Below are 133982 nucleotides of genomic sequence, written 5' to 3' on the forward strand. Positions count from 1 at the left end.
GCTGCGGCAGCGCCATTCTGAAGCGGGAGACGATGCGGCCGTCGAGTCGAGTGCCGCTGATGGTGCTGTGCGAGAGCCACCGCGCGCGGATGGTGAAGCACCACTGCTGCCCCGGCTGCGGCTACTTCTGCACCGCCGTGAGTCACCCCGAAACCGGGGGGACCCCGAAACCAGGGGGGGGGTCCCACAGCTCGGGGAGGGGTCCCGGCCCATAGGGACCCCCAGAACAGACACTGTTGCTGCAGTGCTGCTGCTCCGTCCTGACTTGGGGGGGCTCTAAATAGGGGAGGGGGGGTCCCCAATGCTGGGGAGGGGTCCCCAAAGCTGCAAGGGGGGTCCCCAAAACCGTGGAGGGGGTCCCCAAAACCATGGGGGGGTCCCAGAGCTCAGGGAGGAGTCCCGGCCCATAGGGACCCCCAGACCGGACCATGTTGCTGCAGTGCTGCTGTTCTGTTCTGAGTCTCGGGGGGCTCTAAATAGGGGAGGGGGGGTCCCCAAAGCTGCAGGGGGGTCCCCAAAACCATGGGGGTGTTCCAGAGCTCGGGGAGGGGTCCCAGAGCTCCCACAGGGACCCCCAGACCGGACTCTCATGTTGCAGTGCTGCTGCTCTGTTCTGACTTGGGGGGCTCTAAACTGGGAAGGGGGGGTCCCCAAAGCTGGGGAGGGGTCCCCAAAGCTGCAGGGGAGTCCCCAAAACCATGGGGGGGGGTCCCAGAGCTCGGGGAGGGGTCCCGGCCCATAGGGACCCCCAGACCGGACCCTATTGCTGTAGTGCTGCTGCTCTGTTCTGGGTCTGGGGGGGCTCTAAACAGGGGAGGGGGGTCCCCAAAATCGAGGGGGGTCACAGGACCCCCTTTATCTCCTTTGGAGCCCCCCAAGACCCCTTTAGGGACACCCCAGGCTCTTCTGGGATCCCCCAAGACCCCCTTTATTCTTTCTGGGTCCCCCAAGGCCCCTCTAGGGACCCCCAGAACCGCTCTAGAATCCCCCTGGGACCCCTTTAGGACCCCCCAGGACCCCTTTATCCCCTCTGGAGCCCCCCAGGATCCCTCTAGGACCCCCCAGGACCCCCTTTATCCCTTCTGGAGCCCCCCAGGATCCCCCAAGGACCCCCAGGACCCCTTTATCCCCTCTGGAGCCCCCCAGGATCCCTCTAGGACCCCCCAGGACCCCCTTTATCCCTTCTGGAGCCCCCCAGGACCCCCTTTATCCCCTCTGGAGCCCCCAGGATCCCTCAAGGATCCCCCAGGACCCCCTTTAATCCCCTCTGGAGCCCCCCAGGATCCCTCAAGGACCCCCCAGGACCCCCTTTATCCCCTCTGGAGCCCCCCAGGATCCCTCAAGGATCCCCCAGGACCCCCTTTATCCCCTCTGGAGCCCCCCAGGACCCCTTTAGGGACCCCCCAGGACCCCCTTTATCCCCTCTGGAGCCCCCCGGGATCCCTCTAGGAACACCCAGAACCCCTCTAGGACCCCCCAGGACCCCCTTTATCCCTCTGGAGCCCCCCGGGATCCCTCTAGAACCCCCAGAACCCCTCTAGGATCCCCCAGGACCCCCTTTATCCCCTCTGGAGCCCCCCAGAATCCCTCTAGGACCTCGCAGGACCCCCTTTATCCCCTCTGGAGCCCCCCAGAACCCCTCTAGGACCCCCCAGGACCCCCTTTATCCCTCTGGAGCCCCCCAGGACCCCTCTAGGACCCCCCAGGACCCCCTTTATCCCCTCTGGATCCCCCAGAATCCCTCAAGGATCCCCCAGGACCCCCTTTATCCCCTCTAGGACCCCCCCGGACCCCCTTTAATCCCCTCTGGAGCCCCCCGGGACCCCCCTAGGCCCCCTTTATCCCCTCTGGAGCCCCCCGGGACCCCCCTAGTCCCCCTTTAGGGCGCCCCCCGACCCCCCGTTTCCCCCCGTTTTCAGGGCACGTTCCTGGAGTGTCACCCCGACGTGCGCATCGGGCACCGGTTCCACCGCGGCTGCGTCTCGCAGCTCAATGGGATGATTTTCTGCCCCCACTGCGGCGAAGACGCCTCTGAGGCGCAGGAGGTGACGCTGCCCCGCGCCGAGGGGACCCCCCCGGCCGCCGCCCTCAACACCCCCGAACCCCGGCGCTGCGGACCCCCCGCCCGCCACGACGCCCCCACGCCCAGGTGGTGGTTTGGGGGCGATTGAGGGGGGAGAGGAGGACTTTGGGGGGCATTTCAGGGGAGGACGGGGGGGGGTTGGCGTTATTTTAGGGGGACAGGGGGGGTTTGGGGTTATTTTAGGGGGACGTGGGGGTTTGGGGCGATTTAGGGGGGAAAATGGGGGTTTGGGGGTCATTTTAGGGGAGGACGGGGGGTGTTGGGGTTATTTTAGGGGGTTTTGGGGGGATTTGGGGCCATTTTAGGGGAGGATGGGGGGGGTTGGGGTTATTTTAGGGGGGAACTGGGGGAGTTTTGGGGAGGTTGGGGTCATTTAAGGGGGTTTTGGGGGGATTTGGGGTTATTTTAGGAGGGGACAGGGGGGTTGGGGTCATTTTAGAGTGGTTTGGGGGGATTTGGGATCATTTGGGGGGGATTTGGGGTCATTTTGGGGGGGACAAGAGGCTTTGGGTGGAGTTGGGGTTATCTGGGGGGGTTTGGGGTCGTTTTAGGGGGGGGTTGGGGTCACTTTAGGGGGGACAGGAAGGTTTGAGGTTATTTTAGGGTTTCTTTGGGGTGTTTGGGGGTCATTTTTGGGGGGACAAGAGGCTTTGGGGGGGGTTTGGGGTCATTTTAGAGGAGCACGGTGGGGGAGTTGGAGTCATTTTGGGGGGGCCAAGAGGTTTTGGGCGGCAATTGGGGTGATTTGGGGGGGTTTGGGGTCATTTTGGGGGGGCCAAGAGGCTTTGGGGGGAGTTGGGGGGATTTGGGGGGGTTTGGGGTCATTTTAGAGGAGCACAGGGGGTTTGGGGTCATTTTTGGGGGGGCCAAGAGGTTTTGGGGGGGAGTTGGGGTCACCTGGGGGGGGTTTGGGGTCATTTTGGGGGAGGATTTGGGGTGCTTTTGGGGGGGCTGCGTAACCCTGTGCCCCCCAGCGCGCGGATGCGGGGTCAGGGCGAGGGGCGCGCGCCCCCCCCGGACCCCCGCGCGGAGCCCATCGACAGTTCGGGGGGCCCTGCGCTGCCGCTGCCCGCGGGGGGGGCGCTGTCGGCGCGGGGGCTCTCGCCCGGCCCCGCCCGAGACCTCCTGGAAAAGGCGCTGCTGGGACAGGAGGCCGAGAGGTGGGGGCACCCCAAAAATACGGACCCCCCCGGGGCCCCCAAACCCCACCCAGAGACCGAGAGGTGGGAGCACCCCAAAAATACGAACCCCCCACGGGACCCCCAAACCCCCTGGGACCCCCAAACATCCCCCAGGGGCTGAGAGGTGGGGGTACCCCAAAAATACAGACCCCCCCGGGGCCCCCAAACCCCACCCAGAGACCGAGAGGTGGGAGCACCCCAAAAATACGGACCCCCCGCGGGACCCCCACCTCCCCCCGGGACCCCCAAACCTCCCCCAGGGGCTGAGAGGTGGGGGCACCCCAAAAATATGGACCCCTCAGGGCCCCTAAACACTCCCCAGAGGCCGAGAGGTGGGGGTACCCCAAAAATACAGACCCCCCGCGGGACCCCCACCTTCCCCCGGGACCCCCAAACCTCCCCCAGGGGCCGAGAGGTGGGAGCACCCCAAAAATACGGACCCCCCGCGGGACCCCCAACCCCCCCGGGACCCCCAAACCTCCCCCAGGGGCTGAGAGGTGGGGGCACCCCAAAAATACAGACCCCCCGCGGGATCCCCAACCCCCCCCGGGACCCCCAAACCTCCCCCAGGGGCCAAGAGGTGGGAGCACCCCAAAAATACGGACCCCCCCAGGGCCCCCTCAGCCTCCCAGTGCTCCCAGTTTCCTCAGTAAGGAGTCCCTCGGCCTCCCAGTGCTCCCAGTCCCTCCAGTATGGGGTCCCTCAGCCTCCCAGTACTCCCAGTATGGAGTCCCCCAGGCCTCCCAGTGCTCCCAGTCCCCCCAGTAAGGAGTCCCTCAGTCTCCCAGTGCTCCCAGTTTCCCCAGTATGGAGTCCTCCAGGCCTCCCAGTGCTCCCAGTTTCCCCAGTATGGAGTCCTCCAGGCCTCCCAGTGCTCCCAGTGCCTCCAGTACGGGGCCCCTTCTCTCCCAGTGCTCCCAGTCCCTCCAGTACGGGGTCCCTCAGCCTCCCAGTACTCCCAGTACGGGGTCCCTCGCCCTCCCAGTACTCCCAGTATGGAATCCCCCGACCTCCCATTTCCTCCCCGTCACCCTGGTTGGGGAGGTCCCTCCTCTCCCAGTGCTCCCAGTCCCCCCAGTATGGGGTCCCCCAGGCCTCCCAGTGCTCCCAGTCCCTCCAGTATGGGGTCCCTCCTCTCCCAGTGCTCCCAGTACTCCCAGTACAGGGTCCCTCCTCTCCCAGTGCTCCCAGTATGGAATCCCCCTACCTCCCATTTCCTCCCCGTCGCCCTGGTTGAGGGGGGGTCCCTCCTCTCCCAGTGCTCCCAGTCTCCCCAGTACGAAGCCTCCCTGACCTCCCAGTGCCTCTCAGTCCCTCCAGTACGGGGTCCCTCGGCCTCCCAGTGCTCCCAGTACCCCCAGTTCCCCCCGGCAGGCGCAAGAAGCTCCGGTTCCACCCGCGCCAACTCTACCTCTCGGTCAAGCAGGGGGAGCTCCAGAAGGTCATCCTCATGCTGCGTGAGTTTGGGGGTCCCTGGGGGGGGTTGGGGGTCCCTGGGGGTGGTTTGGGGGTCCCGGGGGGAGTTTGGGGGTCACTGGGGGTGGTTTGGGGGACCCTGAGGGGGGTTTGAGGGTCCCCGGAGGGGTTTGGGGGTCCCTGGGGGGAGTTTGGGGGTCCCTGGAGGGGGTTTGGGGGTACCTCGGGTGGTTTAGGGGTCCCTGGGGGTGGTTTGGGGGTCCCTGGAGAGGGTTTGGGGGTCACTGGAGGGGTTTGGGGGTCCCTGGGGGGGATTTGGGGGTCCCTGGGGGTGGTTTGAAGGTCCCTGGAGGGGTTTGGGGGTCCCTGGGGGGGTTTGGAGGTCCCTGGGGGGGCATTTGGGGTTCCCTGGAGGAGATTTGAAGGTCCCTGGAGGGGTTTGAAGGTCTCTGGAGGGGGTTTGGGGGTCCCTGGGGGGCATTTGGGGGTCCCTGGAGGGGTTTGGGGGACCCTGGGGGGGTTTGAGGGTCCCTGGAGGAGTTTGGGGGTCCCTGGGGGTGGTTTGGGGGTCCCTGGAGGGGGTTTGGGGGTCACTGGAGGGGTTTAGGGGTCCCTGGAGGGGTTTGGGGGTCCCTGGGGAGTTTGGGGGTCCCTGGGAGGAGTTTGGGGGTCCCTGGGGAGTTATTGGGATACCCTATCGCCCCTTTCTTTTTATTTTGGGGGGGGCAGTGCCCTCTCTTTATTTTGGGGTCCCCCCCTCCTTATTCCATACTTTGGGGGTCCCCCCATTAACCCTTTGTTTCCCCCCCCCAACAGTCGATAATTTGGACCCCAACTTCCAAAGCGACGCCCAAAGCAAACGAACCCCTCTACACGCGGCCGCGCAGAAGGGGTACCTCGAGATCTGCCACCTCCTCCTGCAGGTCCGGGGGGGCTCGGGGGGCCCGGCGGCATTTTGGGGGTTCGGGGGGGTCATTATGGGTCTGGGGGGGCTCTGGGTTGGGTTTTGGGGGGCTCTGAGGGTCCCAAAGGGATTCATGGACCTTCAGCGTCTTCTGATGCAGTTGAGGACCTCCTTGAAGGTCTGGGGGGGTCATTATGGGTCTGGGGGGGCCTTTTTGGGTCCAAGGGGTTCGTTTGGGGTCTGGGGGGGCTCTGGGTTGTTTTTTGGGGGGCTCTGGGTTGGTTTTGGGGGGCTCTGAGGGTCCCAAAGGCCTCCTTGGAGCTTCAGTGTCTTCTGATGCGGTTGAGGACCTCCTTGAGGGTCTGGGGGAGTTTCTCTGGGTCTGGGGGGGCCCTTTTGGGTTCGGGGGGGTCATTATGGGTCTGGGGGGGCTCTGGGTTGTTTTGAGGGGGTCTCTGGGTTGTTTTTTGGGGGGCTTTGGCTTCTTTTTGGGGGGCTCTGAGGGTCCCAAAGGCCTTCTTGGAGCTTCAGCGTCTTCTGATGCAGTTGAGGACCTCCTTGAGGGTCTGGGGGTGTTCCTCTGGGTCTGGGGGTGTCATTTTAGGTCCAGGGGGATCATTTTAGGGTCCAGGGGGGTCGTTTTGGGTCTGGAGGGGCTCTGGGTTGTTTTTTGGGGGGCTCTGGGTTGTTTTGGGGGGTGTTCTGAGGGTCCCAAAGGGCTTCTTGGAGCTTCACCATCTTCTGATGCGGTTGAGGACCTCCTTGAGGGTCCGAGGGGGTCATTATGGGTCTGGAGAGGTCCTTTTGGGGTCCAGGGGGGGTCCTTTTTGGGGTCTGGGGGGGGGGGATCATTTTTGGGGGGCTGTTGTCCCTGACACCCCCTTTTTTTCCAGGCGGGCGCCAACATCAACGCGACGGACAAACTGCGTCGGACGCCGCTGATGGAGGCGGTGGCCAACAACCACGTGGAGACGGCGCGGTACATGGTGCGCCGCGGCGGCTGCGTCTACAGCAAGGTGACCTCCCCCTGACCCCCCCAAACGTGACGTCATCGGCCTCATCGTGACGTCATCGCCCCCGTCGTGACGTCATCGCCCCCTCTTCCAGGAAGAAGACGGATCCACGTGTCTCCACCACGCGGCCAAGAACGGCAACTTGGAGATGGTCGACCTCTTGTTGGCCACCGGGCAAGTGGACGTCAACGCCCAGGTGGGCTGGAGGGGGGGGGGGAGGTTTTGGGGGGGCTCTGGGTCGTTTTTGGGGGGGTCCGGATCATTTTTGGGGGGCTCGGGGGGTCCTAAAGGGCTTCTTGGAGCTTCGACGTCTCCTGATGCGGTTGAGGGGCTCCTTGTGGGTCTGGGGGGTTCCTGTAGGTCTGGGGGTGTCATTATGGGTCTGGGGGTGTCATTATGGGTCTGGGGGGGCTCTGAGTTCTTTTTTTGGGGGGGTCCGGATCGGTTTTGGGGGGCTCTGGGGGTCCTAAAAGGCTTCTTGGAGCTTCAACGTCTTCTGATGCGGTTGAGGGGCTCCTTGAGGGTCTGGGGGGGTTCCTGTGGGTCTGGGGGCGTCATTGTGGGTCTGAGGGGGTCATTATGGGTCTGGGGGGGCTCTGGGTTGTTTTTGGGGGGCTCTGGGTTCTTTTTTTGGGGGGGTCCGGATTGTTTTTGGGGGGCTCTGGGGGTCCTAAAGGGCTTCTTGGAGCTTCAACGTCTCCTGATGCGGTTGAGGGGCTCCTTGAGGGTCTGGGGGGGTTCCTGTGGGTCTGGGGGTGTCATTATGGGTCTGGGGGGGTCATTATGGGTCTGGGGGGGCTCTGAGTTCTTTTTTTGGGGGGATCCGGATCGGTTTTGGGGGGCTCTGGGGGTCCTAAAGGGCTTCTTGGAGCTTCAACGTCTTCTGATGCGGTTGAGGAGCTCCTTGAGGGTCTGGGGGGGTTCCTGTGGGTCTGGGGGGGTCATTATGGGTCTGGGGGTGTCATTGTGGGTCTGGGGGTGTCATTATGGGTCTGGGGGGGCTCTGGGTCGTTTTTGGGGGGGTCCGGATCGGTTTTGGGGGGGCTCTGGGGGTCCTAAAAGGCTTCTTGGAGCTTCGACGTCTTCTGATGCGGTTGAGGGGCTCCTTGAGGGTCTGGGGGGGTTCCTGTGGGTCTGGGGGATCATTTTGGGTCTGGGGGGGTCATTCTGGGTCTGGGGGTGTCATTCTGGGTCTGGGGGGGGCTCTGGGTTCCTTTTTTGGGGGGGTCCGGATCATTTTTGGGGGGCTCTGGGGGTCCCAAAGGACTTCTTGGAGCTTCAACGTCTTCTGATGCGGTTGAAGGGCTCCTTGAGGGTCTGGGGGGGTTCCTGTGGGTCTGGGGGGGTCATTATGGGTCTGGGGGGGTCATTATGGGTCTGGGGGTGTCATTATGGGTCTGGGGGTGTCATTGTGGATCTGGGGGGGCTCTGGGTTGTTTTTGGGGGGCTCTGGGGGTCCTAAAGGGCTTCTTGGAGCTTCAGCATCTCCTGATGCAGCTGAGGAGCTCCTTGTGGGTCTGGGGGGGGTTCCTATGGGTCTGGGGGGGTTCCTGTGGGTCTGGGGGGGTTCCTGTTGGTTCTTGGGGGGGCTCTGAGACCCCAAAATGGACCTGGCCCCCCCTTTTCTCTCCTGTGCCCCCCAGGATAACGGGGGTTGGACCCCCATCATCTGGGCGGCCGAGCACAAGCACATCGAGGTCATCCGGCGGCTGCTGACGCGCGGCGCCGACGTCACCCTCACCGACAACGTGAGGGCCCCCCCCAAACTTTTGGGGTCCCCCAGAGTCATTTCTGACCCTCTACTCCCCAAAAAGGGCCGTTTTGGGGTCCCCGGGTCGCTTTTCTGCCTCCTGCCCCCCCAAAAAAGGCACTTTTGGGGTTCCCCAGGGTCATTTCTGACCCTCTACTCCCCAAAAAGGACAGTTTTGGGGTCCCCGGGTCGCTTTTCTGCCTCCTGCCCCCCCAAAAAAGGCACTTTTGGGGTCCCCCAGGGTCATTTCTGACCCACTGTCCCCCCAAAAGTGCCCTTTTGGGGTCCCCTGGATCATTTCTGAACCCCTTTTGGGGTCCTCCGGGTCATTTCTGACCCCTATCTCCCCCAAAAGGCAGTTTTGGGGTCCCCCCAGGTCTTTTCCACCCCCCAAAACAGCACTTTTGGGGTCCCCCGGTCACTCCTGAGCCCCCAAACAAAGAGTTTTACCCCTCAATGAGGGGTTTTTGCCCCCCAAAATGAGGTTTTTTACCCCCAAACGAGGGGTTCGCCCCCCAAGATAAGGGATTTTCCCCCCCAAATGACCTTTCTGCGCCCCCAAATGTGGGTTTTGCCCCCCCAAAAGTGGGGGTTGACCCCAAAACGAGAGGGTTTTACCCCCCATGAGGTTTATTGCCCCAAAAGGAGCATTTTTGCGCCCCAAAAGGAGGGGTTTTACCCCCCAGCGATGGTATTTACCCCCAAAAGAAGGCTTTTGCCCCCCAAATTAAGGGCTTTGCCCCCCAAAATATGGTTTTTTGCCCCCCCAAATATGTGGTTTTTCCCCCCAAAAGACGTTTTTGCCCTCCAATGATGGTATTTCTCCCCCAAATGAGGGTTTTTACCCCCAAAATAAGGGTTTTTACCCCCAAATGAGGGTTTTTACCCCAAAATAAGGGTTTTTACCCCCAAATGAGAGTTTTTACCCCAAAATAAGGGTTTTTACCCCCAAATGAGAGTTTTTACCCCCCCAAATAAGGGGTTTTACCCCCACAAATGTGTTTTTTGCCCCCCCCAGCGATGGCATTTTGTCCCCCAACAATGGTATTTCGCCCCCAAATGAGGGTTTTTACCCCCTAAATAAGGGGTTTTACCCCCAAATGAGGTTTTTTACCCCCAAAATAAGGGTTTTACCCCCAAATAAGGTTTTTTACCCCCCAAATATGGGGTTTTTACCCCCAAATGAGGGGTTTTTACCCCCAAAATATGGGGGTTTACCCCCAAATGAGGGTTTTTACACCCCCAAATAAGGGGTTTTACCCCCACAAATGTGTTTTTTGTCCCCTCAGCGATGGTATTTTACCCCCAAATGAGGAGTTTTATCCCCAAATGAGGGTTTTTACCCCCAAATGATGGTTTTTACCCCCAAAATAAGGGTTTTTACCCCCAAAATGAGGGGTTTTAGCCCCCCAAATAAGGGGTTTTGCCCCCACAAATGCGTTTTTTTGCCCCCCCAGTGGTGCTATTTTGTCCCCCAACAATGGTATTTTGCCCCCAAATGAGGGTTTTTACCCCCAAAATAAGGGGTTTTTACCCCCTAAATAAGGGGTTTTTACCCCCCAAATAAGGGTTTTTACCCCCTAAATAAGGGGTTTTTCCCCCGAAATGAGGTTTTTCCCCCCTCGCGGTGTGTTCGCTGCCCCCCAGGAGGAGAACATCTGTCTGCATTGGGCGTCGTTCACGGGCAGCGCGGAGATCGCGGAAGTGCTGCTCAACGCGCAGTGCGACCTCCACGCCGTCAACTTCCACGGGGACACTCCCCTGCACATCGCCGCCCGCGAGAGCTACCACGACTGCGTCACGTACGGAGATTCGGGGGGCGATGCGGGGGGTCTGGGGGGGATTTGGGGGTCTATGGGGAGATTTGGAGTGATTTGGGGGCTCTATGGGGCGATTCGGGGGCTCTATGGGGTGATTTGGGGGTCTATGGGGAGATTCGGGGGGTCTATGGGGCGATTCGGGGGGTCTATGGGGTGATTCGGGGGCTCTATGGGGTGATTTGGGGGTCTATGGGGCGATTCGGGGCCTCTATGGGGAGATTCGGGGGGTCTGTGGGGTGATTTGGGGGGTCTGGGGGGAGATTTGGGGGTCTATGGGGCAATTCGGTGGGTCTATGGGGTGATTTGGGGGTCTGCGGGGAGATTTGGGGGCTCTATGGGGAGATTCGGGGGGTCTGGGGGCGATTCGGGGGGTCTGTGGGGAGATTCGGGGGGTCTGGGGGCGATTCGGGGGCTCTATGGGGTGATTTGGGGGTCTGTGGGGAGATTCGGGGGCTCTATGGGGTGATTTGGGGGCTCTATGGGGAGATTTGGGGCTCTATGGGGAGATTCGGGGGCTCTATGGGGTGATTTGGGGGCTCTATGGGGTGATTTGGGGGGTCTATGGGGTGATTCGGGGGGTCTGTGAGGAGATTTGGAGTGATTCGGGGGCTCTATGGGGCGATTTGGGGCTCTATGGGGTGATTTGGAGGCTCTGTGGGGTGATTTGAGGGGACTGGGAAGGGTCCCTGTGGGTCTGGGGTCTCTCCCTATGGGTCTCTCTATGAGTCTCTATGGGTCCCTATGGGTCCCTATGGGTCTCTATGGGTCTCTATGGGTCTCTATGGGTCCCTATGGGTCTCTATGGGTCTGGGGTCTCTCTATGGGTCCCTATGGGTCCCTATGGGTCCCTATGGGTCTCTATGGGTCTCTATGGGTCCCTATGGGTCCCTATGGGTCTCTATGGGTCTCTATGGGTCCCTATGGGTCTCTATGGGTCTGGGGTCTCTCTATGGGTCCCTATGGGTCCCTATGGGTCCCTATGGGTCTCTATGGGTCTGGGGTCTCTCTATGGGTCCCTATGGGTCCCTATGGGTCTCTATGGGTCTCTATGGGTCCCTATGGGTCTCTATGGGTCTGGGGTCTCTCTATGGGTCCCTATGGGTCCCTATGGGTCCCTATGGGTCTCTATGGGTCTGGGGTCTCTCTATGGGTCCCTATGGGTCCCTATGGGTCTCTATGGGTCTCTATGGGTCCCTATGGGTCTCTATGGGTCTGGGGTCTCTCTATGGGTCTCTATGGGTCCCTATGGGTCTCTATGGGTCTCTTTATGGGTCTCTATGGGTCTCTATGGGTCCCTATGGGTCTGGGGTCTCTCCCTATGGGTCCCTATGGGTCTCTCCCTATGGGTCGCTATGGGTCGCTATGGGTCTGGGGTCTCTCCCTATGGGTCCCTATGGGTCTCTCCCTATGGGTCCCTATGGGTCGCTATGGGTCCGGGGTCTCTCGCTATGGGTCGCTGTGGGTCCGCGCCCCCCAGGCTGTTCCTGTCCCGTGGGGCGGATCCGGAGGTTCGGAACAAGGAGGGCGATTCCCCCCTGGATTTGACCCCCGAGCGCTCCGATGTGTGGGTGGCGCTGCAGCTCAACCGCAAACTGCGCCTCGGGGCGGCGGCGCGAGCGCTGCACACCGAGCGCATCGTCAGCCGGTACGGGGGGGGCGGGGGGTTTGGGGGGGCCCGGGGGGGGTCTGGGGGGGTCTGGGGGGGTCCTGGGGGGGTTTGGGGGGGTCTGGGGGTCTGGGGGTCCCAGAGCGCTGCACACCGAGCGCATCGTCAGCCGGTACGGGGGGGGCGGGGGGTTTGGGGGGGCCCGGGGGGGGCAGGGGGGGTCCTGGGGGGGTCTGGGGGCCCGGGGGGTCCCAGAGCGCTGCACACCGAGCGCATCGTCAGCCGGTACGGGGGGGGCGGGGGGGTCCTGGGGGGGTTTGGGGGGGTCTGGGGGGTCCTGGGGGGGTCTGGGGGGGTCTGGGGGGTCCTGGGGGGGTCTGGGGGGTCCAGGGGGTCCCAGAGCGCTGCACACCGAGCGCATCGTCAGCCGGTACGGGGGGGACGGGGGGTTTGGGGGGGCCCGGGGGGGGTCTGGGGGGGTCTAGGGGTCTGGGGGTCCCAGAGCGCTGCACACCGAGCGCATCGTCAGCTGGTATGGGGGGGGCGGGGGGGGCAGGGGGGGTTTGGGGGGTCCTGGGGGGGTTTGGGGGGGTCTGGGGGTCCCAGAGCGCTGCACACCGAGCACATCGTCAGCCGGTACGGGGGGCGCGGGGGGGTCCGGGGGGGTCCAGGGGGGTCCTGGGGGGGTCTGGGGGTCCCAGAGCGCTGCACACCGAGCGCATCGTCAGCCGGTACGGGGGGCTCTGGGGGGGTCCGGGGGGTCTGGGGTGCCCGGGGGGGGGTTTGGGGGGGTCCAGGGGGGGATTTGGGGGTCCAGGGGGGGTTTGGGGTTCCCAGAGCGCTGCACACCGAGCGCATCGTCAGCCGGTACGGGGGGGGACGGGGGGGGCAGGGGGTCCCGGGGGGGGTTGGGGGGTCCCGAAGGGGGTTTGGGGGGATTTGGGGAGTCCTGGGTGGGGATTTGGGGGTCCAGGGGGGGTTTGGGGGTCCCAGAGCGCTGCACACCGAGCGCATCGTCAGCCGGTATGGACGGTTTTGGGGGATCCGCGGGTGATTGGGAGGTCCGGGGAGTGTTTGGGGGGGATTTGGGGGGTCCTGGGGGGGGGTGTTGGGGCCCCCAAGACTGGTTTTGGGGGTCCCAGAGGGTTTGGGGGAGTCTGAGGATGTTTTTGGGGGGTCCTGCGGGGGCACTGGGGATCCCTGAGGGTGGTTTTAGGGGGTCCTGGAGGCTTTCGGGGAGTCTGAGGGTGTTTTTTGGAGGGTGTTGGGGGCGATTTTGGGGGTCCCGGGGGTGTTGGGGACTCTGGGGGCGGTTTTTGGGGGGTCCTGGTGGTTTTGGGGGACTCTGGGGGCGGTTTGGGGGGTCCTGGTGGTTTTGGGGGAGTCTGGGGGCGGTTTTTGGGGGTGCTGGTGGTTTTGGGGGAGCCTGAGGGTATTTTTTTGGGGGTGTTGGGGGGTGTGGGGGCGATTTTGGGGGTCCTGGTGGTGTTGGGGGACTCTGGGGGCGTTTTTTGGGGGTGCTGGTGGTTTTGGGGGACTCTGGGGGCGGTTTTTGGGGGGTCCTGGTGGTTTTGGGGGACTCTGGGGGCTGTTTTTGGGGGGTGCTGGTGGTTTTGGGGGAGCCTGAGGGTATTTTTTTGGGGGGTGTTAGGGGGTGTGGGGGCGATTTTGGGGGTCCTGGTGGTTTTGGGGGACTCTGGGGGTGGTTTTGGGGGGTCCTGGTGGTTTTGGGGGACTCTGGGGGTGGTTTTGGGGGGTCCTGGTGGTTTTGGGGGAGTCTGAGGGTATTTTTTTGGGGGTGTTGGAGGGTGTGGGGGCGATTTTGGGGGTGCTGGTGGTTTTGGGGACTCTGGGGGCGGTTTTTGGGGGTGCTGGTGGTTTTGGGGACTCTGGGGGCGGTTTTGGGGGGTGCTGGTGGTTTTGGGGGACTCTGGGGGCGGTTTTTGGGGGGTCCTGGTGGTTTTGGGGGAGTCTGGGGGCGGTTTTTGGGGGGTCCTGGTGGTTTTGGGGGAGTCTGGGGGCGGTTTTGGGGGGTCCTGGTGGTTTTGGGGGAGTCTGGGGGCGGTTTTGGGGGGTGCTGGTGGTTTTGGGGACTCTGGGGGCGGTTTTTGGGGGTGCTGGTGGTTTTGGGGACCCCCCGTCACCCCCTTTTCCCCCCCCCCCGCAGGGACGTGGCGCGCGGCTACGAGAACGTCCCCATCCCGTGCGTGAACGGAGTGGATGAGGAGCCGTGTCCGCACGACTACAAATACATCGCCGAGAACTGCGAGACCTCCGCCATGAACATCGACCACAACATCACCCACCTGCAGGTTTGGGGGGGCAGCGGGGTTTGGGGGGGTCCTGGGGGGGTTTTGGGGGGTCCTGGGGTGGTTTTGGGGGGTCCTGGGGTGGTTTTGGGGGGGCTGGAGGAGACGAGAACTGCGAGAACATCGTCCACCTGCAGGTTGGGGGGGTGCTGGGGGGGGTATTTGGGGGGGCAGGAGATTTTAGGGGGTCCTGGGGGGTATTTTGGGGGGTCCTGAGGTGGTTTTGGGGGGTCCTGAGATGGTTTTGGGGGGCTTTGAGGGTTTTGGGGGGGCTGGAGGAGACGAGAACTGCGAGGACATCGTCCACCTGCAGGTTTGGGGGGTCCTGGAAGGGATGTTATGGGGGGGCAGGAGATTTTGGGGGTCCTGGGGGGAAATTTGGGGGGTCCTGGGCTGGTTTTGGGGGGTCCTGGAATGGTTTTGGGGGGCTTTGAGGGTTTTGGGGGGGCTGGAAGAGACGAGAACTGTGAGACCTCAACCGTGAACATCGACCACAGCATCGTCCACCTGCAGGTTTGGGGGGGCAGCGGGTTTTGGGGGGTCCTGGGGGTATTTTGGGGGGGCAGTGGGTTTTGGAGTGTCCCGGGAGGTATTTTGGGGGGTCCTGGGATGGTTTTCGGGGATTCTGGGGCAGTTTTAGGGGGGCTGGAGGAGACGAGAGGAGACGAGAACTGCGAGAACATCGTCCACCTGCAGGTTTGGGGGGGGCAGTGGGTTTTGGGGGGTCCTGGGGGGTATTTTTGGGGTTCCCCCCCTGGCTTTTGGGGTGCCCCTGATTTCGGGGTCCCCCCCGTTTGCAGCACTGCACCTGTCAGGACGACTGCTCCTCCAGCAACTGCCTCTGTGGGCAGCTCAGCATCCGCTGCTGGTACGACAAGGTGAGCACCCCGAAACTGGGGAACCCCGAAACTGGGGAACCCCGAAAATGGGGGCACCGTGAAACCGGAGCACCCCAGAAATAAGGGACCCCGCAACAGGGCACCCAAAAAACAGGGACCCCAAAACTGGGGCTCCTCAAAACGGAGGCACCCCAAAACCAGGGACCCCGAAAATGGGGGACCCCAAAAATGAGGGACCCGGGGCTTTTGGGGGTTCCCGGGGGGGGTTTAGGGGGGATCTCTGAGGGCTTGTGGGGAACCTGGGAGGTTTTTGGGGGTACCCTGGGGGGTTTGGGGGTGCCCTTTTGGTTTTGGGGGTGTTCTGGGGGGATTTTGGGGTTCCCTTGGGAGGGGTTGGGGACCCTGGGGGGGGGTTGGGGGGATTTTGGGGGGGGGTCCCTGTTGGTTTTGGGGGTCCCCGAGGGGGCTGTGAGGGTCCCTGTTGGTTTTGGGGGTCCCTGGGGGGGTTTGGAAGTCCCTTTGGGGCTTTGGGGGTCCCTGGGGGGATTTGGGGTCCGTGGGGGGGTTTTGGGGTCCCTTTGGGGGTTTGGGAGTCCCTTTGGGGGTTTTGGGGTCTGTGGGGGGGGTTGGGGATCCCTTTGGGGGTTTTGGGGGTCCTTTTGGGGGTTTTGAGGATCCCTTTGGGGTTTTGGGGTCCCTTTGGGTTTGGGGGTCCCTGGGGGGGTTTGAGGGTCCCTGGGGGGGTTTTGAGGATCCCTTTGGGGGTTTTGGGGGTCCCTTTGGGGGTCCCTGGGGGGGTTTTGGGGGTCCCTTTGGGGTTTTGGGGTTCCCTGGGGGGGTTTTGGGGTCTGTGGGTGGGGTTTGGGGTCCCTGGGGGGGGTTTTGGGGGTCCCTTTGGGTTTTGGGGTCCCTGGGGGGGTTTTGGGGTTCCCTGGGGGGTTTTGGGGTCCCTGTTGTGTTTTGGGGTTCGCGGTGACCCCGTTTCCGGCAGGACGGGCGCCTCCTGCAGGAGTTCAATAAGATTGAGCCCCCCCTGATCTTCGAGTGCAATCAGGCGTGCGCGTGCGGGCGGAGCTGCAAGAACCGCGTGGTGCAGAGCGGCATCAGGTGCGCCCCGAAACCCTGCACCCCAAAAACCTGCACCCCAAAAACCCTGCACCCCAAACCACCCCAAACCCCGCACCCCGAACCCCAGAGCTCCACACCCGCGCGTGCGGGCGGAGCTGCAAGAACCGCGTGGTGCAGAGCGGCATCAGGTGCGCCCCAAAAACCCCGCACCCCAAAAACCTGCACCCCGAAAACCCCGCACCCCAAAAACCTGCACCCCAAACCACCCCAAACCCTGCACCCCAAACCCCAGAGCTCCACACCCGCGCGTGCGGGCGGAGCTGCAAGAACCGCGTGGTGCAGAGCGGCATCAGGTGCGCCCCAAAACCCCGCACCCCAAAACCCTGCACCCCAAAAACCTGCACCCCAAAACCTGCACCCCAAAACCACCCCGAAAACCTGCACCCCAAACCCCAGAGCTCCGCACCCGCGCGTGCGGGCGGAGCTGCAAGAACCGCGTGGTGCAGAGCGGCATCAGGTGCGCCCCAAAAACCCTGCACCCCGAAACCCTGCACCCCGAAACCCTGCACCCCAAAAACCTGCACCCCCAAACCACCCCGAACCCCGCACCCCGAACCCCAGAGCTCCACACCTGCGCGTGCGGGCGGAGCTGCAAGAACCGCGTGGTGCAGAGCGGCATCAGGTGCGCCCCAAAAACCCTGCACCCCAAAAACCTGCACCCCAAAACCACCCCAAACCCTGCACCCCAAAAACCTGCACCCCAAAAACCTGCACCCCAAAACCACCCCAAACCCTGCACCCCGAACCCCAGAGCTCCACACCCGCGCGTGCGGGCGGAGCTGCAAGAACCGCGTGGTGCAGAGCGGCATCAGGTGCGCCCCCAAACCCTGCACCCCAAAAACCTGCACCCCAAAACCTGCACCCCGAAAACCTGCACCCCAAACCACCCCAAACCCTGCACCCCAAACCCCGCACCCCGAACCCCAGAGCTCCACACCCGCGCGTGCGGGCGGAGCTGCAAGAACCGCGTGGTGCAGAGCGGCATCAGGTGCGCCCCGAAACCCTGCACCCCGAAACCCCGCACCCCAAAAACCCCGCACCCCAAAAACCCTGCACCCCAAACCACCCCAAAACCCTGCACCCCAAAAACCTGCACCCCAAAACCTGCACCCCAAACCACCCCAAACCCTGCACCCTAAAACCTGCACCCAAACCTGCACCCCAAAATCCCGCACCCCCAAACCTGCACCCCGAAACCTGCACATGCTGGCAGAGCTGCAACAACCACATTGTGCAGAGCGGCATCAATTGCACCCCAAAACCCTGCACCCCAAATCCTGCCCCCCAAAATCCCAGAGCTCCAAACCTGCACCCCCAAAACCTGATCCCCAAAATCTGATCCTCAATAGTTGAGCTCCAAACCTGCACCCCAAAACCTGCACCCCAAAATCCCAGAGCTTCAAACCTGATCCCCAAAACCTGATCCCCAGTATTTGAGCTCCAAAACTGCACCCCAAAATCCTACAGCTCGAAACCTGCACCCCCAAAGCCTGACCCCCAAAATCCCAGAGCCCAATCCCTGCACCCCAAAACCTGCACCCCAAAATCCCAGAGCTCCAAACCTGCCCCCTAAAACCCCGGAGGCCAATCCCTGCCCCCCAAAACCCCCCCAAACCCCATCACCTCCAGCCCTGCCCCCCCCCGTTTGCCCCCCAAACCCTTTTGTGTCCCCCCCCAACCCCTCGGGGCCCCCCCAAACCCGGGGCCCCCCCTTTTCCGCAGGGTTCGGCTCCAGCTCTACCGGACGGCCAAGATGGGGTGGGGGGTGCGGGCGCTGCAGGCGATCCCCCCCGGCACCTTCATCTGCGAGTGAGGGGCACCCCAAAACCGGGGGGGGGAACGGGGGGCCGGGGGGGGGCTCAGCCCTCGTTTTGGGGGGATCCGTTGGGTTTTGGGGGGTCCCCAGGGCTCCTGGGGGGTGGATTTCTCTGGTTTTCAGGGGTTACTTTAGGTTTTGGGGGGTCCTAAGGGTTTTTGGGGGGGTTCCTGGGTTTGGGGGCGCTCCTGGGGAGGCTCAGCTCTGGTTTTGGGGGGGATCCACTGGGTTTTGGGGGTCACGTGGGCTCCCGGGGGGGTTCCTCTCTGATTTTGGGGGATCCATTGGGTTTTGGGGGTCCCCTGGGCTCTGGGGAGGCTCAGCCCTGGTTTTGAGGGGGATCCACTGGGTTTTGGGGGGTCCCCTGGGCTCCTGGGGGGGTTCTCTCTGATTTTGGGGGGGATCCCTTGAGCTTTGAGGGGTGTCCCCTGGGTTTGGGGGTCCCCCCGGGGTTTGGGGGTGTCCCTGGGGTTCGGGGGGGCCCCGGGGTTCGGGGTGCAGTTTTGGGGTGCCACTCTGTGCCCCCCCAGGTATGTGGGGGAGTTGATCTCCGACGCTGAGGCCGATGTGCGCGAGGACGACTCCTATCTGTTCGACCTCGACAACAAGGTGGGGGGACCCCCAAATCGGGGGGAACCCCCAAATGGGGAGGGACCCCCCAACAGAGAAGGGGGGACCCCGAAACAGAGGGGGGAACCAGGAGTTTGGGGGGGACCCCGATATTGGGGGTGAAGCCCTGAGATATGGGGGGGGAGACCCTAAAATATGAGGGGGGGGACCCCAAGATTTGGGGTGAGGAGACCCTGAGGTGATGGGGAGGAGGGGGTTCCCCGAGATAAGGGGGGACCCCGAGACAGGGGGGGACCCCAAAATATGGGGGGACCCCAGGATTGGGGATGAGGAGACCCTGAGGTGGTGGGAATGGGGAGTTCTCTGTGATGGGGGGGGGGACCCCGAGATGAGGGAGGGCCCCAAACTTGAGGAGGAGACCCCAAACCTGAGGGGGAGACCCGAACCTGAGAGGGGACCCCAAGACTGAGGGGGGACCCCAAACCTGAGGGGGAGACCCCGAACCTGAGAGGGGACCCCAAGACTGAGGGGGGACCCCAAACCTGAGGGGGAGACCCGAACCTGAGAGGGGACCCCAAACCTGAGGGGGGACCCCAAAATATGGGGAGACTCCAGGATCGGGGAGGGGGAGACCCTGAGGTGATGGGAATGGGGAGTTCCCTGTGATATGGGGGGGGACGGACCCCGAGATGAGGGGGGCCCCAAACCTAAGGGGGGATCCCAAACCTGAGGGGGGGCCCCAAACTTGAGGAGGGGACCCCAAAACTGAGGGGGGACCCCAGGATTAGCATGAGGAGACCCTGAGATGATGGGAATGGGGAGTTCCCTGTGATATGGGGGGGGACCCCGAGATAAGGGGGGCCCCAAACCTAAGGGGGGGATCCCAAACCTGAGGGGGGGACCCCAAAATATGGGGGGCCCCCAAAACTGAGGGGGTGTCCGGTGCAGGACGGGGAGGTTTACTGCATCGACGCCCGTTACTATGGCAACGTGAGCCGCTTCATCAACCACCTGTGTGACCCCAACATCATCCCCGTCCGCGTCTTCCTTCTGCACCAGGACCTGCGCTTCCCCCGCATCGCCTTCTTCAGCAGCCGCAGCATCCGCCCCGGCGAGGAGCTGGGGTACGGGGGGGGGATTTGGGGGGGCCGGGGGGGATATGGGGGGGTTAGAGGGGGATTTGGGGGGGTACAGGGGGGATCTGGGGGGGTTAGGGGGGGATATGGGGTCCCTGTGCCCCCGCATCGCCGCCTTCAGCAGCCGCAGCATCCGCCCCGGCGAGGAGCTGGGGTACGGGGGGGGGGATTTGGGGGGTACGGGGGGGGGATTTGGGGGTACGGGGGGGATATGGGGGGCTGCGAGGGAGATTAGGGGGGGATATGGGGTCCCTGTGCCCCCACATCGCCGCCTTTGGCAGCCGCAGCATCCGCCCCGGCGAGGAGCTGGGGTACGGGGGGGGATTTGGGGGGTACGGGGGGGATTTGGGGGGGCTAGGGGGGGATTTGGGGGGCTGCGAGGGAGATTAGGGGGGATACAGGGGGGATATGGGGTCCCTGTACCCCCACATCATCATCCTCAGCATCCGCCCCGGCGAGGAGTTGGGGTACGGGGGGGATTTGGGGGGGTACGGGGGGGATTTGGGGGGTTAGGAGGGGATCTGGGGGGCTGTGAGGGAGATTAGGGGGGGATACAGGGGGGATATGGGGTCCCTGTACCCCCACATCGCCACCTTCAGCAGCCGCAGCATCCGCCCCGGCGAGGAGTTGGGGTGCAGGGGGATTTGGGGGGGGATTTGGGGGGTACGGGGGGGATTTGGGGGGCTGTGAGAGAGATTAGGGGGATACAGGGGGGATATGGGGTCCCTGTACCCCCCCATCATCCTCCTCAGCATCCGCCCCAGTGAGGAGTTGCAGTCTGTGGGGCGGATGTGGGGCTGAGGGGGGCTTTAGGGGACTATTTGGGGGTGTTTAGGGGAGATTTGGGGGGTCAGGAGGGGAGTTGGGGGGCGCGGGGGGGTCCCTGTACCCCCATATTGGCATTGTCAGCATCAGCGCCAGTGAGGAGCTGTGGGGCAGATGTGGGGCTGGGGGGGATTGGGGGGGTAGGGGAGAAGTTTGGGGGACAGTTGTGGGTTGGGGGGGGCAGTTGTGGGTCGGGGGGGGTCAGTTTTGGGGTGACCCCCCCTTTGTACCCCCCGATTCGATTCCTGGGAGCCGCACAGCTGAGTGAGGGGCAGATGAAGGGGCGCTGGGGGGGATTTGGGGGGCAGTTGTGGGTTGGGGGGGGTCAGTTTTGGGTCCGGGGGGGGGGGTGTCAGTTTTGGGGTGACCCCCCCCCCCCTTTTGTGCCCCCCCAGGTTCGATTACGGCGATCGTTTCTGGGACATCAAAAGCAAATACTTTCCGTGTCAGTGCGGCTCCGAGAAGTGCAAACACTCGGCCGAGGGGGGGGGCGCGGGGGGAACCCCCAGAGCTGCTGCCCCCCCTGCTGGCCCTGCCCCCCCCGTGACCCCCAAAATGACCCCCCCGGCACCCCCAAACTGCCCCCCCCGTGACCCCAAAAATGACCCCCCCGGCACCCCCAAACTGCCCCCCCCGTGACCCCAAAAATGACCCCCCCAGCACCCCCAAACTTCTCCCCCCGGGACCCCCAAAAATGACCCCCCCCGGCACCCCCAAACTGACCCCCCCGGCACCCCCAAACTGCCCCCCCGGGACCCCCAAAAATGTCCACCCTGGGACCCCCAAACTGCCCCCCCCCCGACCCCCAAAATGACCCCCCCGGCACCCCCAAACTGCCCCCCCAATTCCTACCCCCTCTAATTGCCCCCCCAATCCCACCCCCCCCCCGTTTGTACCCCTCTGAACCCCAAAATTCCCCCCACACCATTCCCCCCCCCCCCGACCCCCCCCAAATCCACTGTTCCCCCCCATTTCACCCCCTCTCTGCCATAGGGGGGGGGGCACCCCCTAATTCCCCCCCCCCCCCCATTTTTATTCATTGAAACCAATAAAGGCGGAACTCAAATCAGACTCCAATTGGGGGTTTGGGGGGGTCGAGGCCGGGACCCCCCCCTTTTCCCACCCCCCCCTCCCCCAAAGTGGGGGTCCGGGGGGGTCCCAGAGGCATCGCGGTCTCATTTTGGGGGGGTTCAAGTGCTTTATTTGCTGTCCCCCAACATAGGGGTGTTCCCCCCCCCCCCCCCCGGGTCCCCCCAAAGCTGCGCTGGGGGGGGGGGGGGGGGGGGGGCGGTTCCCTGAGTTGGGGGAGGGGCGGCAAAGGGTTAAAGGGGGGGACGACCCCCGACCCCCCCCCCACCCCATAGGGCCCCCCCCGACCCCAATACTGACCCAGAGCCCCCCCGGACCCTATAGAGCCCCCGAGCCGGGCTCAATACTGCCCCACAGCGCCCCCCGACCCTATAGAGCCCCTATAGAGCCCCTATAGAGCCCCACAGCCCCCCCGGACCCTATAGAGCCCCTATAGAGCCCCACAGCGCCCCCCCCCGGACCCTATAGAGCCCCCGAGCCGGGCTCAATACTGCCCCACAGCCCCCCCGGACCCTATAGAGCCCCTATAGAGCCCCATAGCTGCCCTATAGAGCCCCACAGCCCCCCCGACCCTATAGAGCCCTATAGAGCCCCACAGCGCCCCCCCCCGGACCCTATAGAGCCCCTATAGAGCCCCACAGCTGCCCTATAGAGCCCCACGGCTGCCCTATAGGACCCTATAGAGCCCTATAGAACCCCATAGCTGCCCTATAGAGCCCCTATAGAGCCCTACAGCTGCCCTATAGGACCCTATAGAGCCCTATAGAGCCCCATAGCTGCCCTATAGGGCCCTATAGCTCCCCTATAGGACCCCATAGCTGCCCTATAGAGCCCCACAGCTGCCCTATAGGACCCTATAGAGCCCTATAGAGCCCCATAGCTGTCCTATAGGACCCTATAACTCCTGACAGGGCCCCATAACCCCCCCCGACCCCTATAGAGCCCCACAGCTCCCCTATAGGACCCCATAGCTGCCCTATAGGACCCTATAGAGCCCTATAGAGCCCCACAGCTGCCCTACAGCTCCCTTACCGAGTCCCATAGCTGCCCTATAGGGCCCCACAGCCCCCTGTACGGCCCCATAACTGCCCTACGCAGCCCCACGGCTCCCCTATAGAGCCCCACAGCCCCCCATCCTGCCCCATAGCGCCCTCCTCTGCCCCATAGCGCCCCTATCTGACCCCACAGCCCCCCCATCCTGCCCCATAGCGCTGTTCTCTCAACCCATAACCCCTTATCCTGCCCCATAGTGCCCTTATCTGACCCCACAGCCCCCCCCCCCGCCCCACAGCGGCCCCCCCTGCCCCATAGTGCCCTTCTCTCACCCCACAGCCCCCCCTGCCCCATAGTGCCCTTCTCTCACCCCACAGCCCCCCCTGCCCCATAGTGCCCTTCTCTCACCCCACAGCCCCCCCTGCCCCATAGTGTCCTTATTCTGCCCCATAGAACCCCCTATCTGACCCCACAGCCACCCATCCTGCCCCACAGCTCCCTATCCTGCCCCACAGCGCCCTTCTCTCACCCCACAGCCCCCCATCCTGCCCCATAGCGCCCCTATCTGACCCCACAGCCCCCCCCCGCCCCATAGTGCCCCCCAGCGCCCCCTATCGGCGGGCTCAGGTGAGCCATGGGCGGATCCCCCCATAGCGCCCCCTATCGGCGGGTTCAGGTGAGCCATGGGCGGATCTCCCCATAGCGCCCCCTATCGGCGGGCTCAGGTGAGCCATGGGCGGATCCCCCCATAGCGCCCCCTATCGGCGGGCTCAGGTGAGCCATGGGCGGATCCCCCCATAGCGCCCCCTATCGGCGGTTCAGGTGAGCCATGGGCGGATCCCCCCAGCGCCCCCTATCTCACCCCCCAGCGCCCCCCCGCCCCATAGCGCCCCATAGCGCCCCATAGCGCCCCCTATCGGCGGGCTCAGGTGAGCCATGGGCGGATGCAGCGCTCGAAGATGGGGCGCAGGGAGTGCCAGGCCGTGTGCGCCACCCCCGGCACCGCGCAGCCCCCGAGCGCCCCGCGGAGCAGCAGCGTCCGCAGCCCGAACGTATCCCGCACGAACACCTGCGGGGGGACCACAGCTGCACCCCAACACCGCCGCACCCCCGCACCCACAGCTGCACCCCCACAGCGCTGCACCCCCACGGGCCCCCAACAACAACCCCGGAACCCCAATAACCCCCTCAGACCCCCAATAACACCCACGGACCCCCCAACAACACCCCCAGACCCCAAAATAACCCCCTCAGAACCCAAATAACCCCCTCAGAGCCCCCCCAAACCCCCCCCAGACCCCCCAAATAACCCCCCCAGAACCCCAATAACCCCCTCCGAACCCCAATAACCCCCTCAGAGTCCCCCAAAACCCCCTCAGACCCCCCAATAACCCCCCCAGACCCCAAATAACCCCCCAGAACCCCAATAACCCCCTCCGAACCCCAATAACCCCTTCAGAGTCCCCCAAAACCCCCCCAGAACCCCAATAACCCCCCCAGAACCTCAATAACCCCCTCCGAACCCCAATAACCCCCTCAGACCCCCCAACAACACCCCCAGACCCCAAAATAACCCCCTCAGAACCCCAAACCCCCCCCAGAACCCAAATAACCCCCTCAGAGCTCCACAAAACCCTCTCAGACCCCCCAATAACACCCCCAGAACCCCAAAATAACCCCCTCAGAACCCCAAAACCCCCCCAGAACCCAAATAACCCCCTCAGAGCTCCACAAAACCCCCTCAGACCCCCCAATAACCCCCCCAGAACCCCAATAACCCCCTCCGAACCCCAATAACCCCCTCAGAGTCCCCCAAAACCCCCCCAGACCCCCCAATAACCCCCCAGAACCCCAATAACCCCCTCCGAACCCCGATAACTCCCTCAGACCTCCAACAACCCCCACAGAACCCCAAAACACCCCACAGAACCCCAATAACCCCCTCAGACCCCCAACAACCCCCTCTGAACCCCAATAACCCCCCTCAGACCCCCCAATAACCCCAAAAACCCCCCCAGAACCCCAATAACGCCCCCTAACTGGGGCATCCCAGACCCCCCCCAACACATCTCCGGGGGGGACACCCCAAAGGCCCCCCGAGCCCCCCCAAACCCCCCAAGTTGGGGTCCCCACTCACCTCCTGCTCCTCCATGTCTCGCACCGTCTCGTTGGCGTCATAGAAACCAAAAAGGCTTTGGAGTGGACGAGGGGCAAAATTGGGGGTCATGGGGGGAGCCCCAAGGTTTGGGGGGACCCCACACACCCCCAAAATGGTCCCCAGGGGTCTGCAGCCCCCCACCCCCCCGAGCCCCCCAAGTTTGGAGGGGACTCATCACCCCCACAAGGAGGAACCTCGACAGCTTGGCAGAAGGGGGGGGGGGGGCTCGTTTTGGGGGGGGTCCTCTGGGGTTTTGGGGGGTTCACAGGTGCTATCGGGGTCTCCAGAGTTTTAGGGGACCCCTTACACCCCCAAAATGAACCTTATGTGTCTGCAGCCCCCCCAAATCGCTCAGATTTTGGGGGGGATCCCTCACCCCTACAAAGTGGGATCCAGGCAGCTTAGGAGGTGGGGGGAGGACTCATTTTGGGGGGTCCCTGAGGTTTGGGGGGGTCTCTACAGGTTTTGGAGAATCTCCAGGGCTTTAGGGGACTCCCTGCACCCCCAAAACGAACTTTATGTGCCTGCAGCCCCCCCAAATCGCTCAGATTTTGGGGGGGATCCCTCACCCCTACAAGGTGGGATCCAGGCAGCTTTGTGGGCGGGGGGGGGAGGACTCATTTTGGGGGGTCCACGAGGTTTGGGGGGGGTCTCTACAGGTTTTGGGGGATTTCTAGAGCTTTAAGGGATCCCTCTGCACCCCCAAAACGAACTTTATGTGCCTGCAGCCCCCAAAAATCGCTCAGATTTTCGGGGGGGAACCCCTCACCCCTACAAGGTGGGATTCCAGCACCTTGCCGGGGGGGGGCTCGTTTTGGGGGTTCCCCCGGGGTTTTGAGGGGGTTCCCCGGGGTTTTGGGGGTTCCCCGGGGTTTTGGGGGTTCCCTGGGTTGGGGGGGTGTCTCAGGATTGGGTTTCTTTTTGGGGGGTGCCCGGTTTTGGGGTCCCACCTGGACTGCCAGGGTGTGATGACGCCGTCGTCGGGGCCTCCGATCAGGACGAGGTTCTGAATGCGCAGGAGGTTCCGCTTCCACTCTGCCGGGGGTTAACGGGGACCCTATAGCGGCTATAGGGGACGGGGGGGGACGGACACGACCCTTTGGGGTCCCTATAGGGGTACCTATAGCACTCCCCGTGGGGTCTCCACAGAGACGCCCATAGGGGACCAATAACGGTCTCCATATGGGTCTGTATAGGGTTTATATATCTCTATAGAGCCCTATGGGAATATCTATAGGGTCTCCATAGGACTCTCCGTAGGGCCTCTGTCTATAAAGCCTATAGGGTCGCTGCAAGAGTCTCTATAGGAGCTTTCATACGGCCCATATAGTCTCCAAAGGGTCTCTATAGGGTCTGCACTGCCTCTACAGGGTCTCCATAGGGTTTCTATAGGGTCCATAGGGTCTCCATAGGGTCTCTATAGGGTCCATAGGGTCTTCATAGGGTCTCCAAAGGGTCTCTATAGAGTCCATAGAGTCTTCATAGGGTCTCTATAGGGTCCATAGGGTCTCTATAGGATCCATAGGGTCTTCATAGGGTCTCCAAAGGGTCTCTATAGGGTCCATAGGGTCTCCATAGGGCCCCTATAGAGTCCATAGGGTCTATAAGGTCTCCATAGGGTCCACAGGGTCTCTATACGGTCTCCATAGGGTCTCTATAAGATCCATAGAGTCTCTATAAGATCTCCATAGGGTCTCTATATGGTCCATAGGATCTCCATAGGATCTCCATAGGGTCTCCATAGTGTCTCCACAGGCTCCACAAGGCCTCTCTTAAGGTTTATGAGATCTCTGTAGAGTCTCTATAGGATCCATAAAGCCTCTATAAGGTCTCCAAGGTCTCTCTATACTGTCCATAAAATCTCTATAGGACCTCTATAGGACCCAGAGAACCTCCATAGAGTCTCTACGATCTCTTCAGGGCCTCTATAACATCTCTATAGGGTTTCTTGGGTCTCTGTAGGGTCCACAAGGCCTCTCTACGGCCTCTATAAGGTTTCTATAGGGTTTTTAGGCTCTCTATAGGGTCTCTATAGAGTCCACGTGACCTCTCGAGTCTCTTCAGGGTCTCTACAACATTTCTATAGGGTTTCTAAGTTCCCTATAGGGCCCACAGAGCCTTTCTAAGGGCTCTGTAAGACCTCTTTAAGACCCCTATAGGATGCACAGGAGCAGTAAAGGCTCCATAGGGTCCCTATGGGGCCCAAAGGGTCTCCGTAGGTCTCTAAGGTCTCTCCAGAGCCTCTTTAGGGTCTCTATGGTCTCTCCATGGTCCTTCCCGGGTCTCTCTGGTCTCTCTGGGGTAACTCTATGATCTCTATGGTCCTCAGGAGGTCTCTCTCTATGGTCTCTCTGGTCCCCGAGGGATCTCTATGGTCTCTCTATCTCTCTGGTTTCTCTCTATGGTCTCTGGGATGTCCCAGGGGGTCTCTCCAGGGGGTGTCTCTATGGTCTCTGGGGGGGGTCTCTCCAGGGGGTGTCTCTATGGTCTCTGGGGGTCCTCTCTAGGGGGTGTCTCTATGGTCTCTGGGGGGTGTCTCTATGGTCTCTGGGGGGGTCTCTCTAGGGGGTATCTCTATGGTCTCTGGGGGGATCTCTCTATGGGTGTCTCTATGGTCTCTGGGGGGTCTCTCCAGGGGGTGTCTCTATGGTCTCTGAGGGGCCTCTCTAGGGGGTGTCTCTATGGTCTCTGGGGGGTCCCTCCAGGGGGTGTCTCTATGGTCTCTGGGATGTCCCAGGGGGTCTCTCCAGGGGGTGTCTTTATGGTCTCTGGGGGGGTCTCTCTATGGTCTCTGGGGGGGCCTCTCTAGGGGGTGTCTCTATGGTCTCTGGGGGGCCTCTCCAGGGGGTGTCTCTATGGTCTCTGGGGGGGCCTCTCCAGGGGGTGTCTCTATGGTCTCTGGGGGGCCTCTCTAGGGGGTGTCTCTATGGTCTCTGGGGGGGTCTCTCCAGGGGGTCTCTCTATGGTCTCTGGGGGGTCTCTCTATGGGTGTCTCTATGGTCTCTGGGGGGCCTCTCTAGGGGGTGTCTCTATGCTCTCGGGGGTCTCTCACCGGAGGCGTTGGGGTGCATCCGTTCATCGTTGAGGGGTGCGAGGAAATCGCTGCTGTTCAGGTACAGATCGCGGTGATGGGGGTCTGCGGGAGAGGGGGGGTCACCCCACCCCATCCGGGGGGTTTGGGGTGCAGGGGGGGATAGGGGGATCCTGGGGGGGGGGAGGTTGGGGTGTGTGGGGGGGAATTGGGGGGTTTTGAGGTGCAGGGGGGGGTCTCAGGGTGGGTTTGAGGGGATCCTGGAGGGGGCTGGGGGGGGTTTTGGGGTGCAGGGGGGGTTGGGGGGATCCTGGGGGGGGAGGTTGGGGGGTCTGGGGGGGGATTGGGGGGTTTTGGGGTGCAGGGGGGGATAGGGGGATCCCGGAGGGTGGGATCTGGGGGGGTTTGGGGGGGTGGGGGAGGGAATTGGGGGGTTTTGGGGTGCAGGGGGGGTCCCAGGAGGGGTTTGAGGGGATCCTGGAAGGGGGTTGGAGGGGTTTTGGGGTGCAGAGGGGGGAAGTTGGGTGTCCCGAGGGGGGTTATGGGGTGCAGAGGTGGGGTTGTGGTCCCGAGGGGGGGGGGGGGTTGGGGGCTCCTGGGGGGGAATTTGGGGGTTCCCGGGGGGGTTTTGGGGTTCCCGGGGTGGGTTTTGGGGTTCGGGGGGTCCCCACCGTTCCAGTAGTTGCAGATGGACACCCCCTGGCCGAGGGGAGTGTAGCACAGGCGGTACAGATTGGATTTCATGTGTCGCGGGAAGAGCCACTGCAGATACGCCGTGTCTGGGGGGGACCCCTCAGCACCCCAAAATCCAACACCCCCCCCTCAGCACCCCAAAATCCAACCCCCCCTCAGCACCCCAATATCCACCCCCCAGCACCCCAAAATCCACCCCCTCAGCACCCCAAAATCCAACTCCTCCCTCAGCACCCCAACATGACCCCCCCAAGTCAGCATCCTGAATGCCCCCCAGGGACCCCCAAACCTCCCCTATAACCCCCCCAGGGCCCCCCCAAACCCCCCAGGACCCCCCTATAACCCCCCAGGGCCCCCCCAAACCCCCCAGGGACCCCAAAGCCCCCCAGGGACCCCCAAGCCACCCCTATAACCACCCCAGGGACCCCCCAAACCCCCCAGAGACCCCCAAACCACCCCTATAATCACCCCAGGGACCCCCAAACCACCCCTATAACCCCCCCAGGGACCCCCAAACCACCCCTATAACCCCCTCAGGGACCCCAAAGCCCCCCAGGGACCCCCAAACCACCCCTATAACCCCCCCAGTGCCCCCCCAAATCCCCCAGGGCCCCCCAAACCACCCCTATAACCCCCCCCAGGGACCCCAAAGCCCCCCAGGGACCCCCAAACCACCCCTATAACTCCCCCAGGGACCCCAAAGCCCCCCAGGGACCCCCAAACCACCCCTATAACCCCCCCAGGGCCCCTAAACCCCCCCAGGGACCCCCAAACCACCCCTAAACCCCCCCCAGGGCCCCTAAACCCCCCCAGGGACCCCCAAACCACCCCTATAACCCCCTCAGGACCCCCCCAAACCCCCCAGGGCCCCCCCCGCTCACCCCCGTACTGCCCCATCTGCGGCGCCGCCAGGGAGATGAAGCTGCGCACGTTGTGGTCGGGGGTTGTGGCGAGGAGCGCGCGGGAGATCAGCCCTCCTGGGGGGAGCGGCGATGGGGACTGCCCGGGGACCCCAAAACTGCCCGGGGACCCCAAAACTGCCCCGGGGGCCAAAAAACTGCCCCAGGGGCCCCAAAACTGCCCCGGGGATCCCCCAAAACTGCCCCGGGGACCCCAAAACTGCCCGGGGACCCCCCAAAACTGCCCCGGGGATCCCCCAAAACTGCCCCGGGGACCCCAAAACTGCCCCAGGGGCCAAAAAACTGCCCTGGGGGCCCAAAAAACTGCCCCGGGGGCCCCAAAACTGCCCCGGGGACCCCAAAACTGCCCCGGGGATCCCCCAAAACTGCCCCGGGGGCCCCAAAACTGCCCCGGGGATCCCCCAAAACTGCCCCGGGGACCCCAAAACTGCCCGGGGGCCAAAAACTGCCCCGGGGACACCCCAAAACTGCCCCGGGGGCCCCAAAACTGCCCCGGGGCCAAAAACTGCCCCGGGGACCCCAAAACTGCCCCAGGACCCCAAAACTGCCCCGGGGACCCCCTGAAACTGCCCCAGGGGCCAAAAACTGCCCCGGGGACACCCCAAAACTGCCCCGGGGGCCCCAAAACTGCCCCGGGGCCAAAAACTGCCCCGGGGCCCCCAAAACTGCCCCAGGACCCCAAAACTGCCCCGGGGACCCCAAAACTGCCCCGGGGATCCCCCAAAACTGCCCCGGGGCCAAAAACTGCCCGGGGACCCCAAAACTGCCCCGGGGATCCCCCAAAACTGCCCCGGGGGCCCCAAAACTGCCCCGGGGATCCCCCAAAACTGCCCCGGGGGGCAAAAACTGCCCCGGGGGCCCCAAAACTGCCCCGGGGACCCCCAGAACTGCCCCACAACAGCCCCAAGACTACCCCATACCTACCCCAGCACCCCCCATTATCTGCCCCAGCACCCCCATATCCGCCCCAGCACCCCCATTATTGCCCCAGCACCCCCCTTATCTGCCCCAGCCCCCCCTTATCTGCCCCAGAACCCCCATTATGTGCCTCAGCACCCCCTTATCCGCCCCAGCACCCCCATTATCTGCCCCAGCCCCCCCTTATCTGCCCCAGGACCCCCATTATGCGCCCCAACACCCCCCTTATCTGCCTCAACACCCCCATTATCTGCCCCAGCACCCCCATTACCTGCCCCAGCACCCCCATATCCGCCCCAGCCCCCCCTTATCCACCCCAACACCCCCCTTTTCCGCCCCAGCCTCCCCTTTATCTGCCCCAGCACCCCCCTTATCTACCCCAGGACCCCCCTTATCTACCCCAGCACCCCCTTATCTGCCCCAACACCCCCCTTATCTGCCCCAACACCCCCCTTTTCCGCCCCAGCCTCCCCTTTATCTGCCCCAGCACCCCCTTATCTGCCCCAGCCCCCCCTTATCCACCCCAGCCCCCCCATTATCCACCCCAGCCCCCCCTTTTCCGCCCCAGCCCCCCCTTTTCCACCCCAGCCCCCCCTTTATCTGCCCCAGCCCCCCCCATTATCCGCCCCAGCCCCCCCTTATCTGCCCCAGCCCCCCCTTTTCCGCCCCAGCCCCCCCTTTTCCGCCGCCGCGCTCACCCTGGCTGTACCCCAGGAGGTGGACGCCGTCGGCGGCGTTGGCCATGATGGGGGCGAGCGCGCGGCGGAACCCCTCGACCTGGAGCCACAGCGGCCGCAGCGACGCCCCCCGGTCGAAGAGGTCCAGAACCGTCACCTCCGTCCCGGGGTGGCTCTGGGGGGGCACGGGGGGGTCAGGGGGGGAAAGGGGGGGCTGGGGAACGGGGGGGTGTCGGGGGGGAAAGGGGGGGGCTGGGGAACGGGGGGGGTCGGGGGGGGAAAGGGGGGGCTGGGGAACGGGGGGGGGGTCAGGGGGGTAAAGGGGGGGGCTGGGGAACGGGGGGGGTCGGGGGGGAAGGGGGGAAATGGGGGGAAATGGGGGGAAATGGGGGGCTGGGGAACGGGGGGGGTCGGGGGGAAAGGGGGGGCTGGGGAACGGGGGGGGGTCAGGGGGGGGAATGGGGGGCTGGGGAACGGGGGGGGTCAGGGGGGGAAATGGGGGGAAATGGGGAGAAATGGGGGGAAATGGGGGGCTGGGGAACGGGGGGGGTCGGGGGGGGAATGGGGGGCTGGGGAACGGGGGGGGTCAGGGGGGGAAATGGGGGGAAATGGGGAGAAATGGGGGGAAATGGGGGGCTGGGGAACGGGGGGGGTCGGGGGGAAAGGGGGGGCTGGGGAACGGGGGGGGTCGGGGGGGGAATGGGGGGCTGGGGAACGGGGGGGGTCAGGGGGGGAAATGGGGGGAAATGGGGAGAAATGGGGGGAAATGGGGGGCTGGGGAACGGGGGGGGTCGGGGGGAAAGGGGGGGCTGGGGAACGGGGGGGGGTCAGGGGGGGGAAGGGGGGGCTGGGGAATGGGGGGGGGTCGGGGGGGGAAAGGGGGGGCTGGGGAACGGGGGGGAAATGGGGGGAAATGGGGGGAAATGGGGAACGGGGGGGGAATGGGGGGCTGGGGAACCGGGGGGGAAATGGGGGGAAATGGGGGGCTGGGGAACAGAGGGGGGGTCGGGGGGGAAATGGGGGGCAATGGGGAGATGATGGGGGGCACTGGGGGGTAGTGGGGGTTCACAGGGGGGCAACGAGGGAATGATGGGGGGTAAGAGAGGACGATGGGGGTGATATGGGGTGACGGGGGTGACATGGGGGTGATATGGGGCAATGTGGGGGGGATGTGGGGTGATATGGGGGTGATGGGGGGTGATGTGGGGCAATGGGGGGGTGATGTGGGGCGATGTGGGGCAATGGGGGGGACAATGGGGGGCAATAGGGGGTGATGTGGGGCAATGGGGGGGCAATGGGGGGTGATGTGGGGGTGATGTGGGGCAATGGGGGGGCAATGGGGGGCAATGGCGGGTCATGTGGGGTGACGGGGAGTGATGTGGGGTGATGGGGGGTGATGTGGGGCAATGGGGGGACAATGGGGGGTAATGGGGGGTGATGTGGGGCAATGGGGGGTGATGTGGGGCAATGTGGGGGCAATGGGGGTCAATGTGGGGGTGATGTGGGGCAATGGGGGGACAATGGGGGGCAATGGGGGGTGATGTGGGGCAATGGGGGGGCGATGGGGGGGGCAGTAGAGCCTTATGAGGGTGCAATGAGGGAACGATGGGGGTAACAGAGGATGATGTGGGGCGATATGTGGGGCGCTGCCCCCCAACCTCATTGATGAAGGCTCTGAGGTGCCGGAAGTCGCTGGGGCTGTCGAAGAGGCCGTGGATGATGACGACGGGGCGATAGGCGCCCCCCGCGCACCCCAAAACCAACAGCAGCAGCAGTCGGGGGACCCCCCCGCGCCCCACGGCGAGCCTCGACGGGGGCATCTGCGGCGAGAAAAAGGGGGGCCGGGGGGGGGGGCTGAATGGGGACCCCCAAGGCATGGGGTTGGGGGGGGGGGGACACGGACTGGGGACCCCCAAGTGCCAGCTGGGACCCCCAAGTGCTGCGATTGGGGGGGGCTGAGACCCCCAAGTAGAGTGAGGAGGGGATTGGGGACCCCTAAGTGCTGAGATTGGGGGGGCTGAGACCCCCAAGTAGAGTGAGGAGGGGATTGGGGACCCCTAAGTGCTGCGATTGGGGGGGCTGAGACCCCCAAGTACAAAGAGGGGGGGATTGGGGACCCCTAAGTGCTGGGATTGGGGGGGCTGAGACCCCAAGTAGAGTGAGGGGGGGATTGGGGACCCCTAAGTGCTGGGATTGGGGGGGCTGAGACCCCCAAGTACTGGGGGGGGGATTGGGGACCCCCAAGTGCTGGAATTGAGGGGGGAACATGGGGGGCTGAGGACCCCCAAGTGCTTGGGGGGGGGAGGGAAATCAGGGGGACACAGGCAATCCCCCCCCCCAGGCCCCCCCCAAAGCACTTGGGGGGCTCAGCCCCCTCCCCACAATCCCCCCAACCCCCCGGTACTTGGGGGTCCCAATCCCAACCCCCCCTTTGGCACTTGGGGGTCACCAATCCCCCCCCCCCCCCCTCAGTACTTGGGGGTCTCAGTCCCCCCCAATCCCAGCACTTGGGGGTCTCGACCCCCCCCTTGGCACTTGGGGGTCCCTAATCCCCCCCCCATCCCGTATTTGGGGGTCTCAGTCCCCCCCAATCTCAGCACTTGGGGGTCCCACCCCCCCTTCGGCCCTTGGGGGTCCCCAATCCCCCCATGCCCCCCCCCATCCCGGCACTTAGGGGTTCCCGACCCCTCGCGACCCCCCGCAATTCAGCACTTGGGGGTCCCCAATCCCCCCCTCAGCACTTGGGGGTCTCAGTCCCCCCCAATCCGGCATTTAGGGGTCCCGAACCCCCCCGACCCCCCCCATTCAGCACTTGGGGGGTCCCCAATCCCCCCCCTCAGCACTTGGGGGTCTCAGTCCCCCCCATCCCGGCACTTAGGGGTCCCCAATCCCCCCCGACCCCCCCCCCTCAGCACTTAGGGGTCCCCAATCCCCCCCTGTCCCCCCCATCCCGGCACTTGGGGGGTCCCCAATCCCCCCCTCAGCACTTGGGGGTCCCCAATCCCCCCCTGTCCCCCCCATCCCGGCACTTGGGGGGTCCCCAATCCCCCCCTCAGTACCTGGGGGTCCCCAATCCCCCCCTGTCCCCCCCATCCCGGCACTTGGGGGTCCCCAATCCCCCCCTCAGTACCTGGGGGTCCCCAATCCCCCCCTGTCCCCCCCATCCCGGCACTTGGGGGGTCCCCAATCCCCCCCTCAGCACTTGGGGGTCCCCAATCCCCCCCTGTCCCCCCCATCCCGGCACTTGGGGGGTCCCCAATCCCCCCCCACGTCTCCCTGTTTACCTCCCGGCTCCCCTCCCCCTCCCGTACGTCACTTCCGGCGCTCGTGGCCCCTCCCCCACCCCCTCCCCCACCCCCCATTGACCCCAATCTGTGGGGCGGGAGAGGACCCACAGCCCCTATAGGGGACCCACAGACCTATGGGGGACCCCACAGCTCTATAGGGGACCCACAGCTCTATGGGGGACCCCACAGCTCTATAGGGGACCCACAGCCCTATAGGGGACCCACAGCTCTATGGGGGACCCCACAGCTCTATAGGGGACCCACAGCCCTATAGGGGACCCCACAGCTCTATGGGGGACCCACAGCCCTATGGGGGACCCACAGCCCTATAGGGGACCCACAGCTCTATAGGGGACCCACAGCTCTATGGGGGACCCACAGCCCTATAGGGGACCCACAGCTCTATAGGGGACCCACAGCTCTATGGGGGACCCACAGCCCTATAGGGGACCCACAGCTCTATAGGGGACCCACAGCTCTATGGGGGACCCACAGCCCTATGGGGGACCCACAGCTCTATAGGGGACCCACAGCTCTATGGGGGACCCACAGCCCTATGGGGGACCCACAGCTCTATGGGGGACCCACAGCCCCTATAGGGGACCCACAGTTCTATAGGGGACCCACAGCCCTATGGGGGACCCACAGCCCTATGGGGGACCCCACAGCTCTATGGGGGACCCACAGCCCTATAGGGGACCCACAGCTCTATAGGGGACCCACAGCTCTATGGGGGACCCACAGCTCCTATAGGGGACCCACAGCTCTATGGGGGGACCCACAGCCCTATAGGGGACCCACAGCTCTATGGGGGACCCACAGCTCCTATAGGGGACCCACAGCTCTATGGGGGGACCCACAGCCCTATAGGGGACCCACAGCTCTATGGGGGACCCACAGCTCCTATAGGGGACCCACAGCTCTATGGGGGACCCACAGCCCTATGGAGGACCCACAGCTCTATGGGGGACCCACAGCTCCTATAGGGGACCCACAGCTCTATGGGGGACCCACAGCCCTATGGAGGACCCACAGCTCCTATAGGGGACCCACAGCCCTATAGGGGACCCACAGCTCCTATAGGGGACCCACAGCTCTATAGGGGATCCACAGCTCTATGGGGGACCCACAGCTCTATGGGGGACCCCACAGCTCCTATAGGGGACCCACAGTTCTATAGGGGACCCACAGCTCTATAGGGGACCCACAGCCCTATGGGGGACCCACAGACCTATAGGGGACCCACAGATCTATGGGGGGACCCACAGCTCTATGGGGGACCCACAGCTCTATGGGGGGACCCACAGCCCTATAGGGGACCCACACTTCTATGGGGGACCCACAGCTCTATAGGGGACCCACACTTCTATGGGGCAGCCCCACATCTCCCGGGGGAACCCACAGTTCTATGGGAGTCTTCTCCTTCCCCACAGCTGTGACCCCTAAGTGCCCTCTGCCCCACAAGTGTGACCCCCACGTGCTCCTGAACCCCCCAGCCCCACTACTGCCCCTCCTGCCCCCCAAGTGCCCTCTGCCCCACAAGTGTGACCCCCAAGTGCCCCTGACCCCCCCAGCCCCACTACTGCCCCCCAAGTGCCCTCTGCCCCACAAGTGTGACCCACAAGTGCCCCCCCCGCGCCCTAACTGCCCCCGTCTGGCCCCCTCCCAGCCCCACAACCGCCCTCCTGCCCCCTAAGCGCCCCCCAAGTGCCCCCCAACCCCTCCTGACCCCCAAGAACCCTCTGCCCCACAAGTCTGACCCATAAGTGCTCTCCCTACCGGGAGGAACTCTCGGTTGAATGGGTGTGGGCGTGGCCAGAGCCCGAATGGGCGTGGCCAGAGCCCGGCTGGGGGCGTGGTTGGGGCGGAGGGGGCGTGATCAGGGTTGGAAGGGGAGTGGTCTGGACCGGAGGGGCGTGTCCAGAGCCGGGAATGGCGCGGAGGGGCGTGTGCAGCGCCGGAGGGGGCGTGGCCATAGCGGGGAGGGGGGCGTGGTCATGGTCAAGAAGGGGCGTGGTCAGAGCCAGGAGGGGGCGTGTCTCAGGCGGAGGGGGCGTGGCCAGCGCCGGGGCCGGGGGGGGTTCCCATTCATCCATTCAGTGTTTCGGGGGTCGCGGCCGCTCGGGGGTCTCATGGGGCGCTCCCCGTGGGTTTGGGGGCGCCGCCGGGCCCCCCCCGCCCCCCCCTCGGTGAGAAGGAGCTCCGGGGGAGGGGGAGAACCGCGGGAGGGGGGAGGGGGGGAGCGCGTGCGGGGCCGCACGTACACGTGGGGGGGGGGAGGGAGGAGGATTTGGGGGTCCCAGCATGGGGGGGGCACCCATATGGGGGATCCCCAGCAGACATTGGGGGGGGCATCACTGTGGGGGGGCTGCATTTTGGGCGGGGGAGGATTTGAGGGTCCCAGCACGTGGGGAGGGGGGAGAGGAGGATTTGGGGGTCCCAGCACTGGGGGGGGGGGGGGAGAGGGGGATTTGGGGGTCCCAGCACGGGGGGAGGGGGGAGAGGAGGATTTGGGGGTCCCAGCACGGGGGGGGCACTAATATGGGGGGCTCGGGGGGAGTCCCTTTCATTTTGGGGGGTCCGTGGATTTGGGGGAGTCACTATTGACTTTGGGGGGGGGTCCCTGTCTTTAGGGGGGTCCCCATCATGTGGGGGTGTCCCTTGCTTGAAGGGGGTGCCCCTGGCTTTGGGGGGTCCCCATTGCTTTGGGGGTGTCCCTGTCTTTGAGGGGGATCCCCATCACTTTAGGGGGGTCCCTGGTTTTTGAGGAGTTCCCCATCACTTTAGGGGGGTCCCTGGTTTTTGGGGGGATCCCCATCTCTTTAGGGGGGTCTCTGGCTTTAGGGGGGGTTCTCTATGGATTTTGGGGGGGTCCCTGGTTCTGGGGGGTCCCCATCACTTTAGGGGGGTCTCTATGGATTTGGGGGGTGTCCCTGGTTCTGGGGGGGTCCCCGTTGCGTTTGGGGGGGGTCCCTGTTTTTTGGGGGGTCCCTCCATCACTTTAGGGGGGTCCCTGTCTTTGGGGGGTCCCTGTCTTTGGGGGGGTCTCTGGCTTTAGGGGGGGTTCCCCATCACTTTAGGAGGGGTCCCTGTCTTTGGGGGGGTTCCCCATCGCTTTGGGGGTGTCCTTTGCTTGAAGGGGGTGTCCCCGGCTTTGGGGGTGTCCTCATCACTTTGGGGGGGGTCCCTGTTTTTTGGGGGATCCCTCCATCACTTTAGGGGGGTCCCTGTCTTTGGGGGGTCCCTGTCTTTGGGGGGGGTCTCTGGCTTTAGGGGGGGTTCCCCATCACTTTAGGGGGAATCCCTGTTTTTTGGTGGGGGATCCCCATCGCTTTGGGGGTGCCCCCGGTTTTGGGGGTGTCTCAGGGCCCCGTTTCCCGCAGGGGGGGCGGGGGGCTCCCCCCCCTCTGCCGGCGCTGGGGGCGACGCTGGGGCGGTTACTGGGAGCACTGGAAGCACTGGTGGCGCCGAGCGACCGCGACCGAGCGCAGCGCCTGGTGCGGGATTTCGGGGCGCCGGGGGGGGCCGGACCCCGACTGCAGGAGCGGCTGCGGCGACAGCCCCCCGCCCCCCCCCGCCTGCCGGTAACGGGGTTCGGGGGGGGGGTTGGGGGCCCCCGGGTGGGTTTTGGGGGTCCCCGGAGGGGTTTGGGGCGGGCTCAGAGGGGTTTTGGGGTCCCCGGATGGGTTTTGGGGGTCTGCAGAGGGGTTTTCGGGGGGCTCAGAGGGGTTTTGGGGTCCCCCAAAGGGCTGTTGGGGGCTCAGAGCGGTTTTGAGGGGTCACCTGGTGGGGTTTTGGGGGGTTCAGAGGGGTTTTGGGGTCCCCGGGGTGGGTGTGGCGGTCTGCAGAGGGGGTTTGGGGGAGCTCAGAGGGGTTTTGGGGTCCCCAGGTGGGTTTTGGGGGTCCGCAGAGGGGTTTTCGGGGGCTCAGAGGGGTTTTGGGGGTTCCTGGGGAGGCGCTGGGGGGGCTCAGAGAGGTTTTGGGGGGTCCCTGGGTGGGGTTTTGGGGGGTTCAGAGGGGTTTTGGGGTCCCCGGGGTGGGTGTGGGGGTCTGCAGAGGGGGTTTTGGGGAGCTCAGAGGGGTTTTGGGGTCCCCGGGTGGGTTTTGGGGGTCCTGGGTGGGGTTTTCGGGGGGCTCAGAGGGGTTTTGGGGGTTCCTGGGGGAGCGTTGGGGGGCTCAGAGAGGTTTTGGGGGGTTCCTGGGTGGGGTTTTGGGGGGTTCAGAGGGGTTTTGGGGTCCCCGGGATGGGTTTGGGGGTCCACGGAGGGGTTTGGGGGGCTCAGAGGGGTTTTGGGGTCTCTGGAGGGGGGTTGGGGATCTGCAGAGGGGGTTTTGGGGAGCTCAGAGGGGTTTTGGGGTCCCCGGGGGGGGTTTTGGGGTCCCCGGGTGGGGTTTTGGGGGGCTCAGAGGGGTTTTGGGGTCCCCGGGTGGGTTTTGGGGGGCTCAGAGGGGTTTTGGGGGTCCCCGGGAGGTGTTTTGGGGTCCCCGGGTGGGTTTTTGGGGGGCTCAGAGGGGTTTTGGGGTCCCCGGGGGGGGGTTTTTGGGGGGCTCAGAGAGGTTTTGGGGTTCCCGGGTGGGGTTTTTGGGGGGCTCAGAGAGGTTTTGGGGTCCCCGGGTGGGTTTTTGGGGGGCTCAGAGGGGTTTTGGGGTCCCCGGGGGGGGGTTTTGGGGGGCTCAGAGGGGTTTTGGGGTTCCCGGGTGGGGTTTTTGGGGGGCTCAGAGAGGTTTTGGGGTTCCATCGCAGGAGTGGCCGTGGGACTCCAGTGAGCGGCTGCCGCTCCCAGTACACACCAGTGTGGGACTGGTGCTGCCTCGGCAGGACTGGGAGGACTGGAGGGGGCAACTGGGGTGAGTGGGGACTGGGAGCCACTGGGAGGGACTGGGAGGGAACTGGGAGCGACTGGGAGTCACTGGGAAGGGACTGGGAAGGGACTGGAGGGGACTGGGAGCCACTGGGAAGGGACTGGGAAGGGACTGGAGGGGACTGGGAGCCACTGGGAAGGGACTGGGAAGGGACTGGGAAGGGACTGGAGGGGACTGGGAGCCACTGGGAAGGGACTGGGAGCAACTGGGAAGGAACTGGGAGTCACTGGTGAAGGGTTGTAAAGGTCTGAAGGGGACTGGAAGTCACTGGGATGGGACTGGTGAGGAATGGGAGGGACTGGGAAAGGACTGGAGGGGACTGGGAAGAGACTGGAGGGGACTGGGAGCCACTGGGAAGGGACTGGGAGGACTGGGAAGGGACTGGAGGGGACTGGGAGCCACTGGGAAGGGACTGGGAGGACTGGGAAGGGACTGGAGAGGACTGGGAGCCACTGGGAAAGGACTGGGAGGACTGGGAAGGGACTGGAGAGGACTGGGAGCCACTGGGAAAGGACTGGGAGGACTGCGAAGGGACTGGGAGCCACTGGGAAGGGTCTGGAGAGGACTGGGAGCCACTGGGAAGGGTCTGGAGAGGACTGGGAGCCACTGGGAAGGGACTGGAGGGGACTGGGAAGGGACTGGAGAGGACTGGGGGCCACTGGGAAGGGACTGGGGGGTACTGGGAAGGGACTGGAGAGGACTGGGGGGTACTGGGAAGGGACTGGAGGGGACTGGGAAGGGACTGGGGAGGGGACTGGGAGGTACTGGGAGGCACTGGGGCGGTGGGTACCTGTCGTTACTGGTGTTACTGGTGCCGCGGTGCCGCCGCTGTCACTGGTGTCACTGGTGTCACTGGTGTCACTGGTGTCACTGGTGTCTGTTACTGGTGGCACTGGTGCGCTCGTGGCTTTGCTGTCAGTCACGTCTCGCGCGTTACTGGTGTTACTGGTGTTACTGGTGTTACTGGTGTTACTGGTCCGGCTGCTGTCTGCGCTGCTCCTGGTGGAACTGGGCTTACTGGTGGAACTGGTCATACTGGTTTCCGTGGCGTCACTGGTGTTCGTGTTCCTGCGGTTACTGGTGTAACTGGTGGGACTGGGAGCGCTTCTCCTGGGTGTTACTGGTGCCGATGGTGTCCATTACTGGTGTTACTGGGGTCACTTACTGGTGTTACTGGGGTGTTACTGGTGTTACTGGTGTCAGTTACTGGTGTTACTGGTGCTACTGGTGTCCGTTACTGGTGTTACTGGTGCCGATGATGTCTGTTACTGGTGTTACTGGTGTCCGTTACTGGTGTTACTGGTGCCGATGATGTCTGTTACTGGTGTTACTGGTGTCCGTTACTGGTGTTACTGGTGCTACTGGTGTTACTGGTGTCTGTTACTGGTGCTACTGGTGTTACTGGTGTCTGTTACTGGTGCTACTAGTGTTACTGGTGTCCGTTACTGGTGTTACTGGTGTTACTGGGGTGTTACTGGTGTCACTTACTGGTGTTACTGGTGCTACTGGTATCCGTTACTGGTGCTACTGGTGTCCATTACTGGTGTTACTGGTGTCGATGGTGTCCATTACTGGTGTTACTGGTGTCTGTTACTGGTGTTACTGGTGTCGATGGTGTCCGTTACTGGTGTTACTGGTGTTACTGGTGTCCGTTACTGGTGTTACTGGTGTCCATTACTGGTGTTACTGGTGTCTGTTACTGGTGTCCATGGTGTCCGTTACTGGTGTTACTGGTCTTATCGGTGCTCCCAGTGTCACTGCTGCTGGTTGTTACTGGTGTTACTGGTGCAACTGGTGTTACTGGGATCAGCTCTGTCTGGGCTGTTACTGGTCTTACTGGTCCCATTGATACCAATTACTGGTCTTACTGGTCTTACTGGTTTCTTTGGTGCCGCCATTGACATCTGTGTCACTGGTGTTACTGGGGCGATCGGTGTTACTGGTATCGCTTCTGTTACTGGTGTTACTGGTGCCATTCAGGCCAGTTACTGGTCTTACTGGTTTTACTGGTCTTACTGGTTTCTTTGGCGTGGTTGCTGGTTTTTGTGGGGTGGGCGTTACTGGGGCAATTGGTGTTACTGGGATGGCCCCTATCCATGGTGTTACTGGTCTTACTGGTGTTACTGGTGTTTCTTACTGGTCTTACTGGTTTGTTTCCCCCCAGGTTCGCTGCTCGGTTCGTTGCGGGCGTTCTCGATTTCCGTCAGGAGCTGCAAAGGTGGGGAGGGGTCCTGGGGGGGGGTCTTGGGGGGTCCTGGGGGGGCAAAGGGGGGGTCTTGGGGGGTCCTGGGGGGGCAAAGGGGGGGTCTATGGGTGCTGGGGGGGGGGTCTTGGGGGGTCCTGGGGGGGAAAAAGGGGTCCTGGGGGGTCTATGGGTGCTGGGGGGGGGGGAAAGGGGGGGTCCTGAGAGGGGAAAGGGGGGTCCATGGGTGCTTGGGGGGCCAAAAGGGGGTCCTGGGGGGGCAAAGGGGGGTCCTGGGGGGGCAAAGGGGGGGTCTATGGGTGCTGGGGGGGGTCTTGGGGGGCCAAAGGGGGGGCAAAGGTGGGTCCTGGGGGGGTCTATGGGTGCTGGGGGGGGGAAGGGGGGATCCTGAGAGGGGAAAGGGGGGTCCATGGGTGCTTGGGGGGCCAAAAGGGGGTCCTGGGGGGGCAAAAGGGGGGTCTATGGGTGCTTGGGGGGGGTCTTGGGGGGCCAAAGGGGGGGCAAAGGGGGGTCCTGGGGGGGCAAAGGGGGGTCTATGTGTGCTGGGGGGGGGTCTTGGGGGGCCAAAGGGGGGTCCTGGGGGGGCAAAGGGGGGTCCTGGGGGGCAAAGGGGGGTCCTGGGGGGGGTCTATGGGTGCTGGGGGGGGAAGGGGGGGTCCTGAGAGGGGAAAGGGGGGGTCCATGGGTGCTGGAGGGGGTCTTGGGGGGTCCTGGGGGGGGGAAAGAGGGGTCCTGGAGGGGCAAAGGGGTGTCCTGGGGGGGAAAGAGGGGTCCTGGGGGGGTCTATGGGTGCTGGGGGGGGGTCTTGGGGGGTCCTGGGGGGGAAAGGGGGGAGCAAAGGGAGTCCTGGGGGGGGGGGGGGTCTATGGGTGCTGGGGGGGTCCGGGGGGGGGCAAAAGGGGGTCCTGGGAGGGGAAAGGGGGGTCCATGGGTGCGCGGGGGGGAATGGGGGGCAAAGGGGGGTCCTGGGGGGGTCTATGGGTGCTGGGGGGGGTCCTGGGGGGGGGCAAAGGGGGGTCCTGGGGGGGGTCTATGGGTGCTGGGGGGGGCAAAGGGGGGGTCTATGGGTGCTGGGGGAGAGAAGGGGTGTCCTGGGGGTGTTCTGGGGAGACAAAGGGGCTCCTCGGGGGCAAAAAGGGGGGGGCAAAGGGGGGTCTTGGGGGTCTATAGGTGCTGGGGGGGGTCCATGGGTGCTGGGGGGGTCCTGGGGGGGGGCAAAAGGGGGTCCTGGGAGGGGAAAGGGGGGTCCATGGGTGCTCGGGGGGGAATGGGGGGTCAAAGGGGGGTCCTGGGGGGGTCTATGAGTGCTGGGGGGGGTCCTGGGGGGGCAAAGGGGGGAGCAAAGGGGGGTCCTGGGGGGGAAAGAGGGGTCCTGAGGGGGTCTATGGGTCCTGAGGGGCGTCCTGGGAGGGCAAAGGGGGGTCCTGGGGGGGTCCATGGGTGCTGGGGGGGGGGGGTCTTTGGGGGGGTCCTGTGGTCCCATGGGTGTTGGGGTCTGTTCCGGGGGGGTCCCCCCCCATATATTGACCGGGGGGGGGGTTATTTCCAGGCGGGACCCCCCCGAGCCGTGGCTGCAGGCGGCGTTCGGGGGGTGCCGCGTGCCGGGTCCCCACCGCGATGAGGTGCTGCGACTGCCCCCCAGCGCGCAGCCCCCCCCCCGCATCACCGTCAGCCGCAACGGGCAGGTACGGGGGGGCCGGGGGGTCCTGGGGGGGGGTCTGGGAGGGGTTTGGGGGGGTCCTGGGGGAATTTGAGGGGGGATTTGGGGGATTGAGAAGCTCTTGGAGTGGTTTGGGGGGGTCCTGGGGGGGTTAATGGGGGTCAAGAGGGGTCTGGGAGGGGTTTGGGGGGGTCCTGGGGGGATTTGAGGGGGGGATTTTGGGGTTCAGGGGGGCCTGGAGTGGTTTGGGGGCGTCGTGGGGAGGGTCAGGGGTGTCTGGGAGGGGTTTGGGGGGGTCCTGGGGGGGGTTAATGGGGGCCAAGAGGGGTCTGGGATGGTTTTGGGGGGGTCCTGGGGGGATTTTAGGGGGGATTTGGGGGATTGAGAGGCACTTGGAGTGGTTTGGGGGGGTCCTGGGAGGGGTTTGGGGGGGTCCTGGAGGGATTTTAGGGGGGATTTTGGGGTTCAGGGGGGCCTGGAGTGGTTTGGGGGTGTCGTGGGGGGGGTCAGGGGCGTCTGGGAGGGTTTTGGGGGGGTCCTGGGGGCATTTTGGGGGACTTGGAGTGGTTTGGGGGGATCCTGAGGGGGTCTGGGATGGTTTTGGGGGGGCCCAGGGGGGATTTTGGGGCTTGGGGGGGGACTTGGAGTGGTTTGGGGGGGTCCTGATGGGGTTTGGGGGGGTCGGGGGTTAATGGGGGTCTGGGAGGGTTTTGGGGGGGGTCCTGGGGGTCTTCGTGGGGGTCAGGAGGGTTTTGGGGGGGTCATGGGAGGATTATTGGGGGGATTTTGGAGACTGGGGGTGACTTAGGGTGGTTTGGGGGGGGTCCTGGAGGGGTTCGTGGGGGTCTGGGAGGGTTTTGGGGGGGTCCTGGGGGGATTTGAGGAGGGATTTGGGGGTTCAGGGGGACTTGGAGTGGTTTCGGGGGGTCCTGGGGGGGTCAGGGGGGTCTGGGAGAGTTTTGGGGGGGTCCTGGGGGGATTTTAGGGGGGATTTGATGGTTCAGGGAGACTTGGAGTGGTTTGGGGGGGTCCTGAGGGGGTCCTGGGGGGGTTCATGGGGGTCAGGAGGGTTTTGGGGGGGGTCCGGCAGGGGTTTGAGGGATTTTAGGGGCTATTTGGGGGTTCAGGGGGACTTGGAGTGGTTTGGAGGGGTCCTGGGAGGGTTTCATGGGGGTCAGGGAGGTTTGGGGGGGATTTTAGGGGGGATTTGGGGGGTTGGGGAGATGACATGGGGGTCTGAGAGGGTTTGGAGGGGTTTGGGGGTGCACTGGAGGGGGTCGGGGGGCGTCTAGGAGGGTTTTGGGGGTTCCTGGAGGTTTGGGGGGCGTCTCTAGAGGGGTTTAGGGGGGTTGGGGGGCACTCTAGCGGGGTTCATGGGGGTTTGGGGGGTCTGGGGGGTCTCTAGAGGGGTTCAGGGGAGTCTGGGGGGGCTCTAAGGGGGTTCATGGGGGTCTGGGGGGGCTCTGGAGGGGTTCAGGGGGGTCTGGGGGGGCTCTGGAGGAGTTCTGGGGGGTCTCTGGAGGGGTTCATGGGGGTTCTTGGGGTCTGGGGGGTCTCTGGGGGGGTCCTGGGGGGGTTGGGGGGTGTCCTGGATGTCTCGGGGTGCCCTGAGGGTTTTGGGGGGACACCTCTGTGTGTGTCTCGGTGGGGACTGAATTTGAGGGGGACCCATTTTGGGGCTCCCCCCCCCATCCCCCGTTTCCCCCCCCCCCCCAGTTCTTCCAGGTGGAGGCGAGTGAGGCCTCGGGGTCCCCCCGGCAGCTTTTGGGGTCACTGATGGAGCTGCGGTCGCGGTCGGGGCGTGGGGGGACCCCCCCCGTGGGGCTCCTGACGGGGCAGCACCGCCGAGCCTGGGGCCGCGCCTACGGCGTCCTCATGCGGGGTGAGGGCGGGGGGGAGGGGCACTTCCGGTCTGCACGGGGGCACTTCCGGTCTGGGGAGGGGGGGGTCTCAGGGGTAAAACTTGTGGGTTTGGGGGGTACTTCCTGCTTTGGGAGGGGCTCCGGGGTGGGACTTCCGGTCTGGGGGTGGGACTTCCGGTCTAGGGAGGGCCTGGAGGTGGGACTTCTGGATTGGGGAGGGGTCTTAGGGGTAAAACTTGTGGGTTTGGGGGGTACCTCCTGCTTTGGGAGGGGCTCTGGGGTGGGACTTCCGGTCTGGGGATGGGACTTCCGGTATGGGGGTGGGACATCCGGTCTAGGGAGGGGCTGGAGGTGGGACTTCCGGTTTGGGGAGGGGTCTCAGGGGTAAAACTTGTGATTTTGAGGGGTACTTCCTGCTTTGGGAGGGGCTCTGGGGTGGGACTTCCGGTCTGGGGGGAGGGGTCTTAGGGACAGCACTTCCTGTCTTGGAGCCTTTTGGGGGGTGGGTGGGAATAGCACTTCCTGTTTGAGGTTCCCTAGAGGTGAGACTTCCTGTTTTGGGAGGGATCTCTCTTCCTGTCTTGGTGCGGCACTTCCTGTTTCCTTGGGGGCGGGGCTTGCCGTGACCTCTGGGTGCCCCCAGACCGCCTGAACCGCTCCTCGCTGGGCCGCATCCAGCGCAGCCTCCTGGCGCTCAGCCTGGACTCGGCCGTCATGGCCGCCGGGCGGAGCCCTGGGGGCGGAGCCGCGCAGATCCTCCATGGCGGCGGCGCCGGCGCCAACAGCGGAAACCGCTGGTTCGACAAAACCCTGCAGGTGGGCGGGACTTCCTGTCTCAGCACCACAGGGGGTCGGGCTTCCTGTTTGAGGCCATCGGGAGGGGGGACTTCCTGTTTCGGCGCCATAGGAAGGGGCACTTCCGGTTCTTACCAATAGGGGGTGGGACTTCCTGTTTCAGACCATTGGGAGAGGGGACTTTGGCCTTTAGACCCATAGGAGATGGGACTTCCTGTTTAGGCATAATGGGGAGGTGGGACTTCCTGTCTCAGAGCAATAGGAAGGGGCACTTCCGGTTCTTACCAATAGGGGGTGGGACTTCCTGTTTGAGAGCATTGGGAAGGGGGATTTCCTGTTTCAGAGCCATAGGAAGGGACACTTCCGGTTTTTACCAATAGGGGGTGGGACTTCCTGTCTCAGGCCCACAGGAGGTCAAACTTCCTGTTTCAGATCAGTGGGGAGGCGGGACTTCCTGTTTTAGGGCCATAGCAGATGCACTTCTGGGTTTTTGGCTCCCAGGAGGCCCAACTTCCGGTTTTAGGCCTACGGGAGGCGGGACTTCCTGTTTCAGTCCCGTTAGAGAATAGACTTCCTGTTTCAGGCCCAGGGGAGGCGGGACTTCCTGTTGGGGCTCTTATGTTGGGGGGGAGGGAGGGACTCGGCACGTGAGGGCATTTCCTGTTTTTTGGGGCCGGAAGGGGTGGGGGTGGGGGCGGGACTTCCTGTGCGCTGACCCCGTGTTGCCCTCAGGTGGTGGTGGGGGAGGATGGGACGTGCGGCGTCGTTTACGATCCGGCGGTGATGGACGGCGCCGTCGTGGCCGCCATGGTGGACCACGCCCTCGACTTCTGGTCAGCGCCCACGCACTTCCGGCCGCGGGGGGGGCAGGACTTCCTGTCCGCACGAGCACAACTTCCTGTCCCTGGGGGGCATTTCCTCTCTTTTCCTGCATGCGGGAAACTTGTCTGTGTGTGGCGGGGAGGGACGGACACGACTTCCTGTCTGGGGGGGGCGGGGCTTCCTGTCCGAGGAGGCACTTCCTGTCTCTGTAGAGGAGACTTCCTGCCTGGCAGAGCGCAACTTCCTTTAGGTGAAGGTGTACTTCCTGCCTGAGGGGGTGGGGTTTCCATTCCCTGGGGGGGGGACTTCCTGTCTCTGAGGACACACTTCCTGTCTGGGGGGGGGGGGGCGGAAGTCTTGTCTATAAGGATCTATTTCCTGTCTGAGGGGGGCGGCACTTCCTGTCTGTGAGGACACACTTCCTCTTTTTCTGTGTGGTGCACTTCCTGCTTGTCAGAACCTACTTCCTGTCTGTGAGGGTGCACTTCCTGTCCGTGAGATCGCGCTCCTGGCAGTGAGGCCTCACTTCCTGTCTTTGCGGCCCCACTTCCTGTGCGGTGGGTGGGACTTCCTGTCGGCGAGGAGCCGCTTCCGGGCTGTGAGGCCCCCACTTCCTGTCTGGGAGTGGCACTTCCTGTGGGTGAGGCGCCACTTCCTGCCCCGCAGCCGCCGCCCCGGCCCCGCCCTGCGGCCGCCATCTTCCTTCCCCTCCCCCGAGCGGCTCCGCTTCAGCCTCAGCCCCGAAATCGGCCCCGAAATCGAGAGGGCGAAGCGGCACCTCGACAGGTCGGGGGTCAACGGGGGGTCACGGGGTCACCGGGGGGTCACGGGGTCGTGGGGGGGTCACGGGGTCACCGGGGGGTCACGGGGTCATGGAGGGTCACTGGGGGTCATGGGGAGGTCATGGGGGGGTTGAAGGGGGTCAGGAGATCGGGGGGGTCACAGGGGGGTCATGGGGTCGTGGGGGGGTCTTGGGGGTTCATGGGGCTCAGGAGGTCAAGGAGGGTCATGGGGAGGTCACGGGGTCATGAGGTCATGGGGTCATGGGGAGGTCATGGGGTCATGGGGAGGTCACAGGGTCCTGTGGGTCAGTGCTATGGGTCAGGGGGCGCTATGGGTCAGGGGGCGCTATGGGTCAGGGGGCGCTATGGGTCAGGGGCCGCTATGGGTCAGGGGCGCTGTGGGTCAGCGCTGTGGCTCCGCCCCCCAGTTTGGCCGCGGACACTTCGGTGCTGTGTTTCTCCCACGAGGGTTTTGGGGCGACGCCGCGGGCGCGGGAGCTCCTGCAGGTGGCGCTGCAGGCGGCCTTCCACAGGTGGGGCGCTATGGGGCGCTATGGGGCGCTGGGGGCGCTATGGGGGGGATATGGGGGGATATGGGGGCGTCTGGGGGTGCTATGGGGCACTATGGGGGGGTCTGGGGGTGCTATGGGGGGATATGGGGGCGCTATGGGGGGTGATGGGGGTGCTGTGGGGCGCTATGAGGGGTCTGGGGAGTGCTATAGGGGGGATATGGGGGCATATGGGGTGCGATGGGGGAGTCTGGGGGTGCTATGGGGCACTATGGGGGGTCTCAGGGCACTATGGGTCAGCGCTATGGGTCAGCGCTGTAGGTCGCTATGGGTCGCTATGGGTTGCTATGGGTTGCTATGGGTCACTATGGGTCAGCACTGTGGGTTGCTATGGGTCAGCGCTGTGGGTCGCTATGGGTCACTATGGGTCAGCACTATGGGTCGCTATGGGTTGCTGTGGGTCGCTATGGGTTGGGGTCACTATGGGTCAGCACTATGAGTTGCTGTGGGTCGCTATGGGTCAGCGCTGTGGGTCAGCGCTATGGGTCGCTGTGGGTCGCTATGGGTCAATGCTATGGGTCGCTATGGGTCGCTATGGGTCAATGCTATGGGTCGCTGTGGGTCGCTATGGGTCAGCGCTGTGGGTCGCTATGGGTCAGCGCTATGGGTCGCTATGGGTCGCTATGGGTCGCTATGGGTCGCTGTGCCCCACAGCGCTCACGGCCGCCTGTGTGCTTCGTGTGAGCCGACGGCGCTGGGCCGAGCGCTGCCGGGAGGCGCCGATCTCCTGCGGCCGCCGGAGGGGCTCTGCGCCGCCCTCGCCACCGCCCTGCGCCACGCCCCGCCCCCCGGGGGGGCACTTCCGGTACGGGGGGAGGGGGGCGGGGCTTCCTGTCTGGGGGGAAATGGGGGGGCACTTCCTGTCTGAGGGGAAATAAGGAGGCACTTCCTGTCCGGGGGGAAATGGGGGAGGACTTCCTGTCTACGGGGAAATAGGGGGGGCACTTCCTGCCTGGGGGGAAATGGGAGCGGGAGTTCCTGTCCAAGGGGAAATGGGGGTGGGAGTTTCCAGTGGGGGGGAAATGGGGATGGAACTTCCGGGAGGTGGGAAATGGAGGTGGGACTTCCTGGGGGGAAATGGGGGGCGGGACTTCCCTGCTGCCCGATGGGAAATGTGGGCGGGGCTTCCTGCGCAGGAGGAGCTGCAGATGTCGCTGCTGCGAGAGGCGGTCGAGGAGCAGGCGCGGCGCCGACGGGAGGTCAGGGGGCGGGGCTAAAGGGATGGGGCGGGGCTAAAGGGGTGTTGGGCAGTTCGAGGGGGAGGGGCTAAAGAATGAATGACAGCACAAGGGGCGGGGCTAAAGGGATGATGGGCAGCGCGAGGGGGAGGGGTTAAAGCAGTGGTTAATGGCCGCTGGTGGGTGGAGCTTGGAGGATGTGGGCGGGGCTACACAATGATTGACATAAATGAGGTGGGTGTGGCTCTATGGGTGAGTGGCAGCTGGTGGGCGGGGCTATAGGGTTGGTGATGGGTGGGCGGGGTTTGGGGTATGGGTGGGGCTTGGGGGGGTCTATTGGTGCGTGGTGGGCGGGGTTTGAGGGCTGTGGGCGGGGCTGTGGGGTGATTGGCAGCTGTGGGCGGGGCTACACAGGTGGTCGGTAGTTTGGGGCGGGGCTTGGTGGCTGTGGGCGGGGCTCAGGGCTGTGGGAGGGACTTGGGGTGGGTTTGTAGTTTGTGGGCGGGGCTTCAGGTTGTGGGCGGGGCTTTGAGGTGGGTTGGCGGGTTGTGGGCGGGGCTTGGTGTCATTTGTGATTTATGGGCGGGGCTTTGGTATGGATTGGCAGTTTATGGGCGGGGCTCATGGCTGTGGGCGGGGCTTTGGGTTGGGTTGGCGGTCCGTGGGTGGGGTTTGCGGCTGTGGGCGTGGCTCAGGGCTGCTCCGCCCCCCCGCAGGTGGAGGCGGGTCTGGGGGCGGAGCGCCACCTGTGGGCGCTGCGGGAGGCGGCGTTGGGGGCGGGGGAACCTCTGCCCGACCTCTTCCTCGACCCCTCCTACGCCATCGCCTCACACTTCCGCCTCTGCACCCTCCAGGTACCCCCGGACCCCCAAAGGGACCCCCCCAAAGCCAAGGGACACCCCCAAGGGATCCCCCAAACCCATAAGACCCCCCCCCAAGGGACCCCCCAAACCCATAGGACCCCCCCCCAAGGGAACCCCCAAACCCAGGGGACACCCCCCAAACCCAGGGGACACCCCCAAGGGACCCCCCCCAAAGCCAAGGGACCCCCCCAAGGGAACCCCCAAGGGATCCCCCCCAACCCCATAGAACCCACCCCAAGGGACCCCCCAAACCCATAGGACCCCCCAAAGGGAACGCCCAAACCCAGGGGACCCCCCCCAAACCCAGGAGACCCCCCCAAGGGATCCCCCAAACCCATAGGATCCCCCCAAGGGAACCCCCAAACCCAAGGGACCCCCCAAAGGGAACCCTCCAAAGGGACCCCCCCAAACCCATAGGACCCCCCAAAGGGAACGCCCAAACCCAGGGGACCCCCCAAACCTGAGGGATCCCCCAAACTCATAGGAGCCCTCCAAGAGACACCCTCCAAACACAGGGGACCCCCCCAAACTCATAAGACCCCCCCCCAAATGACCACCCCCAAACCCAGGGGACCCCTCAAACCTATTGGACCGCCCCAAGGGACCCCCCCCAAACCCAGGAGACCCACAAAGACCCCCCCCAAACCCATGGGGACCCCCCCAAGGGATCCCCTAAGCCCAGAGGTCCCCCCCAAACCCGGGGAACCCCCCAAGGGACCCCCTCAAACCTATGGGACATCCAAGGGACCCCCCAAACCCAGAGAACCCCCCCAAATGACCCCCTCTAAACCCAGGGTACCCCCCCAAACCCAGGGGACCCCTCCAACGGATCCCCTCTAAACCCAGAGGACATCTCAGGGCCCCCCCAAACCCGAGGGATCCCCCAAATCCATGGGACCCCCCCCCAGAGTTTTGGGGGGACGGGGTGGGAGGGACAGTTTTGGGTGTATTTGGGGCAGTTTTGGGGTTCGGGGGGGCTCCTAAGGGGGTGTTTGGGGCCTTTAATTGGGGGGGTGGGTTGGGGGGGGGCAGTTTAGGGGTTCGGGGGGGGTCTCTTTTTGGGGTTCATGGCTGCCCCCCCCAGGTGCGCTCCCGCTCGGGCTCTTGGCTGCTGCGGGGGCCGTTGGTGCCGGACGGTTACGGAGTTGGGGTGACCCACGTGACCCCCCCAGAGGGCCCCCCCGAAGGTGAGGACCCCCCCCCGGGTGTTGGGGGGCTTCGCATCGCCATCACCTCCTTCAACTGCTGCCACGAAACGCACGCGGAGCGTTTTGGGGGGGCCCTCAAGGGGGTCCTCGATCTCCTGGGGGGGCTCCTGCGGCGCCACGGGCCCCTCTGAGACCCCCCCCCAAAAAAGAACCCCCCCAAAAAAGACCCCCCCGGTTCTCCTCCTCCAAAGCTCCTTCTCACAAACACCCCCCCCCCCCCAAAATCCAAGGGGTCGTCTCCTCCTCTCCCCCCCACGCACCCCCCAACACTCCTGGGGGACCCCCTGGACCCCCCCCAACCCCTCTGGACCCCCCAAACCCCTCTGGACTCCCCCCAACCTCTTTGGACCCCCAAACTCCTCTGGACCCCCCAAACCCCTTTGGACCCCCCCCAACTCCTCTGGACCCCCAAACCCCTCTGGACCCCCCCAACCCCTTTGGACCCCCCCAAACCCCTCTGGACCCCCCCCAAACCCTTTGGACCCCCCCAACCCCTTTGGACCCCCCCAAACCCCTTTGGACCCCCCCAACCCCTTTGGACCCCCCCAAACCCCTCTGGACCCCCCCCAAACCCTTTGGACCCCCCCAACCCCTTTGGACCCCCCAACTCCTCTGGACCCCCCCCAACCCCTTTGGACCCCCCCAAACCCCTCTGGACCCCCCCCCCAACTCCTTTGGAGCCCCCAAACCCCTCTGGACGCCCCCCCCGACCCCCCCTTTTCAGGACCAAAGTGGGAATTTGGGGCCAAACGCGGCTTTTTTGGGTCATTTGGAATAAAGTTTTTCACAGCGTTGCGGAGGGGTTTCGCTCCAGTTCGGATCCGGATTTGGGGGGGGGGGGAAGAGGTTTGGGGGATCCAATCTGGATTTGGGGGGGGGGGGAAGAGGTTTGGGGGATCCAATCCGGATTTGGGGGGGGGGGGGAAGAGGTTTGGGGGATCCAAACCGGATTTGGGGGGGGGGGGGAAGTGGTTTGGGGGATCCAATCCGGATTTGGGGGGGGGGAAGAAGTGGTTTGGGGGATCCAATCCGGATTTGGGGGGGGGAAGTGGTTTGGGGGATCCAATCCGGATTTGGGGGGGCGCTTCTGGTCTGGGGGAGATCCAGTCTGGTTTTGGGGGGTCCCAGTGGGGAGGATCCAGTTTAAGGGACTCAGTCTGGGTTTGGGGGGATCCAATCCGGACTTGGGGGGGGTCCCAGTGTGGGGGTTCTTGGGGCGAAGGGATCCCTTCCGGGGGATCCATTCCGGGTTTGGGAGGTTCTATGGGTCCAATCCGGATTTGAGGGGGTGGCAGATGGTTTGGGGGATCCAATCCGGATTTGGGGGGGACGGGGGGTCCCGTCCAGGTCCATCTGGTTCCGATCCATTTGGTTCCAGTCCGGTATTTCCGCCGGTTCCGACCCGCTCCGTTTGGCTCCAGGACAGGAGCTGCTGCGGCTCCGCTCCGCTCCGATCCAGTCCGGGTTCCGAGGGCTCAAGTTGAGGGGGGGGGGGGAGGATTCGGTTCGGTCCGTTTGGATCCGTTCCGGGCTTTGCGGAGGCCCCAACGGGGGGACCCGAACCCCATGGCGGCAGAAAAACCCGGTGCGGAGCGGGGGGGGCGGAACGGGGGGGGGGAGATGGGGGGTGAGGGGGGGAAATGGGGGGGACGTGGGGGGTGGGGGGGGGAAATGGGGGATCGAGGGGGGAGAGGGGGAGGTGGAGGAATGGGGGGAGATGGGGGAAGATGGAGGGATGGGGGAAGATGGAGGGATGGGGGGACATGGGGGAAATGGGGGGACATGGGGGGAGATGGGGGGACATGGGGGGAGATGGGGGATATGGGGGAGATGGAGGAATGGGGGGGACATGGGGATATGGGGGGGTGGGGGGAGATGGGGGACACGGGGGAGATGGGGGAGATGGGAGAGATGAGGGGAGAATAGGGAGAAGATGGGGGACAGCAGCACCCCCAAACCCCCCCCCGTACACACCCCCCAAACCATGTCCCCCCCCCCGCACCTGGGGGGGGGAAGGGTGAAATAGGGGGGACAGCAGCACCCCCAGACCCCAAAACCCCCCCTGTACAGCCCCCCCAAACCATACATGAGATATGGGGAGATATGGGGGTATATGGGGGGAGATATGGGGGGAGATATGGGGGGGATATGGGGAGATATGGGGGGGATATGGGGGAGATATGGGGGAGATATGGGGGGGATATGGGGGAGATATGGGGGGATATGGGGGGATATGGGGGAGATATGGGGGAGATATGGGGGGATATGGGGGAGATATGGGGGGGATATGGGGGAGATATGGGGGGATATGGGGGGATATGGGGGAGATATGGGGGAGATATGGGGGAGATATGGGGGGATATGGGGGAGATATGGGGGGGATATGGGGGGATATGGGGGAGATATGGGGGGATATGGGGGGATATGGGGGGATATGGGGGAGATATGGGGGGATATGGGGAGATATGGGGGAGATATGGGGGGATATGGGGGGATATGGGGGGATATGGGGGAGATATGGGGGGATATGGGGGGATATGGGGGATATGGGGGGATATGGGGAGATATGGGGGAGATATGGGGGGATATGGGGGGATATGGGGGGGATATGGGGGGATATGGGGGAGATATGGGGGGATATGGGGAGATATGGGGGAGATATGGGGGGATATGGGGGGATATGGGGGGGATATGGGGGAGATATGGGGGGATATGGGGGGATATGGGGGATATGGGGGGATATGGGGAGATATGGGGGATATGGGGAGATATGGGGGGGTATGGGGGGATATGGGGGAGATATGGGGGAGATATGGGGGAGATATGGGGGGGATATGGGGGGATATGGGGGAGATATGGGGGGATATGGGGGGATATGGGGGGATATGGGGAGATATGGGGGAGATATGGGGGGATATGGGGGGATATGGGGGAGATATGGGGGGGATATGGGGGAGATATGGGGGGATATGGGGGGATATGGGGGGTGTGGGGGTGCAAACACACGGGGGACACAGATATGGGGGTGCCCCCCCCCCCCAGTGCCGCTATAAATAGATCGGGGGGGGGAGGGGGTGACCCAGAAACGGGGCCTGGGGGGGGGGGGAGGGGATTTAGGGGGGGTTGAGGGGGGGGAACAGGGATTGGGGGGGATTTGGGGGGTCCTGGAGGGGTTCTGGGGGGTTGGGAGGGGATTTAGGGGGGATTTGGGGGGTCCTGGGGGGTTTCTGGGGGGTTGGGAGGGGATTTAGGGGGGATTTGGGGGGTCCTGGGGGGGTTTCTGGGGGGGTTCGATGGGTCCGGGGGGTCTCTTTGGGGACTCCGGGGGGGTCTCTGGGGGGGCTCAGGGTTGTGTGGGTGGTTCTGAGGGGGGAGATTTGGGGGTCCCCCCTCACTCTGACCCTCTCCTCTCTTTTTCCCCCCCTTTTTCTCCCCCTTTTTCCCCCCCTTTTCTCCCCTTTTTCTCTCCCCCTTTTCTCCCCCCCCACTCTGACCCCCCCTTTTTTCTCCCCCCTTTTTTTCTCCCCCCCTTTTTCTCCCCTCCCCCCCCGCCCCCTCCCCCCCCTTTTTTCCAGGACCCCCCGAGGGGGCGCCCCACACCTCTCCCCCCCCTTACGGCCCCCCCGCTCCCCCGGGGGGGGCTCTGGGGGTGGGGGGGGGTTTGGGGGGGACCCCTCTGCCGCGGGGGGGGGCCCTGGCGGGGGGAGGGGCGGCCACTCTGCCGCGGGGGTTCCCGGGGGGGGGTTGGGGGGGGGTCGGGGGGGGTGGGGGGGGGGGGGGGGTGGGGGGGGTGCGGCCACTCTGCCGCGGGGGTTCGCGGGGGTCCCCCATTCGGCCACTCTGCCCAGAGCCCCCCCCGCGGCCCCCCCGCAGCCCCCTTACGGGGCGCCCCCCCCCCCGCAGCCCCCCCTCCCCTACGCCGCCCCCCCCCCGTTCACCGTCCAACTGCAGCCGTGCACCGCCTACGTCCCCGTGTACCCCGGGGGGGGCGTGAGTCGGGGGGGGCCATGGGGGGGATAATGGGGGGCCATGGGGGGGGGGGGATGGGGGGGGCACCGCCTACGTCCCCGTGTACCCCGGGGGGGGCGTGAGTCGGGGGGGGCACCGGGGGGGGATAGGGGGGTACCGGGGGGGCCATGGGGGGGGATGGATTGGGGGGGCACCGCCTACGTCCCCGTGTACCCCGGGGGGGGCGTGAGTCGGGGGGGGCCATGGGGGGGATAATGGGGGGCCATGGGGGGGGGGGGATGGGGGGGGCACCGCCTACGTCCCCGTGTACCCCGGGGGGGGCGTGAGTCGGGGGGGGCACCGGGGGGGGCAATGGGGGGGCCATGAGGGGGGGGGGATAGGGGGGGCACCGCCTACGTCCCCGTGTACCCCGGGGGGGGCGTGAGTCGGGGGGGGGCCATGGGGGGGGCCATGGGGGGGGCAATGGGGGGGGCAATGGGGGGGCCATGAGGGGGGGGGGATAGGGGGGGCACCGCCTACGTCCCCGTGTACCCCGGGGGGGGCGTGAGTGCCGGGGGGGGCCATGAGGGGCATCGGGGGGGGGATAGGGGGGCGATGGGGGGCAATGGGGGGAGGGATAGAGGGGCAATGGGGGGCACTGGGGGGCATTTGGGGGGGATAATGGGGGATTGGGGGGCACTGGGGGGCACTGGGAGGGGATAAAGGGGGACTGGGGGGCACTGGGAGGGGGGATAGAGGGGGGCTGGGGGTACTGAGGGGCACTTGGAGGGGATAATGGGGACTGGGGGGGATAAAGGGGCACTGGGGGCCACTGGGAGGGGATAGAGGGGGACTGGGGGGCACTGGGGGGGGATAGGGGGGGACTGGGGGGCACTGGGGGACACGAGGGGCCACTGGGAGGGGATAGAGGGGGACTGGGGGGCACTGGGAGGGGATAATGGGGGACTGGGAGGGGATAAAGGGGGACTGGGGGGCACTGGGAGGGGGATAGAGGGGGACTGGGGGGCACTGGGGGGCACTGGGAGGGGATTCAGGGGGACTTTCTCCCCTTTTCTCCCCCCCACCCCTCTGACACCCCTTTTTCTCCCCCTTCCCCCCTTGACACCCCCTTTTTTTCCCCTCCCACCCCCCTGACACCCCCTTTTTCTCCCCCTTTCCCCCCCCGACACCCCCTTTCCCCCCCCCGACACCCCCTTTTCTCCCCCCCCAGGCTTTCGGGGCGCCCCCCCCCGGCCCCGCTGCAGCCCCCCTGCCGGGCCCCGTGGGGGTCGGGGCTCCCCCTCTCGGGGGGGGGCTGTGGGGGGGGAAGGGCCCCCCACGATTATTTGCCCATCGCCGTCCTCACCACCCTCTGCTGCTTTTGGCCCACGGGGGTCGTCGCCATCGTCAAAGCTGTGCAGGTTCGGGGGTACAGGGGGGGTTTGGGGGTACGGGGGGGCTTGGGGGGCAATGGGGGGTTGGGGGGCAAAGAGGGGACACAGAGGAGATGGGGGTCAAAAGGGGGGGCACAGGGGGTTGTGGGGCACAGGGAGGATGGGGGACACTGGGATTGAGGGGTACAAGGGGGTTTCGGGGGGCATATGGGGGGGTTTTGGGGTCTGGGGGTGCTGCTGACCCCCCATTTCCCACACCCCCCCAAGTTCACAGAGGGGGACATGGTTTGGGGGGGCCGTGGTGTGGGGGTACATGGCTTGGCGGGGGTGTACAGGGGGGTTTTTGGGGTCTGGGGGTGCTGCTGCCCCCCCAGTTTCCCTCCACCCCCCACCAAAGGTTTGCGTGGCCATGGCGAGGGGGGACATGATTTGGGGGGGCCATGGTGTGGGGGGACACCGTTTGAGGGGGGCGTACAGGGGGGGTTTTGGGGTCTGGGGGTGCCGCTGACCCCCCCGTTCCCCTCCGCCCCCCCCAGGTCCGCACAACCATGGCGTGTGGGGACATGGTTTGGGGGGGCTGTGGTGTGGGGGTACGTGGTTTGAGGGGGGTGTACAGGGGGGTTTTTGGGGTCTGGGGGTGCCGCTGACCCCCCCATCTCCCACACCCCCCCAAGTATGTGGGGGGACACGGTTTGAGGGGGGCGTACAGGGGGGTTTTTGGGGTCTGGGGGTGCTGCTGACCCCCCCATTTCTGACACCCCTCAGGTATGTGGGGGTACATGGTTGGAGGGCGGCGTACAGGGGGGGTTTTTGGGGTCTGGGGGTGCTGCTCACACCCGCGTTCCCCTCCGCCCCCCACCAAAGGTTTGCGCGGCCGTGGCGCGGGGGGACGCGGTTTGAGGGGGGCGTACAGGGGGGTTTTTGGGGTCTGGGGGTGCCGCTGACCCCCCCGTTCCCCTCCGCCCCCCCAGGTCCGCGCGGCCGTGGCGCGGGGGGACATCGTTTCGGCCGAGATCGCGTCGCGGGAGGCGCGGAACTTCTCGTTCATCAGCCTGGCCGTGGGCATCGCCGCCATCGTGCTCTGCACCATCCTCGCCGTCGTCATCATCATCGCCGCTCAGCACCACGACAACGACTGGGACCCGTAGCCACGCCCCCCCGTCGCCATGGCAACGCGCACAGGCCCCGCCCACTTACCCACCCTCACCCCTCCCAACGTGGTGATGCCCCAGCGACGATGGGGCCCAAACGCCAACGGTGTCGCCATGGCAACGCTGAGGGTGGTACCCAAGCGCTTTGGGGTCGCCATGGCAACGCTGAGGGTGGTACCCAAGCGCTTCAGGGTCGCCATGGCAACGCTGAGGGTGGTACCCAAGCGCTTCGGGGTCGTCATGGCAACGCTGAGGGTGGTACCCAAGCACTTCGGGGTCGTCATGGCAACGCTGAGGGTGGTACCCAAGTGCTTTGGGGTTGCCATGGCAACGCTGAGGGTGGTACCCAGTCGCTTTGGTGTTGCCATGGCAACGCTGAGAGCCCCAGTGATGCCCTAGCGATGGTACTCAGCCTCCTCGGAGTCACCATGGCAACGCTGAGGGGCCTACAGATGGTACCCAGGCACCTTGGTGTCGCCATGGCAACGCTGAGGGCCCCAGTGATGCTCTAGCGATGGTACCCAGACTCTTTGGTGTTGCCATGGCAACGCTGAGGGCTCCAGTGATGCCCTATAGCAACGATACTCAGCCTCCTCGGTGTTGCCATGGCAACGCTGAGGGCCCCAGTGATGCCCTAGCGATGGTACCCAGCCTCCCCCAAGCGTTGCCATGGCAACGGCTGCCCCCCCGCCCCCGGGCTCCCGCTGGGCGGGGCCCCGTCTCATTTGCATGCCAGGCCCCGCCCCCCCCCCCCGCTGCTCACCAATAAATCTCTATATTGATACGGGGGGAGGGGACACTCGTCAGTGATCACCTCGTTATGGGGGGGGGGGGGGAAAGCATCGCCCTTGGGGTCCCTCCAGGGTCCTGGGGGGCATCTAGAAGGGTCCTGGGGGGCTGCAGAGGGGATAGAGGGGGTCTTGGGTGGCCCTAAGGGGGTCCTGGGGGGCTGCAGAGGGGATAAAGGGGGTCTTGGGGGGCCCTAAAGGGGTCCTGAGGGGCTGCAGAGGAGATAAAGGGGGTCTTGGGGGGCCCTAAAGGGGTCCTGAGGGGCTGCAGAGGGGATAAAGGGGGTTTTGGGGGGCCCTAAGGGGGTCCTGGGGGGATAAAGGGGGTCTTGGGTGGCCCTAAGGGGGTCCTTAGGGGCTGCAGAGGGGATGAAAGGGGTCTTGGGGGGCCCTAAGGGGGTCTGGGGGGATAAAGGAGGTCTTGGGGGGCCCTATGGGGGTCCTGGGGGGATAAAGGGGGTCTTGGGGGGCCCTATGGCGGTCCTGGGGGGATAAAGGGGGTCTCGGGGGGCCCTAAGGGGGTCTGGGGGGGCCCTATGGGGGTCCTTAGAGGGATCAGCATCTCTATGGCAACTCGGTCTCCATGGTAACGGCGCATCCCACTCGTTACTGCTCCCCCTCCCCCACCCAGACGCCATGGCAACGGCATCACCATGACAACGCCACCTCCACCCCCGCTAACGAAGCAGCGCTCGTTAAGGATCTCCTTAATGATCAAAAGGCGCAGAGCTCATCCTCTGCTCCAACGCCCCCCACCCCCGTCGTCTCCATGGCAATCCCGTTGCCACGGTAACCCCATCACTTTGATAGCACCATTGTCTCCATGGTAACGCCGTTGCCACGGTAACTCCATCACTTTAACACCATCACTGCAGAACCATTGTCTCCACAGTAACGCCGTTGCCATGGTAACTCCATCACTTTGATATCATCATCACTGCGGAACCATTGTCTCCACGGTAACGCCGTCACCATGGTAACTCCATCATAACACCATCACTGCAGAACCATTGTCTCCACGGTAACGCCGTTGCCATGGTAACTCCATCACTTCGATAACACCATCACTGCAGAACCACTGTCTCCGTGGCAATGCCGTTCCCATGGTAACTCCATCACTTTAACACCATCACTGCAGAACCATCGTCTCCACGGTAACGCCGTCGCCACGGTAACTCCATCACTTTGATCACACCATCGCCACGATGACGCCGTTGCCACGGTAACGCCGCCGCCCTCCCCGCGGCAATCCCGTCAGGCGAAGAGCCGCGCGAGGCGCCGTGCGAGGTGCGCGTCCCTCTCCCTGGCGGCGCCGCGCACCCTCCGCAGCTCCTCCCGCGCTCGCCGGTTTCCGGGCTGCGCCCTCAGCACGGCGCGGAGATCGTCCAGCGCCGCGTCCAGGTCGCCCATGGCCGCCGCCGCCATGGCTCGCCGTAGCCGCGCTTCGCCGTGCGCCGGCCGCAGCTCCAGGGCTTTGGTGGCGTTGGCGGCGGCGGCGGACGGGAGCCCGAGGCGCAGCTGGCAGAGCGCCAGCCCGGCGTGAAGCTCCGCTTTGGCGTCGGCGCGTTCGGGCGGTAACGGGGGGACCCCCCCCGCCAGCACCGCCGCCCTCAGCGCCCCCCGGTACGCTCGCGCCGCCGCTTCGGCCTCGCCCGACGCCCACAGCGCGGCCGCCCGGCGCCCCGAGGCCTCCGCCCGCGACCACCGCGCCGCGGCGCCTTCGGCCCAGAACGGGGGGGCGGCGGCGGCGAAGGCGTCGAGGCTGAGGGCCAACGACCCCCGCGCCCCCCGCGCCCGCAGCACCGCCCGCTCCCCCGCCCGCATCGACCGCACGCAGCGCTCCACGCACCGCGCCCAGCGGCCCTCCGCCCCGCCCACCCGCACCCGCAGACACGCCCCCTCCCCTGCCTCTGGCCACGCCCCCTCATTTGAGCCTGGCCACGCCCCCTCGGCCCCTTCTGGCTCCGCCCCCTCGACTGACAGCAATCCCTTGCCTGGCTCTGGCCCCGCCCCCTCGGCCCCTCCTGGCCCCGCCCCCTTGAGTGGCAGGGACCCCTTGTCTGGCTCTGGCCCCGCCCCTTGTTCTGGTTGTGGCCCCGCCCTCTCCCTCTCTCCTGGCCCCACCCCCTTGAGTGACAGAGACACCTTGCCTGGCTCTGGCCATGCCCCCTCGGGCCCTTCTGGCCCCGCCCCCTTGACTGACAGTGACGCCTTCCCTAGTTCTGGCCCCGCCCCCTCGGCCCCTTCTGGCCCCACCCCCTCCTTTGATCCTGGCCCCGCCCCCTTGACTGACAGCGATCCCTTGCCTGGTTCTGGCCCCGCCCCCCTGTCCCCTTCTGGCCCCGCCCCCTTGTGTGACATGGACCCCTTGCCTGGCTCTGGCCCCGCCCCCTCGCTCAGCTCTGGCTCCGCCCCTTTGACAGGCAGCCCCTCTGCCCCCTTCTCCCCTTTCGGCCCCGCCCCCTGCGCTGGCCCCGCCCACGCCCAGAGCCGCAGGCAGCACTCTGCCCCCTCGGAGGGCCGCGCCAGGCCCCGCCCCTCCCGCAGCACCCACTTGGCCCACGCCCCGTCGGGGCTCACCCACCACCCCGCAGGCCACGCCCCCTCCCCTGGCCACGCCCCTTCCTCCGGTGGCCACGCCCCCAGCCCCACCCACGGCTCCCATTGCTCCTCCTCCTCCTCCTCCAGAGCCCACAGCCACGCCTCCCGCCTCGACCAATCCCAGGGGTCCCCGCGGGGAGAAACGGATCCTCCATCTTCACTGAGAGCACCTCCGGATCCTCCATCTTCATTGGCGGCACCTTCTGATCCCCCTCCATCTTCATTGGGAGCACCTCCGGATCCTCCATCTTCATTGGCGGCACCTTCAGATCCTTCTCCATCTTCATTGGAGGCACCTCCGGATCCTCCATCTTCATTGGCGGCACCTTCAGATCCTCCTCCATCTTCATTGGGAGCACCTCCGGATCCTCCATCTTCATTGGCGGCACCTTCTGATCCTCCTCCATCTTCATTGGAGGCACCTCCGGATCCTCCATCTCCATTGGCGGCACCTTCAGATCCTCCTCCATCTTCATTGGGAGCACCTCCGGATCCTCCATCTTCATTGGGAGCACCTTCAGATCCTCCTCCATCTCCATTGGCTGAGCTCCGGCCTTCCATCTCTCCTATAGCCTCGTGGTACCTGTCAGAGAGGGCGTGGCTTGCTCAGAGGGGGCGTGGCCGCTCCAGTTAAAGCCCTCCCACCAGGAAGCCCCGCCCCTTTCACTTCACGCTTAACCACGCCCCCTCCCTCCTCCTCCTCCCCCGCTCCCTTCCCGAAAGGGGCGTGGCCAAACCTACCGGGACCGGAGGGTCCGGGACTGGGGGGGGTCCGGGATATCGGGGGGGTGGGAGAGGAGGAGCCGTGAAGAGGGGGTGTCTGGGATTGGGGGGGCGGTTGGATCAGAGCGGCGCTCCGGACCCGCCGCCGCTTCCCCTTTAAGCGCCGCGGGTGCGGGCGGGGCGGGAGCGCGCATGCGCGCGGGCAGGGGAAGGCGTGGCCTCGATGGGGCAGGAGGCGCGGCCAGCGGCGATCCAGCGTTGCCATTGGCCGGCGGGCGGCGCGCATGCGCGTGGGCAGGGGGGGCGTGGCCAGCGGCGGTCCCCGCGCTCCTCATTGGCGGGAGGGCGGAGGAGGCCCCGGCGGAGGGGGAGGGGCGGAGGGCGGCGAGGCGGAAGATGGCGGCGCTGGCGCCGGAGCTGCTGGTGCTGAGCGATGCGGGGCGGTTCCGGGCAGACAATCTGCTGGGAGCCGAGGACTGGGGTACGGGGGGGGCGCGGGGGGGGGCGCCGAGGGGGAGGGGGGCGACGGGGGGCGTGGCTTGGCGCGGAGAGGGCGTGGCTTGGCGCGGGGGCGTGGTCTCTACACGGGGTCGATGTGGGGGCGTGGCTTGAGGGAGGGGCGTGGCTTTGCGAGGAGATGGACGCGGCTTTGGGGAAGTGGGCGTGGCTTACAAGGCACGCTTGGTTGGAGAGGGGGCGTGGCTTTGTGAAGGGGGCGTGGCCTATCCATGGGGCCTCTGGTGTGGGCAGGTGGTGGAGGGGGCGGGGCTTGGGAATGAGTCGCTTTGGGGCGTGGCTTGGGGATGGGGGCGTGCCTTGCAGATGGGGGCGTGGCTTGTGAATAAACAGGTGATAGGGAGGGAGTGTGGCTGGAGAGAAAAGTTTTGGTTACTGGGAGGGGGCGTGGTCACTGGAAGGGGCGTGGTTACTGGAAGGGGGCGTGTCTTCTGAATTGACAGGCCGTGAGGGAGGGGGCGTGGCTATAGAGAGGGAGCGTGGCTATAGAGAGGAGGCGTGGCTCTACCGAGTGGGCGTGGTCACTTCCTTGCATGGATGGGGCGTGAGGAGGGGGCGTGGCTTGAGTCGAGTGGGCGTGGTCGATAGAACGCTGTGTGTCGGTGAAGGGCGTGGCCTGACAGAGGGGGCGTGGCCTCACGTGCTCAAGACCCACGTGGACTATGCTGGGGGCGTGACTTGGTGAGGGGCGTGACTTGATGAGGGGGCGTGGCTTGATGGGGCGTGGCTTTTCACACCTTTCGCAGATGCCGGTCTCTACGGTTGCCTTGACGACCGCCTGGAACCCACCCACCTTTTCCCCTCCCTGGACCCCGACCCCATGGTAACCCCCCCCCCCCCCCCTTAGGGGTCCCCAAGGCCCCTCCCCCCCAAGCCCCGCCCCCTCATGCCCCCCCACCCCCCATTGGGGTCCCCTTTGCTCATTTATGTCTCTGCCCCCCCAGTTCGACTGTGCCTTCGAGGGTGGGGGCACCGCCAGCCCCCCTGACCCCCCCTGGGGCCTGGAGCCCCCCCCCAGCCTCTTCCCAGGTGAGGGGGGGGGAAATGGGGGGCTGGGGGGGAGATGGGGGGCTTTGGGGGGGAATTGGGGGGCTGTGGGAGGAGATGGGGGGCTTTGGGGGGGAAATTGGGGGGCTGTGGGGGGAGATGGGGGGCTTGGGAGGGGAAATTGGGGGGCTGTGGGAGGAGATGGGGGGCTTTGGGGGGGAATTGGGGGGGCTGAGGGGGAGATGGGGGGCTTTGGGGGGGAATTGGGGGGGCTGAGGGGGAGATGGGGGGCTTTGGGGGGGAATTGGTGGGGCTGGGGGGGGAGATGGGGGGCTTTGGGGGGGAATTGGGGGGCTGTGGGAGGAGATGAGGGGCTTTGGGGGGGAATTGGGGGGCTGGGGGGGGAGATGGGGGGCTTGGGAGGGGAAATTGGGGGGCTGGGGGGGAGATGGGGGCTTTGGGGGGGAATTGGGGGGGCTGGGGGGGAGATGGGGGGCCTTGGGGGGGAATTGGGGGGGCTGGGGGGGAGATGGGGGGCCTTGGGGGGGAATTGGGGGGCTGGGGGGGAGATGGGGGACTTTGGGGGGGAATTGGGGGGCTGTGGGGGGAGATGTGGGGCTTGGGAGGGGAATTGGGGGGCTTGGGGGGGAGATGGGGTCTTTGGGGGGGAATTGGGGGACTGTGGGGGGAGATGAGGGGCTTTGGGGGGAAATGGGGGGCTGTGGGGGGACATGGGGGGCTTGGGAGGGGAATTGGGGGGCTGTGGTGGGGAGATTTGGGGCTTTGGGGGGGAATTGGGGGGCCTGGGGGGGAGATGGGGGCTTTGGGGGGGAATTGGGGGGCTGTGGGGGGAGATGGGGGGGAAATGGGGGGCTGGGGGGGAGATGGGGGGCCTTGGGGGGGAATTGGGGGGCTGGGGGTGGAGATTTGGGGCTTTGGGGGGAAAATTGGGGGGCCTGGGGGGGAGATGGGGGGCTTTGGGGGGAAATTGGGGGGCTGGGGGGGGAGATGGGGGGCTTTGGGGGGAAATGGGGGGCTGTGGGGGGAGATGGAGGGCTTGGGAGGGGAAATTGGGGGGCTGTGGGGGGAGATGGGGGGCTTTGGGGGGGAATTGGGGGGCTGGGGGGGAGATGGGGGGCTTTGGGGGGGAATTGGGGGGCTGGGGGGGAGATTTGGGGTTTGGGGGGCAAATGGGGCTCTGGGGGGGCAGTTTGCGGGTTCTGGGGGAGGCCTGGGGGGGAGGTGGGGCTGTTGGGGCGCTCTGGGGTTGTACTGGGGGGTCGGGGGGGGCAGTTTGGGGGCGCAGCTCGACTGCCCCCCCCTTTCTATCCCCCTTCCCCCCCAAAAAGAGCTGCAGGTGAAGTCGGAGCCGGGGTCCCCCCCCCCCTCATCCCGCTGCTCCGACGCCTCCGAGACCCCCCCGGGGGTACGTGGGGACCCCCCAAACCCTTCCAGCACCCCAAAATCCTTCCCCATTACCCCCCAAAGCCCAACCAACCCCCACCCGGGGATTCAGCCCCCCCCAAAACCCCCCAGTCCTACAACCCCCCAAAATCCCCCCTGACCCCCCAAATCCCCCTCCCTATGGCCCCAACCCCCCCCAAACCCCTCCAAATTCCCCTCCCTATGGCTGCAGCCCCCCCAAAACCCCCCCAAATCCCCTCCCTATTGCCCCAAACCCCCCCAAACCCCCCCAAATTCCCCTCCCTATGGCCCCAACCCCCCCCAAACCCCTCCAAATTCCCCTCCCTATGGCTGCAGCCCCCCCAAAACCCCCCCAAATCCCCTCCCTATTGCCCCAAACCCCCCCAAACCCCCCCAAATCCCCCTCCCTATGGCCCCAACCCCCCCCAAACCCCTCCAAATTCCCCTCCCTATGGCCCCAACCCCCCCCAAACCCCCCCAAATCCCCCTCCCTTTAGCCCCAAACCCCCCCAAACCCCCCCAAATCCCCTCCCTATTGCCCCAAACCCCCCCAAACCCCCCCAAATCCCCCTCCCTATTGCCCCAAACCCCCCCAAACCCCCCCAAATTCCCCTCCCTATGGCTGCAGCCCCCCCAAAACCCCCCCAAATCCCCTCCCTATTGCCCAACCCCCCCCAAATCCCCCTCCCTTTTGCCCCAAACCCCCCCAAACCCCCCCAAATCCCCCTCCCTATTGCCCCAAACCCCCCAAAATCCCCTCCCTATTGCTCCAGGCCCCCCCCAGCCCCCCCAAATCCCCCTCCCTCTTGCCCCAGCCCCCCCCATTGTCTCTCGTTGCAGCCCCCCAGCCCCCCCGAACTGGGGGTGAAGACGGAGCCGCCCCCCCCCCTGCCCTGCGCCCCCCCAGATCCCAGTAAGACCGGAAAAGGATAGGGGGGGTTGGATTTTGGGGGGCTGTGGGGTGGGGGGTGTTCCTACTGCCTTCCTGACCCCCCCCCCCCCCCCCCGTTTTCACAGCAGCGCCGGCGGTGAAGGCTGAGGGCCCCCCCCAAAGTCGCCGGACCCCCCTGATCCAACCCAAACCTTCTGGGGGGGCCCCTGGGGCTGTGCCCCCCCCCAGTCCCCCCCAAACCATCCTCCTGCAGCCGGTGTCGGGGGCTGCCCCCCCCCCTGCCCGCCGCCATCGCTGGTACGGATTGGGGGGGGCCTTGGGGGAGGGTTTGGGGGGGCTGGGTCCATGGGGAGGGGGTTTGGGGGGGGATTTGGGGGGGCTGAGTCCATGGGGAGGGGGTTTGGGGGGGGATTTGGGGGGGCTGAGTCCATGGGGAGGGGGTTTGGGGGGGGTTTTGGGGGGCTGAGTCCATGGGGAGGGGGTTTGGGGGGGGATTTGGGGGGGCTGAGTCTATGGGGAGGGCGTTTGGGGGGTTTGGGGGGGTCCTGGGGTGAAGAGGGGTTTCCTGGGGGGGTCCCTGGGGGGGGTTGGGGTGACTGGAGGGTCCCTGGAGGGATTTTGGGGGTCTCTGGGGTGGTTTTGGTGTCCTTGGGGGGGTTTTGGGGTTCTGGGGGAGGGGGTTTGGTGTTCTTGGGGGGGCGTTGGGGTCCGTGGGATTGGTTTGGGGGTCCTCGGGAGGGGTTTGGGGGTCCCTGGGGAGGGCTTTGGGGTTCTTGGGGTGTTTTGGTGTCCTCGGGGGTGTTTTGGGGTCCCCAGGGGAGGTTTGGGGGTTCCTGGGTGGGTTTTGGGGGTCCCTGGGGAGAGCTTTGGTGTCCTCGGGGGGGGTTTGGGGTGTCTGGGAGGGATTTGGGGGTCCCTGGGGGTGTTTTGGTGTCCCTGGAGGGGTTTTGGGGTTCTCTGGGAGGGATTTGGGGGGTTTTGGGGTCCCCTCTGAGGGGGTCCCCCCAGTTTCTGCCCCCGCGGTGCTGCTGTCGGGGTCGGAGCTGCTGCTGCCGCGGGTGCTGTGCCTCCCCCCGCCCGGACCCCCCCGCGCCCCCCCCGGAACCCCAAAACCCGAGACCAAGAGCATCGTCCCCGCCCCCCCCGGACCCCCCGCACCCCCCGAGCTCGATGTGAGTAACGACACCCCCAAATCCACCCCCAGGGACCCCCAAATCCCCTCTCTGGGGACCCCCAAATCCACCCCCAGACACCCCCAAATCACCCCAGAGACCCTCAAATTCCCCCATGGGACCCCCAAATCCCCCCCGGGACCCCCATATGCCCCAGAGACTCCCAAATACCCCCCTGGGGACCCCCAATTTACCCCCCGGGACCCCCACATGCCCCCGGGACCCCCAAATCCCCCCCCCAGGGACCCCTAAATTCACCCATGGGACCCCCAATTTACCCCCCGGGACCCCCACATGCCCCAGGGACCCCCAAATCCCCCCCTGGGGACCCCTCCCACCCCCCATATCTGCCCCATTTACCCCTCTCACCCCTATCTCTGCCCCCCTTTTTCCCCATATCTCCCCCATTTACCCCCATTTACCCCCATATCCCCCCCATTTACCCCATTTACCCCCATATCTCCCCCATTTACCCCATTTACCCCCATATCCCCCCATTTACCCCCATATCCCCCCCATTTACCCCCATCTCTGCCCCATTTACCCCCATATCTGCCCCCATTTACCCCCCATATCCCCCCATTTACCCCCATTTACCCCCATATCCCCCCATTTACCCCATATCTCCCCCATTTACCCCCCATATCCCCCCATTTACCCCCCTATCTCCCCCATTTACCCCCATATCTCCCCCATTTACCCCCCATATCCCCCCCATTTACCCTCATTTACCCCCATATCCCCCCATTTACCCCCATATCTCCCCATTTACCCCCCATATCCCCCCCATTTACCCCCATATCTCCCCCATTTACCCCCCCTATCCCCCCCATTTACCCCCATCTGCCCCCCTTCCGCCCCCCCCCGCAGGCGAAGGTGCTGAAGCGGCAGCAGCGGATGATTAAGAACCGCGAGTCCGCGTGTCAGTCGCGGCGGCGCCGGAAGGAGTACGTTCAGGGCCTGGAGGAGCGCCTGCGCGCCGCCCTGGCCGACAACGAGCGGCTGCGGCGCGACAACGCCGTGCTGCGGCGACGCCTCGACGCCCTCCTGGGGCAGGTACGGCTCTACAGCCCATAATAGTCCACCCCACGCCCCCCTTCTCGGTCCGTAATGGGGTGATCGGAGCCGTTTCGGGGTCAGAGTGGTAGGGTTGACCCCCTCCATCCCATAATAAGGGGGGTGAGAGTACTCCGAGTCCCATAATGAGGCGGTTTAGACCCTTTCCCATCCCATAATAGGACAGTTTGGGCTTCGACGGTGCCGTAATGGGATGATATAGGCTCTTTCTATCCCATAATAGGGGGCTTTAGGCCGTCCCATCCCATAATAATACACCTTAGGTCCCCCCCCATCCCATAATAATACACCTTAGGCCACCTCCATCCCATAATAATGCACCTTAGGCCACCCCCATCCCGTAATAATACACCTTAGGTCCCCCCCATCCCATAATAAGAGACTTTACCCCTTTCCATCCCATAATAAGACGCTTTAGACCTGTTTCCATCCCATAATAGGACAGTTTGGACCCCACCATCCCATAATAAGGCGGTTTACAGTCCGCCATCCCATAATAAGTCACCATAGACGCACAATGGAACAGTTTATACCTTTTCCATCTCATAATAAGGCGGTTTAGGTCCTCTCCATCCCATAATACGACATCTATCCCATAATAGGACAGCTTAGACCCCCTTCTCAATCCCACAATGGTACAGTCCACTTCGTCCATCCCATAATACCCCCCTTTTGCCCCATAGTGGCCCAGTTTGTGCCCTCCCCCCTCCCAAACCCACAATGGTACGGTCCACCTCCTCCATCCCATAATACCCCCCTTTTGCCCCATAGTGGCCCAGTTTGTGCCCTCCCCCCCCCCCCAACCCCACAATGGTACGATCCGACCCCCTCTCCCCATCCAATAGTAGAGCCCGCGCCCGCCATCCCATAATGAGGGGGGCTCGTTGCCGTGACAACGGGCGGTACCACTGCAGGGCTTTGGGGGGGGGAGGTACCATTGTGAGGGGTAGAATAGACCATTGTAGGGGGTTGGGGGGGGGGATGAGGGGTTGGAATGTGCCATTATGGGGGTTTGGGGGGGGATGAGGGGTTGGAATGTGCCATTATGGGGGTTTGGGGGGGGATGAGGGGTTGGAATGTGCCATTATGGGGGTTTGGGGGGCGGATGAGGGGTTGGAATGTGCCATTATGGGGGTTTGGGAGGGGGATGAGGGGTTGGAATGTGCCATTATGGGGGTTTGGGAGGGGGATGAGGGGTTGGAATGTGCCATTATGGGGGTTTGGGGGGGAATGAGGGGTTGGAATATACCACTGTGGGGGTCTGAGAGGGGAATGAGGAGTTGGAATATACCATTGTGGGGGTTTCCGTGGGGGGGGGGGTGTGTGAGCGGATAGAATGTACCATTATGGGGGTTCCGGGGGGAGGATGAGAGCTCAGAATGCCCCGTTTTGGGGGGGTTCCCATCTCTTTTTTGGGGGGGGGGGGTTACGGGGCAGTAACACCCCCTCTTTCCCCCCATCCCCCCCAGGGCTCGGAGCTGCGCCCCCCGCCCGGGCCCCGCACCCTCGCCTGCCTCGCAGCCCTCCTCCTCCTCGCCTGCGGTCTCGGGCCCCTCAGGTGGGGGCGCTTTGGGGGGGGGCACTTTGGGGGGCACTCTTGGGGGGGGCACTTTATGGTGGGGGGCACTTTGGGGGGGACATTTGCAGGTGACATTTTGGGGGGGGGCACTTTGTGGGGGGCCACTTTGGGTGGGGCACTTTGGGGGGGGAAACTTTTTGGGGTGACTCTTGGGGGGCACTTTGGGGGGCGACACTTTGAGGGGAGCACTTTTGGGGGGGCACTTTGGGGGGAGGACTTTAGGGGGAGCACTTTAGGGGGACACTGTTGGGGGGCACTTTGGAGAGGGGAAACTTTGTGGGGGGACTCTTGGGGGGCACTTTGGGGGGGACACTTTGAGGGGAGCACTTTTGGGGGGGAGCACTTTGGGGGGGAGCACTTGGAGAGGGGGCACTTTGTTGAGGGGACACTTTGTGGGGGGGTACTTTGGGGGGAGCACTCTTGGGGGGAGCACTTTGGGGGGGACACTGTTGGGGGGGTACCTTGGAGAGGGGGCACTTTGTTGAGGGGAAACTTTGTGGGTGGACTCTTGGGGGACACTTTGGGGGGAGCACTTTGGGGGTCACTTTTGGGGTGACACCGCCCCCCCCCCCCTTTTCCAGCCTCTCGCAGCCCCCCCCCCTGCCGAGCCCCCCCCCCCCCCCGCGGCCGCCGACACCTTTTGGGGGTCCCCGAGGGGGGGCGCCCCCCCCCCCGCCCTGCCCCGAGCTTGGGGACCCCCCCCGGAGCCCCCCGGGGCCCCCCCCGACACCTCCCCCTTCAGGTGGGTGCAAACAGCCCCCCAAAAAAACCACCCGGATAACAGGGACCCCCCCAGGCACCCCCAAAACCCGATAGGACCCCTATGGCCCCCCCAGACACCCCCAAACCCAATAGGACCCCCATAGCCCCCCCAAAACCCGATGGGACCCCTATGGCACCCCCCCCAGACACCCCCAAACCCAATAGGACCCCCATAGCCCCCCCAAAACCCGATGGGACCCCCATGGCTCCCCCCGACCCCCCCAAAACCCAATGGGACCCCCATAGCCCCCCCCCAAAACCCGATGGGACCCCCATGGCTCCCCCCGACCCCCCCAAACCCAATAGAACCCCCATAGCCCCCCCCAAAATACAATGGGACCCCCATGACCCCCCCCAGACCCCCCAAAACCTAATAGGACCCCCATAGCCCCCCAAAAAATACAATGGGGCCCCTATAGCCCCCCCAGACACCCCCAGACCCAACGGGACCCCCATGGCCCCCCCCCAGCCCCCCCGTTAACCCCTCGTTGCCCCCCACTGCCCCCCAGGAATTCATCTCTGGCTCTGGGGGGGCTCCCGGGGGCCCCCGACTGCCCCCGATTCAACCGCACCGAATCCCTGCGGTGAGCGGGAAATGGGGGGAAACGGGGGGGAAACGGGGGGAAATGAGGGGGAAATGGGGGGAAATGGGGGGAAATGGGGGGAAAGGGGGGGGAAATGGGGGGAAACGGGGGGGAAATGGGGGGAAACAGGGGGGAAGTGGGGGAGAAATGGGGGGAAACGGGGGAAAATAGGGGGAAATGGAGAAATGGGGGGAAATGGGGGGGAAATGGGGGGAAATGGGGGGAAATGAGGGGGGAAATGGGGGAAAATGGGGGAAATGGGGGAAATGGGGGGAAATGGGGGGAAATAGGGGGGAATGGGGGGAAATGGGGGGGAATGGGGGGGAAATGGGGGAAATGGGGGGAAATGGGGGCGAAATGGGGGAAATGGGGGAAATGGGGGGGAACGGGGGGAAATGGGGGGAAATGGGGGGGAAATAGGGGGAATGGGGGGGAATGGGGGGAATGGGGGCGAAATGGGGGAAATGGGGGGAAATGGGGGGGAACGGGGGGAAATGGGGGGGAATGGGGGGGAATGGGGGCGAAATGGGGGGGAATGGGGAAATGGGGGAAATGGGGGGGAAATGGGGGAATGGGGGGAAATGGGGGGGAATGGGGGAAATGGGGGGAATGGGGGGGAAATGGGGGAAATGGGGGGAAATGGGGGGAATGGGGGAAATGGGGGGAAGTGGGGGGGAATGGGGGGAAATAGGGGGGAATGGGGGGAAATGGGGGGAAATGGGGGGAAATGGGGGGAATGGGGGGGAAATGGGGGAAATGGGGGGAAATGGGGGGGAATGGGGGGGAAATGGGGGAAATGGGGGGAAATGGGGGGAATGGGGGAAATGGGGGGAAGTGGGGGGAATGGGGGGAAATAGGGGGGAATGGGGGGAAATGGGGGGAAATGGGGGGAAATGGGGGGGAATGGGGGGAAATGGGGGGGAATGGGGGGGAAATGGGGGAAATGGGGGGAATGGGGGAAATGGGGGGGAATGGGGGGGAAATGGGGGAAATGGGGGGAAATGGGGGGAATGGGGGAAATGGGGGGAAATGGGGGGAAATGGGGGGAAATGGGGGGAATGGGGGGGAAATGGGGGAAATGGGGGGGAATGGGGGAAATGGGGGGAAATGGGGGGAAATAGGGGGGAATGGGGGGGAATGGGGGGGAATGGGGGGGAAATGGGGGAAATGGGGGAAATGGGGGGAAATGGGGGGAATGGGGGAAATGGGGGGAAGTGGGGGGGAATGGGGGGAAATAGGGGGAAATGGGGGGAAATGGGGGGAAATGGGGGGGAATGGGGGGAAAGGGGGAAATGGGGGGAAATGGGGGGGAATGGGGGAAATGGGGGGGAATGGGGGGGAAATGGGGGAAATGGGGGGAAATGGGGGGAATGGGGGAAATGGGGGAAGTGGGGGGGAATGGGGGGAAATAGGGGGGAATGGGGGGAAATGGGGGGAAATGGGGGGAAATGGGGGGGAATGGGGGGAAATGGGGGGGAATGGGGGGGAAATGGGGGAAATGGGGGGAATGGGGGAAATGGGGGGGAATGGGGGGGAAATGGGGGAAATGGGGGGAAATGGGGGGAATGGGGGAAATGGGGGGAAATGGGGGGAAATGGGGGAAATGGGGGGGAATGGGGGGGAAATGGGGGAAATGGGGGGGAATGGGGGGAAATGGGGGGAAATGGGGGGAAATAGGGGGGAATGGGGGGGAATGGGGGGGAATGGGGGGGAAATGGGGGAAATGGGGGGGAATGGGGGGGAAATGGGGGAAATGGGGGGAAATGGGGGGGAAATGGGGGAAATGGGGGAAATGGGGGGAAATGGGGGGAATGGGGGGAAATGGGGGAAATAGGGGGAAATGGGGGGGAAATGGGGGAAATGGGGGGGAAATGGGGGAATGGGGGGAAATGGGGGAAATGGGGGGAAATGGGGGGAAATGGGGGGAAATGGGGAAATGGGGGAAATGGGGGGAAATGGGGGGGAACGGGGGGAAATGGGGGGAAATGGGGGGGAAATAGGGGGAAATGGGGGAAATGGGGGGGAAAGGAGGGGGAATGGGGGGAAATGGGGGGGAAATGGGGGGAATGGGGGGAAATGGAGGGGAAATGGGGGGGAAATGAGGGGAAATGGGGGGGAATAGAGGGATTGGGGGGGCACTGCCCCCCATTTTTATCTTCTCCCCATTTATTGCTCCATTATTTATATCCCCTTTTTTCTCCCTTCCCCCCCCTTTTTGCCCCCCCTTTACTGTCCCCCCTTTGTGCCCCCCCTTTACTGTCCCCCCCTTGTGCCCCCCCTTTGTGCCCCCCCCTTGTGCCCCCCCAGTCTGGCGGATGAGCTCAGTGGGTGGGTTCGGCGCCACCAGAGCGACCGGAGGAAACCGGGGACCCCCCCACGGCCCCCCCGACAAAAAGTGGGTGCTGGGGGGAAATTTGGGGTCCAGGGGGGGGTCTGGGGGGGCTCTTTGGGGTTCTGGAGGGGATTTTGGGGTCCTGGAGGGGAATTTGGGGTCCTGGAGGGGAATTTGGGGTGCTGGGGGGGGTCTGGGGGGGCTCTTTGGGGTTCTGGAGGGGATTTTGGGGTCCTGGAGGGGAATTTGGGGTGCTGGGGGGGGTCTGGGGGGGCTCTTTGGGGTCCTGGGGGAGAATTTGGGGTACTGGGGGGGGTCTTTGGGTGCTGGTGGAGGAATTTGGGGTGCTGGGGGGGTCTTGGGGTGCTGGGGGTGTCCCCAAAGGTGTATTTGAGGGTGTGGGTGGGTTTGGGGGTTCAGGGAGGGTTATTTTGGGGGGTCCCTGACTCCCCCCCCCCAGTTTCAGGCTTCCCCCCCCTGGAAGGTTCCGGTCTCCTCTCGCCTCATCGCAGCCCCCCCCCCGCACCCCCAAAGGTGAGAGACCCCCAAAATGGGGACACCCCCCCCCCAAACCTCCTGAGCCCCCCCCGCACCCCCAAAGCTCCCCTGAACCCCCAAACCCCCTCTGACCCCCCCAAACTCCCCTCTGACACCCCCCAAACCCCCTCTGTCCCCCCCAAAACCCCCTCTGTCCCCCACAAATCCCCTCTGACCCCCCCCAAAACCCCCTCTGAACCCCCCAAACCCCCTCTGACCCCTCAAACCTCCTCTGTCCCCCCCAAAACCCTCTCTGTCCCCCACAAAACCTCCTCTGACCCCCCAAAACCCTCTCTGTCCCCCCCAAACCTCCTCTGTCCCCCCCAAAACCCTCTCTGTCCCCCCCAAACCCTCTCTGTCCCCCCCAAAACCCCCTCTGACTCCCCCAAAACTCCCTCTGTCCCCCCCAAACCCCTTCTGACCCCCCCAAAACCTCCTCTGTTCCCCCCAAAACCCCTCTGAACCCCCCAAAACCTCCTCTGACCCCCCCAAACCCCCTTTTTACCCCCTTTTACCCCTTTTTACCCCCCATTTCCCCCCCTTCTGCCCCCCCATTTCCCCCCTTCTGCCCTCTTTTTTCCCCCCTCACCCCCTTTTCCCCCCAGGCCCCCCCCGGGGCAGCTGCAGCTCTACCGCCCGGATCCCCCCGAACCCCCTTTTTTTGCCGCCATCGACCGCCGCGAAGACACTTTCTACGTCGTTTCCTTCCGACGGGTAACGGGGGGGGGGGTGTTTTGGGGTACAGGGGGGGTTTTGGGGTGCAGAGGGTGCGTTTTGGGGTGTGGGGGGTGTGTTTTGGGGTGCAGAGGGGGGTGTGGGGGGGTTTTGGGGTGCAGGGGGTGTGTTTTGGGGTGCATGGGGGCTGTGTGTGGGTGTTTTGGGGTACAGAGGGTGTGTTTTGGGGTGCAGGGGGGGTGCAGGGGTTGTGTGTGGGGGTGTTTTGGGGTGCAGGGATTGTGTTTTGGGGAACAGAGGGAGTGGGGGGGTGTTTTGGGGTGCAGAGGGGGTGTTTTGGGGTACAGAGGATCTATTTTGGGGTGCAGAGGGGGTGTTTTGGGGGGCAGAGGAGGTGTGTTTTGGGGTGCGGGGGGGTGTGAGTATGTTTTGGGGTGCAGAGGGGGCTGTGTGAGGGTGTTTTGGGGTGCAGAGGGGGTGTTTTGGGGTGCATAGAGGGTGTGTTTTGGGGTGCATAGAGGGTGTGGGTATGTTTTGGGGTGCAGAGAGCGTGTGTTTCGGGGTACACGGGGTCGTGGGGGTGTTTAGGGGTGCAAAGGGGGCTGTGTGGGGGTGTTTTGGGGTACAGAGGTTGTGTTTTGGGGTGCAGGGGGAGTGTTTTGGGGTGCAGGGGGAGTGTTTTGGGGTGCAGGGGTCCCCACCGTCCGTGTCCCCCCAGGACCATCTCTTGCTCCCGGCCATCAGCCACAATAAGACTTCGCGCCCCAAAATGTCTCTGGTGATGCCGGCGGCCGCCATCAACGGTGAGGGGGGGCCCCCCATGTCTTTTGGGGGTCCCCCTGTCCCTCGGGGGGGGGTCCGTGGGGGTCTCTTTCTGGTTTTTGGGGGGGGTCCCCGTGTCCCTGGGGGGGTCCATAGGGGCTTCTGTCCATCCTGGGGGGGTCCCCATGTTTTTTTGGGGGGAGTCCATTATCTATAGGGGGCTCAGAGTGATATGGGGGGGTCCCCATCACTTTAGGGGGGTCCCCATCACTTTTGGGGGGGTCCTCATTATCCTGGGGGGGTCCCCATCACCGTGAGGGGGTCCCTATCACTTTAGGGGGTCCCCATCACCTTAGGAGGGGGTCCCCATCACCCTGGGGGGGGTCCCTATCACTTTGGGGGTTCCCTATCACCTTAGGGGGGGGTCCCCATCACCTGAGGAGGGGTCCCCATCACCCTGGGGGGGTCCCCATCGTTTTGTGGGGGTTCTTATCACCCTGGGGGGTTCCTTATCACCCTGGGGAGTGTCCTTATCACCTTAGGGGGGGGTCCCCCTGTCCCTGGGGGGGTTTCCCATGATCTCGGGGGGGTGTCTGACACGGGGGACCCCCCCTTTTCCCCCCCCCCCCCCCCAGAGAGCCTGTCGGGGCGCGGGGGGGGCCTGGAGGCCATGATGCAGGTGGACTGTGAGGTGATGGACACGCGCGTCATCCACGTCCGGCGCCGTCCGGCGCCCCCCGGAAACCGCAGCCGCGCCCCCAGCGCCCCCCCGCCATACCTGGGCGGGGCCTAAAGGGGAGGGGCGGCCGAGGACACGCCCACACCTCAGGCAAGCCACGCCCCCCTCCCGCCATCCCTGTGGGGGGGGAAGAGTGGACCAGGGTGTGAGGCCACGCCCCTCCACCTGGAAAACCACGCCCCCAGTGATGTGAAGCCACGCCCCCAAGGGAGCAAAGCCACACCCACACAAAGAGGAGACCACGCCCACAAGGGAGTGAGGCCACGCCCCATATGGGTGAGGCCACGCCCCCAAAGGAGTGAAGCTACGCCCCCATGGAGTGAAGCCACGCCCCCATGAGGATGAGTCTCCAGTTGCTGGAGGCCACGCCCCCATAGAGGGGAAGCCACGCCCCTATGGGAGTGACCACCCTCACTGGATAAAGGCGCTGTCCCGGGCTCAAGCCCCACCCCCTCCGTGAGGCCCCGCCCCCGCCAGCACTTACGGGAGTCGCTGTTCCCTCAAGGGGGCGGAGCTTCGTCTCTGGCCCCGCCCACAGGGGCTTTTTTACTACCGAGATCAATAAAATAATGGGGAAAAACCTGAATTGGAGCCTTTTAGACCTCCCGGAGCCCCTCGAGACCCCCCCGAGACCCCCAGTGCCCCATAGCCTCCCATAGCTCACCCTATGGCCCCCAGAGCCCCCCCCATAGCTCCCCTATAGCCCCCCAATAGCTCACCTTGTGGCCCCCAGAGCCCCTCCTTCTCCCTATAGCCCCCCTATAGCCCCCCATAACTCACCCTGTGGCCCCCAGAGCCCCCCCTTCTCCCCATAGCCCCCCTATAGCCCCCCCATAGCTCACCCTGTGGCTCCCAGAGCCCCTCCTTCTCCCTATAGCCCCCCTATAGCCCCCCATAACTCACCCTGTGGCCCCCAGAGCCCCCCCTTCTCCCCATAGCTCCCCTATAGCCCCCCCATAGCTCACCTTGTGGCCCCCAGAGCCCCTCCTTCTCCCTATAGCCCCCCTATAGGCCCCCATAACTCACCCTGTGGCCCCCAGAGCCCCCCCTTCTCCCCATAGCCCCCCTATAGCCCCCCATAGCTCACCCTATGGCCCCCAGAGCCCCCCAGAGCCCCCCCCATAGCCCCCCTATAGCCCCCCATAACTCACCCTGTGGCCCCCAAAGCCCCCCCTTCTCCCCATAGCCCCCCTATAGCCCCCCCATAGCTCACCCTGTGGCCCCCAGAGCCCCTCCTTTTCCCTATACCCCCCCCATAACTCACCCTATGGCCCCCAGAGCCCCTCCTTCTCCCTGTAGCCCCCCTATAGCCCCCCCATAACTCACCCTATGGCCCCCAGAGCCCCCCCTTCTCCCTATAGCCCCCTATAGCCCCCTATAGCCCCCCCATAACTCACCCTATGGCCCCCAGAGCCCCCCCTTCTCCCCAGAGTCCCCCCCTTAGCTCACCCTATGGCCCCCAGAGCCCCCCCTTCTCCCTATAGCCCCCCCATAACTCACCCTATGGCCCCCAGAGCCCCCCCTTCTCCCCAGAGCCCCCCCATAACTCACCTTATGGCTTCCAGAGCTCCCTCTTCTCCCTATAGGTCCCAAGCCACTCCCCTAGGTGGGTCCTGGGGTCCCTAGAGGGGTCTTGGGGGGTCCTTAGAGGGGTCCAGGGGGGCTCTGGAGGGAGCCTGGGTCCCTAAATGGGTCCTGGGGGGTCCCTCGAGGGGTCCTGGGGGTCCCTATTGGCCTTCATAACTGTGCCTCAAATCCTGGCCCCGCCCCCTCCCGCCCTTCCCTTCTCCCATTGGCCCTTCGTGCCTGTCAATCAAACGCTCAGGCCACGCCCCTTCCCTTCTCCCATTGGCCCTTCGTGCCTGTCAATTAAACCATATGGCCACGCCTCCTCCCACCCTTCCCCTTCTCCCATTGGTCGCCGCTCGCGGCCCGTTACGGAGGGGGCGTGGCCTGCGCTGTTGCCGCGGTGACGGCGCTGAGGGGGTCTCTCGCGCGCGCGCGCTGTTTTGGGGGGGGGGGGGGTCGTCGCCTCTTCCGGTGACGCCACTTCCGGCGGCGCCGCCGGCAGCGATGGAGGTGACGGTGGGGACGGCGGCGCTGGCGGTGGCGCTGTTGGCGCTGCCGCTCCTCTACGAGCGCTGCGGTTCGTTCCGCTACTTCTGTAAGATGGGGTTCTACAACGGGTGGATCCTCGTCCTCGCCGTGGTCGCCATTCCCCTCTGCGCCCTCCGCGGCCGCGACGTGGAGAACATGAAGTGAGGAAAGGGGGGGGGAAACGGGGGAGGGGGGAGAGAGTGGGGAGGGGGGAGAATTGGGGGGATATGGGGGGGATATGGGGGAGATATGGGGGGGATATGGGGAGATATGGGGAGATATGGGGGGGATATGGGGGAGATATGAGGGGATATGGGGAGATGGGGGGGATACGGGGAGATACGGGGGGATATGGGGAGATATGGGGGAGGTATGGGGGGATATGGGGGGATATGGGGAGATATGGGGAGATATGGGGGGATATGGGGGGGATGTGGGGGGATATGGGGGGGATGTGGGGAGATATGGGGGAGATATGGGGAGATATGGAGGAGATATGGGGGGATATGGGGGGGATATGGGGGGATATGGGTCAGGAGGGAGTGGGGGGCAGAGAGGAAGGGGAGATATGGGGAGAACATGGCGGGAAATGGTGAGGGGGAAGATGGGAGATGTGGGGCAGCCGTGGGGCTGGGAGATGGGGCTGAGCGTAGGGCGCTTGTGGGGCTATGAGGGGCCGTGGGGCAGCCTGTGGGGCTGGGAGGGGCCGCGGGGTGGTCATGGGGCAGTTGTGGGGCGGTATGGGGCTGAGCATAGGGTGGTTATGGGGCTATGAGGGGCTGTGGGGCTGGGAGGGGGCCATGGGGCGGCTGTGGGGCGGCTGTGGGGCTGGGAGGGGGCCATGGGGCGGCTGTGGGGCAGCTGTGGGGTTGGGTGATGGGGCTGAGCATGGGGTGGTTATGGGGCTATGAGAGGCTGTGGGGCAGCCATGGGGCAGCCATGGGGCTGGGAGGGTGCCATGGGTCAGCCATGGGTGGTCGGTGGGTGGTTGGGGGGTGGTGTATGGGGCAGCTGTGGGTTGTCTGTGGGGCAGTTGTGGGTCAGCTGTGGGGCTGGGAGGGGCCACGGGGCAGCCATGGGGCAGCTGTGGGGCAGCTGTGGGGCAGCTATGGGTGGTTGGGGGGTGGTGTATGGGGCAGCTGTGGGTCAGCCGTGGGTCGCTGTGGGTGGTCGGTGGGTGGTTGGGGGGTGGTGTGTGGGTCACTGTGGGGCAGCCGTGGGTCGCTGTGGGTGGTCGGGGGGTGGTTGGGGGGTGGTTGGGGGTGGGTTGGCTATGGGGCAGCTATGGGTCGCTGTGGGTGGTCGGTGGGTGCTGTGTGGGTCGCTGTGGGTCAGCCGTGGGTCGCTGTGGGTGGTTGGTGGGTGGTCGGGGGGTGGTGTGTGGGTCGCTGTGGGTCAGCTGTGGGTCGCTGTGGGTGGTCGGTGGGTGCTGTGTGGGTCACTGTGGGTCGGTGGGTGCTGTGTGGGTCACTGTGGGTCACTGTGGGTCGCTGTGGGTGGTTGGTGGGTCGCTATGGGTCGCCGTGGGTCGCCGTGGGTCAGTGTGGGTCGCTGTGGGTGGTCGGTGGGTGCTGTGTGGGTCGCTGTGGGTCAGTGTGGGTCGCTGTGGGTGGTCAGTGGGTGGTCGGTGGGTGGTTGGTGGGTGCTGTGTGGGTCGCTGTGGGTCGCTGTGGGGCAGCCGTGGGTCGCTGTGGGTGGTCGGGGGGTGGTCGGGGGGTGGTGTGTGGGTCGCTGTGGGTCAGCTATGGGTCGCTGTGGGTGGTCGGTGGGTGGTGTGTGGGTCACTGTGGGTCGCTGTGGGTCGGTGGGTGGTTGGTGGGTCGCCGTGGGTCAGTGTGGGTCGCTGTGGGTGGTCGGTGGGTGCTGTGTGGGTCACTGTGGGTCGCCGTGGGTCACGGTGGGTCGCTGTGGGTCGCCGTGGGTGGTCGGTGGGTGCTGTGTGGGTCGGTCACCGTGGGTCGCTGTGGGTGGTCGGTGGGTGCTGTGTGGGTCGCTATGGGTCGCCGTGGGTCGCCGTGGGTCGCGGTGGGTCAGTGCCCCCTTCCCCCTGTGCAGGATCCTGCGGGCGCTGCTGCAGCACGTGAAGCACCTGTACGGGATCCGCATGGGGGTGCGCGGGGCGCAGCACCTCCCCCCGCGCCAGCCCTACGTCGTCGTCAGCAACCACCAGAGCTCCCTCGACCTCCTGGGTACGCTGCCCCATAGCCTGACCCATAGCCTGACCCATAGCGACCCATAGCTGACCCATAGCGTGACCCCATAGTGACCCATAGCAATCCATAGTGACCCACAGCCCCCCTGTGCCACTGTCAGCAACCACCAGAGCTCCCTCGACCTCCTGGGTACGCTGCCCCATAGCGACCCATAGCCTGACCCATAGCGACCCATAGTGTGACCCATAACTGACCCATAGCCTGACCCATAACTGACCCATAGCGACCCATAGCTGACCCATAGTGTGACCCCATAGTGACCCAGAGTGATCCATAGCGATCCACAGCCCCCCCTGTGCCACTGTCAGCAACCACCAGAGCTCCCTCGACCTCCTGGGTACGCTGCCCCATAGCGACCCATAGCCTGACCCATAGCGACCCATAACTGACCCATAGCGACCCATAGCGACCCATGGTGTGACCCCATAGCAACCCAGAGTGATCCATAGCGATCCACAGCCCCCCCTGTGCCACTGTCAGCAACCACCAGAGCTCCCTCGACCTCCTGGGTACGCCGCCCCATAGCCTGACCCATAGCCTGACCCATAACTGACCCATAACTGACCCATAGTGTGACCCATAACTGACCCACAGCCCCCCTGTGTCACTGTCAGCAACCACCAGAGCTCCCTCGACCTCCTGGGTACGCTGCCCCATGGCCTGACCCATAACTGACCCATAGCGACCCATAACTGACCCATAGCGACCCATAACTGACCCATAGCGTGACCCCATAGTGACCCATAGCAATCCATAGTGATCCACAGCCCCCCTGTGCCACTGTCAGCAACCACCAGAGCTCCCTCCACCTCCTGGGTACGCTGCCCCATAGCGACCCATAGCCTGACCCATAGCAACCCATAGTGTGACCCATAGCCTGACCCATAGCAACCCATAACTGACCCATAGCCTGACCCATGGTGTGACCCATAGCTGCAGGAATGGTGGCAGCGCTATCACATCTGTGTGGGTCCATTGCCTGCCCCATAACCGCCCCTCCAGCCCCACAAGTGCCCCTTTTATCCCTCTCCAGCCCCATAAGTGCCTCCTTAATTCTTCTCCAGCCCCACAACTGCCTCTCCAGCCCCACAAGTGCCCCCTTAGTCCCTCTCCAGCCCCACAACTGCCTCTCCAGCCCCATAAGTGCCCCCTTAATCCCTCTCCAGCCCCGTAAGTGCCCCCTTAGTCCTTCTCCAGCCCCATAAGTGCCCTCTTAATCCTTCTCCAGCCCCATAAGTGCCCCCTTAATCCCTCTCCAGCCCCATAAGTGCCCCCTTAATCCCTCTCCAGCCCCATAAGTGCTCCCTTAGTCCTTCTCCAGCCCCACAAGCGCCCCCTTAATCCCTCTCCAGCCCCATAAGTGCCCCCTCAGTCCCTCTCCAGCCCCATAAGTGCCCCCTCAGTCCCTCTCCAGCCCCATAAGTGCCCCCTCAGTCCCTCTCCAGCCCCATAAGTGCCCCCTCAGTCCCTCTCCAGCCCCACAAGTGCTCCCTCAGTCCCTCTCCAGCCCCACACCCATCCCCGTTAATGGGTCCCCAGCCCCACACGCCCCCCCCCGCCCCATGGCTGCCCCACGGCCGCCCCACGGCCGCGCCCCGGTGCCGCAGGGATGATGGAGGTGCTGCCGGACCGGTGCGTGCCGATCGCCAAGCGGGAGCTGCTGTACATGGGCGCCGTGGGGCTGGCGTGCTGGCTCGGCGGCATCATCTTCATCGACCGCAAGCGCCCGCGCGACGCCATCGGCGTCCTCGCCCAGGCCGCCGACACCATGCTGCGCCACGACGTGAGCTGTGGGGCGGCCGTGGGGCGGCTGTGGGGCTGTGGGGCTGGGGTGACACCATGCTGCGCCACGACGTGAGCTATGGGGCGGCCGTGGGGCGGCTGTGGGGCTGTGGGGCTGGGGGGACACCATGCTGCGCCACGACGTGAGCTGGGGGGCGGCCGTGGGGCGGCCGTGGGGCTGGGGGGACACCATGCTGCGCCACGACGTGAGCCATGGGGCGGCTATGGGGCGGCCGTGGGGCTGGGGGAGGCTGGGGGAGGCTGGGGGGTGACACCATGCTGCGCCACGACGTGAGCTGTGGGGCGGCTATGGGGCTGGGGGAGGCTGTGGGGCTGGGGTGACACCATGCTGCGCCACGACGTGAGCTATGGGGCGGCCGTGGGGCGGCTGTGGGGCGGCTATGGGGCTGGGGGAGGCTGTGGGGCAGCTATGGGGCTGGGGTGACACCGTGCTGCGCCACAACGTGAGCCGTGGGGCGGCCGTGGGGCAGCTATGGGGCTGGGGGGAGGCTGTGGGGCTGGGGGGAGGCTATGGGGCTGCGGGGAGGCTATGGGGCGGCTATGGGGCTGGGGGAGGCTGTGGGGCGGCTATGGGGCTGGGGTGACACCATGCTGCGCCACGACATGAGCTATGGGGCGGCTATGGGGCGGCCGTGGGGCTGGGGGAGGCTGGGGGGTGACACCATGCTGCGCCACGACGTGAGCCATGGGGCAGCCGTGGGGCGGCTGTGGGGCTGGGGGGAGGCTATGGGGCGGCTGTGGGGCTGGGAAGAGGCTATGGGGCTGAGGATGATGCTGGGAGGCAGTTATGGGGAGCTGTGGGGCTGGGGACGATGCTGGAGACAGCTGTGGGGCAGCTATGGGTCTGCTATGGGTCTGATGCGCCGTGGGTGAGCTGTGGGTCGGCTGTGGGTCTGATGCCATGGGGCAGCCGTGGGTCTGCTATGGGTCTGACACCGTGGGGCGCCCCCAGGTGCGGGTGTGGGGCAGCTGTGGGGCAGTTGTAGGGCAGCTGTGGGGCAGCCGTGGGTCTGAGGCCGTGGGGCGCCCCCAGGTGCGGGTGTGGGGCAGCTGTGGGGCAGTTGTGGGGCAGCCGTGGGTCTGAGGCCATGGGGCGCCCCCAGGTGCGGGTGTGGGGCAGCTGTGGGTCCGCTATGGGGCAGCCGTGGGTCTGAGGCCGTGGGGCGCCCCCAGGTGCGGGTGTGGGTCCGCTATGGGGCAGCCGTGGGTCTGAGGCCGTGGGGCGCCCCCAGGTGCAGGTGTGGGGCAGTTGTGGGTCAGTTGTGGGTCAGTTGTGGGGCAGCCATGGGTCTGAGGCCGTGGGACGCCCCCAGGTGTGGGTGTGGGGCAGCCGTGGGTCGGCTATGGGGCAGCCGTGGGTCTGAGGCCGTGGGGCGCCCCCAGGTGCGGGTGTGGGTCAGTTGTGGGTCAGCTGTGGGGCAGCCGTGGGTCTGAGGCCGTGGGGCGCCCCCAGGTGCGGGTGTGGGGCAGCTGTGGGGCAGTTGTAGGGCAGCTGTGGGGCAGCCGTGGGTCTGAGGCCGTGGGGCGCCCCCAGGTGCGGGTGTGGGGCAGTTGTGGGGCAGTTGTGGGGCAGCTGTGGGGCAGCCGTGGGTCTGAGGCCGTGGGGCGCCCCCAGGTGCGGGTGTGGGTGTTCCCCGAGGGGACGCGGAACCACGAGGGGTCGATGCTGCCCTTCAAGCGCGGAGCCTTTCACCTCGCAGTGCAGGCACAGGTGCGCCGTGGGGCGGCCGTGGGGCGGCTATGGGGCAGCCGGGGGGCGGCCGGGGGGCAGCCGGGGGGCGGCTGTGGGGCACGAGGAGGGGGTTATGGGGCAGGGAGAAAGGGTTGTGGGGCCGCTGTGGGGCACGAGGAGGGGGGGAGCGGTGGGGCAGTCATGTGGTGGCTGTGGGGCAGGAGGGGGTTGTGGGGCTGCTGTGGGGCAGGAGGGGGTTGTGGGGCAGGTATGGGGCTGCTATGGGGCAGGCATGGGGCAGAAGGAGGCTGTGGGGCCACTATGGGGTGGCTGTGGGGCAGCTATGGGACAGGCGTGGGGTGGCTATGGGGCGGCTATGGGGCGGCTATGGGGCAGCTGTGGGGCTGCTGTGGGGCGGCTATGGGGCAGCTGTGGGTTGGCTATGGGGCAGGCGTGGGGCGGCTATGGGGCAGCTATGGGGCAGCTGTGGGTTGGCTATGGGGCAGGCGTGGGGCGGCTATGGGGCGGCTATGGGGCAGGCGTGGGGCTGAGCCGCTGCCCCACAGGTTCCGGTGGTTCCCATCGTCATTTCGTCCTATCGGCATTTCTACAGCAAACGGGAGCGGCGCTTCACGGCCGGTGAGAGCTGTGGGGCGGCCATGGGGCGGCCGTGGGGCTGGAGGGGGCGTGGGGAGGGCTGTGGGGCAGCTGTGGGGCGGCCGTGGGGCGGCTGTGGGGCTGGAGGGGGTGTGGGGAGGGCTCTGGGTCGCTATGGGGCAGCCATGGGTCTCTATGGGGCAGCCATGGGGCCGGACGAGGAGGTTTCAGCTTTGTGTGAGTTTCCTGGTGGGGTCATGGGTGGCTCTCGGGGCTCGGGGGACGCCGTGGGGCAGCTCTGGGTGGTTGTGAGTCGCTATGGGGCAGCCGTGGGTCACTATGGGGCAGCTGTGGGTCGCAGTGGGGCACCTATGGGTTGCTATGGGGCAGCCGTGGGGCCGGACGAGGAGCTTTCAGGTTGGTTTGGGTTTCCTGATGGGGTCACGGGCAGCTTTCGGGGCTCCGGGGATGCTGTGGATCGCTATGGGTCGCTATGGGGCAGCTGTGGGTCGCTATGGGGCAGCTGTGGGTCACTATGGGGCAGCCGTGGGGCCGGACGAGGAGCTTTCAGGTTGGTTTGGGTTTCCCGGTGGGGTCGTGGGCGGCTCTTGGGGTTCTGGGGACGCTGTGGATCGCTATGGGTCACTATGGGGTATCTATGGGTTGCTATGGGGCAGCTGTGGGTCGCTATGGGGCAGCCGTGGGGCCGGATGAGGAGCTTTCAGGTTGGTTTGGGTTTCCTGGTGGAAGCACAGGCGGCTCTCGGGGCTCGGGGGATGCCGTGGATCGCTATGGGGCACTATGGGGCAGCTGTGGGTCACTATGGGGCAGCCGTGGGTCGCTATGGGGTATCTATGGGTTGCTATGGGGCAGCCGTGGGGCCGGACGAGGAGCTTTGAGGTTGGTTTGGGTTTCTTGATGGGGTCACAGGCGGCTTTTGGGGCTCGGGGGACGCTGTGGGTCGCAGTGGGGCACCAATGGGTCGCTATGGGGCAGCCGTGGGGCCGGACGAGGAGCTTTCAGGTTGGTTTGGGTTTCCCGGTGGGGTCATGGGTGGCTCTTGGGGTTCTGGGGACGCTGTGGGGCAGCTCTGGGTCACTATGGGGCAGCCATGGGTCGCTGTGGGGCAGCCGTGGGTCGCTATGGGGCAGCCCTGGGTCGCTATGGGGCAGCCATGGGGCCGGACGAGGACCTTTCAGGTTGGTTTGAGTTTCCTGATGGGGTCACGGGCGGCTCTCGGGGCTCGGGGGACGCTGTGGGTCAGCTCTGGGTGGTTGTGGGTCACAGTGGGTCGCTATGGGGCAGCCGTAGGTCGCTATGGGGCAGCCATGGGGCCGGACGAGGAGTTTTCAGGTTGGTTTGGGTTTCCCGGTGGGGTCGCAGGTGGCTCTCGGGGCTTGGGGGACGCTGTGGGTCAGCTCTGGGTGGTTGTGGGTCACAGTGGGGCAGCTCTGGGGCAGTTATGGGTCACTATGGGTCGCTATGGGGCAGCCGTGGGTGGCTATGGGGCAGCCGTGGGGCCGGACGAGGAGCTTTCAGGTTGGTTTGGGTTTCCCGGTGGAAGCACAGGCGGCTCTTGGGGCTCGGGGGATGCCGTGGGGCGGCTCTGGGTGGTTGTGGGTCGCAGTGGGTCGCTATGGGGCAGCCGTAGGTCGCTATGGGGCAGCCGTGGGGCCGGACGAGGAGCTTTGAGGTTGGTTTGGGTTTCCCGGTGGGCTCTCGGGCGGCTCTCGGGCGGTTGTGGGTGGCGGTGGGGCGGTTGTGGGGCGGCTGTGGGTCGGCGGTGGGGCGGCCGTGGGTCGGCCGTGGGGCGGCCGTGGGGCGCGCGCCAAGGCCCGGTCAGGGCGGTGCGTGATCGAGGTGCTGCCGCCGCTGCCGACGCGGGGCCTGGGCCCGGCCGACGTCCCGGCGCTGACGGAGCGCGTGCGCGCCGCCATGCTCGACGCCTTCGAGGCGCTGGAGGACGAACTGCGCCCCACGGCGCCGCCCGCCGCGCCCCACTGAGCACCCCCGGCGCCCCATAGCGCCCCACGGAGCCCCACGGCGTCCCATGGAGCGCCCCATAGCACCCCACGGCGCCCCACTGAGGGACCCACAGCGCCCCACAGCACCCCATAGCGCCCCACGGCGCCCCACGGCGCCGAGCACGACGAGCCACGACCCACGGAGCCGAGCGCCGACTCATAAGTGGGGCACGGACTGACCCCCAAGTGTGGGGCGGACCCCCCCCAAGTGAAGCGCGGACTCGTAAGTGGGGCGCAGAGACAGAAACGGGGCGTGGGCTGACCCACAAGTGGAGCGCCGACCCATAAGTGGAGCCTGGGCTGACCCACAAGTGAGGCACAGACCCATAAGTGGAGTGTGGACTGACCCACAAGTGGAGCGCCGACCCATAAGTGGAGTGTGGACCCATAAGTGGAGCCTGGGCTGACCCACAAGTGGGGCGCAGACGCGTAAATGGGGCACGGACTGACCCACAAGTGAGGCACCGACCCATAAGTGGAGTACAGACCCATAAGTGGAGCCTGGGCTGACCCACAAGTGGAGCGCTGACCCATAAGTGGAACGTGGACTGACCCACAAGTGGGGCTCAAACGCATAAATGGGGCACGGACTGACCCACAAGTGGGGCACTGACCCATAAGTGGAGTACGGACCCACAAGTGGAATGTGGACCCATAAGTGGAGTGTGGGCTGACCCATAAGTGGGGCACAGACCCACAAGTGGAGCCTGGACTGACCCACAACTGGAGTGTGGGCCCACAAGTGAAGTGTGGACCCATAAGTGGGGCGTGGACTGACCCACAAGTGGGGCACAGACCCATAAGTGGGGCGCGGACTGACCCACAAGTGGGGCACAGACCCATAAGTGGGGCGCGGACTGACCCACAAGTGGGGCACAGAATGAGCCGCGGCACCTACTGACCCATAAGTAGGATTGGGAGCGCCCCACGGCGAGCACAGACCCATAAGTGGAGCGTGGAGTGACCCCCAAGTGGGGCAGGAACTGACCCCCAAGTGGGGCACTGACCCCCAAGTGGGGCACGGACCCATAAGTGGGGCACACACTGACCCCCAAGTGGGGCACTGACCCCCAAGTGGGGCACAGACCCATAAGTGGGGCACAGACCCCCAAGTGGGGCACAGACCCATAAGTGGGGCACAGACCCCCAAGTGGGGCACACACTGACCCATAAGTGGGGCACTGACCCCCAAGTAAGAGATGGACCAAGCGCCCCACAGCGGGACCCATAGAAGAGTGGGGCCTGACCCCCAAGTGGGGCTCAGAGCGACCCACGGCGGGACCCATAGGCTGACCCCCTCCTGCCCCATAGCCTGACCCACATGGGACCCATAGACTGACCCCCTCCTGCCCCATAGCCTGACCCACATGGGACCCATGAACTGACCCACAGATTAACCCATTGCAGCCCCACTTGGGGGGGGGGGGGGACCCATAGACTGACCCACTGCTGCCCCACAGATTGACCCACAACTGACCCACTCCTGACCCACAGATTGACTCACAACTGAGTCACTCCTGACCCACAGATTGACCCACTCCTGCCCCACATGTGGGGGGGCCCACAGAACCACTCCTGCCCCATAGCCTGCCCCACAACTGCCCCACGGACTGCCCCACTCCTGCCCCACATGGGCCCCACGTTCTGCCCCACACGTTGGGGGTCCAACAGGCGCCGCCTCCTTTTTTTTTGGGGGTGAATCTGTTTATTTATGGGGGGACGATGGGTTTGGCCCAATTCCCCTCCTGCCCCCCAAGTGGGGGGCGCCCCCCAAATAAACCCCCCCCCCCTTGTGATGTCGTGGGGTGACATTGGGGCACTTGGGGGGTCCCATGGGGGGGTTTGGGGGTACCATGAGGGGTTTGGGGGTCCCATGAGGGGGTTTGGGAGGATATGGGGGGGTTTGGGGGTCCCATGGAGGGATATGGGGGGGTTTGGGGGTCCCATGGGGGGTTTGGGGGGGGATATGGGCGGTTTGGGGGTCCCATGAGGGGATTTGGGGGGGATATGGGGGGGGTTGGGGGGGATATGGGGAGGTTTGGGGGTCCCATGGAGGGGTTTGGGGGGGGATATGGGGGGTTTGGGGGTCCCATGGGGGGTTTGGGGGGGATATGGGCAGTTTGGGGGTCCCATGAGGGGATTTGGGGGGGATATGGGGGGGTTTGGGGGTCCCATGGGGGGTTTGGGGGGGATATGGGCGGTTTGGGGGTCCCATGAGGGGATTTGGGGGGGATATGGGGGGGTTTGGGGGTCCCATGGAGGGGTTTGGGGGGGATATGGGGGGGTTTGGGGGTCCCATGGGGGGGATATGGGGGGGTTTGGGGGGGACACACGGGGTTTGGGGGTACTTGGGGGTCCCGGAGGGGTTTGTGGGGGTGACATGAGGGTTTTGGGGGGTCTCTTAGGGGGTTTGGGGGGGACACAGGGTTTGGGGGTCCCGGGGGGAGGATGGGGCTTGGGGGGGGGGGCTCTTGCAATGAGTTTGGGGGGTCCCCGGGTGCCCTTGGGGGTTCGGGGGGGTCCTGAGGGGCTCTTTGGGGGTTCGGGGGGGTCTCAGGGGGTCCTGAGGGGTTCTCAGGGGGTTCTGGGGGGCTCTTGGGGGGCTCTTGGGGGGCTCTTGGGGGTCCTGGGGGACATTAGAGGGGTTCTGGGGGGTCCTTGGGGGCTCTTTGGGGGGTTCTGGGGGGCTCTCGGGGGTCCCAGAGGGCTCCAGAGGGGTCCGGGGGGGTCTTAGAGGGGTTTTGGGGTCCCAGAGCCCCCCCCGACCACACAAGGACCCCCCCCCGCCCCCCCAACACTCCAGACCCCCCCCCCGAACCCCAAAGGGCACCCGGGGACCCCCCAAACTCATTGCAAGAGCCCCCCACAACCCCCATTTTCCCCCCCCCGGGACCCCCAAACCCCCTAAGAGACCCCCCAAAACCCCCCCATGTCCCCCCCCCCCCAAACCCCTCCGGAACCCCCAAGTACCCCCAAACCCCGTGTGTCCCCCCCAACCCCCCCCGTCAGCCCCAGACCCCCCATGGGACCCCAAGAGACCCCCAAAAGCCCCCCCAAACCCCTCTAGAGCCCCCCAAGAGCCCCCCAAGAGCCCCCCAGGACCTCCCCACAACCCCCCGAGAACCCCCCAGGAACCCTGAGAGCCCCCCAGAACCCCCCAAGACTGACGAGAGCCCCCGAGGACCCCCGAAATCCCCCCAGGACCCCTCTAAAGCCCCCCCGAGAGCCCCCCAGGAACCTCCAAGCGCTCCCCAAGACCCCCGAGAGCCCCCCAGGACCGGGGGGCTCCTAACGGGTGCCCTGTAGAGGGGTCTTGGGGGGCCCTTCGGGGGTCCTGCGAACTTTTCGGGGGGTCCTGGGGGGCTCTCGGGGGTTCCTGGGGGGGGCTCTAAAGGGGTCCTGGGGGGGTCTTAGAGAGGTCCTGGGGGGCTCTTGAGGGTTCTTGGGGGGCTCTCAGTAGTCCTGAGGGGCTCTCGGGGATTCCTGGGGGGCTCTCAGGGTTCCTGAGGGGCTCTCGGGGATTCCTGGGGGGCTCTCGGGGGTCCTGGGGGGCTCTAGAGGGGACCTGGGGGGGTCTCAGGGGTCCTGGGGTGCTCTTGGGAGGTCCTCGGTGGCTCTTGGGGATTCCTGGGGGACTCTTGGGGGTCCTGGGGAGCTCTCAAGGGGTCCTGGGGGTTCCTGGGGGGCTCTTGAGGGGTCCGGGAGGGCTCTCAGTGTTCTGGGGGGCATTAGGGGGGTCCTGGGGGGTTCTTGGGGGGTCCTGGGGGGCTCTTGGGGGTCCTTGGAGGGTCTCAGGGGTCCTGGGGTGCTCTTGGGAGGTCCTCAGTGGCTCTTGGGGATTCCTGGGGGGCTCTCGGGGGTCCTGGGGAGCTCTCAAGGGGTCCTGGGGGGCTCTTGAGGGGTCCGGGAGGGCTCTCAGTGTTCTGGGGGGCATTAGAGGGGTCCTGGGGGGCTCTTGGGGGGTCCTGAGGGGCTCTCGGGGCAGAAGATGGAGATGGGGATCAGAGGGTGGAGATGGGGATCAGAGGGTGGAGATGGGGATCAGGAGATGGAGATGGGGATCAGGGGGTGGAGATGGGGATCAGGGGGTGGAGATGGGGATCAGGGGGTGGAGATGGAGATGGTGATGGTGACGATGGTTCCGGTGCCGCCGCGGGAATCAATAACACCGGAGCCAAATTATTCCTCCAACACTTTTTTCCTCTCACCGTCGCCGTCGCCACGGCCGCGCCGGGACCCCCTCCGGTGACCACGAGGGCGTCACCGCGGTGACCTCACGGCCATAGAGACACTCCATCACCGAACCCGGCAGCGCTTTGGACCTTCTCCGTCCCACATTGACCCCATGAACCGCCATCATTGACCCCATGAACCGCCATCATTGACCCAATGAACCGCCATCGTTGACCCCATGAACCGCCATCATTGACCCCATGAACCGCCATCGTTGACCCAATGAACCGCCATCGTTGACCCCATGAACCGCCATCATTGACCCAATGAACCACCATCGTTGACCCAATGAACCGCCATCATTGACCCCATGAACCGCCATCGTTGACCCAATGAACCGCCATCATTGACCCCATGAACCGCTGTGGTTGACCCAAAGAACCGCCATCACTGACCCCATGAACCGCCATCATTGACCCAATGAACCGCCATCATTGACCCAATGAACCGCCATCGTTGACCCAATGAACCGCCATCATTGAACCAAAGTACTGCCATCGTTGACCCAACAAACCGCCATCATTGACCCCATGAACCGCCATCGTTGACCCCATGAACCGCCATCATTGACCCCATGAACCGCCATCGTTGACCCCATGAACCGCCATCATTGACCCAATGAACCGCCATCATTGACCCCATGAACCGCCATCATTGACCCCATGAACCGCCATCGTTGACCCAATGAACCACCATCATTGACCCAATGAACCACCATCATTGACCCAATGAACCGCCATCATTGACCCAATGAACCGCCATCGTTGACCCCATGAACCGCCATCATTGACCCCATGAACCGCCATCGTTGTCCCAAAGAACCGCCATCATTGACCCCATGAACCGCCATCATTGACCCCATGAACCGCCATCGTTGACCCAAAGAACCGCCATCATTGACCCCATGAACCGCCATCGTTGACCCCATGAACCGCCATCGTTGACCCAATGAACCGCCATCGTTGACCCCATGAACCGCCATCATTGACCCCATGAACCGCCATCGTTGTCCCAAAGAACCGCCATCGTTGACCCAATGAACCGCCATCATTGACCCCATGAACCGCCATCGTTGACCCCATGAACCGCCATCATTGACCCCATGAACCGCCATCGTTGACCCCATGAACCGCCATCATTGACCCCATGAACCGCCATCGTTGTCCCAAAGAACCGCCATCATTGACCCCATGAACCGCCATCGTTGACCCCATGAACCGCCATCGTTGACCCCATGAACCGCCATCGTTGTCCCAATGAACCGCCATCGTTGACCCAACAAACCACCATTGTTGACCCCATGAACCGCCATTGTTGACCCAATGAACCGCCATCATTGAACCCATGAACCGCCATCGTTGACCCAATGAACTGCCATCATTGACCCAATGAACCGCCATCATTGACCCCATGAACCGCCATCGTTGACCCCATGAACCGCCATCATTGTCCCAATGAACCGCCATCGTTGACCCAATGAACCGCCATCGTTGACCCAATGAACCGCCATCATTGACCCCATGAACCGCCATCGTTGACCCCATGAACCGCCATCGTTGACCCCATGAACCACCATCGTTGACCCCATGAACCGCCATCGTTGACCCCATGAACCGCCATCGTTGTCCCAAAGAACCGCCATCGTTGACCCCATGAACCGCCATTGTTGACCCCATGAACCGCCATCGTTGTCCCAATGAACCGCCATCGTTGAACCAAAGTACTGCCATCATTGACCCAATGAACCGCCATCATTGACCCAATGAACCGCCATCGTTGACCCCATGAACCGCCATCGTTGACCCAATGAACCGCCATCATTGACCCCATGAACCGCCATCGTTGACCCCATGAACCGCCATCGTTGACCCAATGAACCGCCATCATTGACCCCATGAACCGCCATCGTTGACCCCATGAACCGCCATCATTGACCCCATGAACCGCTGTGGTTGACCCAAAGAACCGCCATCACTGACCCCATGAACCGCCATCATTGACCCAATGAACCGCCATCGTTGAACCAAAGTACTGCCATCGTTAACCCAATGAACCGCCATCATTGTCCCAATGAACCGCCATCGTTGACCCCATGAACCGCCATCATTGACCCCATGAACCGCCATTGTTGACCCAACAAACCGCCATTGTTGACCCCATGAACCGCCATTGTTGACCCAACAAACCGCCATTGCTGACCCCTGAACCGCCATCGTCGCCCCAACACCGCTATCGCCCCATCTCTCCGCCCCCCCCGAGAGCTCCTCCGGTCCCCCCCCGCCGCGTCCCCGCTGCCGCCTGGTGGCGCTCCTCCTCCCGGCGCCCCTCCCGCCTACCGCGGGGCGTCGGGACAGGGCCAGAGCGGCAGCATGGCGGCGGCGGCGGCGGCGCTCTGCCCGGCGTGCGTCCGCTGGTGCCGTTTGTGGTGGGAGCTGCGGCTGAAGCTTTTGCCGCAGTCGGCGCAGGCGTAGGGCTTCTCGCCGGTGTGGATCCGGCGGTGTTGGGTCAGCGTCGATTTGTCGGTGAAGCTTTTGCCGCAGTCGGCGCAGCCGTAGGGTTTCTCGCCGGTGTGGATGCGTTGGTGGCGGATGAGGTTGGAGCTGACGTTGAAGCGTTTGCCGCAGTGCGCGCAGGCGTAGGGCTTCTCGCCGGTGTGGATCCGCATGTGCTTCACCAGATCGGAGTTTTGGCTGAAGCTCTGCCAGCACTCGGCGCACGTGTTGGGAATGGTCACCGACGGCGCTTTCTCGCCGCTCCGCCCGCGCCGGCGCCGCCCCACGGAAGCGCCGGGGAGACCTTTGGGGCGGCGGAAGCTCTTCCCGCAGTCGACGCAGGTGTAGGGTTTGGGTGGCGTCGCGGCGGCGTTACCGTCGGCGGCGCCGACCTCTTTGCCGCAGTCCCGGCACGGGTGGGAGCGCCGGTGGTGCCGCAGCAAATGGGCGCTGAGGCCGAAGCTTTTGCCGCAATCCGAGCAGGAGAAGGGTTTTCCGGCGCCGTGGCTGCGCCGGTGCACCGCCAGCGCCGCGCTCTCGGCGAAGCTCTTCCCGCACTCCACGCAGATGTTGGGGTGTTCTCCGCCCGGAGAGCGCTGACGAACCACCACCGTCTCCTTCCGTTTGCGTCCCCCGCGGGCGCCCGGCGGGGGTCCCGGCGGCGTCGGAGGGCCCTCGGAGCGGCTCCGGGAGGTGCGTCCGGGCTCGGCTTGGGCGGCTCCTCGGCAGCGCCGCGGCGCCATGGAGGCCTCTCCGGAGCCGTCGGAGACGCCGCGTGGTCCCACCTGAGCGGCGATGGCAGAGGCGGAGTCGCAGCGGCGACTGCGGCCGTGGGGGGGACAAAGGGTGAAGTTCTTGGTGAGATCCTCCATCCCATCCTCCTCTCCGTCCCCATCCCATCTTCATCCCCATCTCCTCCTCATCCTCCTCTTGATCCCATCCCAATCCCATCCTCATCTTCATCCCCATCTCCTCATCCTCCTCTTGATCCCAATCCCATCCCATCTTCATCCCCATCTCCTCCTCATCCTCCTCTCGGTCCCCTCCCCGTCCCATCTTCATCCCCATCCTCATCTTCATGTTGGTCCCATCCTCATCTTCATCCCCATCTCCTCATCCTCCTCTCGATCCCATCCCAATCCCGATCCCATCCTTATCTTCACCCCCACCCCATCCTCCTCTCGGCCCCATCCCCATCCTACTCCATCTCCATCCTCACCTTCATCCCCATCCCCTCCTCATCCTCCTCTTGGTCCCATCCCCACTCCATCCTCATCCTCATCTTTGTCCCCATCCCAATCCCCATCCTCACCTTTCTCCCCATCCCATCTTCATCTCCATCCTCATCTTCATCTTCGTCCCACCCCACTCCATCCTCATCCTCATCTTCTTCCCCATCCCATCCTCCTCTCGGTCCCCTCCCCGTCCCATCTTCATCCCCATCCTCACCTTCATGTTGGTCCCATCCCACCCTCATCTTCATCCCCATCCCCTCCTCATCCTCCTCTTGGTCCCATCCTCATCCCCACCATCTCCATCCCATCCTCATCCTCATCTCATCCTCATTTTCATCCTCGACTCCTCCTCATCTCCATCCCCATCCCCATCCCATCCCCATCCCCATCCCCATCCCCATCCCATCCCCATCCCCATCCCCATCCCATCCCCATCCCATCCCATCCCCATCCCCATCCCATCCCCATCCCATCCCATCCCCATCCCATCCCCATCCCCATCCCCATCCCATCTCCATCTCCATCTCCATCCCCATCCCCATCCCCATCCCATCCCCATCCCCATCCCCATCCCATCCCCATCTCCATCTCCATCCCCATCCCATCCCCATCCCCATCCCCATCCCCATCCCCATCCCATCTCCATCCCCATCCCCATCCCCATCCCCATCCCATCTCCATCCCCATCCCCATCCCCATCCCCATCCCATCCCCATCCCCATCCCATCCCCATCCCCATCCCCATCCCATCCCCATCCCCATCCCCATCCCCATCCCCATCCCCATCCCATCCCCATCCCCATCCCCATCCCCATCCCATCCCCATCCCCATCCCCATCCCCATCCCCATCCCATCCCATCCCATCCCATCCCCATCCCCATCCCATCCCCATCCCATCCCATCCCCATCCCATCCCCATCCCCATCCCCATCCCATCTCCATCTCCATCTCCATCCCCATCCCCATCCCCATCCCATCCCCATCCCCATCCCCATCCCATCCCCATCCCATCCCATCCCCATCCCCATCCCCATCCCCATCCCCATCCCATCTCCATCCCCATCCCCATCCCCATCCCCATCCCATCTCCATCCCCATCCCCATCCCCATCCCCATCCCATCCCCATCCCATCCCATCCCCATCCCATCCCCATCCCCATCCCCATCCCATCCCCATCCCCATCCCCATCCCATCCCCATCCCATCCCCATCCCCATCCCCATCCCATCCCCATCCCCATCCCCATCCCCATCCCCATCCCCATCCCCATCCCCATCCCCATCCCCATCCCATCCCATCCCCATCCCCATCCCCATCCCCATCCCATCCCATCCCATCCCCATCCCCATCCCCATCCCCATCCCCATCCCCATCCCATCCCCATCCCCATCCCCATCCCCATCCCCATCCCCATCCCCATCCCCATCCCATCCCCATCCCCATCCCATCCCCATCCCCATCCCCATCCCCATCCCCATCCCCATCCCCATCCCCATCCCCATCCCCATCCCCATCCCCATCCCCATCCCCTCCTCCTCTCTCTCTCACCGCACTCCTCCCGTTTTTCCCCCCCTCCTCTCCCGTTCCCCCCCCGTTCCCCCCCCCCCCCCGTTACCGGTCTCTCTCTCTCTCTCGTTTGCCGTTTCCCGTTTCCCGTTGTTTCCCGTTGTTTGTCTCTCGTTTCCCGTTTCGTTTCCCGTTTCCCCTCCGGACAATGGCGGCAGCGGCGGCGCTGACCCGGGAAGTTCAACCCCCGCCCCGGGGGGGGCTCCGCACAGCCCGGATGGGGTCAGAGACCCCCGAATGGCGCTCAGGGACCCCCGAATGGCGCTCAGGGACCCCCGAAAGGGCCTCAGGGACCCCCGAAAGGGGCTCCGCACCGCCCGGATGGGGTCAGAGACCCCCGAATGGCGCGCAGGGACCCCCGAAAGGGCCTCCGGGACCCCCTAATGGGGCTCAGGGACCCCCGAAAGGGCCTCAGGGACCCCCGAAAGGGGCTCAAAGACCCCCGGATGGGATCAGAGACCCCCGAAAGGGGCTCCGCACCGCCCGGATGGGATCAGGGACCCCCGAAAGGGCCTCCGGGACCCCCGAAAGGGGCTCAGAGACCCCCGAATGGCGCTCAGGGACCCCCGAAAGGGGCTCCGGGACCCCCGGATGGACCTCAGGACCCCCAAAAGGGATCAGAGACCCCCAAAAGGGGCTCAAAGACCCCCGGATGGACCTCAGGACCCCCGAAAGGGGCTCCGCACCGCCTGGATGGGATCAGAGGGACCCCCGAAAGGGGCTCAGAGACCCCCGGATGGATCAATGACCCCCGAAAGGGGCTCCGAGACCCCCTGAAAGGAGCTGTGAACCCCCTGAGGGACTCCGCACCGCCCGGATGGGGATCGGAGACCCCCGAATGGGGCTCAGAACCCCTGAATGGGGCTGAGAACCCCCGAATGGGGCTCAGGGACCCCCAAATGGGGTTCAGAACCCTCTGAATGGCGCTCAGAGACCCCTGAATGGGGCTCAGGGACCCCCAAATGGGCCCTGAACCCCCTCAATGGAGCTCTGAACCCTCTGAATGGGGCTCAGGGACCCCCGAATGGGGGTCTGAACCCCCTGAATGGGCTCAGAACCCCCTGAATGGGGCTCAGAGACCCCCAAAAGGGGCTCAGAACCCCCTGAGGGACTCCGCACCGTCCGGATGGGGCTCACAGACCCCCAAAAGAGGCTCAGAACCCCCTGAATGGGGCTCAGAGACCCCCAAATGAAGCTGAGAACCCCCAAATGGAGCTCAGAGACCCCCGAATGGGGCTCAGAGACCCTCAAATGAAACTGAGAACCCCCAAATGGAGCTCAGAGACCCCCGAATGGAGCTCTGAACCCTCTGAATGGAGCTCAGAGACCCCTGAATGGAGCTCAGAACCCTCTGAAGCACCCCTTGATCCCATGGGTCCCCCCCAGGACCCCACCGAGACTCTGGTCCCCCCCAGGGACCCCCCAGAACCCAAAGAACCCCCCCGGGGCACCCCAAGACCCTCAAGCCCCCCCCCCCGGGGCACCCCAAGAGCACACAGGGACCCCCCCAGACCCCCATGTCCCCCTGAGGACCCCCCCAGGGACCCCCCCAGAACCCAAAGAACCCCCCCAGGGACCCCCCCCCAGGGCACATCTGTCCACAAAGCTCCAACGCGTGGCCACGAAACTCCACATCTGGGCCCTCAACCCCAACATCTGCGCATTAAACTCCCGCGTGTGGCCACAAACCCCCCACAGGTGGCCACAAACCCCCCACAGGTGGCCACAAAAATCCACATCTGGACACTAAACCCCAACGTGTGGCCACAAAACCCCAACGTGTGGCCACAAAACCCAATGTGTGGCCACAAAACCCAATGTGTGGCCACAAAACCCCAATGTGTGGCCTTCAAACCCAACGTGTGGCCACAAAACCCAACGTTTGGCCACAAAACCCAATGTTTGGCCACAAAACCCCAACGTGTGGCCACAAAACCCCAACATGTGGCCACAAAACCCTAATGTGTGGCCATCAAATCCCAACGTGTGGCCTCCAAACCCAACATGTGGCCACAAAACCCAACGTGTGGCCACAAAACCCCAACCTTTGGCCATCAAATCCCAACGTGTGGCCACAAAACCCCAATGTTTGGCCACAAAACCCCAACCTTTGGCCTCCAAACCCAACGTGTGGCCACAAAACCCCAACGTGCGGCCTCCAAACCCCCAAGAGACCCCTGGAAGGTGGAGCCAGGAAACAACAACTCTTTACTGGGACAGGCGGGATGGAAGGGTTGACTCCGGATTGACTCCGGATTGACTCCGGGTGGACTCCTTGTTGGAGCTGCTCCGTGGTGGAGATCCTCCGTGGTCACACAAGGAGGAGAAAGCCCCGTGGCGAGGTCCCCGCCTTGGGATTGTCCCCTTTTCCCTCCCCACGGAGCATCAGGAGAAGGTTCTGCCATGGATACGGTGCCGAAAGGAGCTCAGGTGTCCTCTTCCCAAAGCTCCACCAGGACACGGAGAAGGAGAAGGTCTCCTCAAGTCCATCCCAATGAGCTCCAGAAGGGTCTTGGCTTCCCGATCCAGACGCATCTAAGAAGCTTTGGAGTCCCCTCCGGCTCCATCGAGCTCAACTCCATGGAAGGAGAAACCCGGATGAGGAACATCTTCACCTCAGGTGGATCCATCGGTGCCAAATGGAACCTCTTCACCTCAGGTGGATCCATCGGTGCCGGATGGAACATCTTCACCTCAGGTGGATCCATCGGTGCCAAATGGAACCTCTTCACCTCAGGTGGATCCATCGGTGCCGGATGGAACATCTTCACCTCAGGTGGATCCATCGGTGCCAAATGGAACCTCTTCACCTCAGGTGGATCCATCGGTGCCGGATGGAACCTCTTCACCTCAGGTGGATCCATCGGTGCCGGATGGAACATCTTCACCTCAGGTGGATCCATCGGTGCCGGATGGAACCTCTTCACCTCAGGTGGATCCATCGGTGCCAAATGGAACATCTTCACCTCAGGTGGATCCATCGGTGCCGGATGGAACATCTTCACCTCAGGTGGATCCATTGGTGCCGGATGGAACATCTTCACCTCAGGTGGATCCGTTGGTGCCGGATGGAACCTCTTCACCTCAGGTGGATCCATCGGTGCCAAATGGAACCTCTTCACCTCAGGTGGATCCATCGGTGCCAAATGGAACATCTTCACCTCAGGTGGATCCATCGGTGCCGGATGGAACCTCTTCTTCTCAGATGGATCCATCGGTGCCGGATGGAACCTCTTCATCCCAGGTGGATCCGTTGGTGCCGGATGGAGCCTCTTCATCCCAGGTGGATCCGTTGGTGCCGGATGGAGCCTCTTCATCCCAGGTGGATCCGTTGGTGCCGGAGCAGAGCCTCTTCATCCCAGGTGGATCCGTTGGTGCCGGAGCAGAGCCGAGCTGACCACGAAGCTCTTCCCGCAGTCTCCGCACTGGAAGGGCTTCTCTCCGCTGTGAGTGCGGAGGTGGGTGAGGAGCGTTGAGCTCTGCTTGAAGCTCTTCCCGCACTCTCCGCACCGGAAGGGGCTTTCGCCGCTGTGGACGCGTCGGTGTCGGCTCAGAGCCGAACTCTCCAAGAAGCTCTTCCCGCAGCCGTCGCACTGGAAGGGTTTCTCTCCCGTGTGGATCCGTCGGTGCTTGAGGAAGGCGGAGCTGTAGCTGAAGCTCTTCCCGCAGTCCCCGCACTCGTAGGGGCGTTCGCCCAAGTGGATGCGGCGGTGGCTGTTGAGGTTGGAGCTCCGGTTGAAGCTTTTGCCGCACTGCGGACACGCGTAGGGGCGTTCGCCGGTGTGGATGCGTTGGTGGACCACCAGGTCGGAGCTCCAGCTGAAGCTCTTCCCGCACTTGGAGCAGCCGTAGGGCCGTTGGCCGCCGTGGAGCCGTTGGTGTTTGGCCAAATCGGAGCTTTGGCCGAAGCTCTTCCCGCAGTCGCCGCACTTGTGGGGCCGCTCCCCGCGGTGGAGGCGTTGGTGGGCGTTGCGGTTGGAGCTGCGCGTGAAGCTCTTCCCGCAGTCCAGGCACTTGTAGGGCTTCTCCCCCGTGTGGAGCCGTTGGTGGACGAGAAGCTCCGAGCGCCGGGAGAAGGTCTTCTCGCACTGCCGGCAGGATTTGGCCGCGGCGCAACGGCGACGACCTCCTCGGCCGCGGGGGCGCAACGGCGGAGGCTCCTCCGCGGAGCTCCGGGGCTTCCAGGGGCTCTGGCACGTGTCTCCAAGGAGGGAGGGCTCGGGAAGACCTTCCTCGGCGCCCTGGGACAGGAGGACATCCCGTTGGGCCAACTCGGAGCCATCGGGCTCAGGAGGATCCGCCTCTTCGTTCTCGCTTCCCGTTCCATCGTCTGCCGGGAGTGGAGAGAGAGACAGCGGTGATTGCCAACCCCGGAGACCCCACCAGGTTGGGATCCTCCATGGGGACAAGAAAAGCTCATCCCGACTCCAACCTTGGAGACCACCAGGTTGGGATCCTCCATGGAGAGCAAAGAAAAGCTCATCCCAACTCCAACCTTGGAGACCCACCAGGTTGGGATCCTCCATGGGGACGAGAAAAGCTCATCCCAACTCCAACCTTGGAGACCCACCAGGTTGGGATCCTCCATGGGGACAACAAAAGCTCATCCCGACTCCAACCCTGGAGACCACCAGGTTGGGATCCTCCGTGGGGACGAGAAAAGCTCATCCCGACTCCAACCCCGGAGACCCACCAGGTTGGGATCCTCCATAGGGACAACAAAAGCTCATCCCGACTCCAACCCCGGAGACCCACCAGGTTGGGACCCTCCATGGGGACAAGAAAAGCTCATCCCGACTCCAACCCTGGAGACCCACCAGGTTGGGATCCTCCATGGGGACAACAAAAGCTCATCCCGACTCCAACCCCGGAGACCCCACCAGGTTGGGATCCTCCATGGGGACAAGAAAAGCTCATCCCGACTCCAACCTTGGAGACCACCAGGTTGGGATCCTCCATGGAGAGCAAAGAAAAGCTCATCCCAACTCCAACCTTGGAGACCCACCAGGTTGGGATCCTCCATGGGGACGAGAAAAGCTCATCCCAACTCCAACCTTGGAGACCCACCAGGTTGGGATCCTCCATGGGGACAACAAAAGCTCATCCCGACTCCAACCCTGGAGACCACCAGGTTGGGATCCTCCGTGGGGACGAGAAAAGCTCATCCCGACTCCAACCCCGGAGACCCACCAGGTTGGGATCCTCCATAGGGACAACAAAAGCTCATCCCGACTCCAACCCCGGAGACCCACCAGGTTGGGATCCTCCATAGGGACAACAAAAGCTCATCCCAACTCCAACCTTGGAGACCCACCAGGTTGGGATCCTCCATGGGGACAACAAAAGCTCATCCCGACTCCAACCCCGGAGACCCACCAGGTTGGGATCCTCCATGGGGACAAGAAAAGCTCATCCCGACTCCAACCCCGGAGACCCACCAGGTTGGGACCCTCCATGGGGACGAGAAAAGGTCATCCCGACTCCAACCCTGGAGACCCACCAGGTTGGGATCCTCCATGGGGACGAGAAAAGGTCATCCTGACTCCAACCCCGGAGACCCACCAGGTTGGGATGCCCCGAGACGGAGCTGTCGGCCTCTCGTTCCTCACCAGGTGCCACCTCACCTGTTGGAGCCACCCGAAGGATCTCCCATTCCTTGGAGTCATTGGGATCCGGGACCCCCAACTCTTCCTCCAGTTCCAACCGGGAGATGACGTTGGGTTTGGGAACCGGGAAATCTGCTCCGGGAAGAGGAGGAGAGAAGATGTTGGGTTTGTTACGGACACGCGGACTTCTCGAAGGAAAGGTGGTCCCAGCAGCAAAGGGACATCTCCAGGCGGGAGGTGACCTCGGCTCCGAGAGCCGTGGAATGGGTTGGTTGGAAGGATCTCAACGACCATCCGTGACAGGAGGTGGAACCTCATGGTCTCTGAGGTCCCTCCCAACCCCAACCAAACCCTTCGATGACCTCCGAGGACTCACCCAGTAGGATCAGGGACTCGTAGCTCTCCTGCATGGTGGTGACCTCCAGATGCCGACGCCGCTCCGAAGCTCCGCAGCACCTGCGAGAGGCAAAGGGGGTTCAGAGGTCCTCGTGGTCTCCACCGATTTGGAGCTGGAAGGGTTCTTAGGGAGCTCCGGGGGGAGCTGCTGGTGGGTTGTCCCACTCCAACCTCATCCCCACCGGCTTGGGAGCTGCTCCATGGGGACCTGTGGTACCTGCAGGCATGGGGGTGCTCCAGGAGGTCAGGGGTGGTCCAGGGGGTCAGGGGTGGTCCAGGAGGTCAGGGATGGTCCAGGGGGTCAGGGGTGGTCCAGGGGGTCAGGGATGGTCCAGGAGATCAGGGGTGGTCCAGGGGGTCAGGGGTGGTCCAGGAGATCAGGGGTGGTCCAGGAGGTCAGGGGTGGTCCAGGAGATCAGGGGTGGTCCAGGGGGTCAGGGGTGGTCCAGGAGATCAGGGATGGTCCAAGGGGGTCAGGGATGCTCCAAGGAGGTCAGGGATGCTCCAGGAGGTCAGGGGTGGTCCAGGGGGTCAGGGACGATCCAGGAGGTCAGGGGTGGTCCAAGACATCAGGAATGGTCCAGGATGTCAGGGATGCTCCGGATCTGGAGATGCTCCGGATCCAGGGCTGCTCCAACTCGATCCAGAGCCGCTCCGGGTGCAGAGCCGCTCGAGGTCCTCCCCGGGGCCGTTCGGGGCCGTTCGGGGCCGCTCCGCCCCCGCTGACACGGGAAGTTCCTCCTCCGCCGGAGCGGCGCCGCCCCCGAAAACCCTCGGCCCCGCCCACCGCCGCCATCCCCATCCCCATCCCCACATCCCCATCCCCATCCCCATCCCCATCCCCATCCCATCCCCATCCCCATCTCCATCCCCATCCCCATCCCCATCCCATCCCCATCCCCATCCCATCCCCATCCCCATCCCCATCCCCATCCCCATCCCCATCCCCATCCCCATCCCATCCCCATCCCATCCCCATCCCCATCCCCATCCCCATCCCATCCCCATCCCCATCCCCATCCCCATCCCCATCCCCATCCCCATCCCCATCCCATCCCCATCCCCATCCCCATCCCCATCCCCATCCCATCCCCATCCCCATCCCCATCCCCATCCCCATCCCCATCCCCATCCCCATCCCCATCCCATCCCCATCCCCATCCCCATCCCCATCCCCATCCCCATCCCCATCCCATCCCCATCCCCATCCCCATCCCCATCCCCATCCCCATCCCCATCCCCATCCCCATCCCATCCCCATCCCCATCCCCATCCCCATCCCCATCCCCATCCCCATCCCCATCCCCATCCCATCCCATCCCCATCCCCATCCCCATCCCCATCCCATCCCATCCCCATCCCCATCCCCATCCCCATCCCATCCCCATCCCCATCCCCATCCCCATCCCATCCCATCCCCATCCCATCCCCATCCCCATCCCCATCCCATCCCCATCCCCATCCCCATCCCCATCCCCATCCCCATCCCATCCCCATCCCCATCCCATCCCCATCCCCATCCCCATCCCCATCCCCATCCCCATCCCATCCCCATCCCCATCCCCATCCCCATCCCCATCCCCATCCCCATCCCATCCCCATCCCCATCCCCATCCCCATCTCCATCCCCATCCCCATCCCCATCCCCATCCCATCCCCATCCCATCCCCATCCCCATCCCCATCCCCATCCCATCCCCATCCCCATCCCATCCCCATCCCCATCCCCATCCCCATCCCATCCCCATCCCCATCCCCATCCCCATCCCCATCCCCATCCCCATCCCCATCCCATCCCATCCCCATCCCCATCCCCATCCCCATCCCCATCCCATCCCCATCCCCATCCCCATCCCCATCCCCATCCCCATCCCCATCCCCATCCCCATCCCATCCCATCCCCATCCCCATCCCCATCCCCATCCCCATCCCCATCCCCATCCCCATCCCCATCCCATCCCCATCCCATCCCCATCCCCATCCCCATCCCCATCCCCATCCCCATCCCATCCCCATCCCCATCCCCATCCCCATCCCCATCCCCATCCCCATCCCATCCCATCCCCATCCCCATCCCCATCCCCATCCCATCCCCATCCCATCCCCATCCCCATCCCCATCCCCATCCCCATCCCCATCCCCATCCCCATCCCATCCCATCCCCATCCCCATCCCCATCCCCATCCCCATCCCCATCCCCATCCCCATCCCCATCCCATCCCCATCCCATCCCCATCCCCATCCCCATCCCCATCCCCATCCCCATCCCATCCCCATCCCATCCCCATCCCCATCCCCATCCCCATCCCCATCCCCATCCCATCCCCATCCCATCCCCATCCCCATCCCATCCCATCCCCATCCCATCCCCATCCCCATCCCCATCCCCATCCCCATCCCCATCCCATCCCCATCCCCATCCCCATCCCCATCCCCATCCCCATCCCCATCCCATCCTCCTCCTCCTCCTCCCCCCCCCATCCCTGTCCTTCCTCCTCCTCTTCAGCCTCATCCGTGTCCTCCAGCCCATTCCCCTCCGTCCCCCCCCCCCCGGACCCCCCCGGACCCTTCTGGAACCCTCACAAGCACTTCAGAGACCCCCCAGGAGCCCTCGATGACCCCCAGAACCCTCCAGGGACCCCCAGAACCCCTTTAGGGACCCCCAGAACCCTCCAGGGACCCCCAGGACCCCTCTAAGAACCCCCCGGGCCCCTTCAGGGACCCCTTTAGGGACCCCCCAAACCCTTTTGGAGGCCCATAGAGACCTCCACGACCCCTCTAATGACCCCCAGAAGCCCTTTAGAGACCCCCAGAACCCCTTTAGGGACCCCTCAGGACCATCAGGACCCCTTTAGTTACCCCGAGAATCCCTTTAGTGACCCCCAGAACCCCTTTAGGGACCCCTCAGGACCATTTTAGGACCATCAGGGCCTGGAGGACCCCAATGTCCCCTCCCTGAACCCATGAGGACCTGAGGTCACCCCAGAGATGGAGGATGAGGACAGAGATGATGCTGCTTCTGCCTTTAATGGGGACACGGGATGGGGACATGGAGAAAGGATGGGGACATCAGGAGAGGACGGGGACATCGGGAGAGGATGGGGACATCAGGAGAGGATGGGGACATCGGGAGAGGATGGGGACATCAGGAGAGGACGTCCCTCAGCACTGGAGCTCCGGTTCCTCTGAGCGTCCTCAACCTGGAGAAGGGACAAAGTGAGGGAAGGGTTGGACACCAGGTCCCCCGGGACCCCAACGTCCCTCGTCACCCCCATCGTCCCCAGCGGTCACCGTACCGTGGCTCCTCCACATCTCGGTGGAGCTCCTCGGCCACTCCTGGGGCAGAGGACGTCCCTGGGGACGCATCCCCTGTCCCAGGAGACCTTGGGGTGGTCTTTGGGGACGTGTCCCACCTCCACCAGGACGTGGTTCTGGTTCTTCAGGACGTGTCCCACCTCCACCAGGACGTGGTTCTGGTCCTTCAGGACGTGGTTCTGGTCCTTCAGGACGTGTCCCATTTCCACCAGGACGTGTCCCCGGTCCTTGGAGATGTTCCTCAGGTCCTTGGAGCCACGTCCCCACACCTTGGGGCCAAGACCCTGGTCCTTGGGGACGCTCGAGTGGACTTTGGGGACGTTGGAATGGACTTTGGGGACGTAGAGGTGGTCCTTGGGGAGGTTGGGGTGGACTTTGGGGACCTTGGGGTGGACTTTGGAGACCTTGGGGACGTTGGAGTGGACCTTGGGGACGTTTCGGTGGACTTTGGAGACCTTGGGGACGTTGGAGTGGACCTTGGGGACCTTGGAGTGGACTTTGGGGACGTCGGGGTGGTTCTTGGGGAGGTTGGGGTGGTCCTTGGGGAGGTCCGTTGGGTTGTTGGGGTGACACCTCCAGGCCAGGAGGTGACCCTGGTGTCCCCAGGGGGTCCCGGGGATGGAGGAAGCGTCCCCACGGCCGCTCGGGGACGGCGCCTGTGGGGAGGGGACACGGGCGGCCGTGGGGACGGGGACAGAGCCCCCCGTGTCCCCTTTGCTCCCCACCTTCCTCCATTCCCTTCAGTGCCCCAAATGTCCTCCGAGCCCTCAGTGTCCCCCATTGTCCCCCATTGTCCCCCATTGTCCCCCATTGTTCCCCTTTGTCCCCTTTACCCTCTGTCCCACATTGTCCCCCATTGTCCCCCACTGTCCCCTCACCCCCAGTGTCCCCCATTGTCCCCCATTGTCCCCCACTGTCCCCCGCTGTCCCCTCACCCCCAGTGTCCCCCACTGTCCCCCATTGTCCCCCGCTGCCCCCTCACCCCCAGTGTCCCCCACTGTCCCCCATTGTCCCCCGCTGTCCCCTCACCCCCAGTGTCCCCCATTGTCCCCCATTGTCCCCCGCTGTCCCCTCACCCCCAGTGTCCCCCACTGTCCCCCATTGTCCCCCGCTGTCCCCTTACCCCCAGTGTCCCCCACTGTCCCCCATTGTCCACCGCTGTCCCCTCACCCCCAGTGTCCCCCATTGTCTCCCGCTGTCCCCTCACCCCCACTGTCCCCCATTGTCCCCCGCTGTCCCCTCACCCCCAGTGTCCCCCACTGTCCCCCATTGTCCCCCGCTGTCCCCTCACCCCCATTGTCCCCCACTGTCCCCCATTGTCCCCCGCTGTCCCCTCACCCCCAGTGTCCCCCACTGTCCCCCATTGTCCCCCGCTGTCCCCTCACCCCATTGTCCCCATTGTCCCCCATTGTCCCCCATTGTCCCCTCACCCCCAGTGTCCCCCACTGTCCCCCATTGTCCCCCGCTGTCCCCTCACCCCCATTGTCCCCCATTGTCCCCCATTGTCCCCCGCTGTCCCCTCACCCCCAGTGTCCCCCACTGTCCCCCATTGTCCCCCACTGTCCCCTCACCCCCAGTGTCCCCCATTGTCCCCCATTGTCCCCCGCTGTCCCCTCACCCCCAGTGTCCCCCATTGTCCCCCAGTGTCCCCCAGTGTCCCCCAGTGTCCCCCACTGTCCCCTCACCCCCAGTGTCCCCCACTGTCCCCCATTGTCCCCCGCTGTCCCCTCACCCCCAGTGTCCCCCACTGTCCCCCATTGTCCCCCGCTGTCCCCTTACCCCCATTGTCCCCCACTGTCCCCCATTGTCCCCCGCTGTCCCCTCACCCCCAGTGTCCCCCACTGTCCCCCATTGTCCCCCGCTGTCCCCTCACCCCCAGTGTCCCCCACTGTCCCCCATTGTCCCCCACTGTCCCCTCACCCCCAGTGTCCCCCACTGTCCCCCATTGTCCCCCGCTGTCCTCTCACCCCCAGTGTCCCCCACTGTCCCCCATTGTCCCCCGCTGTCCCCTCACCCCCAGTGTCCCCCACTGTCCCCCATTGTCCACCGCTGTCCCCTCACCCCCAGTGTCCCCCAGTGTCCCCCATTGTCCCCCGCTGTCCCCTCACCCCCAGTGTCCCCCATTGTCCCCCATTGTCCCCCGCTGTCCCCTCACCCCCAGTGTCCCCAATTGTCCCCCATTGTCCCCCGCTGTCCCCTCACCCCCAGTGTCCCCCACTGTCCCCCATTGTCCCCCGCTGTCCCCTCACCCCCAGTGTCCCCCACTGTCCCCCATTGTCCCCCGCTGTCCCCTCACCCCCCAGCAGCAGCAGCGTTGTCCCCAGGGCCACCGCCAGTGTGGTGGTCCCCCCCATGGCGCTGTCACCCCCTCTCCCCGCGGTGTCCCCTCTTATAGGCACAGGGACGTCCCCTGGGAGGGGACCCGGCGGAGGCTGTGCCTCAGGGAGGGGACAACGCTGTCCCCACCCCCCCCGGACCGGGGGCACCAGCGGGTCCCCAAAACCCTCCTCGTGTCCCCCAATGTCCTCCAAGTCCCCAAAGCCCCCGTGTCCCCAAACTCTCTGTGATGTCCCCAAGGTCCCCAAACCTTCCTGAACTCTCTGGTGTCCCCAAACCCTCTCAGATGTCCCCAAACCCTTCCAGATGTCCCCAAACCCTTCCAGGTGTCCCCAAACCCTCCCAGGTGTCCCCGGTGTCCCCAAACCTTCCTGAATTCTCCGGTGTCCCCAAATCCGCTCAGATGTCCCCAAACCCTTCCAAGTGTCCCCAACTCTTCCTCCACTCCCCGACGTCCCCAACCCCTTCCAGGTGTCCCCAACCCCTCCCAGGTGTCCCCAACCCCTCCCAGGTGTCCCCAACCCCCCCGTCTCCGGTCCCCGCCCCCCCGTGGTGGCACCTTGGGGACAATGCCCCTTTCTCTTGGGGACAGGTCTGGGCTCGTTGGCGTTCGCCAACCGTGACGTCCGCGTCCCCCCCGCGCCCCGAGAGGCCAAAGCGCCCGGGAGGGGGTTGGGGGGGTTTATTGTTCTTGGGGTGGCGGTTGGGGACACCCATTGTCCCCCCAGAGGCTCATGGGAAGGATTCGGCCATCGGCACCGAGAGAGCGGTTGAGCCCATCAGGAAGACTTTGACGGAGTGAACGGCCTGAAAAGGGGGGGGTCAGGGGGGACCCCGGGGGGTCCAGGACACCCCCAAAGGGGCCCAGGAACCCCCAAAGGGACTCAGGAACCCCCAAAGGGACTGAGGAGCCCCCCAGGAACCCCCAAAGGGGCTCAGGACCCCCCAGGAACCCCCCAGGAATCCCCAAAGGGACTCAGGACCCCCTCAGGAACCCCCAAAGAGACTCAGGAACCCCCCAGGAACCCCCAAAGAGACTCAGGAACCCCTCAGGAACCCACAAAGGGGCACAGGACCCCCTCAGGAACCCCCAAAGAGACTCAGGAACCCCCCAGGAACCCCCAAAGAGACTCAGGAACCCCCAAAGGGGCTTAGGACCCACCCAGGAACCACCAAAAGGACTGAGGAGCCTCCCAGGAACCCCCAGAGGGACCCAGGAGCCCCCCAGGAACCCCCAAAAGGAACCCCCAAAGGGGCTCAGGACCCCCCCAGGAACCCCCAAATGGACTCAGGAACTCCCCAGGAACCCCCAAAAGGACCCAGAACCCCCCCAGGAACCACCAAAGGGGCTCAGGACCTCCTCAGGAATCCCCAAAGGGACTCAGAAACCCCCCAGAAATCCCCCGAGGGGACTCACGACGCCCCCATGCGATCCAGGAGCCCCCCAGGACCATCCCCATCCCCATCCCCATCCCCATCCCCATCCCCATCCCCATCCCCATCCCCATCCCATCCTCCTCCTCCTCCTCCCCCCCCCCCATCCCTGTCCTTCCTCCTCCTCTTCAGCCTCATCCGTGTCCTCCAGCCCATTCCCCTCCGTCCCCCACCCCCCGGACCCCCCCGGACCCTTCTGGAACCCTCACGAGCACTTCAGTGACCCCCCAGGAGCCCTCGATGACCCCCAGAACCCTCCAGGGACCCCCAGAACCCCTTTAGGGACCCCCAGAACACTCCAGGGACCCCCAGGACCCCTCTATGGACCCCCCGGGCCCCTTCAGGGACCCCTTTATGGAGCCCCGGAACCTCTTTAGTGACCCCCAGAACCAATCCAGGACCATCAGGACCCCTCTAGTGACCCCCAGAACCCCTTTGGGGAACCCCAGAACCCGTTTAGTGACCCCCAGAACCCCTTTAGGGACCCCTCAGGACCATTTTAGGACCATCAGGGCCTGGAGGACCCCAATGTCCCCTCCCTGAACCCATGAGGACCTGAGGTCACCCCAGAGATGGAGGATGAGGACAGAGATGATGCTGCTTCTGTGATGTCCCCAATGTCCCCAACCCCTCCCAGGTGTCCCCAACCCCTCCCAGGTGTCCCCAACCCCCCCCTCACCGGTCCCCGCCCCCCCGTGGTGGCACCATGGGGACAATGCCCCTTTCTCTTGGGGACAGGTCTGGGCTCGTTGGCGTTCGCCAACCGTGACGTCCGCGTCCCCCCCGCGCCCCGAGAGGCCAAAGCGCCCGGGAGGGGGTTGGGGGGGTTTATTGTTCTTGGGGTGGCGGTTGGGGACACCCATTGTCCCCCCAGAGGCTCATGGGAAGGATTCGGCCATCGGCACCGAGAGAGCGGTTGAGCCCATCAGGAAGACTTTGACGGAGTGAACGGCCTGAAAAGGGGGGGTCAGGGGGGACCCCGGGGGGTCCAGGACACCCCCAAAGGGGCCCAGGAACCCCCAAAGGGACCTAGGAACCCCCAAAGAGATTCAGAAACCCCAAAAGGAACTGAGGAGCCCCCCAGGAACCCCCAAAGGGGCTCAGGACCCCCTCAGGAACCCCCAAATGGGCTCAGGAGCCCCCCAGGAACCCCCAGAGGGACACAGGAACCCCCAAAGGGACTCAGAAACACCCCAGGAACCCCCAAAGGGACTCAGGAACCCCCAGAGGGACACAGGAACCCCCAGAGGGACTCAGAAACACCCCAGGAACCCCCAAAGGGACTCAGGAACCCCCCATGAACCCCCAAAGGGGCTCAGGACCCCCTCAGGAACCCCCAAAAGGACTCAGGAACCCCCAAAGGGACCCCCAAAGGGGCTCAGGACCCCTTAGGAACCCCCAAAGGGACTCAGGAACCCCCCATAAACCCCCAAAGGGGCTCAGGACCCCCCCAGGAACCCCCAAAGGGGCTCAGGACCCCCTCAGGAACCCCCAAAGAGACTCAGGAACCCCCCAGGAACCCCCAAAGGGACTCAGGAACCCCTCAGGAACCCCCAAAGGGGCTCAGGACCCCCTCAGGAACCCCCAAAGAGACTCAGGAACCCCCAAAGGGGCTTAGGACCCACCCAGGAACCACCAAAAGGACTGAGGAGCCTCCCAGGAACCCCCAAAAGGACCCAGGAGCCCCCCAGGAACCCCCAAAGGGGCTCAGGACCCCCCCAGGAACCCCCAAATGGACTCAGGAACCCCCCAGGAACCCCCAAAAGGACCCAGAACCCCCCCAGGAACCACCAAAGGGGCTCAGGACCTTCTCAGGAATCCCCAAAGGGGCTCAGAAACCCCCCAGAAATCCCCCGAGGGGACTCACGACACCCCCATGCGATCCAGGAGCCCCCCAGGACCATCCCCATCCCCATCCCCATCCCATCCCCATCCCCATCCCCATCCCCATCCCCATCCCCATCCCATCCTCCTCCTCCTCCCCCCCCCCATCCCTGTCCTTCCTCCTCCTCTTCAGCCTCATCCGTGTCCTCCAGCCCATTCCCCTCCGTCCCCCACCCCCCGGACCCCCCCGGACCCTTCTGGAACCCTCACAAGCACTTCAGAGACCCCCCAGGAGCCCTCGATGACCCCCAGAACCCTCCAGGGACCCCCAGAACCCCTTTAGAGACCCCCAGAACCCTCCAGGGACCCCCAGAACCCCTTTAGGGACCCCCAGAACCCTCCAGGGACCCTCGGGACCCCTCTATGGACCCCCCGGGCCCCTTTAGGGACCCCTTTATGGAGCCCCGGAAACTCTTTAGTGACCCCCAGAACCAATCCAGGACCATCAGGACCCCTCTAGTGACCCCCAGAACCCCTTTAGGGACCCCCAGAACCCTCCAGGGACCCCTCAGGACCATTTTAGGACCATCAGGGCCTGGAGGACCCCAATGTCCCCTCCCTGAACCCATGAGGACCTGAGGTCACCCCAGAGATGGAGGATGAGGACAGAGATGATGCTGCTTCTGTGATGTCCCCAATGTCCCCAACCCCTCCCAGGTGTCCCCAACCCCTCCCAGGTGTCCCCAACCCCCCCGTCTCCGGTCCCCGCCCCCCCGTGGTGGCACCTTGGGGACAATGCCCCTTTCTCTTGGGGACAGGTCTGGGCTCGTTGGCGTTCGCCAACCGTGACGTCCGCGTCCCCCCCGCGCCCCGAGAGGCCAAAGCGCCCGGGAGGGGGTTGGGGGGGTTTATTGTTCTTGGGGTGGCGGTTGGGGACACCCATTGTCCCCCCAGAGGCTCATGGGAAGGATTCGGCCATCGGCACCGAGAGAGCGGTTGAGCCCATCAGGAAGACTTTGACGGAGTGAACGGCCTGAAAAGGGGGGGTCAGGGGGGACCCCGGGGGGTCCAGGACACCCCCAAAGGGGCCCAGGAACCCCCAAAGGGACCCAGGAACCCCCAAAGGGACTGAGGAGCCCCCCAGGAACCCCCAAAAGGGCTCAGGACCTTCTCAGGAGCCCCCAAAGGGACTCAGGAACCCCCCAGGAACCCCCAAAGGGACTCAGGACCCCCTCAGGAACCCCCAAATGGGCTCAGGAGCCCCCCAGGAACCCCCAGAGGGACACAGGAACCCCCAAAGGGCCTCAGAAACACCCCAGGAACCCCCAAAGGGACTCAGGAACCCCCAGAGGGACCCAGAAACCCCCAGGAACCCCCAAAGGCACCCAGGAACCCCCAAAGGGACTCAGGACCCCCTCAGGAACCCCCAAAAGGACTCAGGAACCCCCAAAGGGACCCCCTAAGGGGCTCAGGACCCCCCAGGAACCCCCAAAGGGACTCAGGACCCCCCCAGGAACCCCCAAAGGGGCTCAGGACCCCCTCAGGAACCCCCAAAGAGACTCAGGAACCCCCCAGGAACCCCCAAAGGGACTCAGGAACCCCTCAGGAACCCCCAAAGGGGCTCAGGACCCCATCAGGAACCCCCAAAGAGACTCAGGAACCCCCAAAGGGGCTTAGGACCCACCCAGGAACCACCAAAAGGACTGAGGAGCCTCCCAGGAACCCCCAGAGGGACCCAGGAGCCCCCCAGGAACCCCCCAGGAACCCCCAAAAGGGCTCAGGACCCCCCCAGGAACCCCCAAATGGACTCAGGAACCCCCCAGGAACCCCCAAAAGGACCCAGGACCCCCCCAGGAACCACCAAAGGGGCTCAGGACCTCCTCAGGAATCCCCAAAGGGACTCAGAAACCCCCCAGAAATCCCCCGAGGGGACTCACGACGCCCCCATGCGATCCAGGAGCCCCCCAGGACCATCCCCATCCCCATCCCCATCCCCATCCCATCCTCCTCCTCCTCCTCCCCCCCCCCATCCCTGTCCTTCCTCCTCCTCTTCAGCCTCATCCGTGTCCTCCAGCCCATTCCCCTCCGTCCCCCACCCCCCGGACCCCCCCGGACCCTTCTGGAACCCTCACAAGCACTTCAGAGACCCCCCAGGAGCCCTCGATGACCCCCAGAACCCTCCAGGGACCCCCAGAACCCCTTTAGAGACCCCCAGAACCCTCCAGGGACCCCCAGGGCCCCTTTAGGGACCCCCAGAACACTCCAGGGACCCCCAGGACCCCTCTATGGACCCCCCGGGCCTCTTCAGGGACCCTTTTATGGAGCCCCGGAACCTCTTTAGTGACCCCCAGAACCAATCCAGGACCATCAGGACCCCTCTAGTGACCCCCAGAACCCCTTTGGGGACCCCCAGAACCCCAATAATGACCCCCAGAACCCCTTTGGGGACCCCCAGAACCCCTTTAGGGACCCTCAGAACCCCTTTAGGGACCCCTCAGGACCATTTTAGGACCATCAGGGCCTGGAGGACCCCAATGTCCCCTCCCTGAACCCATGAGGACCTGAGGTCACCCCAGAGATGGAGGATGAGGACAGAGATGATGCTGCTTCTGTGATGTCCCCAATGTCCCCACCCCCTCCCAGGTGTCCCCAACCCCTCCCAGGTGTCCCCAACCCCCCCGTCTCCGGTCCCCGCCCCCCCGTGGTGGCACCTTGGGGACAATGCCCCTTTCTCTTGGGGACAGGTCTGGGCTCGTTGGCGTTCGCCAACCGTGACGTCCGCGTCCCCCCCGCGCCCCGAGAGGCCAAAGCGCCCGGGAGGGGGTTGGGGGGGTTTATTGTTCTTGGGGTGGCGGTTGGGGACACCTATTGTCCCCCCAGAGGCTCATGGGAAGGATTCGGCCATCGGCACCGAGAGAGCGGTTGAGCCCATCAGGAAGACTTTGACGGAGTGAACGGCCTGAAAAGGGGGGGTCAGGAGGGACCCCGGGGGGTCCAGGACACCCCCAAAGGGGCCCAGGAACCCCCAAAGGGACCTAGGAACCCCCAAAGAGATTCAGAAACCCCAAAAGGAACTGAGGAGCCCCCCAGGAACCCCCAAAGGGGCTCAGGACCCCATCAGGAGCCCCCAAAGGGACTCAGGAACCCCCCAGGAACCCCCAAAGGGGCTCAGGACCCCCTCAGGAACCCCCAAATGGGCTCAGGAGCCCCCCAGGAACCCCCAGAGGGACACAGGAACCCCCAAAGGGACTCAGAAACACCCCAGGAACCCCCAAAGGGACTCAGGAACCCCCAGAGGGACACAGGAACCCCCAGAGGGACTCAGAAACACCCCAGGAACCCCCAAAGGGACTCAGGAACCCCCCGTGAACCCCCAAAGGGGCTCAGGACCCCCTCAGGAACCCCCAAAAGGACTCAGGAACCCCCAAAGGGACCCCCAAAGGGGCTCAGGACCCCTTAGGAACCCCCAAAGGGACTCAGGAACCCCCCATCAACCCCCAAAGGGGCTCAGGACCCCCCCAGGAACCCCCAAAGGGGCTCAGGAACCCCTCAGGAACCCCCAAAGGGGCTCAGGAACCCCCCAGGAACCCCCAAAGGGACTCAGGAACCCCTCAGGAACCCCCAAAGGGGCTCAGGACCCCCTCAGGAACCCCCAAAGAGACTCAGGAACCCCCAAAGGGGCTTAGGACCCACCCAGGAACCACCAAAAGGACTGAGGAGCCTCCCAGGAACCCCCAGAGGGACCCAGGAGCCCCCCAGGAACCCCCAAAGGGGCTCAGGACCCCCCCAGGAACCCCCAAATGGACTCAGGAACCCCCCAGGAACCCCCAAAAGGACCCAGAACCCCCCCAGGAACCACCAAAGGGGCTCAGGACCTTCTCAGGAATCCCCAAAGGGACTCAGAAACCCCCCAGAAATCCCCCGAGGGGACTCACGACGCCCCCATGCGATCCAGGAGCCCCCCAGGACCATCCCCATCCCCATCCCCATCCCATCCCCATCCCCATCCCCATCCCCATCCCATCCTCCTCCTCCTCCTCCCCCCCCCCATCCCTGTCCTTCCTCCTCCTCTTCAGCCTCATCCGTGTCCTCCAGCCCATTCCCCTCCGTCCCCCCCCCCCCGGACCCCCCCGGACCCTTCTGGAACCCTCACAAGCACTTCAGAGACCCCCCAGGAGTCCTCGATGACCCCCAGAACCCTCCAGGGACCCCCAGGGCCCCTTTAGGGACCCCCAGAACCCTCCAGGGACCCCCAGGACCCCTCTATGGACCCCCCGGGCCCCTTCAGGGACCCCTTTATGGAGCCCCGGAACCTCTTTAGTGACCCCCAGAACCAATCCAGGACCATCAGGACCCCTCTAGTGACCCCCAGAACCCCTTTGGGGACCCCCAGAACCCGTTTAGTGACCCCCAGAACCCCTATAGGGACCCCTCAGGACCATTCCAGGACCATCAGGGCCTGGAGGACCCCAATGTCCCCTCCCTGAACCCATGAGGACCTGAGGTCACCCCAGAGATGGAGGATGAGGACAGAGATGATGCTGCTTCTGTGATGTCCCCAATGTCCCCAACCCCTCCCAGGTGTCCCCACCCCCTCCCAGGTGTCCCCAACCCCTCCCAGGTGTCCCCCACCCCCCCGTCTCCGGTCCCCGCCCCCCCGTGGTGGCACCTTGGGGACAATGCCCCTTTCTCTTGGGGACAGGTCTGGGCTCGTTGGCGTTCGCCAACCGTGACGTCCGCGTCCCCCCCGCGCCCCGAGAGGCCAAAGCGCCCGGGAGGGGGTTGGGGGGGTTTATTGTTCTTGGGGTGGCGGTTGGGGACACCCATTGTCCCCCCAGAGGCTCATGGGAAGGATTCGGCCATCGGCACCGAGAGAGCGGTTGAGCCCATCAGGAAGACTTTGACGGAGTGAACGGCCTGAAAAGGGAGGGTCAGGGGGGACCCCGGGGGGTCCAGGACACCCCCAAAGGGGCCCAGGAACCCCCAAAGGGACCCAGGAACCCCCAAAGGGACTGAGGAGCCCCCCAGGAACCCCCAAAGGGGCTCAGGACCCCCTCAGGAACCCCCCAGGAATCCCCAAAGGGACTCAGGAACCCCCCAGGAACCCCCAAAGGGACTCAGGACCCCCTCAGGAGCCCCCAAAGGGACTCAGGACCCCCTCAGGAACCCCCAAATGGGCTCAGGAGCCCCCCAGGAACCCCCAGAGGGACCCAGGAACCCCCCAGGAACCCCCAAAGGGGCTCAGGACCCCCTCAGGACCCCCCAGAGGGACTCAGGAACACCCCAGGAACCCCCAAAGGCACTCAGGAACCCCCAAAGGGACTCAGGAACCCCCCAGGAACCCCGAAAGGGGCTCAGGACCCCCTCAGGAACCCCCAAAGGGACTCAGGAACCCCCAAAGGGACCCCCAAAGGGGCTCAGGACCCCCTCAGGAACCCCCAAAAGGACTCAGGAACCCCCCATGAACCCTCAAAGGGGCTCAGGACCCCCTCAGGAACCCCCAAAGAGACTCAGGAACCCCCAAAGGGGCTTAGGACCCACCCAGGAACCACCAAAATAACTCAGGAGCCCCCCAGGAACCCCCAGAGGGACCCAGGAGCCCCCCCGAACACCCCCAGCAACCCCCAAAGGGGCTCAGGATCCCCCACGAACCCCCAGAGGAACCCAGAAACCCCCAGGAACCTCCAGAGGGACCCAGACCCCCCCTAGGACCCCCCAAAGGGGCTCAGGACCCCCTCAGGAGCCCCCAAAGGGACTCAGGATCCCCCCAGGAACCCCCAAAGGGGCTCAGGAACCCCTCAGGAACCCCCAAAGGGGCTCAGGAGCCCCCCATCCCCATCCCCATCCCCATCCCATCCTCCTCCTCCCCCTCCCCCCCCCCTCCCTGTCCTTCCTCCTCCTCTTCAGCCTCATCCGTGTCCTCCAGCCCATTCCCCTCCGTCCCCCACCCCCCGGACCCCCCCGGACCCTTCTGGAACCCTCACAAGCACTTCAGAGACCCCCCAGGAGCCCTCGATGACCCCCAGAACCCTCCAGGGACCCCCAGAACCCCTTTAGGGACCCCCAGAACCCTCCAGGGACCCCCAGGGCCCCTTTAGGGACCCCCAGAACCCTCCAGGGACCCCCAGGGCCCCTTTAGGGACCCCCAGAATACTCCAGGGACCCTCGGGACCCCTCTATGGACCCCCCGGGCCCCTTTAGGGACCCCTTTATGGAGCCCCGGAACCTCTTTAGTGACCCCCAGAACCAATCCAGGACCATCAGGACCGCTCCAGGGACCCCCAGAACCCCTTTAGGGACCCCCAGAACCCTCCAGGGACCCCCAGGACCCATCTAAGGACCCCCCGGGCCCCTTCAGGGACCCCTTTAGGGACCCCCCAAACCCTTTTGGAGGCCCATAGAGACCTCCACGACCCCTCTAATGACCCCCAGAACTCCTTTAGAGACCCCCAGAACCCCTTTAGGGACCCCTCAGGACCATCAGGACCCCTCTAATGACCCCCAGAACTCCTTTAGGGACCCCCAGAACCCCTTTAGGGACCCCTCAGGACCATCAGGACCCCTTTAGTTACCCCCAGAATCCCTTTAGGAACCCCCAGAACCCCTTTAGGGACCCCTCAGGACCATTTTAGGACCATCAGGGCCTGGAGGACCCCAATGTCCCCTCCCTGAACCCATGAGGACCTGAGGTCACCCCAGAGATGGAGGATGAGGACAGAGATGATGCTGCTTCTGCCTTTAATGGGGACACGGGATGGGGACATGGAGAAAGGATGGGGACATCAGGAGAGGATGGGGACATCAGGAGAGGATGGGGACATCAGGACAGGATGGGGACATCGGGACAGGATGGGGACATCAGGACAGGACAGGGACATCAGGAGAGGATGGGGACATCAGGACAGGACGGGGACATCAGGAGAGGATGGGGACATCAGGACAGGACGGGGACATCAGGAGAGGATGGGGACATCGGGAGAGGATGGGGACATCAGGAGAGGATGGGGACATCAGGAGAGGACGTCCCTCAGCACTGGAGCTCCGGTTCCTCTGAGCGTCCTCAACCTGGAGAAGGGACAAAGTGAGGGAAGGGTTGGACACCAGGTCCCCCGGGACCCCAACGTCCCTCGTCACCCCCATCGTCCCCAGCGGTCACCGTACCGTGGCTCCTCCACATCTCGGTGGAGCTCCTCGGCCACTCCTGGGGCAGAGGACGTCCCTGGGGACGCATCCCCTGTCCCAGGAGACCTTGGGGTGGTCTTTGGGGACGTGTCCCACCTCCACCAGGACGTGGTTCTGGTTCTTCAGGACGTGTCCCATTTCCACCAGGACGTGGTTCTGGTCCTTCAGGACGTGGTTCTGGTTCTTCAGGACGTGTCCCACCTCCACCAGGACGTGGTTCTGGTCCTTCAGGACGTGTCCCATTTCCACCAGGACGTGTCCCCGGTCCTTGGAGATGTTCCTCAGGTCCTTGGAGCCACGTCCCCACACCTTGGGGCCAAGAGCCTGGTCCTTGGGGACGCTCGAGTGGACTTTGGGGACGTTGGAATGGACTTTGGGGACGTAGAGGTGGTCCTTGGGGAGGTTGGGGTGGACTTTGGGGACCTTGGGGTGGACTTTGGAGACCTTGGGGACGTTGGAGTGGACCTTGGGGACGTTTCGGTGGACTTTGGAGACCTTGGGGACGTTGGAGTGGACCTTGGGGACCTTGGAGTGGACTTTGGGGACGTCGGGGTGGTTCTTGGGGAGGTTGGGGTGGTCCTTGGGGACGTTGGGGTGGTCCTTGGGGAGGTCCGTTGGGTTGTTGGGGTGACACCTCCAGGCCAGGAGGTGACCCTGGTGTCCCCAGGGGGTCCCGGGGATGGAGGAAGCGTCCCCACGGCCGCTCGGGGACGGCGCCTGTGGGGAGGGGACACGGGCGGCCGTGGGGACGGGGACAGAGCCCCCCGTGTCCCCTTTGCTCCCCACCTTCCTCCATTCCCTTCAGTGCCCCAAATGTCCTCCGAGCCCTCAGTGTCCCCCATTGTCCCCCATTGTCCCCCATTGTCCCCCATTGTCCCCTTTTTCCCCATTGTCCCCCATTGTCCCCTTTTCCCCCATTGTCCCCCATTGTCCCCCATTGTCCCCCATTGTCCCCCATTGTCCCCCATTGTCCCCTTTTCCCCCATTGTCCCACATTGTCCCCCATTGTTCCCCTTTGTCCCCCATTGTCCCCCATTGTCCCCCATTGTTCCCCTTTGTCCCCCATTGTCCCCCATTGTCCCCCATTGTCCCCTTTACCCTCTGTCCCACATTGTCCCCCATTGTCCCCCACTGTCCCCTCACCCCCATTGTCCCCCATTCTCCCCCATTGTCCCTCGCTGTCCCCTCACCCCCAGTGTCCCCCATTGTCCCCCATTGTCCCCCGCTGTCCCCTCACCCCCAGTGTCCCCCAGTGTCCCCCATTGTCCCCCATTGTCCCCCGCTGTCCCCTCACCCCCAGTGTCCCCCACTGTCCCCCATTGTCCCCCGCTGTCCCCTCACCCCCAGTGTCCCCCACTGTCCCCCATTGTCCCCCGCTGTCCCCTCACCCCCAGTGTCCCCCATTGTCCCCCATTGTCCCCCGCTGTCCCCTCACCCCCAGTGTCCCCCACTGTCCCCCATTGTCCCCCGCTGTCCCCTCACCCCCAGTGTCCCCCACTGTCCCCCATTGTCCCCCGCTGTCCCCTCACCCCCAGTGTCCCCCATTGTCCCCCATTGTCCCCCGCTGTCCCCTCACCCCCAGTGTCCCCCACTGTCCCCCATTGTCCCCAGGGCCACCGCCAGTGTGGTGGTCCCCCCCATGGCGCTGTCACCCCCTCTCCCCGCGGTGTCCCCTCTTATAGGCACAGGGACGTCCCCTGGGAGGGGACCCGGCGGAGGCTGTGCCTCAGGGAGGGGACAACGCTGTCCCCACCCCCCCCGGACCGGGGGCACCAGCGGGTCCCCAAAACCCTCCTCGTGTCCCCCCATGTCCTCCAAGTCCCCAAAGCCCCCGTGTCCCCAAACTCTCTGTGATGTCCCCAAGGTCCCCAAACCTTCCTGAACTCTCCGGTGTCCCCAACCCCTCCCTGATGTCCCCGATGTCCCCAACCCCTCCCCGGTGTCCCCAAACCCTCTCAGATGTCCCCAACCCTTCCTCAACTCCCCAATGTCCCCAAACCCTCTCAGATGTCCCCAACCCTTCCTAAACTCTCCGATGTCCCCAACCCCTCCCTGGTGTCCCCAACTCTTCCTCCACTCCCCAATGTCCCCAACCCCTTCCAGGTGTCCCCAACCCCTCCCAGGTGTCCCCAACCCCCCCGTCTCCGGTCCCCGCCCCCCCGTGGTGGCACCTTGGGGACAATGCCCCTTTCTCTTGGGGACAGGTCTGGGCTCGTTGGCGTTCGCCAACCGTGACGTCCGCGTCCCCCCCGCGCCCCGAGAGGCCAAAGCGCCCGGGAGGGGGTTGGGGGGGTTTATTGTTCTTGGGGTGGCGGTTGGGGACACCCATTGTCCCCCCAGAGGCTCATGGGAAGGATTCGGCCATCGGCACCGAGAGAGCGGTTGAGCCCATCAGGAAGACTTTGACGGAGTGAACGGCCTGAAAAGGGGGGGTCAGGGGGGACCCCGGGGGGTCCAGGACACCCCCAAAGAGACCCAGGAACCCCCAAAGGGACTGAGGAGACCCCCAGGAACCCCCAAAGGGGCTCAGGACCCCCTCAGGAACCCCCCAGGAATCCCCAAAGGGACTCAGGAACCCCCAAAGGGACTCAGGACCCCCTCAGGAACCCCCAAATGGGCTCAGGAGCCCCCCAGGAACCCCCAGAGGGACCCAGGAACACCCCAGGAACCCCCAAAGGGGCTCAGGACCCCCCCAGGAACCCCCAGAGGGACTCAGGAACACCCCAGGAACCCCCAAAGGGGCTCAGGACCCCCTCAGGAACCCCCAAAGGGACTCAGGAACCCCCAAAGGGACCCCCAAAGGGGCTCAGGACCCCCTCAGGAACCCCCAAAAGGACTCAGGAACCCCCCATGAACCCTCAAAGGGGCTCAGGACCCCCTCAGGAACCCCCAAAGGGACTCAGGAACCCCCAAAGGGGCTTAGGACCCACCCAGGAACCACCAAAATAACTCAGGAGCCCCCCAGGAACCCCCAGAGGGACCCAGGACCCCCCCGGAACCCCCCCAGAAACCCCCAAAGGGGCTCAGGATCCCCCACGAACCCCCAGAGGAACCCAGAAACCCCCAGGAACCTCCAGAGGGACCCAGAACCCCCCCAGGAACCCCTGAAGGGACTCAGGACCCCCTCAGGAACCCCCAAAGGGACTCAGGAACCCCTCAGGAACCCCCAAAGGGGCTCAGGAACCCCTCAGGAACCCCCAAAGGGGCTCAGGAGCCCCCCAGGACCATCCCCATCCCCATCCCCATCCCCATCCCCATCCCATCCTCCTCCTCCTCCTCCCCCCCCCCATCCCTGTCCTTCCTCCTCCTCTTCAGCCTCATCCGTGTCCTCCAGCCCATTCCCCTCCGTCCCCCACCCCCCGGACCCCCCCGGACCCTTCTGGAACCCTCACAAGCACTTCAGAGACCCCCCAGGAGCCCTCGATGACCCCCAGAACCCTCCAGGGACCCCCAGGGCCCCTTTAGGGACCCCCAGAACCCCATTAGGGACCCCCAGAACCCCTTTAGGGACCCCTCAGGACCATTTTAGGACCATCAGGGCCTGGAGGACCCCAATGTCCCCTCCCTGAACCCATGAGGACCTGAGGTCACCCCAGAGATGGAGGATGAGGACAGAGATGATGCTGCTTCTGTGATGTCCCCAATGTCCCCACCCCCTCCCAGGTGTCCCCAACCCCTCCCAGGTGTCCCCAACCCCCTCGTCTCCGGTCCCCGCCCCCCCGTGGTGGCACCTTGGGGACAATGCCCCTTTCTCTTGGGGACAGGTCTGGGCTCGTTGGCGTTCGCCAACCGTGACGTCCGCGTCCCCCCCGCGCCCCGAGAGGCCAAAGCGCCCGGGAGGGGGTTGGGGGGGTTTATTGTTCTTGGGGTGGCGGTTGGGGACACCCATTGTCCCCCCAGAGGCTCATGGGAAGGATTCGGCCATCGGCACCGAGAGAGCGGTTGAGCCCATCAGGAAGACTTTGACGGAGTGAACGGCCTGAAAAGGGGGGGTCAGGGGGGACCCCGGGGGGTCCAGGACACCCCCAAAGAGACCCAGGAACCCCCAAAGGGACTGAGGAGACCCCCAGGAACCCCCAAAGGGGCTCAGGACCCCCTCAGGAACCCCCCAGGAATCCCCAAAGGGACTCAGGAACCCCCAAAGGGACTCAGGACCCCCTCAGGAACCCCCAAATGGGCTCAGGAGCCCCCCAGGAACCCCCAGAGGGACCCAGGAACACCCCAGGAACCCCCAAAGGGGCTCAGGACCCCCTCAGGAACCCCCAGAGGGACTCAGGAACACCCCAGGAACCCCCAAAGGGGCTCAGGACCCCCTCAGGAACCCCCAAAGGGACTCAGGAACCCCCAAAGGGACCCCCAAAGGGGCTCAGGACCCCCTCAGGAACCCCCAAAAGGACTCAGGAACCCCCCATGAACCCTCAAAGGGGCTCAGGACCCCCTCAGGAACCCCCAAAGAGACTCAGGAACCCCCAAAGGGGCTTAGGACCCACCCAGGAACCACCAAAATAACTCAGGAGCCCCCCAGGAACCCCCAGAGGGACCCAGGACCCCCCCGGAACCCCCCCAGAAACCCCCAAAGGGGCTCAGGATCCCCCACGAACCCCCAGAGGAACCCAGAAACCCCCAGGAACCTCCAGAGGGACCCAGAACACCCCCAGGAACCCCTGAAGGGACTCAGGACCCCCTCAGGAACCCCCAAAGGGACTCAGGAACCCCTCAGGAACCCCCAAAGGGGCTCAGGAACCCCTCAGGAACCCCCAAAGGGGCTCAGGAGCCCCCCCGGACCATCCCCATCCCCATCCCCATCCCCATCCCCATCCCATCCTCCTCCTCCTCCTCCCCCCCCCCATCCCTGTCCTTCCTCCTCCTCTTCAGCCTCATCCGTGTCCTCCAGCCCATTCCCCTCCGTCCCCCACCCCCCGGACCCCCCCGGACCCTTCTGGAACCCTCACAAGCACTTCAGAGACCCCCCAGGAGCCCTCGATGACCCCCAGAACCCTCCAGGGACCCCCAGGGCCCCTTTAGGGACCCCCCGAACCCCATTAGGGACCCCCAGAACCCCTTTAGGGACCCCTCAGGACCATTTTAGGACCATCAGGGCCTGGAGGACCCCAATGTCCCCTCCCTGAACCCATGAGGACCTGAGGTCACCCCAGAGATGGAGGATGAGGACAGAGATGATGCTGCTTCTGTGATGTCCCCAATGTCCCCACCCCCTCCCAGGTGTCCCCAACCCCACCCAGGTGTGCCCCACCCCCCCGTCTCCGGTCCCCGCCCCCCCGTGGTGGCACCTTGGGGACAATGCCCCTTTCTCTTGGGGACAGGTCTGGGCTCGTTGGCGTTCGCCAACCGTGACGTCCGCGTCCCCCCCGCGCCCCGAGAGGCCAAAGCGCCCGGGAGGGGGTTGGGGGGGTTTATTGTTCTTGGGGTGGCGGTTGGGGACACCCATTGTCCCCCCAGAGGCTCATGGGAAGGATTCGGCCATCGGCACCGAGAGAGCGGTTGAGCCCATCAGGAAGACTTTGACGGAGTGAACGGCCTGAAAAGGGGGGGTCAGGGGGGACCCCGGGGGGTCCAGGACACCCCCAAAGGGGCCCAGGAACCCCCAAAGGGACCCAGGAACCCCCAAAGGGGCCCAGGAACCCCCAAAGGGACTGAGGAGACCCCCAGGAACCCCCAAAGGGATTCAGGAACCCCCGAAGGGACTCAAGAACCCCCAGGAACCCCCAAAAGGACTCAGGACCCCCTCAGGAGCCCCCGAGGGACACAGGAATCCCCAAAGGGACTCAGGAACCCCCAAAGGGACCCAGACACCCCCAGGAACCCCCAACGGCACCCAGGAACCCCCAAAGGGACTCAGGAACCCCCCATGAACCCCCAAAGGGACTCAGGAACCCCCAAAGGGACCCCCAAAGGGGCTCAGGACCCCCTCAGGAACCCCCAAAAGGACTCAGGAACCCCCCATGAACCCCAAAGTGGCTCAGGACCCCCTCAGGAACCCCAAAGGGGCTCAGGAACCCCCAAAGGGGCTTAGGACCCACCCAGGAACCACCAAAATAACTCAGGAGCCCCCCAGGAACCCCCAGAGGGACCCAGGAGCCCCGCAGGAACCCCCCCAGGAACCCCCAAAGGGGCTCAGGATCCCCCAGGAACCCCCAGAGGAACCCAGAAACCCCCAGGAACCTCCAGAGGGACCCAGAACACCCCCAGGAACCCCTGAAGGGACTCAGGACCCCCTCAGGAACCCCCAAAGGGACTCAGGACCCCCCCAGGAACCCCCCAAGGGGCGCAGGACCCCCTCAGGAGCCCCCAAAGGGACTCGGGACCCCCTTAGGAACCCCCAAAGGGACTCAGGACCCCCTCAGGAGCCCCCAAAGGGACTCAGGAACCCCTCAGGAACCCCCAAAGGGGCTCAGGAGCCCCCCAGGACCATCCCCATCCCCATCCCCATCCCCATCCCCATCCCCATCCCCATCCCATCCTCCTCCTACTCCTCCCCCCCCCATCCCTGTCCTTCCTCCTCCTCTTCAGCCTCATCCGTGTCCTCCAGCCCATTCCCCTCCGTCCCCCCCCCCCCGGACCCCCCCGGACCCTTCTGGAACCCTCACAAGCACTTCAGAGACCCCCCAGGAGCCCTCGATGACCCCCAGAACCCTCCAGGGACCCCCAGAACCCCTTTAGGGACCCCCAGAACCCTCCAGGGACCCCCAGAACCCCTTTAGGGACCCCCAGAACCCTCCAGGGACCCCCAGAACCCCTTTAGGGACCCCCAGAACCCTCCAGGGACCCCCAGAACCCCTTTAGGGACCCCCAGAACCCTCCAGGGACCCTCGGGACCCCTCTAAGGGCCCCCCGGGCCCCTTCAGGGACCCCTTTATGGAGCCCCGGAACCTCTTTAGTGACCCCCAGAACCAATCCAGGACCATCAGGACCCCTCTAGTGACCCCCAGAACTCCTTTAGAGACCCCCAGAACCCCTTTAGGGACCCCTCAGGACCATTCCAGGACCATCAGGGCCTGGAGGACCCCAATGTCCCCTCCCTGAACCCATGAGGACCTGAGGTCACCCCAGAGATGGAGGATGAGGACAGAGATGATGCTGCTTCTGTGATGTCCCCAATGTCCCCAACCCCTCCCAGGTGTCCCCACCCCCGCCCAGGTGTCCCCAACCCCTCCCAGGTGTCCCCAACCCCCCCGTCTCCGGTCCCCGCCCCCCCGTGGTGGCACCTTGGGGACAATGCCCCTTTCTCTTGGGGACACGTCTGGGCTCGTTGGCGTTCGCCAACCGTGACGTCCGCGTCCCCCCCGCGCCCCGAGAGGCCAAAGCGCCCGGGAGGGGGTTGGGGGGGTTTATTGTTCTTGGGGTGGCGGTTGGGGACACCCATTGTCCCCCCAGAGGCTCATGGGAAGGATTCGGCCATCGGCACCGAGAGAGCGGTTGAGCCCATCAGGAAGACTTTGACGGAGTGAACGGCCTGAAAAGGGGGGGTCAGGGGGGACCCCGGGGGGTCCAGGACACCCCCAAATGGGCCCAGGAACCCCCAAAGGGACTGAGGAGCCCCCCAGGAACCCCCAAAGGGGCTCAGGACCCCCTCAGGAGCCCCCAAAGGGACTCAGGACCCCCTCAGGAACCCCCAAATGGGCTCAGGAGCCCCCCAGGAACCCCCAGAGGGACACAGGAACCCCCAAAGGGCCTCAGAAACACCCCAGGAACCCCCAAAGAAACTCAGGAACCCCCAGAGGGACCCAGAAACCCCCAGGAACCCCCAAAGGCACCCAGGAACCCCCAAAGGGACTCAGGACCCCCTCAGGAACCCCCAAAAGGACTCAGGAACCCCCAAAGGGACCCCCTAAGGGGCTCAGGACCCCCCAGGAACCCCCAAAGGGACTCAGGACCCCCCCAGGAACCCCCAAAGGGGCTCAGGACCCCCTCAGGAACCCCCAAAGAGACTCAGGAACCCCCCAGGAACCCCCAAAGGGACTCAGGAACCCCTCAGGAACCCCCAAAGGGGCTCAGGACCCCCTCAGGAACCCCCAAAGGGACTCAGGAACCCCCCAGGAACCCCCAAAGAGACTCAGGAACCCCCAAAGGGGCTTAGGACCCACCCAGGAACCACCAAAAGGACTGAGGAGCCTCCCAGGAACCCCCAGAGGGACCCAGGAGCCCCCCAGGAACCCCCCAGGAACCCCCAAAAGGGCTCAGGACCCCCCCAGGAACCCCCAAATGGACTCAGGAACCCCCCAGGAACCCCCAAAAGGACCCAGAACCCCCCCAGGAACCACCAAAGGGGCTCAGGACCTCCTCAGGAATCCCCAAAGGGACTCAGAAACCCCCCAGAAATCCCCCGAGGGGACTCACGACACCCCCATGCGATCCAGGAGCCCCCCAGGACCATCCCCATCCCCATCCCCATCCCCATCCCCATCCCCATCCCCATCCCCATCCCCATCCCCATCCCCATCCCATCCTCCTCCTCCTCCTCCCCCCCCCATCCCTGTCCTTCCTCCTCCTCTTCAGCCTCATCCGTGTCCTCCAGCCCATTCCCCTCCGTCCCCCACCCCCCGGACCCCCCCGGACCCTTCTGGAACCCTCACAAGCACTTCAGAGACCCCCCAGGAGCCCTCGATGACCCCCAGAACCCTCCAGGGACCCCCAGAACCCCTTTAGGGACCCCCAGAACCCTCCAGGGACCCCCAGGGCCCCTTTAGGGACCCCCAGAACACTCCAGGGACCCCCAGGACCCTTCTATGGACCCCCCGGGCCCCTTCAGGGACCCCTTTATGGAGCCCCGGAACCTCTTTAGTGACCCCCAGAACCAATCCAGGACCATCAGGACCCCTCTAGTGACCCCCAGAACCCCTTTGGGGACCCCCAGAACCCGTTTAGTGACCCCCAGAACCCCTTTAGGGACCCCTCAGGACCATTTTAGGACCATCAGGGCCTGGAGGACCCCAATGTCCCCTCCCTGAACCCATGAGGACCTGAGGTCACCCCAGAGATGGAGGATGAGGACAGAGATGATGCTGCTTCTGTGATGTCCCCAATATCCCCAACCCCTCCCAGGTGTCCCCACCCCCTCCCAGGTGTCCCCAACCCCTTCCAGGTGTCCCCAACCCCTCCCAGGTGTCCCCAACCCCTCCCAGGTGTCCCCAACCCCCCCGTCTCCGGTCCCCGCCCCCCCGTGGTGGCACCTTGGGGACAATGCCCCTTTCTCTTGGGGACAGGTCTGGGCTCGTTGGCGTTCGCCAACCGTGACGTCCGCGTCCCCCCCGCGCCCCGAGAGGCCAAAGCGCCCGGGAGGGGGTTGGGGGGGTTTATTGTTCTTGGGGTGGCGGTTGGGGACACCCATTGTCCCCCCAGAGGCTCATGGGAAGGATTCGGCCATCGGCACCGAGAGAGCGGTTGAGCCCATCAGGAAGACTTTGACGGAGTGAACGGCCTGAAAAGGGGGGGTCAGGGGGGACCCCGGGGGGTCCAGGACACCCCCAAAGGGGCCCAGGAACCCCCAAAGGGACTGAGGAGCCCCCCAGGAACCCCCAAAGGGACTCAGGAACCCCCCAGGAACCCCCCCAGGAAGCCCCAAAGGGACCCAGGAACCCCCCAGGAACCTCCAAAGGGGCTCAGGAACCCCCAGGAACCCCCAAAGGGACCCAGAACCTCCCCAGCAACCCCCAAAGGGGCTCAGGACCCCCTCAGGAACCCCCAAATGGGCTCAGGAGCCCCCCAGGAACCCCCAGAGGGACACAGGAACCCCCAAAGGGACTCAGGAACCCCCCAGGAACCCCCAAAGGCACCCAGGAACCCCCAAAGGGACTCAGGAACCCCCCATGAACCCCCAAAGGGGCTCAGGACCCCCTCAGGAACCCCCAAAAAGACTCAGGAACCCCCAAAGGGACCTCCAATGGGGCTCAGGACCCCCCAGGAACCCCCAAAGGGACTCAGGAACCCCTCAGGAACCCCCAGAGGGACACAGGAACCCCCAGAGGGACTCAGAAACACCCCAGGAACCCCCAGAGGGGCTCAGGACCCCCTCAGGAACCCCCAGAGGGACACAGGAACCCCCAGAGGGACCCAGAAACCCCCAGGAACCCCCAAAGGCACCCAGGAACCCCCAAAGGGACTCAGGAACCCCCCATGAACCCCCAAAGGGGCTCAGGACCCCCTCAGGAACCCCCAAAAGGACTCAGGAACCCCCAAAGGGACCCCCAAAGGGGCTCAGGACCCCCCAGGAACCCCCAAAGGGACTCAGGAACCCCCCATAAACCCCCAAAGGGGCTCAGGACCCCCCCAGGAACCCCCAAAGGGGCTCAGGACCCCCTCAGGAACCCCCAAAGAGACTCAGGAACCCCTCAGGAACCCCCAAAGGGGCTCAGGACCCCCTCAGGAACCCCCAAAGAGACTCAGGAACCCCCAAAGGGGCTTAGGACCCACCCAGGAACCACCAAAAGGACTGAGGAGCCTCCCAGGAACACCCAGAGGGACCCAGGAGCCCCCCAGGAACCCCCCAGGAACCCCCAAAGGGGCTCAGGAACCCCCCAGGAACCCCCAAATGGACTCAGGAACCCCCCAGGAACCCCCAAAAGGACCCAGAACCCCCCCAGGAACCACCAAAGGGGCTCAGGACCTCCTCAGGAATCCCCAAAGGGACTCAGAAACCCCCCAGAAATCCCCCGAGGGGACTCACGACGCCCCCATGCGATCCAGGAGCCCCCCAGGACCATCCCCATCCCCATCCCCATCCCCATCCCCATCCCCATCCCATCCTCCTCCTCCTCCTCCCCCCCCCATCCCTGTCCTTCCTCCTCCTCTTCAGCCTCATCCGTGTCCTCCAGCCCATTCCCCTCCGTCCCCCACCCCCCGGACCCCCCCGGACCCTTCTGGAACCCTCACAAGCACTTCAGAGACCCCCCAGGAGCCCTCGATGACCCCCAGAACCCTCCAGGGACCCCCAGAACCCCTTTAGGGAACCCCAGAACCCCTTTAGGGACCCCTCAGGACCATTCCAGGACCATCAGGGCCTGGAGGACCCCAATGTCCCCTCCCTGAACCCATGAGGACCTGAGGTCACCCCAGAGATGGAGGATGAGGACAGAGATGATGCTGCTTCTGTGATGTCCCCAATGTCCCCAACCCCTCCCAGGTGTCCCCAACCCCTCCCAGGTGTCCCCAACCCCCCCGGCTCCGGTCCCCGCCCCCCCGTGGTGGCACCTTGGGGACAATGCCCCTTTCTCTTGGGGACAGGTCTGGGCTCGTTGGCGTTCGCCAACCGTGACGTCCGCGTCCCCCCCGCGCCCCGAGAGGCCAAAGCGCCCGGGAGGGGGTTGGGGGGGTTTATTGTTCTTGGGGTGGCGGTTGGGGACACCCATTGTCCCCCCAGAGGCTCATGGGAAGGATTCGGCCATCGGCACCGAGAGAGCGGTTGAGCCCATCAGGAAGACTTTGACGGAGTGAACGGCCTGAAAAGGGGGGGTCAGGGGGGACCCCGGGGGGTCCAGGACACCCCCAAAGGGGCCCAGGAACCCCCAAAGGGACTGAGGAGACCCCCAGGAACCCCCAAAGGGACTCAGGAACCCCCCAGGAACCCCCCCAGGAAGCCCCAAAGGGACCCAGGAACCCCCCAGGAACCTCCAAAGGGGCTCAGGAACCCCCAGGAACCCCCAAAGGGACCCAGAACCTCCCCAGCAACCCCCAAAGGGGCTCAGGACCCCCTCAGGAACCCCCAAATGGGCTCAGGAGCCCCCCAGGAACCCCCAGAGGGACACAGGAACCCCCAAAGGGACTCAGGAACCCCCCAGGAACCCCCAAAGGCACCCAGGAACCCCCAAAGGGACTCAGGAACCCCCCATGAACCCCCAAAGGGGCTCAGGACCCCCTCAGGAACCCCCAAAAAGACTCAGGAACCCCCAAAGGGACCTCCAATGGGGCTCAGGACCCCCCAGGAACCCCCAAAGGGACTCAGGAACCCCTCAGGAACCCCCAGAGGGACACAGGAACCCCCAGAGGGACTCAGAAACACCCCAGGAACCCCCAGAGGGGCTCAGGACCCCCTCAGGAACCCCCAGAGGGACACAGGAACCCCCAGAGGGACCCAGAAACCCCCAGGAACCCCCAAAGGCACCCAGGAACCCCCAAAGGGACTCAGGAACCCCCCATGAACCCCCAAAGGGGCTCAGGACCCCCTCAGGAACCCCCAAAAGGACTCAGGAACCCCCAAAGGGACCCCCAAAGGGGCTCAGGACCCCCCAGGAACCCCCAAAGGGACTCAGGAACCCCCCATAAACCCCCAAAGGGGCTCAGGACCCCCCCAGGAACCCCCAAAGGGGCTCAGGACCCCCTCAGGAACCCCCAAAGAGACTCAGGAACCCCTCAGGAACCCCCAAAGGGGCTCAGGACCCCCTCAGGAACCCCCAAAGAGACTCAGGAACCCCCAAAGGGGCTTAGGACCCACCCAGGAACCACCAAAAGGACTGAGGAGCCTCCCAGGAACCCCCAGAGGGACCCAGGAGCCCCCCAGGAACCCCCCAGGAACCCCCAAAGGGGCTCAGGAACCCCCCAGGAACCCCCAAATGGACTCAGGAACCCCCCAGGAACCCCCAAAAGGACCCAGAACCCCCCCAGGAACCACCAAAGGGGCTCAGGACCTCCTCAGGAATCCCCAAAGGGACTCAGAAACCCCCCAGAAATCCCCCGAGGGGACTCACGACGCCCCCATGCGATCCAGGAGCCCCCCAGGACCATCCCCATCCCCATCCCCATCCCCATCCCCATCCCCATCCCATCCTCCTCCTCCTCCTCCCCCCCCCATCCCTGTCCTTCCTCCTCCTCTTCAGCCTCATCCGTGTCCTCCAGCCCATTCCCCTCCGTCCCCCACCCCCCGGACCCCCCCGGACCCTTCTGGAACCCTCACAAGCACTTCAGAGACCCCCCAGGAGCCCTCGATGACCCCCAGAACCCTCCAGGGACCCCCAGAACCCCTTTAGGGAACCCCAGAACCCCTTTAGGGACCCCTCAGGACCATTCCAGGACCATCAGGGCCTGGAGGACCCCAATGTCCCCTCCCTGAACCCATGAGGACCTGAGGTCACCCCAGAGATGGAGGATGAGGACAGAGATGATGCTGCTTCTGTGATGTCCCCAATGTCCCCAACCCCTCCCAGGTGTCCCCAACCCCTCCCAGGTGTCCCCAACCCCCCCGTCTCCGGTCCCCGCCCCCCCGTGGTGGCACCTTGGGGACAATGCCCCGTTCTCTTGGGGACAGGTCTGGGCTCGTTGGCGTTCGCCAACCGTGACGTCCGCGTCCCCCCCGCGCCCCGAGAGGCCAAAGCGCCCGGGAGGGGGTTGGGGGGGTTTATTGTTCTTGGGGTGGCGGTTGGGGACACCCATTGTCCCCCCAGAGGCTCATGGGAAGGATTCGGCCATCGGCACCGAGAGAGCGGTTGAGCCCATCAGGAAGACTTTGACGGAGTGAACGGCCTGAAAAGGGGGGGTCAGGGGGGACCCCGGGGGGTCCAGGACACCCCCAAAGGGGCCCAGGAACCCCCAAAGGGACCCAGGAACCCCCAAAGGGACTGAGGAGCCCCCCAGGACCCCCCAAAGGGGCTCAGGACCCCCTCAGGAGCCCCCAAAGGGACTCAGGAACCCCCCAGGAACCCCCAAAGGGACTCAGGACCCCCTCAGGAACCCCCAAATGGGCTCAGGAGCCCCCCAGGAACCCCCAGAGGGACACAGGAACCCCCAAAGGGCCTCAGAAACACCCCAGGAACCCCCAAAGGGACTCAGGAACCCCCAGAGGGACCCAGAAACCCCCAGGAACCCCCAAAGGCACCCAGGAACCCCCAAAGGGACTCAGGACCCCCTCAGGAACCCCCAAAAGGACTCAGGAACCCCCAAAGGGACCCCCTAAGGGGCTCAGGACCCCCCAGGAACCCCCAAAGGGACTCAGGACCCCCCCAGGAACCCCCAAAGGGGCTCAGGACCCCCTCAGGAACCCCCAAAGAGACTCAGGAACCCCCCAGGAACCCCCAAAGGGACTCAGGAACCCCTCAGGAACCCCCAAAGGGGCTCAGGACCCCATCAGGAACCCCCAAAGAGACTCAGGAACCCCCAAAGGGGCTTAGGACCCACCCAGGAACCACCAAAAGGACTGAGGAGCCTCCCAGGAACCCCCAGAGGGACCCAGGAGCCCCCCAGGAACCCCCCAGGAACCCCCAAAAGGGCTCAGGACCCCCCCAGGAACCCCCAAATGGACTCAGGAACCCCCCAGGAACCCCCAAAAGGACCCAGAACCCCCCCAGGAACCACCAAAGGGGCTCAGGACCTCCTCAGGAATCCCCAAAGGGACTCAGAAACCCCCCAGAAATCCCCCGAGGGGACTCACGACACCCCCATGCGATCCAGGAGCCCCCCAGGACCATCCCCATCCCCATCCCCATCCCCATCCCCATCCCCATCCCCCTCCCCATCCCATCCTCCTCCTCCTCCTCCCCCCCCCATCCCTGTCCTTCCTCCTCCTCTTCAGCCTCATCCGTGTCCTCCAGCCCATTCCCCTCCGTCCCCCACCCCCCGGACCCCCCCGGACCCTTCTGGAACCCTCACAAGCACTTCAGAGACCCCCCAGGAGCCCTCGATGACCCCCAGAACCCTCCAGGGACCCCCAGAACCCCTTTAGGGACCCCCAGAACCCTCCAGGGACCCCCAGGGCCCCTTTAGGGACCCCCAGAACACTCCAGGGACCCCCAGGACCCCTCTATGGACCCCCCGGGCCTCTTCAGGGACCCTTTTATGGAGCCCCGGAACCTCTTTAGTGACCCCCAGAACCAATCCAGGACCATCAGGACCCCTCTAGTGACCCCCAGAACCCCTTTGGGGACCCCCAGTACCCCAATAATGACCCCCAGAACCCCTTTGGGGAACCCCAGAACCCGTTTAGTGACCCCCAGAACCCCTTTAGGGACCCCTCAGGACCATTTTAGGACCATCAGGGCCTGGAGGACCCCAATGTCCCCTCCCTGAACCCATGAGGACCTGAGGTCACCCCAGAGATGGAGGATGAGGACAGAGATGATGCTGCTTCTGTGATGTCCCCAATGTCCCCAACCCCTCCCAGGTGTCCCCAACCCCTCCCAGGTGTCCCCAACCCCCCCCTCGCCGGTCCCCGCCCCCCCGTGGTGGCACCTTGGGGACAATGCCCCTTTCTCTTGGGGACAGGTCTGGGCTCGTTGGCGTTCGCCAACCGTGACGTCCGCGTCCCCCCCGCGCCCCGAGAGGCCAAAGCGCCCGGGAGGGGGTTGGGGGGGTTTATTGTTCTTGGGGTGGCGGTTGGGGACACCTATTGTCCCCCCAGAGGCTCATGGGAAGGATTCGGCCATCGGCACCGAGAGAGCGGTTGAGCCCATCAGGAAGACTTTGACGGAGTGAACGGCCTGAAAAGGGGGGGTCAGGGGGGACCCCGGGGGGTCCAGGACACCCCCAAAGGGGCCCAGGAACCCCCAAAGGGACCTAGGAACCCCCAAAGAGATTCAGAAACCCCAAAAGGAACTGAGGAGCCCCCCAGGAACCCCCAAAGGGGCTCAGGACCCCATCAGGAGCCCCCAAAGGGACTCAGGAACCCCCCAGGAACCCCCAAAGGGGCTCAGGACCCCCTCAGGAACCCCCAAATGGGCTCAGGAGCCCCCCAGGAACCCCCAGAGGGACACAGGAACCCCCAAAGGGACTCAGAAACACCCCAGGAACCCCCAAAGGGACTCAGGAACCCCCAGAGGGACACAGGAACCCCCAGAGGGACTCAGAAACACCCCAGGAACCTCCAAAGGGACTCAGGAACCCCCCGTGAACCCCCAAAGGGGCTCAGGACCCCCTCAGGAACCCCCAAAAGGACTCAGGAACCCCCAAAGGGACCCCCAAAGGGGCTCAGGACCCCTTAGGAACCCCCAAAGGGACTCAGGAACCCCCCATAAACCCCCAAAGGGGCTCAGGACCCCCCCAGGAACCCCCAAAGGGGCTCAGGAACCCCTCAGGAACCCCCAAAGAGACTCAGGAACCCCCCAGGAACCCCCAAAGGGACCCAGGAACCCCCCAGGAACCCCCAAAGGGGCTCAGGACCCCCCCAGGAACCCCCAAAGAGACTCAGGAACCCCCAAAGGGGCTTAGGACCCACCCAGGAACCACCAAAAGGACTGAGGAGCCTCCCAGGAACCCCCAGAGGGACCCAGGAGCCCCCCAGGAACCCCCAAAGGGGCTCAGGACCCCCCCAGGAACCCCCAAATGGACTCAGGAACCCCCCAGGAACCCCCAAAGGGACCCAGAACCCCCCCAGGAACCACCAAAGGGGCTCAGGACCTTCTCA

General features: G+C 64.8%; 10 protein-coding genes and 1 long non-coding RNA gene across 24 annotated transcripts in view; 5 read left to right on the forward strand and 6 right to left on the reverse strand.

The window, feature by feature from the left end:
• EHMT2 (euchromatic histone lysine methyltransferase 2) overlaps positions 1-20978 on the forward strand; it is a gene marked incomplete at its 3' end in the record, with an annotated part of 26542 nt that extends 5564 nt beyond the window's left edge. Inside the window, exons 6-22 of the mRNA XM_054052049.1 lie at positions 1-137; positions 1920-2149; positions 3058-3243; positions 4639-4721; positions 5497-5603; positions 6478-6600; positions 6692-6793; positions 8241-8345; positions 9995-10149; positions 11645-11812; positions 13941-14085; positions 14883-14960; positions 15913-16028; positions 17772-17858; positions 18396-18474; positions 19384-19559; positions 20792-20978. The exon at positions 1-137 is cut by the window's left edge and continues 7 nt beyond it. Coding sequence (XP_053908024.1) covers positions 1-137; positions 1920-2149; positions 3058-3243; positions 4639-4721; positions 5497-5603; positions 6478-6600; positions 6692-6793; positions 8241-8345; positions 9995-10149; positions 11645-11812; positions 13941-14085; positions 14883-14960; positions 15913-16028; positions 17772-17858; positions 18396-18474; positions 19384-19559; positions 20792-20978 — 2264 coding nt within the window. The remainder of the gene's footprint in view (positions 138-1919; positions 2150-3057; positions 3244-4638; positions 4722-5496; positions 5604-6477; positions 6601-6691; positions 6794-8240; positions 8346-9994; positions 10150-11644; positions 11813-13940; positions 14086-14882; positions 14961-15912; positions 16029-17771; positions 17859-18395; positions 18475-19383; positions 19560-20791) is intronic.
• A 2381-nt stretch (positions 20979-23359) lies between these two features.
• Positions 23360-39971, reverse strand: PPT2 (palmitoyl-protein thioesterase 2). 5 transcript variants are annotated; one of them, XM_054052087.1, is made up of 9 exons: positions 39816-39970; positions 32534-32695; positions 30897-31050; positions 29242-29337; positions 28339-28446; positions 27689-27772; positions 25587-25671; positions 24616-24670; positions 23360-23547 (listed from the first exon to the last, which is right to left on the reverse strand). In XM_054052087.1, exons 2-9 carry the CDS (start codon positions 32693-32695, stop codon positions 23404-23406), a joined length of 888 nt encoding a protein of 295 aa, XP_053908062.1. In that variant the 5' UTR covers positions 39816-39970; the 3' UTR covers positions 23360-23403. The 5 variants fall into 5 exon arrangements, with proteins under 5 accessions (XP_053908062.1, XP_053908064.1, XP_053908063.1 ...); XM_054052089.1 differs by lacking the exon at positions 39816-39970 and adding an exon at positions 35942-36040; XM_054052088.1 differs by lacking the exon at positions 39816-39970 and adding an exon at positions 34160-34199.
• On the forward strand, positions 36227-51171 carry LOC128849627 (carnitine O-acetyltransferase-like). 2 transcript variants are annotated; one of them, XM_054052065.1, is made up of 14 exons: positions 36227-36351; positions 37546-37746; positions 38907-39010; positions 41190-41243; positions 42778-42913; positions 44605-44770; positions 45394-45566; positions 46278-46378; positions 47034-47153; positions 47578-47682; positions 48373-48523; positions 48855-48917; positions 49613-49750; positions 50844-51171. In XM_054052065.1, the coding sequence occupies exons 1-14, from the start codon at positions 36295-36297 to the stop codon at positions 51096-51098; spliced, it is 1824 nt and encodes a 607-aa protein (XP_053908040.1). In that variant the 5' UTR covers positions 36227-36294; the 3' UTR covers positions 51099-51171. The 2 variants fall into 2 exon arrangements, with proteins under 2 accessions (XP_053908040.1, XP_053908041.1); XM_054052066.1 differs by lacking the exon at positions 49613-49750.
• Positions 51172-52463: 1292 nt separating this feature from the next.
• On the forward strand, positions 52464-57691 carry PRRT1 (proline rich transmembrane protein 1; the record flags this gene model as incomplete). The annotated part of the gene is made up of 3 exons (XM_054051951.1): positions 52464-52552; positions 56147-56336; positions 57281-57691. Coding segments are annotated over 3 exons (456 nt in total), but the record flags the coding sequence as incomplete, so codon positions are not given.
• Positions 57692-59242: 1551 nt separating this feature from the next.
• On the reverse strand, positions 59243-60609 carry FKBPL (FKBP prolyl isomerase like). The gene has a single exon (XM_054051952.1). The coding sequence runs from the start codon at positions 60607-60609 to the stop codon at positions 59503-59505; it is 1107 nt and encodes a 368-aa protein (XP_053907927.1). The 3' UTR covers positions 59243-59502.
• Positions 60610-60871: 262 nt separating this feature from the next.
• LOC128849642 (uncharacterized) lies at positions 60872-61638 on the reverse strand. 2 transcript variants are annotated; one of them, XR_008447454.1, is made up of 4 exons: positions 61591-61633; positions 61365-61432; positions 61209-61334; positions 60872-61019 (listed from the first exon to the last, which is right to left on the reverse strand). It is a non-coding gene; the product is annotated as an uncharacterized LOC128849642 (long non-coding RNA). The 2 variants fall into 2 exon arrangements; XR_008447453.1 differs by having other exon boundaries at positions 61209-61432; positions 61591-61638.
• A 288-nt stretch (positions 61639-61926) lies between these two features.
• ATF6B (activating transcription factor 6 beta) lies at positions 61927-76186 on the forward strand. Its single transcript, XM_054051953.1, has 15 exons — positions 61927-62053; positions 62835-62911; positions 63033-63117; positions 64425-64501; positions 65341-65413; positions 66401-66564; positions 67435-67620; positions 69111-69199; positions 69802-69866; positions 70452-70566; positions 72874-72961; positions 73359-73432; positions 74041-74149; positions 74829-74913; positions 75508-76186. The coding sequence occupies exons 1-15, from the start codon at positions 61969-61971 to the stop codon at positions 75663-75665; spliced, it is 1530 nt and encodes a 509-aa protein (XP_053907928.1). The 5' UTR covers positions 61927-61968; the 3' UTR covers positions 75666-76186.
• Positions 76187-77638: 1452 nt separating this feature from the next.
• Positions 77639-87497, forward strand: AGPAT1 (1-acylglycerol-3-phosphate O-acyltransferase 1). Of its 4 annotated transcripts, none has more exons than XM_054052076.1 (6): positions 77639-77869; positions 79764-79897; positions 81529-81704; positions 83340-83435; positions 83963-84035; positions 87478-87497. In XM_054052076.1, the coding sequence occupies exons 1-6, from the start codon at positions 77685-77687 to the stop codon at positions 87480-87482; spliced, it is 669 nt and encodes a 222-aa protein (XP_053908051.1). In that variant the 5' UTR covers positions 77639-77684; the 3' UTR covers positions 87483-87497. The 4 variants fall into 4 exon arrangements, with proteins under 4 accessions (XP_053908051.1, XP_053908050.1, XP_053908049.1 ...); XM_054052075.1 differs by lacking the exon at positions 87478-87497 and adding an exon at positions 85837-86056; XM_054052074.1 differs by lacking the exon at positions 87478-87497 and adding an exon at positions 84475-84851 and having other exon boundaries at positions 83963-84362.
• On the reverse strand, positions 86106-87560 carry LOC128849631 (uncharacterized). The gene is made up of 2 exons (XM_054052079.1): positions 87060-87560; positions 86106-87017 (listed from the first exon to the last, which is right to left on the reverse strand). The coding sequence occupies exons 1-2, from the start codon at positions 87393-87395 to the stop codon at positions 86175-86177; spliced, it is 1179 nt and encodes a 392-aa protein (XP_053908054.1). The 5' UTR covers positions 87396-87560; the 3' UTR covers positions 86106-86174.
• Positions 87561-92516: 4956 nt separating this feature from the next.
• LOC104062042 (zinc finger protein OZF) lies at positions 92517-101843 on the reverse strand. Its single transcript, XM_054052116.1, is given in 5 exon segments — positions 92517-92975; positions 98895-99877; positions 101169-101282; positions 101527-101606; positions 101718-101843. Coding segments are annotated over 5 exon segments (1626 nt in total). The 5' UTR covers positions 101774-101843; the 3' UTR covers positions 92517-92582.
• Positions 97809-98896, reverse strand: LOC128849637 (putative protein FAM47C). Of its 5 annotated transcripts, none has more exons than XM_054052096.1 (2): positions 98628-98896; positions 97809-98549 (listed from the first exon to the last, which is right to left on the reverse strand). In XM_054052096.1, the coding sequence occupies exons 1-2, from the start codon at positions 98859-98861 to the stop codon at positions 98025-98027; spliced, it is 759 nt and encodes a 252-aa protein (XP_053908071.1). In that variant the 5' UTR covers positions 98862-98896; the 3' UTR covers positions 97809-98024. The 5 variants fall into 5 exon arrangements, with proteins under 5 accessions (XP_053908071.1, XP_053908072.1, XP_053908070.1 ...); XM_054052097.1 differs by having other exon boundaries at positions 97809-98354; positions 98433-98896; XM_054052095.1 differs by having other exon boundaries at positions 97809-98276; positions 98316-98896.
• Positions 101844-133982: the final 32139 nt, after the last annotated feature.

This window comes from Cuculus canorus, chromosome 31, assembly GCF_017976375.1.
Source record: "Cuculus canorus isolate bCucCan1 chromosome 31, bCucCan1.pri, whole genome shotgun sequence".
Classification (NCBI taxonomy): Eukaryota; Metazoa; Chordata; class Aves; order Cuculiformes; family Cuculidae; genus Cuculus; species Cuculus canorus.

Excerpts from the sequence above, each read along its gene's own strand:
- PPT2 (XM_054052087.1), bottom strand. The coding sequence starts at position 32,695 with ATGCCCCCGTCGAGGCTCGCCGTGGGGCGCGGGGGGGTCCCCCGACTG. Across the intron at positions 27,773-28,338 it reads CATCTGCAACTACTGGAACG|ACCCCCATCACCGCGATCTG; the intron begins GTGGGGACCCCC and ends CCTCTCCCGCAG. Across the intron at positions 23,548-24,615 it reads GAGACATGGAGGAGCAGGAG|GTGTTCGTGCGGGATACGTT; the intron begins GTGAGTGGGGAC and ends GTCCCCCCGCAG.
- LOC128849627 (XM_054052065.1), top strand. The coding sequence starts at position 36,295 with ATGGGGCGCTCCCCGTGGGTTTGGGGGCGCCGCCGGGCCCCCCCCGCC. Across the intron at positions 36,352-37,545 it reads CCCCCCCCGCCCCCCCCTCG|GGGGGGCGGGGGGCTCCCCC; the intron begins GTGAGAAGGAGC and ends CGTTTCCCGCAG. Across the intron at positions 46,379-47,033 it reads GACCACGCCCTCGACTTCTG|CCGCCGCCCCGGCCCCGCCC; the intron begins GTCAGCGCCCAC and ends CCTGCCCCGCAG.
- FKBPL (XM_054051952.1), bottom strand. The coding sequence starts at position 60,609 with ATGTCACACAAGGGGGCGGGGCCAGAAGGGGACAGGGGGGCGGGGCCA.
- ATF6B (XM_054051953.1), top strand. The coding sequence starts at position 61,969 with ATGGCGGCGCTGGCGCCGGAGCTGCTGGTGCTGAGCGATGCGGGGCGG. Across the intron at positions 62,912-63,032 it reads CCCTGGACCCCGACCCCATG|TTCGACTGTGCCTTCGAGGG; the intron begins GTAACCCCCCCC and ends CTGCCCCCCCAG. Across the intron at positions 66,565-67,434 it reads CCGCACCCCCCGAGCTCGAT|GCGAAGGTGCTGAAGCGGCA; the intron begins GTGAGTAACGAC and ends CCCCCCCCGCAG.
- AGPAT1 (XM_054052073.1), top strand. The coding sequence starts at position 77,685 with ATGGAGGTGACGGTGGGGACGGCGGCGCTGGCGGTGGCGCTGTTGGCG. Across the intron at positions 77,870-79,763 it reads CGCGACGTGGAGAACATGAA|GATCCTGCGGGCGCTGCTGC; the intron begins GTGAGGAAAGGG and ends CCCCCTGTGCAG. Across the intron at positions 81,705-83,339 it reads ACACCATGCTGCGCCACGAC|GTGCGGGTGTGGGTGTTCCC; the intron begins GTGAGCTGTGGG and ends GGGCGCCCCCAG.
- LOC128849631 (XM_054052079.1), bottom strand. The coding sequence starts at position 87,395 with ATGGGTCCCATGTGGGTCAGGCTATGGGGCAGGAGGGGGTCAGTCTAT. Across the intron at positions 87,018-87,059 it reads GCCCCACTTGGGGGTCAGTG|CCCCACTTGGGGGTCAGTTC; the intron begins TGTGCCCCACTT and ends TGGGGGTCAGTG.
- LOC128849637 (XM_054052095.1), bottom strand. The coding sequence starts at position 98,861 with ATGAAGAGGCTCCATCCGGCACCAACGGATCCACCTGGGATGAAGAGG. Across the intron at positions 98,277-98,315 it reads CACCGATGGATCCACCTGAG|GTGAAGAGGTTCCATTTGGC; the intron begins GTGAAGATGTTC and ends GATCCACCTGAG.